The sequence below is a fragment of the Vulpes lagopus genome, chromosome 19, assembly GCF_018345385.1.
Source record: "Vulpes lagopus strain Blue_001 chromosome 19, ASM1834538v1, whole genome shotgun sequence".
Taxonomy (NCBI): Eukaryota; Metazoa; Chordata; class Mammalia; order Carnivora; family Canidae; genus Vulpes; species Vulpes lagopus.
The window spans coordinates 14,163,032-14,307,210 of NC_054842.1; the positions used below are offsets into that span (position 1 = coordinate 14,163,032).

The 144,179-nt window shown below is 40.9% G+C and overlaps 1 protein-coding gene and 1 long non-coding RNA gene across 4 annotated transcripts; one reads left to right on the top strand and one right to left on the bottom strand.

Annotated features, from left to right (window-relative positions):
• Positions 1-5,463: 5,463 nt before the first annotated feature.
• On the bottom strand, positions 5,464-94,629 carry TGFBR2 (transforming growth factor beta receptor 2). Of its 3 annotated transcripts, none has more exons than XM_041733584.1 (7): positions 94,498-94,629; positions 59,079-59,247; positions 54,114-54,304; positions 26,125-26,924; positions 24,275-24,416; positions 11,219-11,346; positions 5,464-8,178 (listed from the first exon to the last, which is right to left on the bottom strand). In XM_041733584.1, the coding sequence occupies exons 1-7, from the start codon at positions 94,589-94,591 to the stop codon at positions 7,999-8,001; spliced, it is 1,704 nt and encodes a 567-aa protein (XP_041589518.1). In that variant the 5' UTR covers positions 94,592-94,629; the 3' UTR covers positions 5,464-7,998. The 3 variants fall into 3 exon arrangements, with proteins under 3 accessions (XP_041589518.1, XP_041589519.1, XP_041589517.1); XM_041733585.1 differs by lacking the exon at positions 94,498-94,629 and adding an exon at positions 89,163-89,193; XM_041733583.1 differs by lacking the exon at positions 94,498-94,629 and adding an exon at positions 62,807-62,837.
• A 684-nt stretch (positions 94,630-95,313) lies between these two features.
• Positions 95,314-98,493, top strand: LOC121478524. The gene is made up of 3 exons (XR_005984508.1): positions 95,314-95,488; positions 95,795-95,888; positions 96,190-98,493. It is a non-coding gene; the product is annotated as an uncharacterized LOC121478524 (long non-coding RNA).
• The last annotated feature ends 45,686 nt before the right edge of the window (positions 98,494-144,179 follow it).

The following is a 144,179-nucleotide window of genomic DNA, read 5'->3' on the forward strand; positions in this document are numbered from 1 at the left end:
CGTTCATAGTTTTTCTAAGTTTGGCACTGGTGTGAAATTCCATAATATAGTTGGAGTACCATGAATTTTTCCCTACATGGTATCAGGGGCTGTCAAACACAGGGTGACATCCAAAGAAGGTATAGTGGGTAAGAAAAGAATTGCCAAGTTCATTGCATTCCCATATTTCTGGAGGACATGTGCTTCTGGAAAAAAAAAATGACAGGTGTATAAACAGAATGTAAAGTCATTGAGATAAACGGTAATCCTTAAGTGATATTTTAATTATTGTACAGTATAAACATACCATTTGTGTATGTGTATTCAGATAGAAAATGAAACCAAATAAAATTTGTGAATCTGTCAGTGTCCTCTTTCAGAATGCCTCAAGTGACCAAAGGAAAGAGTCTTGGACTTGAGATTTTTTTTCATCTTGAAAGAATTTATACCAGAGGAATTGGCCAATACTCTATACTGGGTTGAATGATGGTCCCAAAAAAGATGTATCTATGTCCTGGTCCCCAGAACCTGTGAATGTGACCTTTTTTGGAAAAAGGGTCTTTGCAGATGGAATTTAGTTAAGAATCTTGAGATGCAATCATCCTGGGTTATCCAGGTGGGCCCCGACTCAAATGACAAATATCCTTATAAGATACACACAGAGAAGAAAAGAAAAAAGGTAATATGAAGATGGAAGCAGAGCCTGTAGTGTTGTGGCTATAAACTTCCAAGAAACACCTGGAGTCAATGGGGTCTGGACAAGTGAAGCTCCAGGCCTGACTATTCCCTAGAGACTTCAGAAGGAATGAGGTCCTGCTGACACCTTGATTTTGGACTTCTAGACTCTAAAACTGCGAGAGATTAAATTTCTGTTGGTTTAGGTTGTGGTAATTTGTTGCAGCAGCCTTAGGGGACAAGTGAAAGCTCCATGAGAGTGAGTTCTAGGGGAATTGAAGAAGTCAGACCATCCTGTTGTGGGGGTAGACGTGGTGGCTGGAGCATTACATCCATACGGGTAGGACAGGTATGGGACAGCAATTGAGTCCTCACTGGAATTTCTCTGCAAAACCTAGGCCTTTTTGGCCTCAGGCTAAATCACTCCAATAGGCCTTACCAGTAAGGACATGTCGATCATGTACTGTTTATTTGTATGTCTGTCTCCTCGGTCGGATTGTGAACTTCTAGAGCCAAGAGCCTTCTTTTCTTCTCTCAGTGGAAATTATTGAACAATTGTTATTATGCTCCACTCTGTGCTAGATGCTGGTATAAAATGCCGAGTAACATAGTTCTTGCTTTCAAAATGCAAGCAGATCTTGGATGGCAAACCACTTTGCATTTAACCAATGTATGCTGAATGAAGGAAAAAAAATATGGACAAAACAGCTTGGACATGTGGACGGTTTGTTCCAAGAGAGACTGGGTACAAACTGTAAACTTGCATGAGATACTTCTCACAATTTCCTTAACTGCAAAAGGGGGAAAATCATCCCTACCTCATAGGGTTGCTAGGATGATTACCATACACATATAAATGTTATACATGAGTGAGAATCTAATGTCCCAGCAAAGTTTCAGTGTATATATCCATGTCCAAAAATGGTAATACATCCTATCTTGCATCAACACTACGAATACTTTTCCCATGTATTTTTACTTAGTAGGTCATTTGATTTTTCTCCAACTTTCTAATGTCGTCAGGATAGGGAGGGGTCTCAGGTGAGGCACTAGAGCAAGAAACCAAAGTCATGGAAGAATGGGGTGGTGGATGGTGAAGCTATACTAAACCCCAAGATTGCTGGTCCCCCAGAGTCCTGCATTTACCACCACAACCATGCCAGGCACGTTGAGTAGAATACTCCCTTCAAGGATATGGGGTGTTCTGCTCACAGTTACAGTGAAATATGGTTCATTTTCCTCAAGAGTTCATTTTGCCCTCAAATTTGGGGAACAGTATGTCTGTAAAATATTACAATAGCTTCATCTTAGAGTAGAATGGAAAAAATGATCATCATCATCCTAACAACTAGTGCTTATGTGCACCAATCTCTATCCTAACCACTCTTAAAAGAGGAACTCTATTCTTATAGCAGTTCATACTACTCTCCCAGGTAGGTCCTATCGCTTCTCCCATTGTACACATTTAGAAGACAGAAGAACAAAATGGTTAACAGGCTTGCACAAAGTCACATAGCTAGTTGGTGGCAGAGCTGGGATTTGAACCAAGGGGTTCTGGCTCTAGAGGTCCCGATTTTAATGATTTTGTTATGAATATTCAGACGAAACAAAATTCAAAGGCATTTTATCTTTTTTGATGACCTGAAGGCATGTGGGCCACAGTTTTCCTGTCGTTTGCCATTGTGGGTTTATTCTGTCGTTTACCATGTAGCTGCATACAGAAGTGATTTTTAAGGACCACTTGTGCATGCACGCACATTACTAGAGTGAAAGAGAGCAAGCATTTTGCAGTGTGTGCAATTTCAGCTTAATTAGAATGGGAAGACTATTAACAAGTTATTTTTAAATGCAGCAAAGATCAGGAGAGGTACTAGAATGAAATTACGCTGCGTGAGGCTGATTGGCAGGCCATGTCATGTGGGAAAGTTCACAATCTTGTCCTTATCAGCACAGTTTGCAAAATGCCTGAAAACTGTGGCCCCAAACCCATAGTCTGGAGCGATAATTATTGAAGTTAAAAAAAAAAAAGTAATTGGAAATGTGATAAGTGACGATTAGAAGGCCTATTTCAGGAAGAAAATGAACAGAATGAGCAGATGCCAATTGCGGCGACTTTTGTGGACAAGGACAAGGACGGACATAGTAGTTGAAATGAAAAGTTTCCTGTCTGTCACCTCAGGAAGGGACTTCCCTCAGGACTGCACCATTAGCATGTCAGCACAAAGAGAGCTTACCACAAAGACTGCCGCCCCTAAACAGAACCTCCTGGACACACTTGAGCGCGCCTGCATTCAAAAGCTGGTGAGTGGTGCAAGAGACCGCATCCTTGCTGAGGGCACTTGGGAGACTTACTGCCAACTGGGAATGCTCCTGACCTTGCAGCAGCCAGCACTGAAATAACCCCAGCAAAACGGAGCCTGCAAAGGGGGTCAGAAGACCTTGGCTCCTGTTTTGGCTGAAGCTTTTGGGCTGGAGCCCAGAGTCCGTGTGCCTTTGAGGAATGACTTTCTCTCCCTGGGCTCCCTTATGGGCAACTCCCTCCCCTTCAGTGCAAACTGCATTTTCCTCTTCCATATTTGAAGCTAGCGAATCAGACTCTGGAGCATGCCAGAGGCTCCCCCATGGCCTTTTACACCAGCTTTATCTTGTGTCTAGTGTGGGCTTTGGAATCTCATTGCTTCCATTCAAATCCCAGCCTAAAGATGGCTAACCATGGGACTCTTAGTAATAGCTCACTCTCTGCCTCAACATCCTCATTGCAAACATGGAGGTAAGGCTACCTTGCAGGTTCGTGGTGAAGATTACAGCAGATAAAGAAGGCAAAAAAGAGAACAGTATTTGGTGCTTCTGAATACTCAGGCATATTAGTGCTTAATACAGAGTAATATTTGTGAAACCCCAGGCTTAAGGTGTTTATTTAATTTTTTTCATTGCATGTTAAAATAAAATCAGACCCACTGAAACCATGTATTTAAGGGTTGGCACAATCTGAAGTCATCTGAAGGACCTGTGTACATTTCACACGTTAGACAACGCTATCCACACAGATTCATTCATCTTCACACGTTAGACAACGCTATCCACACAGATTCATTCATCTTCAATCGTTCTTAAGGCTTTAGACACCATTGATCATATGAGTGGAGAGCAAGTGGACAATAGAGATGAAGAAGCACCTTCCCTGCCTGCGCTGAGCAAACAGATCCATGGTGGGGAGATGAGAACAATGATCACACTGTCAATGGAGTAGAACATGCCATCACAGTGTGACCTCTCATTCCACTGGGCAGGCCAGTTTCCTCAGGAAACAATTCAAGGTGGAGAAAAGAACCAAGCATTATTCCAAATTATTATTCCAAATTGTCCTAAATTCTAGGACAAGTTGGCCTTGTACCCAGATTCTACTTCTGGGAAACCTTAGGCTTCTTTCTTGAGTTCTCTCAGCATGACTTCTTATATTAAAATTGGCATAATATCTACCTCAGGGAGGTAGTGGGATTAAATTTGATGACACAGCAGGTACTTAGTGAATGAGAGTTCTCCTGAGATTATAATACGCAGGACAGAAACCTTTCTGTTCTGTTTCTGTTATCTGTAGCATGTGCCCAGATCTCTTCTAGGTTGTTAATGCTTTTTAGGGTCTACTTCAAATCTACCTCTTTGCAAAAGCAGCCATTGGCATACTAAACCAATTTAATGTTGGCCTATATGGTTTGCAGGCTTTCCAAGTTCAAGACACAATTCCAAAAACCTTTGCATGTATTCCTATCACAATGGTATCTTGTATAGGATGAGGCCTAGCTTACCATATTTAAACTGAGACACGGAGAGGTTAAGTAATTTATCCAGGTCACATAGCTGGTAAATGGAGGAGGAGGTTCCCACTAAAATTGCCGAGCTACTAGTTAAGATAGCACTGTAACTGATGCTCACAGTAGGATGGGACCACATTATCCAGTTCAATGATTCTCAGCTGAGAGTGATTTTGTCCCCTAGGGGACATCTGGCAATGTTTGGCCACATTTTTGGCTGTCACAGCTGTGTGGTGGGTGCCAGGAATGCTGCCTGCAATGCACAGGATGGGCCCACTCCCCAAACAAGGAATTATACAATGCAGAACGTCAGTAGTGCTGAGATATAGAAAGGCATTATCACATTAAATATTTAGAATCTTAACTATTTAGAACTCAGTTGGTAACTTAGAAGAAGCCATAGAATCTCTCAGATTCCAGAACAGGTAACACAAAATTTGGGCAGTAGTCATATAGTTACCAGAAGCTCTTTAAGCCATGACCTGGAACCGACTGCCTAAGGCACATTCATCTGATGATGCAGAGAACCCTGATTAAAATCCCCAAGTAGGATGCTGTGGCTAAGTAGGAAGGAAGAGGGAAGAAGCATGACACATGACAGAAGTCAAACAGACAGTCAACGGCTTGCAATGTGAGGGAAGAGGAAAATATAAGAAACAGAAGAGAGCTCTTAGCAGCAGGATTGGCTGTGCCAAAACCTGGAAGAAGCAAGCAGTCATGTGGTTGGAGGCAGTTCCTGGAACAGGCAAGGTGGTGGCTGGGAGACCTAGAGACTTCATGCCCAGGCCACCAGTGGCATCCGGTACATCTCATATTATGGAACTTTTGCGATTGCTTTTTTTTAAAGAAAAGGACTCGAGACTGTCAGTTGAAGGAGACGATGACTACTGGAAATTTGGAGAGAATGTGTCTTGTGACTTTTCCTGCATAAACCACAGAATAACCAAGTCAGGTTAAATGGCTTACTTATGATGAATAGAATCAGGAGGCAGGAAGCTGACCTGAGTATTTTTGCTTTATTCCATCTAATAAACATTTTATTTATATAAAAGACAAACAATGCATAGAATGAAAATAGGTGCTTGAGACATTTGATATAAGAAGAGTATATAGCATTCACATTCCTATTTTAATACATGAGTACTGCTGAATTGTTCCATAAAAGAATAAAATTTTCCCTTTATGTATAGTAGTAAATCAAAAGAATCAGTATTTTTAGGAACTACAGAATGTTATTCCTTGGTCTTCTTCTTGACAAAGAAAAAAAATAATAAAACAAGCCACAGTATCATCTGACACTACATTCCAGTTTATGCTGATGACCACCCAGACGTGATAAAGCTCTTTTGGATCTTGGAAAATCCCATTAATGGACCAGCATTCTAGAAATTCACCACTAGAGGTCGATGAGCAACAGCTATTGGGACAGCACCGACAAATCCTAAGGTACATGGAATTTCTGGGCGCTTCCATGGTACTGCAGGCAAACTGTCCCAAATTCTCTCAGCCCAACCCCAGGAGCAGGGTGCCTATGAGGTTCACCTAATCCCAAATCGCAGCACATCTGCTAAAACCTCAATGAGATGAGATCTTCCAAAAATCCAAATGGAACTCATCTACTCCCTGCCAGCCCTCTCCAATATTCCTATTTGGCTGAAAATAGGTAGCTTTAAAAACATTTTTTTAAAAGAGATTATTTGCAGCGTTTAACATTTGTTCGTGGATTAACAAGTTTCTATGGAGTATTAAAGCTCATTCTTTGTTCTTGCTCACGTGGACACAGACATCTTTACTGCAAATGGGACTCTCGTGGTGTCCCACATTCAAGTCCTGGCTAGCAAATCCTGCAAAGGGCGGGAAGGCTTGCATGGTGGAGAGGCTGATTACCGTGGTAAAAGCTTCTAGGTAAGAGCTCCTCTCCCCTAATGCAGGGGCGAAAGCTCTTAATATATAGACAAAATAGATTTGGCTTACCTGGGACCCCTTAGAGGGGGTCCCCTTCAGTCCAAGAAAAGACCAACTTCAAATCTTAACACCAGACCCAGAAGAGGGAGGGAATCAAATTCATAGTATAGTGCCAGAGAGTGACTGATGGAAGGCACATTTCTTCTGAGGTGCCTTGGTTAGGGGCAGGTTTAATTCCCAGACTGGGGTGGGGTGGGCAGTGGAAAACTCAAATATTTACGTTGAGAAGTTAAAGCAGCTTTATAAGTGTGTCCACACCTTTGTTTTGTGAATAATGTGGACTGGGAAAAAGTGAAACCATCTGCTATCTATCCTCACTTGCGGGATCCAGATTTTTTTTTTTTTCAAAACCTCCAAATATTTAAAAAGTGGCTCAATTTTGTTAAATGCCATGCTGGCCAAGCAAAAGACATGTTCAGAGTGCCTGAGGAAACAGTTCTGATCATGGCAGTGCTGCACAGCTCAGATCCTACTGACTAGCCCAAGATATACTTGAGCATTCAGGAGCCCAGAAAGATGGAACCCACTGGTGTTTGCATAGAAAGCTACAGGCTCAAGCCAAGCCTCACAAAAAATCAAACACACCGAACCCTGGACGGGACATTTGTTCCCTTTAAAGGATAGGGACACTGGCCGAGAGTATAGTAGCATAGATATGGGGGCAGGGGGTGGGAATTAAAGAAAAAGAAAGAATGATCTCTCCTTAGTAGAATATGTGTCAATTTTGTCAGTGGGGAAATTTGTCCTGCTTTTCACGCCTGTAGAGCCTGCAAAGGTAAAAAACGGAGCTCAAAGAACTTTTAAGCTCTTAGAAATGGGACAAGGCATCTGAGCTGGTTGAGGAAGGTGGCTCACAAACCAGATGTGGGCTTGAAGCTCAAGTGAAAAGTCCAGGAGACACAGTGGCACCTGGGGACCCCCAGGATCTGGTCCCCAAACAGTGCGACTATAATTGGCTCCATGGCCAGAAAAGCACCCCCCCCCCCCCGCAGGGAATTATTATCTTGCAAAAGCAAGTGCAGCGTGGCCACAGCAGGCTCTGAGACATGGAGCCCCCACTTCATGTAGTCAGGAAACCAGCGCACGTGTGATTGTCAAGTGCTAATGCTGTCACGGATCCCTTCCTTCTGCGCCTGGCTCCGGAGCTCTCCAAACAAACCAATATCCTGGGATATTTGATTTTATTTTCCTTGTCTCTTTCCAGAGTATGGCTGTATATATATAGATATAGACATATATAGATATATATAAAACAGAGCTATTCCATATTTATATACAGGCATTAATAAAGTGCAAATGTTATTGGCTAATGTAAAAATCATTCTCATTTCCTGAGGAAGTGCTAACACAGCTTATCCTATGACAATGTCAAAGGCATAGAATGCTTCATGTCACCCACTCCCTGCTGCCAGGGGTTCTGCTCATTGCCCACAGCTTACAGGGAGGGGAGTGACCCCCTGGGCTTCCAGGAAGCATTGGTTCAGGTTCAGGGGCAGCCTCCTGCTGCCTCTGTTCTTTGGTGACAGGGGCAGCCTGTTTAGACTTAGGCCATCCTGCCCCGGAAGAGCTATTTGGTAGTGTTCAGCGAGCCATCTTCGGGAATCTTCTCCTCAGAGCAGCTCCTCCCTGAGAGCCTGTCCAGGTGCTCCAGTTCGCTGAAGCGCTCCGCCACGCACTGGGCCGTGAGCCGGGCCTCCGGGTCGTGGTCCCAGCACTCGGTCAGAGTCTCGCACACCATCTGGATGCCCTGCAGTGGGAGAGAAGGCACAGGCACCCTGAGCTGCTGGTCTGCGGGGCTCCTCGGAGGGCGGCGTGGCCCACTGACCTTGCCTCTGCAGCACAGGCCCGGTGCCAAAGAGCCCGTGCATTCCCACGTCCTGACTGAGCGCCCACAAGATGGGGCCAGCCGCCTGTCTGTGGAACAAAGGGGGAGTGCACTGTCCCGGAAGCCTGCTGTGCCCATTTGCTCCCCTGCACCATTTGATCACAACAGGCTGTGAAATGGAGAGACCACAAGGACTCCCCAGTAGGCCTCTTGGGTACAGTAGGCCTCAGGGGTACAGTAGCATCCCCAATACCAGAAAATTCCCATGAAGTGGCCCCTAATGCTCTGTCACCATTTCTTTTTTTTGGTGGGGGGGTGGGCACTTTTTGGCTTTATTGTTTAGAGTGGTTTTAGGTTCATAGCAAAACTGAGTGGAAGGCCCAGAGGATTGCCACATACCTCCTCCCCCACCATCGACATCTTGCTTCAGTGTGGTATATTTTTTCCAATCAATGCACCAATGCTGATACATCACTACCAACCAAAGTCCACAGTTCATATCGGGGTACATGGTAGGGGCTCTGACAAACATACCGTGACATGTATGCACCATTATAGTATCCCATGGAATAAGTTCCCTATCCCTCCAAATCATCTGTGCCCCTCCACCCCTTCTTCTTTCCTCCCTGAGCCCCTGGAGACTGCAGATCTTAACGTCTCTGGGGTTTTGCCTTTCTAGAGTATCTTTATAGTTGGAATTATACATGCATTTATTTCTATTTATTTTATTTTATTTATTTATTTTTTTTTGCATTTATTTCTATTTAAACAGCACTGAATACCCCAATCAGAGTGAAGTCTAGGCTTTAGCCTGGTTTCAACTTGTAAAGTCACCTGTTCTGTGGACAGCTTCCAACAGCTGCTGAGGATGGCTTCTTATACCCCACTGCCCCCCAGCAACATCTGGCTGCACTCTAGAAGCAGCTGTCTGATAGGTCACCTGTGCCAGACTCCAGGTGACATCAGAGGGTTTAGTCCAACCCCATAAAGGGCTCATTCAAAAGGCCCATCCAGGAAATGCTGCCCAGTATGGTGGCATGGGTCTACACTCACAGTAATTTTTATTTTGCACTGCAAATATTTTTATCATTTCAAGCCTTTTTTTGGCAATAAAACGGGCAATAAATGGATGGGCAGAAACCGAGTGTGCTCCTGGCAGTTAGAGGCTTGCATGGTCATTGGTGATCCTTCACACAAGTGGTCCAGGTGGGATGGATATATCCCAGCACTTTCCAGTTCAACATCTACTACCAGTAACTTTCCAACACACCTAGGCGCCTCTCCCTCTTTCCCGACCTGTGAGCGAATTCATGATGTTGAATTAATTGTATAATTCACCTAATTGACGGTATTGATTGATGGCCTGTTAAGAGTGTAGTGGTATTGTTGGTACACAAGTAACATTTATTTTATTTTGGCACTGTAATTACAGGCAGTAAATTAAATTAAATATTAAGCATTAACTTGAAATCAATAGGGCAACAAATCTCATTAAGAGAAAAAAATGTATTATGCAAATTCTTTCCAGAATTTTATCATCATGAATAATGGCTTCATTACAAGAACTGTACAGCGGAGGAGGCAACAGAGTCTTCAAGAAATAACACCAGTGCCTCCTGATTTCAGACGTAACACCAAACAGTCTTGTGTTTTCAGTCAAAGAGGCTTTGCCCGAAACCCTGGGGAAGCCCTGGGCTACCGTGGCCTGGTTCTCGCTGTCTCCGCAGACTTTATTAGGGTCTGTCTGCTGCAGTGGCTCCAGGCCAGGACTGGCACAGACCCGGCTTCCTGCTCCATCTGTCTTCCTGATTGTGCGTGATTTGTTGTTTCTGTTTCTTATCTCCATTTGCCTTGCCCCGAGGAAAACCTATGACTTAGCCCCAGCCCTCACTGGATAAGGAAATTCTTTCAAAGGAGGCAATAAAATGTTTTCCTCAGTAGAAAGATCAGTTCTGTCGGTGAGAGAGGACACTATTCCCTCACATTCTTCCTTCACACTCTCTCCTGGGTATATCCCACGGCCCCCTCGGCCTCGCAACCTGCCTCTTCTCTTTTCTCTGACCATTGCCCTCGTCAAAAGGCCCCCAGACAAAGAATCTGGATAGTTCTCCCTTACCCTGTAAGTCCAGAACTATTGCCCTTGCACAGATGGCCTTGCCTACCATCTCATGAAAGGAAAGACTGCAGCCACGAAGATGTTCCCCACAGACACATTTCCTATTTGTTCACTTGCACTGTCCTATTTCTCTTGGCTTTCTTTTAATCCCCAACTGGCTTCCTCTTTGCAAACTGTATTCGTGGCCCGCACATGGCCCTGAGCACGCGGCCATCACCCCCAAAAGCCAGCTGGCTGCCAAACTCTGCTTACTTCTCACTCTGCTAAGTACTTCCCTCCTAGAGCTGAAGATTCCCAGGAGAACATATTTGGAACCCAAAAGGCAACACAACACAAGAACTCTAGGTGAAGGCTTAGGGGTGAGGGGCAGAGGCTGCGAACAAAATATTTTAACCCAGAAACAAACGGACTAGCACAGTGGGACAAGTGCCCTTGAGAGCCTTCTCTGAATGGTATGTCTACCTGCTTGGGACTTAGAACAATAGGTCCATGCCGCTTTATCGAAATGTTCTTAATAAACAAAATGTAACAGGGACGCCTGGGTGGCTCAGTGGTTGAGCGCCTGCCTTTGGCTCAGGGCGTGATCCTGGAGACCCAGGATCGAGTCCCACATTGGGCTCCCTGCAGGGAACCTGCTTCTCCCTCTGCCTGTGTCTCTGCCTCTTCCTCTGTGTCTCTCCTGAATAAATAAATAAAATCTTAAAAAACTAAACTAAACTAAAAGTAAGAGGATCTTAGAACACAAAGAGACCTGCCCTTAGGCTGAAGCCCAATAGCCCAAAATTCTCTCCCATCTTAGGGGCTAATTCAGGTAAATCTTCTCCCCTCAGAGCAGCCACTCCTTACCTGGTGGTTGAGCCAGGAGCTGGGAATTTCTGGTCGTCCTCGGTCTCTCAGCACATTGTCCTTCATGCTCTCAACACAGGGATGCTCTCGCACCTTGGAACCAAACGGGGGCTCATAATCTTTCACTTCTGTCAAAGAGAGCAGGTGAACACAAGGCCATTGAGAGTGGATATGAACAATTTGAGAGGACTGGCTGAGGAGCTTGAAGCACCCAGCATCAGGATATATCTGTGATTACTCTGAGAGCAATTTTTAAGAACAGTGGATTCAAATAAGGAAGGAGTGGTTGTGGAAAGAGCTTGAGAAATATGCAACAGGTAATTGTTGAGGGTTTGCTATGTGCTAGGTACTGTGCTAACAGTTGGGGACAGTGAAAACAAGACCAACAAGGTCACTGAGCTTACATTTTATTTATTTTTAAAATTAATTAATTAGTTAATTATTTTGGAGAGAGAGAGAGCGCGGGTGTCAGTGCATGAGCAGGGGGAGGGGCAGAGGGAGAGGGACAAGCTGACTCTGCACTGAGCTCAGAGCCCGCTTGGGGCTCCATCTCACAACCCTGAGATCACCATCTGAGCTGAAATCAAGATTCAGATGCTCAACCACCTGAGCCATGCAGGTGCCCTCTGAGCTTACATTTTAATGCAAGCATTCTCAATGGGGTGATGGTTCTTGGGAGATAGTTCTTAAGGTCCCCACTACACAAGCATGTTTAATATGTGGTGGAAAAACCTCATGGGATATCCAGCCTCGAAAGGAATGAAATTCTGACATGGTTCAACATGGATGAACCTTAAGAATATTAAGTGAAATAAGGTAGTCACAAGAGGCAAATATTGCATGATACCATTTATGAGGTACCTAAAATAGTCTAATTCAGAGAGACAGAAAGAACAGTGGCTGCCAGGGACTGGGGGGAGAAGAGAGGGAGAGTTATTGTTTAATGAGTACAATAGAGTTTCAGTTGCGGGGGATGAGAAGGTTCTGGAAATAGGTAATGGTGATGGTTAGGCAACACTGTGAATGTACTTAATGCTAGTGAATTCAATACTTAAAAATGGTTGAAAGGGTGAATTTTAGACTATGTATATTTTTCCATGAAGGAAAAACATTGATGTTGAGTGTCAATGAAGATAAAAAAATGTTGGGGCACCTGGCTAGCTCAGTAAGTAAAGCATGTGACTCTTGATCTCAGGGTTGTGAGTTCAAGCCCCACATTGGGTGTGGGGGCTACTTAAAAAACAAACAAACAAACAAACAAAAATCACACAGAAAACAATGTCTATAAAGGCTCCTTACCATAGCACAGATGACACAAATGTTGAGCAATGCTGTTTACTAGGATGACGGAAAGAGATTAATAACACACCAACAAACAAAATTTAGAAAGGTAATTCTCCTTTAGTGATACAAAGGAGATAAGAGAGGGTGAAATACCTCTTCCCTAGGGGTTTAGATTTCAACTAAGGTCAATCTCTTTACAGAAACTTCCTTGAATATCCCCCAAGGCATTCCTGGCTAGGTGTCCTGGGCAGAGCTCTATTTTAGCCTGTATCATATTTTGATATAATCACATGTTTATTTGTCATCTAACAAGACTGTGAGCATCTGAGGGCAGGTTCCAACTCCCTTTTGTCATTCTTGTATTCCTAGCACCCCTGACAGGGCCACAAATATACAAGAGGCTCTCAACACATTCTTTGTTGAGGAATGAATGAATGAATGAATGAATGAATGAATCTTAGGTCCTGTCCAAAGTGGCAATGCTTAAACTCTAGGTGAGTACTAAAACAACACACTAATTTAAATGGGTGGATCAACATACATGTCGTTGCAGCACAGGACAACCTAAAAGAAAACACTCCTATACTAAAACATGTCTGCACTGGGAAGGGAGGATGGGCTGTATCTAACATTCTTCTCCACAGAAAGTAAGACCTTTGACCTTTAACAAAATAATCTTGTTTAATGAGTAAAACTTTCAATAATTTGCCCTTCCAGGCCTAGAGTTGAAGGAGCTTTCAAGGTACATTTTGAAAAAAGCTGGCCTATTCTTGTTTATTTTTCTTCCCAGAACCCCATTTGCATATTCATCTTCTGTGATATCCCCACCTCCACCCCCCAAATAGAAAAGCAGCCAAGATACCATCCTTTTTTTTGGAGATTTGTGATTAAGGCCTCCCATCACATTGAGACAAGTACAAAATAGCCTTCTGTGTATCCATTTTGCCCTCAGGTGCCATAGCACTTAATCCTTACTGTTCTAGGGGTGAGATCTGGATTCTGATCAGCGTAATATTCCTATTTCTTTCTTCTATTCCCTGATCTTTTATAGACTGTAAATTCCTAAGGTCCAAGGCAGAAGCTGAGTCTAGAGTCTTCCAATTCCCTGCCTAGTGCTTAAGATCGTGCCACACACACCGGAGGCATTCAATAGATAGGAGTTGGGTTGAATTCAGACAAAAGCAGAGGACTGGTAACCAGAGCTGGTTCTCAGTACAGTTTCCTCTAACCTATCTCTTCCCTTCTATAAAAGGAAGGGGCTGAATTGGATGACCTCCATGTTCCCCTCCAGACTTATCTTGTACTCCAATGTAATCGAACAATATGATGCTCTCTGGGTACCATGCCTTGAGGTATGTATCTTCAAATACAACATAATGTGATAGGATTTATATGTGATATAAAACGTTCCTTAGTTAATCTACCAGTCCACCCCATTTCCATTTCCAATTGTTTTGGCTGCCATAACTCATGTCACTGGCTCCCTGCGTGGATCCCTTTACTAAGCCAGGAGCACCAGACCCAGCTGCCACAGGTGTTGAGTCCTGAGGTCTCATACCTTTGCCCTTTCCTGGAGGACTGTCCTTGGCTGACGAGAGAGCCGCCTGGCCTGGAGGTTTCCAGAAAGCCTCACCCCCAAGAGGCAAGCCTGCAGCCAATGATAAATTAAAGTGGTAGTTTTAATTGTCTAACCCTCTTGCCTCTGCAGGGAGATCACTGTGGTGCAATTCACTCTCTACAGTTTCCCATGAGACCAGGCTGAGGCTAGACCTCTCTTGAAACTACAAGTTTGCTGAGCTCTTCCCCATCCTGCTTCTCTTAGTCCCTTCCCCTGAAACCCATCCTCAATAAACCATTGCACAAAAATCTTTGTGTCAGACTACTTCTAGTAAAGCTGGCCTAAGATAGCTGCCAACGAAGTGCTTTCTCTTTAGGTCAACCTCTAAGTTAAACTGCCCCATCTGACCCTGGTTACAAAGCCACCCCGAGGAAACCTTGAGAGGACATCTTCTTAAAAAAAATGAATGTACTAATCCATCAATAATTCTCACAGCATGGGTCTCAGAAAGGGGCAGGGAATGGCCAAGGTCAGCGAAGGAAAATGGTGGGATCAGCATCAATCCCAAGTGTCGATCTCATGGCTGAGATTCCTACACGACAAAGAAAAAGTCTCCATAGTTGAGGTCATAACCCAGCCAATTTATTTCATTTCTAGTCCTAATCTTCAAAGTCGCATAAACCACAGTGTCTAATTTTGTACGTTCCGTGGGGGGCCAAAGCAGGTTTTCACGGGGAATGGAGGAGAGGTCAGAGAGGACGGCATAGGACTTGTTTTCTGCTTAAAGAAAAAGTAATGAACGCTCCTTTGGAAAAGAAGACAAAGGCAATGGTCCTTTCCCAGGGCAAGGAGAATTGTAACTGGATTATTTCCTATGCTTCCTAAATCCTTGGGAAGATGTGAGATTCTCTAGTATCCCTGAGGGATATGAGGCCTGGTACCAGTCTGTGACTTGTGGGAGATTTTACAGGGAAAGGAGATCAAGCATAGCCTGAAAGCTGAACTGGGAGAGTGTGAATCTATGAATCTCCTTCAAAGTCTAAATTAGACAAGTCTGGGTAACCATCATGTGACCCAAACAGGCACACCCTAATCCCTTAACACTGAAGTAGTCTTTCAGGTGATGGAGATTTAAAGTGCATGAATGCTTAAAAAAATAAAAAGAAAAAGAAGGATGCCTGGGTGGCTTAGCTGGTTAAGAGTCTGACTCCTGATTTCGGCTAAGGTCATGATATCAGGGTCGTGAGAGTGAGCCCTGCACCAGACCCTGTGCTGAGGGTGGTGGCTGCTAAAGATTTTCTCTCTTCCTCTCTCCCCCTGCCCCTGCCTTGCCTGTGCTTTCTCTCTAAAATAAATAAATAAATAAATAAATAAATAAATAAATAAATAAATAAATAATAAATGAAAATGAAAAATAAAGTATGCACGTTTTAAGCTGGCCTTTACTTCACCTTTACTGTCATATTTATATAAGACAATATTTTCCAAAATAGCTAAGTGGGCTTTTTGTCTTATTGCGGATTTTCGCGATTCCTCTTTCTTTGCTCTTTGCCTCGGTTTAAACATGCTACTCCCACCCATTTTTTTAGTCATACCCTAGAATGTATGTAAAGATGACCTAGGCTTGGAAACACTTCTCCAGCCACCAGCTTTAATATCTGATTGTGGCCGTCATGAAAACCACTGTCAGGCAGCCTTCATTTGGGGTATTTCTTTTTTTTTTTTTTCCTCTTGTGACTGTTACGGCAAGGCCATTCTCAGGCCTCTGTCAGGATGCAGAAGATAACCGCTGCCAGACACTATGCTGGAGGCCTTTTCTTCCCGGAGGCCTTGTGCTAACTGCTCCTCAGGTCTGCCCAGGGGCCCTCGGGATGTGAAGCACATCTGCTCTGCCTCAACAGAAGGAGGAGGCCACAGACACCAGGGTCAAGGCCTTAACTCCAGGGCAGGTGGTTGAGGGCAGGAGGCCTCTGTCAGCCAGGTGGGTACCGATGGTTCTCCCTGGGACAGATTGTCAAGTACTGACACCTGGATGGTTCTGGGAAATGGAGCAGCGGGCGTGACTGGCCAAACCAGAGGCTACTGTTAGCTCCAACTGTCTCTCGTGGTTTCCGGCATCTGGAGGCCGAGACACTTCATCCACTCTGGAAAAACTGCTGGGTTCGAATCACATATCTTTTATCCCGATCTGTTTATCTTTTATCCTTATCTATTTATTTTTCATGCTGGTGCTTAAATTATTTTTATTTTAGAAAAATGCATGTGATGAAAACTCCAAATTAGTAAACAAATGGATATAGGCGAAAGCAAATCTTTCTCTCACTCCTCATCATTAATTGCACAAAGTGGCTTAGATTGAATGCTGGGTGAGAGGTGATTTAAATTTTCCCTTTATTGTTTACAAGGAACACTTCTAAATCATATATATATTTTTATAAAAGATGAGGTGCTTTGCCATCCCCCCTCCCCCATCACTGGGGACTGAGGCTTGAGTAAAACACCATAGAAACAAATCACAAGAGAAATGAACGCTACTTGGGTGTTGTGGGCAACAACAAATCGCTATTAAAGTCACCGAATACCCACTCTGTCCTCATCATAGCACAAATAAGGGACAACCCATCTGAGGACCAGCACCGCACCGCCCACAGACCACACTTGGAGTAGCACTGCTGCAAATGTTTGGCAAGGCCCAGAAGTTGCATCTTGACAGAGGAAGTGAATACGAGTTATTAAACATACTTTAAGCATTTCAGATGAGTCAGACAGAGAATGTTGAAGAAGAGTCTTCAAAGACATGATCCAACACTTCATTTCACAGTTGAGAAAAGAGAGGCCAGAGAGTGCGCTGGATTCCAGGAAAAACACTCAGAATTGCATACTATATTACCGTTACTCTGAAAATGGCTTTGCCTTTTTAGGAAGCCTGCATGCTTTGTCCTCTCTACCAAGCATCTCAGGGAGCTCTTTCTCCCCCCAACCAGAACAAGCCCAGCTGGGGCAGCCCCAGGTGGGAACATGCCTGTCACAAATGTGACAAATGTGTTCCTCCCTGCCTTGGCTGGCCCCTCCGCACCGCATGACTCTGAGAAAGGGAACCTTATGGAGCCTCTCAAATGGGGATAGTTTGTAATTTCTGAACAAGTTATGCAAAAAGTCACTGATTACGAAGAGCAGCCCTCTCCTTAACTACTATTATTTACTGACATTCAACCCAAACATTCGTCCATTTGGGGTTTAGGGAAACAAGTGAGACCGGTGGTGGTGGATGTGGGGAAAATGAGCCTGTCACCACTGAAGCTGTGAGCACTAGATCAGGGAAGGGTTGGGAGTGGAGTTAATGCATGATTTTCTAGTTTTCTAGAGTTCCTCTTTGAGCATTTGATCCAATAAGGCCCAGGCTCAGGTCTCCCTTCTATGAAGAACTGCAGAGCAAGCAAGTTAAGGGATGAGAGGGCTCCCTGCACCATTACTCAGTATCCTCCTGGAAGACAGCTGGCTGCACAACTTTCCAGGTCCACTGGCCCAACTCCATGTGGAACAGGCTGGGCAGCTTGGGTTCCCCCTCCAAACAGCCTCAGGAGCAACCCTTGACTCAATACGGATGGGGGCTGGAAGGCAGACATCCAGCTTCCTTGCAAGTTAAGTGGTGTGTGTTGGATTCTGCATCCAGGGTTCCCGGCAGGACTGGGCTCCAGCTGTCCACAGTGGTGCCCTGCTCAATGACGCACCACTTCTTGGCTACCTTCTCCTTTCTAACTCACTTCCCCAATCCGTAACTGGCAATTCCTGAGATCGTTTCTCAAATAAATCACTTAGGCTCAATTCTTGGCCCAGGCTCTGAGGCACCCAACCCAAGTGCCCATACAACAGAATCACTCAGTCAAACCAAGTCTCTTTTCCACCATTGGGCTGTCTCCATTGCCAGACACAGCAAGGCCCAACACCTCACTATCTCCCTGATGGCCTCAAATCATACCTTTTCTAAGAAACTTCTTTATTGGGAACAACTTGCTCTTCTTTCTAGCTCCCCTTCCCCAGCCTTTCCCCCAAGGCTTTTCACTAATGGAAGCCACCCTGTGCTCCCAGATCCTTGCAGCTTCTTTTAATTTCTCTCCGAAGACTCTGAAGAGAAACCACGCCTGCCTCTCCCTTCCACTCCTGGCCCCCTCTCCCCCCCCACCCCCCAGTTCTGTGCACGTAGAGGGCAAGTCTCTGGGACACAGTGCTGTTCCTCTGGAAGTCAGCATCTGGAACACAGCTGTTGTTTTGATGCAGTTCCAACTTAACAGAGCAGCAACGCTGTTGACAGTTTTCCCCAAAGCAGCACCCCTGAGTTTTATATCTGCTTTCAGATTATTCTCCCCTGAAACCCAGGAAAACGAAGCGCTTCTATCCTGTCTCCCTTCAGCCCTTCTCCCTTTTTGCTCCTTGTTGTTGTTGTTTTCTCTGTCTTTCCTTCCTTCTGATGCATGTGCACTTTCTGTCTGTTCTACAAGGCTGTGGCAAGCTGACAGTCTGCTCAGGAGCTATGTTTCTCCTCTTGTTAAACGCTTGCTCGGCTGGCTGCTGTGTGTCAGCTTCTATTCAAAGGACTAAATGGCCAGGGATTTGGAAGTCGGTTTGCTTGTGGGCCTGTTTTGGCTGGGGTTTTGGCTGGGGATGATGTGAATGTTGTGCCTGCTGTGCTCGCCAGCAGGGGCCCTGAAAGGGTCCCCGCCTCCATCCGCCTCCCACACACCACAAACACTTGCATGAACACCAAACAAACCGAAAGCCGGACAGAGATTTCTTTGTAAAACAGAGCCAGTCTCTGCGTCTGTCTTTGCTGAATGACGATTTCATGACTTTCCTTCCTCTTTATAAGACAGTAATAGACCAATCACCTTCTTCTTCGAACAGCTCTGAGAGACCTGTTTTCTTGACTTTTGTACTCTTTCAGATGATCCAACTGTCTGAAATAATGCCCTCTGTCACATTCTGTCCCTAACCTATTTTTCTTTCTAAAATCGTCATATCTGCCTCCTTCTACCCCTAGTGTTGTATCACGTATCTATTTGTTCACTGTTTGTCTTTCTAGAATATTAGCTCTTCAAAGAATCCTTGTCCCTTGAGGACAGAGACTGTTTTTTTTTAATTTTTCACTGCTGTGTCCTTAGCATTTTGAACATACCTGCCATGTAACTGGTACTCAATAAATATCTGAGGGAAGGAAGGAATGAATAAATAGATCTTCAGAGAAAAAAAGGACAAGAAAATTATCTCCAACTTTAAGGCACTGAGCCTATAACATGCTCAGAAATGAAACAGCTTTGTGATTCTGTTAACAGAGATGCACCCAGAGGAGACCGGCACATCAGCCCCTGAAGACTTTCATGAGTAAGACCATCACTGAACATTTCCTCAAGCGTGTGACTGTCTTGCCAGCTACTTCCAGGAAGGCATCTAATTAAAAGCCAGGATGCACAAAGTAGTGCTGGGTGCTTGATCCATAATGATAATAAAAGTGATGGCAGCTGTCCTTGAAGATGTCCTTCTCTGGTCAGGCCAGTGTTGTCCTAGGAAGGTTGGGGCCAGCAGGTTAGAGTCAGACAGCAAGGCTCTGATTCCTGGGTGCACAGCTTGCCCACCTCCTGACACTTCACTTTTTCCATCTGTGAAATGCAGCCAATCACAGCACAGTGGTCCTTGGTAGACAGGATGAGCTGACCCTTGAAGCAACTGCCACTACTCCTCCTTCATGGCTTTGCTCATGATCAAACCTGCTTCCACTAGGAAACCTTTCCCTTTTGACCACCGATTTCGATGATTACAGACCATTTCTTGAGCTCTTAGGTGCAAATGGAGCTGTACCAGTTGGTTTCCAAAGAGGATTATTATCATCTGTTTGCATTTTCTCATCTGGTAAGAGACTTCTCCAGCGTAGTGTCCTCTCTTTCTCTGTTCCCCCCTCAGCCGCTCTGCACGGAGGAGAGGCTGATCAAGAAGTAACTCAAGAGGGGGATGCCTGGGTGGCTCAGCGGTTGAGCACCTGCCTTTGGCTCAGAACATGATCCCGGACCCCTGGGATCGAGTCCCACATCAGGCTCCTTGCATGAAGCCTGCTTCTCCCTCTGCCTATGTCTCTGTGTGTGTCTCTCTCTGTGTGTCTCTCATGAATAAATAAATAAAATCTTAAAAAAAAAAAGTAACTCAAGATGACACTCCTGAGTCTTTCCTTTCCTTCCAGAGCTGACCTAACCCTCCCTGCCTGCTCCTACTGTCTCACTCCCTTCGGTTGACATGGGCTTTCAGCCTCCCATGCCCTTGCCTTACCTTCCTGCAGCGCTGGTCACAACTGAACCACACTTGCCTGTTTAAAAGTCTATTTCAGTTCCAGCTAATGGCATGAGACAAAGCCTAGTGTTGAGACCTAAAAGACATTCACATTCATAGAAGACGTGCAGTGAGGAACAACAGTACTTCGGGAGACGAGCCTAAAAGGTGAGCAAGGGTGAGGTTCAGAGTCCAGGGAAGAGTCTGGGCTCAACCACAAGAACAGAATCAAGTCTCTTAAAGGCAGAAAAGCTGGGGTACCTGGGTGGCTCAGTAGTTGAGCATCGGCCTTTGGCTCAGGTTCTGATCCTGGGGTCCTGGGATCGAGTACTGCATCAGGCTCCCTGAAGGAGCCTGCTTCTCCCTCTGCCTATGTCTCTGCCTCTGTGTTTCTTATGAATAAATAAATAAAGTATTTTTTAAAAAGGTGGGAAAGCTGGGGTGTCTTATTCCTTGCAAGACTGTCCCCTGATGGTTAGTGTCCTACCACAGTTCAGCTAGATGCTTTGCTGCCCAGAATAAAACCAGATGGAATATTAGTTGGACCTGTGGGGCAAAATAAAATCTCGATCTACAATCGAGATCATACCAAGTTAAGCTTCCTATTCCACATTTCCTTTTTTTGAAACGAGACTGTCCTCGAAAAACAGTAATTATATACATTGTATTTCAGGTTACAGAAAAGGTTTAAGCTTAAAAGGAAAGCTTTTTTATATCCTGTCCTCTTTCTTACACCTTCAAAATTAAAGCCTAACATATCAACTGGAGGGAATTATTAGACATTTTATTTCTAAGAAATGTGTCCACATGTGTAAATTTTTAAAAAGTAAAGAAGAAAAAATAAAAGTCTATCAGTAGGCTACAAACTTCCTGAGGGCAAGACCTGTCCTTCTGCCACATATCTACAACAGCTGGGAGGGAAGGCATTGACCTGTGGGCTTTGTGCTGTTTCCACGGGACTCCTGAAATATAGAAGAAAAGTCTCTGAAACTAAGACAAGGCTAGGAATCTGTCTTTCATGTTTTTAAGATACATCCCCCCTCAAAAAAAAAAAATCCTAAACCAAAAAACAATACTTTCAAAAGAAGGTTAACAAAAGGGCTTAATACGTGAGTTCACACAGTAAATCAACTGAAATGCTTTCAGTTGGACCAACGTGAGCACAGATAAATAACTTGGGTTTCTGCAGCCTGAGAAGAGATGGGAGAAACAGGACTGTGGGCTTAAGATCAAACAACATGAGAACCGGGATGGCCTCCTTCCGGTTCCCCAAAAGCCGTCTGTTCTTATCCTAAAGGTTATGAAAGGTTTTTGGAGACTAGCTGAGCAAATGAGATCCTGTTCCTTCCTTGGGAAAACTTGTTTATACTGTATCCATTTTTAGACCTTGTAAAAGTTGGTGAACTCACTTCTTCCCCCATTAGCCCAAATTCTTCCCCACTCAGCAAATATCAACAGGAAAAGGCTTCAGTCATTGATAACAATGAAAGCAGGGAGCTCACATAGGGCCTTAATAAGGCGGCTGCGCTGACAGAGGGAAAGACAGAGACACAATCTCCAGCTCATGTTTATAGAATAACGGGTTTGAAAGGAGAGAAAAAATACCGAAATCTAGGTAAATTTATTCTGACAGTGACAACAGCATTGTCTCTTACACAACTCATACCTCTGAGGATTCATTTTGGAACTGTCAAAGCTTTCAAGCAGAAAATTATTCTCAGTGGCTGAAACTTGGTTAAACAAATTTCACTGTGCAAGAAAAAACCAAGTTAGTTTTGGAAGTGCTATGTGGGAGGAAACCCAGGCAAGACAGCCAGATAGGAAGTGCCAGCCCCTTGCAGGGACCCAGACAAATAGGTGATGGGATGGTAAGGTTTCCAGTGGAAAAGAGTGACCTGGACCCATCCTGGAAAGTCAGCTAAGAAAGTTCTAACAGGATGAAGACTCAGGGCCAGCGCGGTGTCAAGCAGATCCACCATGAGTAAAATGTTGGGTAGTGTGCTCCAGTGACCAAGCTGTGGCAATCTGAGCAACAGAATAAATATTGCTGATAATGGACACTCATAGAATAAAATGCATAGTCACAACTCCATACTGGTATAAATGCTCAAGAAAAAGAATAAATACCAGGGGTGGTAAGAGAAAGGACAGATCTTCCTTACAGTAGAAGATCTACTAATACATGTAGAAGGGATAAAAAAAATAGAAAATCACTGTTAGGCAAACATGGCAATCGTATTTGTTGTCAGAAAGAATGACTGACAGTAGGTAAAGTTGTGATATGAAACAGGTCTAGCATCCTTACAAAACAGTGGTTGATTATCTTTAGAAACAGGTCAAGGCACCTTCTTATAAGATATGTATTAATAACAAATGGAAAAAAATAGTATCTCTACAGGGTTGAAACCTGGCAGACACCAGGACCAAACTGAACAGACACCCCAACATCCTGTGCCCCCGTCTATGAGCTGCTGAGAAGGGCACAGAACCGTTTCTATTCTCTTCTTTCCCCAAATGCACAATCTCAACTCAACCATGAGAAACACTGGAAAAACCCCAAGTGAGAGACCGTCTATGAAATAGCTAGTCTAACTTCTTCCTGAGTTGCAAGGTCACAAAAGACAAAAGACACAGACTGAAGAGCTGTGACGAGTTGGAGGACACTAAGGAGGCATGGATGTAATATTGGATCCTGAACTGGACTCTGCTCCAGAAAAGAACATAACTAGAACTTGGAAATATGAATAACTTCTACAGATGAATTAAGAGTACTATGCCAATGTTTATCTGTCTTCAATAGCTGTGCTGTGGTTTAGCTAAGATGTTAACAGTAGGGGAAACTGGGTGCAGAGTATATGGGAACTTCCTATACTATTTCTGTAACTGTTCTGAGAGTCTAGAAATATTATAAAACAAAGAGTTAAAAATAAAATTGGAGTTGGCTTGGCTTCATTTAGCAGCTAGCCAGGATCAAGTTGAGATGCATATATTTTAAGGTGGGAGCTAAGACCATTATAGAAACTACTGAAAAGAATCAGAAAAGGGTAAAAATGTAGACCTGAGCCATTCTCATGTCCGGGGAGCAGGAGGTGGATGGGGCATCCACCCTCCCATCCCTGAAGAATACTGCATTCCTTAATCACCTCTCTGTTAGATTTTTAAAAAGCTAAACAAATATATATCAAATCATCCTGCTTGTTTTCTCCAACAAAGGAAAGTCATCTCCATAAAAATAAGTTTTGAGCCAAATCTACCACCTGGACTTTATAATTTTTAAGGTTTAAAAACCTTAAAATAGAAAAACCAATAAAAATCAGACATTTTCCTGAAAAATATTTTCCATTTGATAAATAGAACTAATTCTTATAAATATTATCAGTGTTCACCTCCTGCCAGATATTTAAATATCTGTGGAAAGATGTAAGAGAAAAGCAATTATACTTCAAAAGGGGGATTAAAAAGCATTATGTTGGGCAGCCCCGGTGGTGGCTCAGCAGTTTAGCGCTGCTTTCAGCCCAGGGTGTGATCCTGGAGACCCAGGATTGAGTCCCACATTGGGCTCCCTTCATGGAGCCTGCTTCTCCCTCTGCCTGTGTCTCTGCTGATCTCTCTCTCTCTCTCTCTCTCTCTGCCTGTCTTTCATGATTAAATAAATTAAAAAATACAAATCCTTGAGGAAAAAAAAACTTTATGCTCCAAACATGGCTTTCAGCTTAAAAATCTAGGCTTTTTTAGTGCAATTCCCAATCATTCTGGAATGGGTACATACTAACAGATCTCAACTAGCTCTCACTGTGGGGCTAACTCTTCAGTACCCTGGAATTATGATGGAAGCAAACAACATGACATCATTTTGAAGACACATCAACCCCTGCACCATGATGGCAGTCCATACATACCTCCCACTGCATTACAGCGAGATGTCATTTCCCAGAGTACCAGGGCCATGGAGTAGACATCAGTCTGCTTAAAGGATTCAACGTTCTCCAAATTCATCCTGGACTCTAGGACTTCGGGAGCCATGTATCTTGCAGTTCCCACCTAAAGCAATAAGAGACACAGAGGCCCATCATTTAATTCCAACTGCATTTTTATTTTAAAAATATAACTGATATGTGTTCTCTACACATGCAAATGATCTTTGAAAAGCACAATGGTCTTTTAAATAATGAGACTGGCAAAAAAAGGTACAGCTTATGAAATTATTTTTAAAAATGGGTTTTTTCTCCCTGAAAACACTTTAAAAAATTTAAACAAAGTATACCAAAATAAGGAAATGCCAAACCCCAGAGCTGTTTTATCTAGCTTCATGATATATGTCATCATATTATACAATAACATCCTCACAGATAACTGGGGAGACAACCTCTGTGACACTTTAGGTCTTTATTTTTGCTTTTGCAAATTAACTACTTTCTCATTCCCAAAACACCGAGATTTGTGGGGCATATAAGAATTATTGCTATTTGCTTCAGTCACTTAAGGACTGTCTCAATCTTCTTTGTTTACTCCATGGTACATTCTAGTGTGCCAAGAATGTAGTATCATTTCATAAAATCTCTATTGAACTAAACTGCACGGAAGTATTTCGACAGTAAAAGACCAAATCTAGATCATTTTATAATTTTGATGGATATGCTATGTAGTTTTGTTTGGAAAATGACGGATAATGTGAAAACATTGGTATACATAGGAAAAAAGAGAAAGATATTTCAAAGGGAAGGAATCACTTTTAAATGTTTGATTTTGTAGCATGTACAGCTTGACTCAGTAACAATGAAGTCCTACCTTTTTGAGAAGCTAAGGAAGGAAGCTAAGCTCAGGTGAGTTGATATTATTATCCTAAGGAATGTTTCTTAATGGTATGTATCAGGAGAAATTTTTCTTCTTAAGAGGTCACTGCATGACTCATTACGCTGCCATATTAATCTGTTCATATTTCACTCAATACGTTTATCTGGACATTGGCTGTGCAGCCAAAGACTCAAGAGGTCAGACGGAGCAGTAACCAAATGCTTCAGCAGCACATATCCTCACCTGCTTAGAGGAAACAATGGTGCTTTCCAGACTCCACTGTAATCCACATCAACATTTCAGTGTGTGAAAACATGGGGCACCATCATTCATAAAGGATGGCTTGGTAATTTCTAGTGACCTTTCAATATCTCCTTACCCAACAAAGGTTTCTATTTTCATTTGTGAGATGCTTCAAAAGAACTGTAGAATTATATATTCACTCCATCCGTCAACTCACTCAATAAATATTTATTGGTCACTCTCGCTCATTCAAGGCATTGTGCTAGATGTGACCAAATGGATGTGGATTTGGGCTACAAAGAGGCTGCCTTCTAGAAAGGTAAAAAGAAAACAAGGTAGCCACCAATAGTTCAGAGTAGGAAGGGCTAAGTATAAGCATACAAGAGGAAAAAGAGAGACAAAGCATGAAGCGTGTTGGAAGCAATGAAAAGTAATTTGCAAATGAGAGATAAGAAATGAAGATGGGCTCAAGGAGAAGAACGTCTGTCCTGAATTAGGTGGGGTTGGCAGAAAGAGGAGAAATAGCCTTCACCAGAAAAGCACCTTGACAGAAAAGAGTGGGGCATGCCGGGATGAGTGTCAACACCTGACTTCAGCTAGATTCCCTAGACAAGTATCCAGAGTATAAGGCTGTTTAGGACAAAAGACATTGAGAGATGGATGGAGGGGTAGCATAGTCTCTCTACAAGTAAGGGATCAAGGTCTAACTTACTTGCCCACTGTTGGCCAGGTCATCCACGGACAGAGTCGGGTCCAGGCGCAGGGAAAGGCCAAAGTCACACAGGCAGCAGGTCAGGTCGTTCTTCACCAGGATATTGGAGCTCTTGAGGTCCCTGTGCACAATAGGCATCTTGGGCCTCCCACACAGGGTGTGGTCACTGTGCAGGTGAGCAATGCCCCGGGCGAGGGAGCTGCCCAGCTTTCGCAGGTCCTCCCAGCTGATGACATGCCGAGTGAGGTACTCCTGCAGGTTGCCCTTGGCATGGAAGGCCGTGATCAGCCAATACTGCTTTCCCAGCTCCGTCTTCCGCTCCTCGGCTGTCAGGAACTGCAGTATGTTCTCGTGCTTCAGATTGATGTCTGAGAAGATGTCCTTCTCCGTCTTCCAGGAGGCATACTCCTCGTAAGGGAAGATCTTGACTGCCACAGTCTCGAACTGCTCTGAAGTGTTCTGCTTCAGCTTGGCCTTGTAGACCTCAGCAAAGCGACCTTTCCCCACCAGGGTGTCCAGCTCAATGGGCAGCAGCTCCGTGTTGTGGTTGATGTTGTTGGCGCAGGTAGAGCTGATGTCGGACCGGTCGTCTTCCAGAATGATGGCCAGGTGCTCGCTGAACTCCATGAGCTTCCGTGGCTTGCTGGTCTCCCATGATGGGCTCAGCTTCTGCTGCCGATGAACGCGGTAGCAGTAGAAGGTGACAATGACAGCTATGGCGATTCCCAGGGGCGGCAGGAGGCTGACGCCTGTCACTTGGAATATGACTAACAACAAGTCAGGGTTGTTGGTGGCATATTCTGATATGGAAACAAAATGAGGGAGAGAAGTTGGGTTCAGTTGGGTTCGGTCAGGGAGTGGGGCCACACCACAGACATCTGGAGGTTTTAACATCTGTATAGTTTTTTGGGTAATAAATTTTGACTTTTTATTCTGGGGATGGATGCACCTGTCCAGACTTCTCTATCTCTGGCCACCTATTCAAGATCTCCTATTCTTCTCTCAAAGTTCAGCTTAAATGTCACTCTCTAAAGGAGATCCAGGAGGGATGCCTGGGTGGCTCAGTGTTGAGTGTCTGCCTTTGGTTCAGGTTGTGATCCCAGGGTCCTGGGATCAAGTCCCACATTAGGCTCCCTGCAGTGAGCCTGCTCCTCCCTCTGCCTCTCTCTCTGTGTCTCTCATGAATAAATAAAATCTTAAAAAAAAAAAAAAAAAAGATGATCCAGGAAACCGTGGGGGAAATGTTTTATTTTATATATTCTCATAACACTCTCCATTTTTCATATGTGACAACTTGGCACACTTTGAATTATATCCTTATGACTCCAGTTATGGGTTTCATATTGCCACCCTCAATGGACTGAGAACTCCATGCTGGCAGGGGCCATGTGTTTTTTCTTCACTACCGTAAATAGAGCCAAGCACACACATCAGGTCTGCAGTGAGTGTTGGATAAATGGACAAGGCATTTACTGAGTGTTGACTAAGCCCAAGGCATGACAGGAGGCTTTGGGAATATGGAAAGAATGATATAGCTCCTGCCTCCAAAAAGCTCGTGTGGATGTATTAAGTAAAAATGAAGAGACTGTCATAGTTCTAGCATCATCTTTTTCTTTTCTAAACTCCAGCTTGTCTTCTTCTGATCAATACCCAGGCCACACTTAACATAGGTGGTGGGGAGACAAGTCTATGCAAAAGGGTCTCTTTGGAAGTCAGTTACCTTATATACACTCAACATCCCTCTTTTCAATGTGCATGTGACTTGCAGTTTTCTAGAACAGGAAATCTTACTAACAACAGTGGGGATATTACTACAAAGAGGGGTCAAAAAAAGAGGGGTAAAAAGAAGGAAATGCAGCCAGTTTTCTAATTTGGACTCGTGGGGTAATGGAGGAGAGTCCTTAGAATCAGCTAACTGACAGCATATAAAGTCTTACATGTCAAACTTTGGTTCATGTGCTAGCCTTGGCCAGCTCTGGTTAAACAGTTTTCCTTTTAGGAAGAAAAACATGGATGGAAACAGTCAGTGGCAGGAGATAGTGAAAGGCAGTTACGGTTCAATGAGAGCTTTGTGCAAGAATGCCAGAATTCTATTCCTTTTATATGTCATTCATTTTCCCTCAAAGGCAACAAGCAGTCCTCATGATCGGATGTTAGATTCACTCATTAAACACAGCACTGCTGGGTGCCTCCTATGGGTATGGCACTGCCCTCAAAAAGGTTATAACCCAGGAGAGGATTAGGGTGCATACACAGATGCATACTGACATAGGGCAATCCAGGGCAGGGGCTGAATGGGTATTGCAATTGACACATTGGTGAATGTAGAAAAGTTTAGAGAAACAGGGAACCACATGGCAAGGACTATCTTTGAGTTGGTCAATGGAAGATGGGAAAAAGTCAATGCTGGCTAGAAGGAATGCTATGTTAAAAAATACCAATATAAGATCTATTTGAGGAAGGGCAATTTTCCTAAACCAATAACTCCACACAAGGGGATAGAAAGGAAAAGAAAAGGTTGGGTGGGTGACATGTAAGTGGACATCATGCCAGAGGAGAAAGTAACTATAATTGTTCCCTTGGCAGTTTTCAGCTACTGTAGGTGTTGGATGAGAATACGGTGATAAGAATATAGTTCAGGTGCAAGGGAGAGAACCAGAACCTCTCGAAGAGAACCCATTACCTAAATTATGTTTGATACCATCGCCTAAAGAAGCACAGTAAGAAATGAAGCTTGTATTATGCCAGTTTGGGATGTTCAGGTTTTTATTTTGAGGAGGTATTCAGGTTTAACTGTCCTAAGGTCAGTTCTAAGTGGAAATGCCAACTTCTACTGCCTATATGTTCTAACGGAAAACCTTAGCTTTTAAATTTATTTGATGACTGAAAAACTGGAAAAGTAAACCCAAAAACATCTGAATTTCAGCAACCAAGAGGAAAAATAGTCACTATTTTTGGGAAAGATATATCAGTGCATTAAAAAGAAAAGGAAATGAGAAACAATAGGGTAATTGACTCTTGGAAACCCAAATTTTTTCTCACGCTGGGAGGCATGAATACAACAGAACAGGGAGTGAGAGTAGGGGGGAATTGACAATGGGATAAAGCAATGACAGAGGGCACTGGAGTCACAAAAGAAAAAAAGTAAAGAAAAGTGGACAAGTATAGGCTTGTCCCCATGTTCAGCAAAGTACAAGCCTGGAGAACAAGGTTAAGGGGGCGGATGAAAGAGGTGTCAGAGCAGAAAACAACGTTCCCTCCCAGTAACTCTGCCTCTATTATTTGAAATATCTCATGAATGTGTCTGCTTGAAGCACCCACTCATCTCTAACACAGAAGATGCTTATAATCATAAATCTGTTTGATTCCCATGTTGCTTTTTTTCCTCAAGAGAAAGTGAGCTCTACAGGGTAAATCTACTCCTTGATCATGACGCTATACCCAGCAGCTGGCTCAGGTTAGGGTACCTACAGTACTCAGCAAATGTTGGTTATAGAAGCCGAATGAATGATGATTCACACGAGACAGTGACCCTCACACATTTTTATGTTCTATAGCAAGGCTGGCAAACCATGGCCCCAAGGCCTATTTGGTACAGCCCTATAGACTACAAATGTTTGTGTTTTAAAGAGTTGTTTAGAAAAAGAAAGAAACTAAGAAGTTCATGCAGCAGAGATGGTATCCGGCCTGGAAAGCCTAAAATATTTACTAACTGGCCCCTCTTGTATAGATGTTATTTGTTTCACAATCTCTAAGGCATTGGCAAAATTTGGGGAGAGTTCACTTTGGTCCAATGTGAATATTCTCTTTCACGTATGGGGCAACAACACAACTAGAAAATAAGAGATACTAATTGCATAATAACTTGACTATGTCTTCAATTGGTTAAAGAGTGCAAAATGTTCAAATGAACTGTTCACTTATCACTGATAATTTTATTTTATAATTCCTGGCCATAGATGAAATTTTATAATTCCTTGCTAACTTCTATTCTTTTTCAGGCTAAGGAAAACAAAAAAACAGAAATCCCCTGAAATTTATGTGTGAAGAAGATTCTAGAAATCCCCCGTTCAGTATCAGAAACCAAAGTTTTACTTTCCCCTCAAACTTCCTGTGATTTCTTTTTGAAAACCTACATGTAAAAATTTGGTGGGGCGGGAATTACTGAATAACATCTGTCAATCTTGAAACTTCAAAGAGGTGGTGAAAAACCCTAACAATAGCAAACCAGGTTAAAAGGGAGCTTTGGGATGTGGTTTTATCTAAACAGGAGCCACCCACACCCTCTTCTAGTATTAACCCTTGGGCTGCTACTAGAAAACCAACAGCTGTATGTATAAGCACAAGCTGGCACCTCCTTTACTCAGAGACTAGCAGGAGGTATTTCTTTGGGCCAAACCACAATTACACGAAAACTCAGAAATCAAATACTTAGTATGAGCCTGGTTATGTGCTAAGGGTTTTATATAATATTTGTATCAATCGACAGAAAAACCCTATGAGGTAGGTATCACTATTATGGTAAGCCCCATTTCACAGATAGGAAAGCTAAGGGTTGTATGGATTAAATGATTTCCCAAGATCATACATTTAGACAACAGCAAAGCTAATATTTGAAATGAACTGTCTGATTGGAGACAAGACAATTAATCTTGCTCTTAATCCCATGTCATGTTGTCTCTACACTTCACATTGGTGAGAGTCGATTAAGATTGACTATAAAACTTCTTGACTTGATAAACTGGTTGCCTTCATTGGGGGATAGGCTAAGTGGTTTTACAGCCATCAATTAAGTAATACTGGTAATTCTTAGATAATGCATTCCAAAGGGCATATTCTAGGTGTGCACACATTTTTCTTTGGTTCCTAACTAAGAACCACAGTTGAATAGTATCTCTGCAAATATATATATTTTTTCCCTGCTGAGGAAGAAAAAGTCTTACATGAGGAAGAAAGACTCTTAAAATCTCATTTGTCAGAGTTTAACCTAGGGCCTATAACATAGGATGCTCAATATATAATTCCTGAACCACTGAAATTTTTATATAAACTGTATCTTACATGTCCAGTCCTTAAGAATTTGACATTTACATCATGTTCCCTTGTTACGTAACATCAAGTCAGACATTGGTATTCTCCACTTTTCAAAAGTTCCTATTAAGCCACTCGCTTTTATAAAAGACCTATATTAGTACCTGTTTTTGCTAATTGCAAGAAATTCAAAGAGGACTTTCAGTTCCATGAAAGAAGGCAAAAAGAGAAAACAGCAGTCAGTGTTTGTGTTGCAGTGAGCTGCTACAGAGGTGACACACATCCCAGTAGCAAGAGTGGCCCCACCAACCTCCTTCCTTGAGAACCAACCATACTCAGCATCTCAGCATCCAGCTGCCATAGCTTTGAACTCTGTGAACATCTGTGCTTTATCTCAATTTATTTTGTGCATCTGTTAGCAAGATGTGTCCCAAAGTATCAGAAAAGCCTAAAAGTGGTAATTTCAGGGGGTGTCTGGGAATGCTCAAAAATGTTTCCAAATAAATTAATGGTAATTGCTTTTTTGCTTCATACCATTTAGGCTGGCAAAAGGTTTCTTCTTATTTAAACTTTATTTATTTATTTGTGTGAGAGAGAGAGCACAAGTGGCATGAGGGGAAGAGGGAGAAGCAGACTCCCCATTGAGCAGGGAGCCCAAAGCGGGGCTTGATGCAGGGCTCCATCCCAGGGCTCTGAGATGATCACCTGAGCCGAAGGCAGATGCTTAACTGACTGAGCCACCCAGGTGCCTCTTGTGAAAAAGCTCCGTAGGAACGCTCTACTTTTGGGTAGCAAGAGACACCTGTAAAATGCTGGGAGGGGAGGATTAAAGATAAGAATAGAATTTCTCTAAAGATTCATAAAAAGTAAAGCTCTATAGTGTAATAACAAAAGTTAACCTGAGTTCCATGGGTAGAATTCAGTAGATCTTTGAATGTGAATGGGCAAAACTTAAATCTTTTTATTTTCCTCCAATCATTAGGTAAAATTTAGCATTTCCTATTAGCAGCTGTCACCAATGGAAACCAGAGATATTTCCATACCATGTTACATTTGCTGCAGGTGTCTTGGTGTATCATTTATAGTCATCATTTAGATATTTTAATATCTTAGATCTGATGCTGGATCTTGTCATTTAAAGCATGACTATAGAAGCACATATTACTATACCTCAAGTTTATTTTTTAAAAATATCTGTTAATTATATTTCAGTATCAGTAATTTTCTTTGAAATCCCGTGTATTGTATTTCATGCATTTCAAAACACCCCTTTGAGAAGGGGTCCACAGGGTTCACCAGACTTCCAAGAAGTCCATGGCACATGCACAGAGTAAGTGAAGAACCCTTGGCAGAGGGAAGGCACTGTAGCTCCAGTCTCTGCCAGGATTTCCTAGAGCAGAGATTTTGAGATTTGGCTGTTTCTCTGGGAAGTTACTAAGGGAGCAAGCTGGTGCCAATGACAGATCCTCCTGGCATAATGTGTTCTGTCCCCCAAGGGCAACTCTGAATTCTGTTAGACCTTCTGTCCCTTCTATCCTGCATAAAGAGAGGTCTGCAATGGAAAATGCTGGGAAGCCCTTCTTTGAAATCTTCAAAACAATAAAGATAACATAAAATGTGCTTTATTGAACTAGGCACTGAGCAATTCACTTTATAAGCATCATCTCACTTTATTTCTCCAACCACTAAGTCAGGTTCTGTGAATAGCCCTGTTTTATAGAGAAGGATACTGAGCCTCGGTGGATTCTACAACATTCTCCTTTACTTAGTTTACTTAGGAAACAAAATAAAAGCTGTCCCTTGTATCAATTTTCCTGCCAATTTTCTCTGGCACAGTCAACGTAGAATTATAGTGGTTAAAGAGATAGGTTTTTGCTCATACATAATGCTCACAGCTTGGCACACAACTAAGGAGACAAGTCAAATTTGTTGAGTAGATGAATAGAATAGATTTGATGAATCAATCTGATTAGGAATAATTCTGCAGAATTGACCCCCTCTCCTCCAAAGGCCAAATTCCAGGGATAAGCCAAGCTCTCCTGTTTAAGTGCCTGCTTCATATCACACTCAGTCTCTCTGTAGTTTGCATATAGCATGTGGGGACTGTAAGCATGAGTACTTGGGATGTGGTGTGAAGGAAGGAGGGTTAGATTGGAAATCAGGAATCTGAGATCCTATTCCTGTATCTACCATAATCACCATAAAATCTGAGGCAAGTCATTTAACTTCAGTAGGACTCCAGTTCCTATAAAAGCTTCTGGTTCTTGGTTCCCACTTGAGAAAAAAAAAAAAAAGAGCCTCATCAACAGAATGCTTCCAATAGAAGAAACCAGAGTTTCTTGGCAAGATGGCCAATTCTAGGTCTGGGGCTGGAAATAATGAGTTTGGAAGATTTTGTTACACCAAATAACAGGAAGTGATCAAAGACTACTAAGGTCATGACAAAAGAATCCAGGAGCCACCTTGAAGAGACTCTTGCTGGCCTTGCAAGATACGACACGTAGAAATTTAATGAAGATTTTTAAAAAAGCAACACACTAGGATACATTAAGTATGCTTAAGCTTATGATATCAGAATGATTAAAAAACAGATTTATCAACTTCTGAAGATAAAAGGATGTCAGCTCATTATATTGAAAACTAGAAAATGAAAAGAAACATCAAGCATGCATCCTGCCTTTTTCATCTGAACCATAGTACCAGGTAACCAAAGAGTTGAAGAAAGCAACTCCTTATTAAATTATTCCAGCTAATAAATGAAAATGAATTGATAGAAATAGATTATCCTTTTTTAACCCTTAATTTATTAAATGGATCTAGGCAGCAAGCATCCATGCCAACTAATATTACAAAACAAGAGCTACGCAGACATCATAACCTGACTTATAGACTTGACAAAAAGATCTAAATGGAATCTGATAAAGCCTCCAGATCCAACTGCCAATTTGCAAACAATACAGGAGGCAGAGAAACCCAGCAAACTGCACCATGAATGCATTAGCAACATCCAGACTGTAAAGTAGTACAGGTTAAAGGGGTTCTTCAACAGATATGCTATAAAGGAAAAAAGAAGGAATTGGGGAAGACAGTGATTAACAGAAACTGTAGGTTTATCAAATTACCAAAATAATAATAATAATAATAATAATAGGACTAAGCTAGTGTCTACAGAGGCAAACTTGGATGATAAAGCCATTTAAGAAAATACAGAAAGTGATCATTATAAAAGAAGAATAGTAGTTAACTTTGGAGGGAAGGAGGGTTTTGTGTTGAGTTGAGGAACATGCAAGAACCCGGATGTCTGGCAAAGTTGTATTTTTGAGGCCTGGGCAGAGGTTATAAGAATGTTAGCATTATTCACTAAGCAGGACATTTATTTATGTGATTTTCTCTATTTGTATTTTATTTTGGAATGAAAATATTTTTTTTTTCGAAAGAGAGAAATCAGAAGAATAATTATGGAAGCCATGCCTTGCTCCTGCGCTAAGTATGTTATTTTGGATGCTCTTGAGGGGAAAAGAAAGGGGAGACAAAACCAATTTTATTTTGGTGCACCCACTATATACCAGGAATTTCAAATATGTAATCTCATTTGATTTTCATAATACCCCTTCAAGTATTCACCTCATCTTAGGGATTAAGAAATTAAGTTCCTGTCTCAACATATATGGACCACTATTGGTCCTTTCGAGGTACGACTGATGCTGCAAGAAACACTCTTGCAATGTGGAAGGAAAGAAGGAAGAGAGGCAGGGAGGGAAGGAGAGAGGAAGGAAGAGAAATTGAGACCTAAGGTGAATCACTCCTAGGCAAATAAGGGAGCCTGTTTCCCCAGTGTGAGTGACTCCAAAGCCTTTGTTCTTTCAATGCCATCAAACTGTCTCCCTAGCAAGGAACTCAGAGTTCTATTTAATAATTATGAAAATCTCCAACCCAATGTGCCCCACATACAGAAGCCAGACCTAGTTGCAAATAAGGAACCATTTGCAAATGCCATAGCCTTGATAAATATTTTTTTAAAGACAAACGTCAAAGATAAATGTTAGTATGCCATAAAAAAATACAAACTGGCAAAAAAATCTCAAGGGGAAATTTCATGGTATACATGCTTTTTGAGAGATTTTAAAGTAAACAAGTTGCGGAGTAATCTGTGCATATATACACAAATTGCCTAACAACACACACACAGGCGCACACACACACACACACAAACACACACACACACGCACACATGCAAATGACCATGAAGACAGGCTCTTCCCAGCCTCTTCTAAGTCCTTTCTTAATGCCCAAATCCAACACTGGTTGCTAAAAGGAACTTAAAATTGAACCTCTCTAATTCACAGTTTCAAAAAAAAAATCAGACAGTAAAAAGGATAGTAAGTGAAGGTCAACATAGTAAAAAAGACACAGGCATATTGATAAAAGCCAAATCACCACAGGTGAATTTGAGAGATGGACTCCTACTTTTAGTATTTGAAATTGTTTCGGCAATTCCTCTACTTCATGAAGGAGTTTTGGGCACAAATTTACCAAGATATTGGTATCCAAGCAATAGAAAGGGGTAGGGATGATTGTTTTCTGCAAGCTTTGGTGTGTGGGTATACTAATGAACACCGCATGACAGCCCAGAGATTCTTGAAGATGGCAGTGACAATCTAATCACTAAGCTTTTACCCACAAATACCATCTAAAGCAACAGGATATATATGCAACTGGCTGAGATCCAAAGAAGGAAACTGTGCTAAAGAGAGATAGGCTGGGGGCAGGGAGGGAGAACTTCCTGTCTCAAGTCATGCTGTTCATTATAATGTTAAAAAGCACAGTACTCATTTATTGAGCACCTACTTCGTGCCAAACACTGTTTTGCATGGGTTATTTTGAGCTTTTGTAGCCACACTGCTAGATACGTATTCTTTATTCCCATGTCCTAGAAATGGTAACTGGGAAAATGTACACCAAGTGAGCTGAAACAAAGTGAGGGAACCTTGCGTGGTAGGTAGTGGCACACACAAAGGGAGTGGAATTTCACTGAAGAGGGATGTTTCTGGTAGCTATGGGGTCCTTCAGCCAGCATGGGATTGGTTCAACACAGAAAAGAGGACAAAGAAGAGAACAAGAGCACTAGAAAGAGGACAAGACTAGAGAGCCACAGAAGAGTAGAATGAAAGAGATAGTAAAGATAAAAGTTGAATGGTGAAATAGGAAACAAAGACAGAACACCCCAAATTGGTTGTGCACACTGACTAATGCAATATATAAGCTTCTGTGAAATTGTTAAGGCAATAAAGCAAAGTCATAGAGGGGGCATAATTACAGGTATAGCAAAGATTCAAAGAACCATGAAAACTTTTTGCTAATAACTGTAAAAATTTAGATAATGGCTAAAGTTCTAAATATATACTCTATGTGTAACTTACCAAAACTAACCCAAGAAAAGCTATGAAACTTGAATAATCTCATAAATATTAAAGAAATTGAATGAGTAAAAATTTTCCTAGTTTCATAATTTTCTCTCTCTCTCTCTCTCTCTCTCTCTTTTTAAGCCTTTTACTGTCAAATTAGTGTCTTTGGTATTAATATGTCTGAATATACATCTCAGAATTTTATTTTTGCAGGACTGTCAACCTTCCACCCCAAATTTTCCCACAAAAAAACAAAAAAACAAAAAAACGAGTGGGATCCTTTAAAGAAAAATTTAGTCTGAATCTAATCAATCTGAAGGAAATGAAATCATTATCCCAAAGAGATAGATGCACCCCTATGTTCATTCCAGCATTATTTACTATAGCCAAGACATGGAAACAACCTAAGTGTCCATGGATGGATGAAAGGATAAGAAAATACAATGTATACATAAAAATATATAAATACAGACACAATAGGATACTATTAAGCCGTAAAAAGAAGGAAGTCCTACCACTTATGACAACATGGATAGACATATGAGTGCAGTATTGCTAGGTGAAATAAGTCAGACAAAGACTAATACTTTATCATCTAAGTTATATGTGGGATCTAAAAGGATGAAAAACAAAACTAAACTCATAGAGAACAGACTGGTGGTTGCTAGAGGTGGGGGTAGGTAGGAGAAGGGCATGAAGGTGGTCAAAAGTACAAACTTCCAGTAATAAAACATGTCTGGAGGATGTAATGTACAGCCTGGTGACCCTAGTTAAAAATACCATATTGCATATTTGAAAGTTGCTAAGAGAGTAAATCTTGAAGTTCTCATCACAAGAAAAAAAATGTTTGTAACCATGTAGATGAATGTTAACTAGACTTATTGTGGTGATCGCTATACATATGATGAATCATTATGCTATACACCTGAAACTAAAATAATGTTATATGTCAATTATATCTCAATAAACAAAAAGAATCTCATTAAACAGGGGCCATCAGACAAATCCAGAATGAAATAAATGAGCTAGTCTGTTTAAAGTCAACATCACGAAAAACAAGAAACACACACATGAGGCAAAAAAACAAATGCAAAAGGTAGTCCTTGACTGGATCCTGAATTTAAACAACAACAGCAACCCCACAGCTTTGGGGAAATATGAATATTGACAATAATATACACAGACATGTGCACACACATGCAGGCACATACAGAGAAATGAGGATGTAGTAAAATGTAGTAAAAATGGGGTAAATACTGAGAAAGGGAAGGAGTGTACAGGGTAAACTGCATGATGATCCTTTCAACTTTTCTACAAGTTTAAAAATTTTTTAAAGATCTTATTTATTTATTTGAGATAGAGAGAGCACTTAAGCACAAGCAGGGGAAGGGACCGAAGGAGAGGGAGAAGCAGACTCCCCGCTGAGCAGGGAGCCCAGTATGGGGCTCTATCCTGGGATCCTAACATCATGATTTGAGCTGAAGGCAGACACTTAATGAACTGAGCCACCAAGGCACTCCTATTTTTTTTAAATAAAGAGTGGGGGAGAAGGTAACCCAAGACATTTGAGCAACAGTGTTCCCCCCAAAGCCCCAAATGCATACCAGTCCCAGATGAAGTTGAGTGCTAACAAACTTGCAAGAAACAGGTCATTTCAATTTCACACAGTCTTTCAGAGAACAGAAAGAAGTGTACCATGGCTCAATTCCTCTTATGTAAATAAATACAATCAGAGCAGACAAGAAGAGTATGAGAAAAGAACATTATAGAATAATCTCACTCTGTCAGCGATTAAAAAAGTTAATTCTAACTAAATGGCAAATCAAATCCATTAGAGGATATAAAACAAAGATAAGACAGCAGGACCAGGTTACCAGGGAGGCATGTCTTAGCACTAAAAACAAACAAAACAACCCACTATTGTTTACCATCTTAATAAATTAAAGGAGAAAAAACTATATGATCAGTTCAGTGGACACAGAGAAAGTAGATGAGGACTCTAAACACCTTGATAAGGAATATACACCAATGACCTTCAACAAATCTTAATGCAGAAATGTTAGATGCATTTCTTTTTTTTTTCCCTAAAGATGTATTTATTTGGGAGAGAGAGAGAGAATGAACAGGGGAAGTGGTAGGGGCAAAGAGAGAATCTCAAGCACACTCCACACCAAGTGTGGAGCCTGACATGGGGCTCGATCTTATGACCTGAGCTGAAATCAAGAGTTCAACGCTTAACTGACAGAGCCAGGTGCCCCTAGGTGAATTTCTTTTAAAAACAGGAACAGGATGCCAACCATAGCTATCTCTGCTGAACATGAATTGGAGATCTTAACACCAGCATAGTGAAATGAAATGGAGGAATCTGTGTTACAATATAAATAATTTTTATAAATCTGCAGCTTTGTCTAGCTTAGTACCTGGTCTCAATGACTATCGGTCTCCAGGTGTCCCTGTGCTAGCTCACCCGCTATATAACCAGATTCACTGACACGTGGCTTCTTTTCTAATGAAATAATCTATTTGTAAACTATGATATAGGTTATCAGGAAGGACAGGAATTCACGTTATTAAATGTACTCTTATTTTCAGCCAAGGAACTATTATTTGCAAATAAACTAGCACTGAGAACATTTTGTTGAAACAGCTCATTTGAGGATTTTTATCCCAAGTCGCTCAATATAACCCAGAATCATCTTTCTTTGCCATGCTGTTTGGCTGCCTGGGATTTAAGGTCCCTTTACTTTCCTTAAACTATTTAGCAGTATATTCTGTAGCAGTCACTACATTTAAAACCCTGAAGTGGGATCCCTGGGTGGCTTAGCGGTTTAGTGCCTGCCTTCAGCCCAGGGCATGATCCTGGAGTCCAGGGATCAAGTCCCACATCAGGCTCCCTGCATGGAGCCTGCTTCTCCCTCTGCCTGTGTCTCTGCCTCTCTCTCTGTGTGTGTGTGTGTCTCTCTCATGAATAAATAAAATCTTAAAAAAAAAAAAACCTGAAGCTCTTGCCACTCTTGGAGACAGAGTTCTCTTGATTCTTCCAGGAATAAGTGACGAAGTATCCTTCATGCTACTTCACCCCCCAACTACAGTATTTCTAGACACCACATTGAGCTAAGATCCAGTTTCATGACTTTTTCAATGCACACTGAAAAGCTGAATTTTTGGCAATTTGCAGGGAGGAAAAAAAAAAAAACAGCTCTAGATTCAAACTAGTAACATTTCATCAGGCAACAGGAAGCCCCAAAACCAAAGTAAATCCTGAGATTGAAAAAATTACAGAAATCATTCTGTATATTTAGAAGCAGTATAACTTGGTTTTCAAAAAATTTGGAATCTGATTTTAGATCCAACTTTGTTTCTTTCTCCTTCCTCATTTGCATAATGAAGACAACCCAGGACCAACCCCACTGGGTTCTTAGAAGACTTACAAGAGATGTGTGTCAGGCTCTTAAGTATTTCTCAAGCTCTTTAAGGTAGGAAATATTCAATAAATATGTTTGTATTATTCTGTGATAAATCCAAACAAAAAATAGTTCTCAATAATAACATATTTCACAGATTTTCAACCAGAAAAAAAAAATCCTGATTTGGTAAAGAAGCATTAAAATATCACTAGGTATGTGATTTGATTGGCTTGGCTTCTTTTTGTATCATGTCTGACGATAATGCTGCTTTTAGAGAACCCCCATTTTCCCTGTGACTACATGAGCTGCAACATTCTCTTTCTTGAAAAAGTGAAGCAATATCACCTAGTCGGAAATAAGTTTAAGATAGTGTATACTGTAGAGTTTGAAGTGAAATAGCAACAGTAAGGTAGAAGGCTTATTTAGGGAAGTCAGGAGGTAGTCTGGCTATATTGGAAAAATGACAGCATGCACTTTTTGGTTTGGTTGTTGTCCTCCCAGGGACACAACTCAGTTGAACCATATGCCTAACCGAGTTGGACCCCGTTACAATGAAGAAAGTGGCAGAAGGGAACAAAAGATATTGATAACTCCTATACATTTACTGAATATGTTTCATGTATGTTCACTCAAAATGCAAAGAAGGTATTATGAAGCCACAGCCTTCTTCAGGCACACACATGCAGGGATCCCCAGACAGCAAGATAAAGGATTTTATAAGAAGCAAAACAAATTGTCTCTCTTGATTCTGTTACATCCCATATCCTTATTATCTTTCCTTTGTTCTTGCTCAAATCACCATATTTTACACACACACACACACACACACACACACACACACACACACTTCCTAACTTAGGGGTTCTAATATCTTACCAACATTTTCTGCATTTAAAAAAAAAATTTGGTGGTGATTAGGCTCCATACCTCAGTGGGTTAGAGCACTGTCTTGTAAAAACTTTGGTAGCATGATACAGAAGGAATCTTTTGACACCCTGCTGCTCAAAGTGTGTTCCCCGGTTGTACACCTGTAACTAATACAACATTGTGGGTCAACTATACTCAGATGAAACATTTTAAAACACACACACAAAAAAACAAGGTGTGTTCCCCAGACTAACAGCATCAGTAGGCATCACTTGGGCACTTATTTGAAATGCACTATCTGAGCCCTGTCCTAAATTCCTGAATCCGAATCTGCATTTTACAAAGATCCCTAGTTGCTTAATTTACACAGTAGAGTTTGAGAAGCTGGGCTTTGGCAAACATGAAACAAGCTCCTTGGTACTCTGCCATAGAGTTGTTTACCTTTCACTTAGAAAATCTGTAGCGTTGGACGCCTGGATGGCTCAGTCAGTTAAGTGTCTGCCTTCAATCAGCTCAGGTTGTGATCCTGGGGTCCTGGGATCCAGTTCCACATTGGGCCCCCTGCTGTGTGGGGAGCCTGCTTCTCCCTCTGCCTCTGCCTCTGCCTCTCTGTCTCTCATGAATAAATAAATACAATCTTTTAAAAATAAAAAAAAATAGTGGACCTGTTTGCAAAGCCCTAGTAGAATTGTATTCAGTGCTAGCCAGTGAGAAGATGGTCTGTGAGAATTTCCTAGAGAGATCAGTGCTGCAGGAGTGCAGAATGAGATAGGATTCCTCCTCCATCATTTCAACAAAAAGCAAACAACTACATACAGGCAAACAACAAGAAATCATTTTAATTAAACAACAGAATGACAGTGAGCTCACTGAGCATATACAATTGAATTTAGCTTCCAGAATATTGACAGGACTGCTTGACAGTCTGGACAGATTTTGAGGATAATTTTTCCCAGGATAACGGAAGATGTCTTCCCTCCTACCCTTGTGATTGTCTTATTCCAATTACACATATTTCAAAATTAAGCCATTCCCTAGCTTTGAATCATATTCCATTGTCTTCCTTACATTATTTCCTTCCCATCTCTATCAACAAAAGTACCTTACAGGTAGTCTGGCATGACAACCTTTTCTGGAATATTCCTGAGATGCAGAGATCAAACCTTTGTTCGGAATGTTATGACAGAAGGACCACACTTCTCTGTAAATCATCCCATAATCTAATCTCAATAGATCTAGCTATGGATCTATTAGGATAAAGCCTAAACACTGGGATATTTAAGAATTTATTTTTTATATTAAGTCAAACGTAGCCCTCCTGCTCATCTACGTACTGGTTTTCATGCTGTTCTCTAAAGCAAAAGACAACAAAATGTATTCTTCTTTTATGGGATGGATGACAGCTTTTAAACGCTTGGTGAGCATTTCACCTGTTTCCCCAAACTGTTTATTTTTCAGGTTTCACATCTCTGTTTCCTTCAATCACTCTTCAAAAGATTTATGGGTCAGACTCTCAAGTCTGCCTGAGGCACCCGCTAAATGCCAGGTCCCTTTTCGAAGTGTAAAATGATCAATTCTCTGAAATCATTCTTGCTACTCCAGATTCTCCATGTTTCGCTAGAGCCAGCCACAATACTTGGAATGTAATCTGTGTAATAACAAAGATTACATTGGGACTCTTGGCGCCCCTTCCAATGAGCACAGTTGAAGACTGTGCTAACCAACTTGGTTGGTTAGTTGGTTCTATTGTTTTGTTTCCATACACTCGGTCAGATCACCCTGAATTCAAAATGACCTTAACTCACGTGTAAACCCCTGGGTCTTTATCACATCAACAGATGCTAAGCCAGCTTTTGATGAGCTCTCTTCTGCCATCAATCAGTTAAGCCTATACGCCTGACTTTACATGAATCTGTTAAGTTTCATATGACTGGGCATTCCAGGCAATTGAAGCCCTAATTCTGTTTCTGCTGTAGTGGGCATTCTTTCCATTGCACTCACCATATTTCATGGTCCTCCTTGGGGTATAGATTCTTGCTACTTTTGTTGCTGTGACTTTAGGAGGTCAACCAACATTAATAGAGAACCTAAATCATGCCAGGCTTTGCCCAAGAAATGATCACATGTCTTATGAATGCCTATTTCCCCACTGACAGAGATGCAGCCTGACATATGTTCTTTGGAGCTGCATTTTTCTTCATGTTAATCTTCTGACCACTTAGCCTGGGTTTTGTTAGGCTCCCCCACCTGCCCTAATTCTTCTATTCTTTTTTGGGATTGCCTGTCTGGAGGACATCTCGTAACCTGTCTAGGGTCCCTTCATGCAGTCAGAAAACCTGAAAGCAGAGAGACAGTAAGTTATTTCAGTATCTTCTCCAACAGGGAGACCAGACGACTTTAGAAGAGCACATTAGTTTTTCACACTAGCAACCCCTCTTTGGCCACTTGAAACACATCCTCGCTTCTCTTCTGGCCTTCCATGGAAAACACCACTTGTTGCACTTCCTTCTACCTGATGGTCTTCACCTCCTACAACTATGCATACCACCTCCCCTCACTGCCTTGTCTTCACCGAGGCAGTGGCACCCAAAATTTGCCATCCAACCTTCCAGTTACACTTTGAAGTTTAAAATACGTCTGCTTTTAATGTATAATTTCATTGGTTCTAAAACCTCAGGTGCCTCCACCTTCTATTATTCCTCAGGGAGGTGGTAATATAGTTATTTTGTTTGGTTGTTTTTCTCCTCCTCTAACCTAGAAGGCTGAATTTCAGCTACTTTGTGTGGTGCTTATCATTCTCTAATTGTTACCATCCCTTTCTAGGTTATATGAGGAACCTGAAAAAAATATAAAAATATTTGGCAGAACAAACTGTCTTGAGTTAAGTGGTTCCCAAAACTGGCTGCATATTAGAATATCTTGGGGAGTTATTATTTTTTTTTAATCCTGACACCAGCTCTCAGACCAATTAAGTCTGAATTTGCAGGGCTAAGACCCAGTTAATGAGTAGTTTTTAAAGATTCTCAGGTGTTTCCAAAGTGCAGCCAAAGCAGAGAACAATGACTTCAGCCGAATGGGAGAAATAGGCATCCTGAATAGGATGGGACCTGGAGAAAGAAGGAATGGAAGGAATTTTTTTTTTTAAATAAATTTTGAGCATGGCAGTTCCTAAACACTATTTTTTTTAAAGATTTTATTTATTTATTCATGACAGACAGAGACAGAGAGAGAGAGAGAGAGAGGCAGAGACACAGGCAGAGGGAGAGAAGCAGGCTCCATGCAGGGAACCCAACACGGGACTTGATCCTGGGTCTCCAGGATCATGCCCTAGGCCGAAGGCGGCACTAAACAGCTGGGCCACCGGGGCTGCCTGGAATGGAAGGAATTTTAATGCCTACTTTTAGGACCAATTGTTCATGACACTGGAACCAGCTATATCCTAATGAGCAATGTAAGGTATATATTTTTTTAAAGTAAAATATGAATTTGGTCCTTGAAATGATGAAATGTTACAACAGAGAGAGCCTACTCCCCCGTAAATAATCCCATAATCTATTCCCAAAAGATCTAGCTATGCATCTAGCTATGCATTAGACCTATGAGGATAAGGTCTAAAGGCTAGGATATTCAAAAATTCATTCTTTACCTTAAGTCAAAGTGCCTTTCTGTACATCCACTTACTGGTTTTCATGCTGTTCACTAAAGCAAAAGATAAGACAAAATGGTTCCTTCTTAATGACTGTACAATGATTGCTGGTAAATTTGATATTTTGCATATTTAGCACCATGCAGGAGTGATTTCAGGATCAGAAAAGGTTTTACAAAAGCATGTCAGCCAGATGTCCAACTGGTGGTAAGTACAGCCACTGGAGTTTAGGTGAGTGGAAATGAAACTCAATTTCATGGTGGTTAGCTAGCTTGCTAGTGTTTTTCCACTGGTGGGACAGCAGCAAAAGGATCTCCGTGGGGACGCCTGGGTGGCTCAGTGGTTTAGCACCTGCCTTCAGCTCGGGTCATGATCCTGGAGTCCCAGGATCGAGTCCCACATCAGGCTCCCTGCTAGGAGCCTGCTTCTCCCTCTGCCTGTGTCTCTGCCTCTCTCTCTCTGGGTCTCTCATGAATAAATAAATAAAATCATTAAAAAAAGGGTTTCTGTGGACCCTTTTTGCTGTCACCCATCCGTGTGTCATTTGTAGAACACAAGGGGGTGGTCCCGGGGTGATGAGAGACTGCAGATGTACCACCACCAACTGTTTAACTGGTCACCCACACCCAGTGGCTGGGATTTGAGACAGATTGTATCCTTACTGGATTCCACTCTGCCATGATTCATATCAAAATGAGGCTCCAGGGCAGAAATAGTCACAACTGGCAACCACATGTAGCCTCAGAGCATCTTTGTTTACTCTGCTGCTGGGGGTGGGGGTTTGGGGGTTGGGGGGGAATCTACAGAAACGAGTTGCTTTGCCTAGAGAAGCTACAAATATGTTCTAAGCTTCACTTGACTGAGTCACAATGCCCTCTGGCATGTATGATCTTTATTATTTTCTTGGCGAGACATGGGCCATATTCACATATTCAGAGGATGCTTTCTAACCTAGCTCATTCACAACCAAAGGCTCCTTCAGCACTGAGTCATCACCTCAAATAACTGATTTCTCTTCCCAGGAATGAAACCAGTGACTTTCATCCATAATTTTCTTCCTCTTCTAACAACTCTTCACAACTATATTTCCACACTCACTTTTTTCTTCTGCATTTAGACCGGAAAGTAAATCTGGTTTGTTTCTCCTAAAACAAAAACGCACGGCTGGCAAGCCAGCTATTTTGAGTAGCGACTGCACAGTTCAAAGGCAGCACACCCAGAAGTCCCAGAGCTGCCAAAGCACCATTTAGTCTTCTCATTCCTTCCATGCAAGAACTAAGAGTTTCCTCCAAGAAGCCAGCTCCATGATGCTGGGTCAGAACAGACACAAAATGGAATTTAAGATGAAGGGGGCGGCACTCCCAGGTCTTCTCTGACTCACGAACCAATACGAGTCAATAAAGTGCATGAGGCATGTGATCAATACACAGAGTGGGTTTACTGGATGGCGTGAGGCCATGTTATTAAGGTCACAATAGGTCTAAGGGGAACCAGCTGGCTGAGATGTTCTGCTGGCAAGTTAAACATAGACAGGAAACCGCGTGTCTGATACTGTAAAAAAATCATTTGTCTTCCTGCCAGAGTTAGGCCTGCAAACCAGAGGCTGTTTTCATGTAAAAGAAATTCTACAATGAGAGAGGAAGGAATGAAACCCTGTTGCTACTGGGAGCCCCTCTCTCTCTTCTCTCAGCCTCTCAAGTTCAAGGGCATGCTAACTGCAAAAGTCTGCATGTAGCTGCCACATCAGCAGTGAACACACATTGGGTGGCAGGCGACATCGGATGGTCTGCTTCTCTGTTTAACCACATCGGTTGAACTTTGAGTCAGAAGTGGTTTCTAGAGTCCTCGTGTCTAAATTGACTGCATATAATTGATGTATTCACTGATAGTTCCATCCTGTTTAACAAAAAAAGCTCAGGTAGAGTAGGGAAGGAAGACAAGAGAAGTAAAAGTAAGGTGATGGAATGAAGACAATGAGAAGACAAATGCGGAACACAGGCAAGCAGGGGTGTTATCAGTAGACACATACTTGCTAGAAGCCCAACTTAGTTGGTATTGAACGGGGATATACCAAAAAAAGAAAAAAAAAAAAAAACAACCCACAATCTACGTCAGGAGCTGAGGTCTGTTTTTGTAAATGAAGTGTTATTGGAACACAGCTGCATCCAATTGTTTATATGCTGTCTCTGGCAGCTTCCACAGCAGAGCGGCGTAGCAGGAACAGAGAGACTCGAGGGCCCACAAAGCTAGAAACTATTTACTAAGTGGTCCTTTAGCAAAGGAGTTTGCTGACCTCTACTCTATATGCTTCAAAGTGTCCTTAAGATCAGAAACAAACAGGACCCCATGAGGGAAACACTCTTTCTAAGGGGGGCAGCTGAGAGAAATTTCTCCTGGCTTCTTCCTGAACAGAACAATGCAATGCAACAGTTTCCCCAGCAGTATTCCTTACAGTAAACATATAGTCCTGATTTCCCTTCTCAAAGCTCCTTGCTCATCTGCCTACATCCAATGATAAGATATCTGAATCTAGGGGAGCAGTAGTCACCAAACAGCCAAAGTTTTATTGAAGACTTGTCTCTGCCAGGTACAACTCTAAGTCCCCTACATGGACGAAGTCATTTATCTTCACAAGAATCCTGTCCAAAGAAGCGTTATTTCTATCCCTATTTTTCAGAGAGGAAAGCAGAGGTGAAGTAGTTCACTCAGGGAGAGTTTATAAGTGGTGTAGTGGGCATCTGCACTCATCATCTTACTGGGGGAAGGGGGGAACCATGAGCTTCCCAAAAGGTGAGCATCCTGCTGGCCATCCGTTACATTATAAACATCATTTCTCACAAATTCACGAACAGCGTAAGCCAGAGATGGTACGTCTTGCCAAAGATTTGTTGAATAGTGAGTCTGTACTTCAGTTCAGTGACTGGTCCTGTATCCACAGAAGAGGCGGCCTCTTATGTGAGGGGTGCAAACTGCCATGGCTGTACACCTGACAAAAAAGCATACACCCCTACACACCCGACCTGACTGTGGAAGACTGAGGGAATTCCCTGAGGAAGAGACAAGATTCTCTGATTCTCTGTGGACAAAAGGTGAAGAACCAACTGTGAGATCTTGGGAAATTCATGCCACTCTCTGGAGACACACTTCTTTGTAATAAGTAAAATGAAAAGTTCAGATGAGCTTATTTCAAAGGACTCACTTCAGTGTAAAAGATTATGACCCCGAAAGAGGCAGGAGATAACAAATGTCAGGAAGTGGAGAGAAGGAAACTTGTTTGCACTGTTGGTGGGAATGTACATTGGCACAGCCACGAAACAATATGGTGGTTCCTCAAAAAATTAAAAGTAGAAATACTATATGATCCAGCGATCCCACTTCAGATTAAATAACCAAAGGAAATGAAAACAGGATCTTAAATATATATCTGCACTTCCATATTCACTGCAGCATCACCTGCAATGGTTGAGAAACAGAAACAACCTAAGTGCCCATTATTTGGTGACTGGATAAAGATGTAGACTATATACACACACAAACACGATGGAGTAATATTCAGCCCTGGGAAGAAGGCAGTTCACAACAACATGGATGGACCTCCAAGGGCATTAACTGAGTAAAATAAGCTAGACAGAGAAAGATAATTACTGCATGGTATCACTTTTATGTGGACTCTTAAAAAAAAAGTCAAACTCATAGAAAGTAGAAAGCCTTCACAGGCTGGAGAGAAAGAGAAATAGAGGTTGATAAAAAGGTAGAGCCTTTCAGCTAGAAGGTGAATACGATCAGAAGATCTAATGTAAAACATGGTGAATATAGTTGGTAATGCTGTCTCATATCATCGAAATTTGTTAAAAGAGTAGAATCTAAAGTCTCACACACACACATAAATATGTGAGGTGATGGCGGTTATTAACTGGATGAAAGGAATCCCTTCATAATTTCATAATGAATGTGTAAACATTTAACATCTTACAATTCTATTTGCCTATTATACATTAGTAAAGCTGGAAACAATGCTGAACATGTCAGAAAAAAAACACTAGGGGTGCCTTGGTGGCTCAGTTGGTTGAGCATGCAAATCTTGATTTCAGTTCAGGTCATATCTCAGGGTCACAGGATCAAGCCCTGTGTGGGGCTCCACACTAGGTGGGGAATCTGCTTGGGATTTTCTCTCTCTCTCTCTCTTCCTCCACCCTTTACCCCTCTAAAATAAATAAGTGAATATTCAAATATATATGTGTCTCTAGGAAACAAGACCGCATACCTGAGAGTGGTTAGCACAGGTGACCATTCCAACCCAGTGCAGTGATCATTGCTGCTAATGTTCTAATTATTCTATGAATTTCCACAGCGTGGGTGCTAAACAAGGCATCAGCTTGCTAGCTCTTCAGTTAAGGAAGGGGCTGGGTCTCTAGCCTTGAAACTAGACTTTTTAAAATTCAGGACTTGAGTTTAATGCTAATTCCCTTTCTTGCAGAGCCATAGTGTCTCTCAATTTCCAGAATGAGAAGTTCACAAGTCAGAGGGAAAGGTGGGATGGCCAGGGGTCCAGTCATCTGGGAGCTGGAAGCTCCTATAAGTCACCTTCTTGTTTTCCACATATCCAACTCTAGCAAATGATCGTAACAGACAACTGAGGAACAAACCGATTTAGGCAAATTCTTCTTAATGTTACTATACTACTTGGCCAGAGCTCCCCAGGGCTACCAAAATCCCCTCCTCAGTAGACCCAATTCAGAACCACATCCGAAAAGTGTTCCCAAACATCTTGCTTTGAGATGTATCAGGGGACAATCCCCCAGACAGATGAACATAAACACTATCATGGAAACCAAAGAAATGTTACCTAAAAGGTGTTTGATATCTACATGCAGCTGTTAGCACCAACTTTGTGGAGTATTTATAAAAAAAAAAAAAAGACCTTTACTATCACTGTTGAAAGACACCCACAATTCACTGGCGAGTTCTGCTACATGATACATGAATGGACTGAATACAATGACTTTAGCTCATTCCCAAATGACCAGGTTTAAGGCCAAATGTATTTCTCTTGGGCTGATTAGCTCAGCAAGTTACCAAGCATGAACTTCACAAGGCCCAGCTCTGGTACCATGTTCAGCTGGGTGAGTTCACACCAGTGCTTTTCACTTCGGTGTGCAAATGAATCACCACGGACATTGTTATAGAGCAGATGCTGGTGCAAGAGGTCCAGGAGGCTGTGTACATCTGACAAGCTCCCTGGTAAGGCTGCCCCTGCTGGTGCACTAAGACTTTGTGTATGAAAGGTTCTCACCATTTGGAAGAGTTGTTCTCCTTGGCACAGTGTTCCCCTTCCCCAGCAAGGAAAGAGTAAGCCAGACTCTGTACTGGCTACTGTGCTGGGCTCTCCCAGCATCACCCACCTCCTTTGGCCACCACCCCCGCCCCAGCCATGCCAGGCCAGAGGTCCCACTCTCAGCACGAGGAGGTCAATGGTGGCACAGCCACTCAATGAGAAGGCACATGGCCCAAAGCGAGCCTTCTGCTGAGAACAAGTATCGGGAGTGGATTCCTTCAGCAAGGACAGTGTGACTGCCCTGGTCACTGATCTGAGAGGTACTTGTGACTTTTATTTAGCTGCCTCCTGCTGTGATTCTGAGTCAAAACAGGAACAAGGTGCCTAATTTGTAATATCATCCGGCCATGTAAGGGATGTGGTTCGCTTTGATTAGAAATCCTAGACTCAACATGTTCCCCTTGCCTCCATGAAGGCGTGTGGAGGATGAGACAAAACACGCCCTCTGTGTGATACCCAGAGGGGTCTGAACACTCTGCTGGCATGCCATGGTCAACCCACAACTCTACAACCTCAGTCCTGGTGCAGACCTAGGACCTAGACGCTACACGGTTCTACTCCTCATCTCAAGCAAAAGTCCCAAATCCTGTACAAAGCCCTAAATAATATTAGCAGCCAAGAGTGACTCCTCCCACCGTACTGGGCACAGATGTAAATGCTCTGCGTGCACCCATCTATTCAACTCTGCCAATGCCACCTCACTCCCACCCCGCCCTTTCATTCCCATCTCACACACAAGAGGACTGCAACATAGAGATATCAGGCAACTGGCCCAAGGTGGCAAAGCTAGCAAGCAGCGGAATAGGCCTTCAATGCTGGGAAACCCATCTCAGGCTCTCACTCTTGACCAATCACACTACACGGTTTCTCTCTTTCCTAAAACAGCAAAAATCACCCCCGTGCTCAGGGCCCTGCAAATTAAGGATCTTTGCTGCCCTGAGAAACTGTTTATGGAATGAATAAAACGGAGTGGTTGTGTTGGATTCTTAAAGGTTCAGTGGGAGCTGAATAACCGCACACCCACACTGTCTTTGCAAAGTGGGTATCTGCAAGTCAACAGAGCAGCTGCTTACTCCAGATTCCCCTCCTCCCACATTCTATGCTCAGTCTAGAAGCCTGACAGATCTCCTCTAACAGCTGTCACAAGCCCATCAATAAGGATTCTCACTGGAATTTGAGGTCTGGGTGAGTCCAAGGGGCATTCCCTGACTTCTCAGAATTCTACATAGCACCTTTTGGCCAAGGGTCTTTCAGAGAGAGACAGGATCCATTCTCTCGAATGTCAGCTATCATGAATAAGAGCACTGAAAATAAAGATTACATTTAAAAAGAAAATCTTGTGGCTCATCTTTTTCCCTTAAGTTTTTTTTTTAAATTATTTATTATTATATAGAGAGATTGAGATTGTAGGAGGCAGGGGCAGAGGAGGAAGAAAGAGAGAGAGAGAATCTCAAGTAGACTCCCCACTTCTGAGCACAGAGCTCTATTCAGGGCTCGACCCCAGGACCCTGAGACCATGACCTGAGCTGAAATCAAGAGTCATGCTCAACCAACTGAGCCACCCAGGGGCCCCTTCCCTTGAATGTTTAAGAAAAAAGGAAGATGTAAGTAATTATTATTCACTGTGTTTGCAGATCAGAAATCTGGCAATGAGAACAGAGCACTATATAATACAAATAGAGCATAAAACACTTTAGAGTGTTTGTGTTTAACATTTTATTTGACTTGGAGTGGAGAAATAAAGATTGCTTCAAGAGATTTCATTCCTCAGTGTAAGGGAGAGATGGTGGCAATAAGAGTGGAAGTGGGTCCTTAAATATTGCTAATTATGTGGTATTTTAGGTAGGGGAACTATCCCACTGCAGAAATGGGAAATGTCTAAAAATCAAGCATTCCCTGGAGCATTTTAGGAGACTCTGAAGTCATCCAAGCAACCAAGTCATCAGCTCTGCTGGATTTCCTGAGCTGTACAAGGAGAAATGCCTTTATGCTGATTATCTCGCATCATAAGGAAAGAAATAGTCTGATAATGAGGAAGAGGGAAAATATAGACATGGGCCCGTGATTATCACCTGAGTTGAAATACACTGAAAACTGAAGTCATGAATAGCTTAAGAGCTTATACTAATATCTATACTAATATCTATTATCTCCAACTTATAGGCCATTTATTAACTTTTGTTCCTTTTGGGTAAAATAAACTCTTACATTGTAGATAACCCAGTAGACAAAAGGACAGAAAAGTTTTAAGAATGGTAATAAACTTGTTTGGATATTCTGCTATTAGAGATTAATTCCTTTGGCTTAAGCTGGGAGTTCTTTGAAAAGGTGAACTACTTGGGGAAAGAAGATGCTATGTCAGGATATCCAGTGTTACCATGTTTTAGTGTGATTTAATACAGTTACATCTTCCCTCCTAACTCAAATACATAAGAGAAATGAAAGAAAAGGAGTATTTACAGGATGACAAGATAGGAGGGAGAAGTGATTTTAGAAAGTGTGGTGCCGACAAGATGACTATGTCTTACTTTGTACACTGAATAGTTGGCATCGGTAAGGGGTTGGACAAAAAAAGCAGGGAAATGGCAATAGGTGAAGGACACAGAGAGAGAAAAAGGTGGGTGAGCAGTGCTATTGAGTACCACACACAAAGCATGAGACATCGTTTTCATAGTTGGGATATACATAGTAGCAGGGATAGTGTGTAAACCTAGAACTTGTGTTCTAATACTTTAGAGCTTTTTTATTGAATACTTTTTTTTATTGAATCAGACCTATTTGGGGCTAAAATAATCTTTCCCCACTCTGAATTTACATTCCTAAAACCAAGAGAATATTATTTTCATTATCAGACTGGCAAAATTAAAAGGCTTGTATCTCCAGTGTTAAAGAGCCATGGATATCCACATACCTAGATATCTTTGTGGGGAGAACAATTTAATAGTGGTTATCCAGATTTAAAATGTGTTTAACTTCTGACCCAAAATTTCATTTCTAGAAATCTATCTTACAGAAATATTAGCACAAATGTACAAGACATTTTTACAAAGATATTCAATGTAGCGTGAAGTGGAAAAGCAGAGACACCTAAATAATCTACCAACAGGGGAATAGCTGAATCAATCAGAGAAGATAATCCATATTATGGAATTTCTAGAAAATAGTTAAAAGGCACATAGTATATCCATATATATTGTTTTGTTTAAAAGGAGAAGCAAAAGTGGTTGGGTGAAAAAATATTGTCAAATAATATTTATTGTATGCTCAACTATTTGCATTGAAAAGTGGATGAATGTATGAGATGGATGGATGGAGGGAAAAATGGATGGATGGATAGATGAGTGGATGGACAGATACGTGGATTGAGGAAGAGTCAGAAGGAAGAAGAGAGGGAAGAAACAGGGAAAGAGAGGAGGTGAGGAAGGATAATATAAATGAATGATAGAGGCAAGTATGCATCCAACAGACTATCCATGCTAGTTATCTGTCAGGTCAGGAGATGGGATGAGGTTCATGTACCTCCATTTAAAAATTCTTATATACTGTTGGACTGTTTCAATTTTTGACAAGGAGCATACGCTATTTTGTAGCTAAAATCACTGAATTGTGTCTTAAATCGAAGGAGCTGTGTGTGCTCTCCTTTTAAGCTGAGCGAATCCTGAACTTCAAAGATGGAGGATCGAATCTAACCTTGCCTTTCCCTGCCTCCCTGGGTAAACCCTGCCTCCCTGGGTATCCCTTACATGCCCTCTGCATTTCAGTTCTTCTCTCAGAAAGTATCCTTCAGCCAAATCCTAGGAACATGTACACAAAACCACTTGAGTTAATTCAAGGTAAGTCTCCCCCCAGTATCCAACAGCTTCCTCCAATCTCCAGACAAGTAGTTTTCACATTTGAGTGGCATCAGAATCACCTGGAGGGCTTGCTCAAACACAGACTGTGGCACCCACACCCAGAGTGTCTGCTTCCATAGTCTGGTGTGGGGCCCCCAGATTCTACGTTGCTGGCAATTTCTCAGGTGATTCTGCTACTGCTGCTCCAGGGGTGAAGAACCACCGCTGCAGGTTGAAGGTGAGCAATAATGTGGGCTCTATAAGGAAGAGGGGCTATGGGCCAGGACCAACCCCGCACTCCTTAAGCATCTTGTCCTGCCCGGTGACTAGGTTCCTAAACCACAGAGTATAAACTCCCTCTCCGGGCCCAGAAGACGGAGTTGAAGACCAGAGACCATGGACAAGGGACACAAGACATGAACACAGATAAGCTGGGCTCCAGACTCTCAAAGGAAGAAAACTCACCTTCGGAGAAGATGATGTAGTCGTTGCACTCGTCGGAGCTACAGGAACACATAAAGAAAGTCTCCCCCAGCACCTTCTTTTCCTTCATAATGCACTTCGAAGAGGCAGCATCCTCGAGAACAATTCCATGGTAGGTATCCTTGGGGTCATGGCAGAGCGTCTCTAGTGTTATGTTCTCATCGTTCTTTCTCCTAGGGTGCAGAGGTTCATGGCAGGGAGACAAAAGAGATAGAATGAATGAAGAAAGCCTGGACAGAAGACCAATCTGGACTGTATTTCCTGCACAAAGTCGTTCAAACAGTGGCAGCTGATTCCTGTTCTCCAACGGTAACACACTGGCCTCCAGCCTCCTGTGCTTTTCTACTCATTTCAGTTTTTCTATTGCGTATTCTCAAAACCCATCTAGGATTGGAAACATGAAGACCTTTCTTGGGGGCTGTCTGACTAGAGCACTTTACTACATGTTAAGTCCTAAGGAAATCAGTAGAAAGGAAAGCATGGTAAACTGAAGACCACAAGGTCCTCGGAGTTAAACCTTCTGTCCTGAAAGCACTGCCAGGCTCATGCTGCCTCCCCAGTTTATCTGACAAAATGGGGGTCACATCTAGCTGAATTGTTCTCAAGGAGCATTCCGGGAAAGTAGCTGCAGTTCCCCGGGTCTGTTTGCTGGGCCCCAGCATGCTCTGTGTGAGGGCGTATTCCGTATCAGCAGCTGGCTGTGTGGACAGAACAGAACACACTTCCTCGATGAAGCACTGGAAGTTTTTTTGACTCACAGAAAGGAACGGAAGAAGGAAAAAATGAAAACACATGGGAAAGAACTGCAAGGTGTTCTTTATTTGCAGTTCAGTAAAATATTTTATGCTGTCATGAGCGAACTGCTTCTACGTTTACTAGCCCTTCACATCACGTAGCTGAAGCCTAACTCAGCTAAGGGCTCAGAGAATCTCTCATGTGGCATTTTGCTGAGGCCCTAGAGAGTGCTCAGTTGGCTCTATGAGTACATTACATTTAAAAACGACATGACTAATGCCCACTAGTATAATTGCAAAACCAAAATAAAACTCCAGTATCCTTGGAAAAGTATATTATTCTCTGCCTCCTCCAATCTGCTTCTCTCATTAACTTGCCATCTTGGATGACTCCATCCAACACATCCAACACAGAGGTTGGTCTGACCTCTTTCCTCCAATCTCTGACCTTTTCAGATGCAATGTACCTGTTGTCTTGAACGGTAGTGTCTATATCTAGAGGGGGAGTCTAGGGGAGGGCACCAATCAGGCCCGAATGACTGTCAGTTTTGCAGATATAATCTTCCCTGGAAAGGACTGTGAGTGTGTGCAGGGGAGTGCCTATACATGCCCACATGCCTGCTCACACACACCAGCCTCCCCTCTACAAGCTCACTGCTCACAGCAAGGACAATAGAAGCCAGGCTGAGGCAAGAAGCAGCTAAAGTACAGCCTTTTCCTGAAGAACAGGTGGGGCCATCTCCACAGAGAAAGAGGAACTGGACGGTACCACCTCTGAGAGTGCAACACAATATGTGAACAAGGGGATAAGATGCAGCTGGAAGAGTCTAACTAGGAATGGGAGCCAACGTGTCCATGCAACCCAGAGGTGGCTCCTGCAGAGGCATATGTGGCCTTGGTGAAGGAGCTCAAGGGTTCTGGTTCTGGAACTAACACTCCAGCAGGCACAAAAGGAGCAAGCCCTTGCTAAGTAGGTCCCTACTGGTAAAGGAAGAGCCATGATTGGATTCCTTTTTCTAGGGTAGATAGCAGGGAACTATGTGAAACTTAACTTGGCATGATCACACAGCGAACTGTGTACATTTAAAAATCCTCTTATCCTGGGGCACCCGGGTGGCTCAGTGGATGAGCATCTGCCTTTGGCTCAGGTCATGATCCCAGGGTCCTAGGATCCCTCTACCTATGTCTCTGCCTCTCTCTCTGTCTCTCACGAATAAATAAATAAAATCTTTTTTAAAAATCCATTTATCCTTCACCCAAAGCTACTGGGAAGTCTTGGCAAAAATGGCAGCCATGAAACTATAGTACCTTCCTTCCTGTCCCCCCAGTGGAGCAGATGTATGTGTATGTGCACATGTGCATGCCCAATTAGGGTTGTTTCCCGGTTTGGGTAACAAAATGAAGGCATGCTCAGTCTTCCATACCCCCAAGTAAAAGAATAGTGTCTCTTCCTTAGGAAGCTTCTAGAGCCAAGGAATGGAATGAGGAAGGTACTGGGAGTCCTGAAGGAAAGCTGCTCTATAACCACTGGGCAGTTCTTCAAGAGAATCTTGCCTTCCACTCCCTCGCTGCTTAGAGAATTAAAATCACAGAGAGGAAATTCAATTAGACTACTTGAGCCTGGGGAAAGTCCTTAACTGCTTTCTCCACTCATTCCTCTAACAGTGCTCCTGGGCACGCAAAGTCAACTTTGCAAAATATCTTTGGATACAGCTGAGCATAGGAAGGGAAAATACAATGAAATAAATACAGACTTCCTTGTCCTGAAACATTAGCTCTGAGCCACTGAAGAGGTTTTTCATGATCCACTCACAAAAGAACCACGAAAATAAAACCAATTTCAGTTCCAGGGGATTTTTATCTTGGAAAGAACTTACACATTTGACATGGTATGGGTGCACAACTGACTTCAGTTAAATGAACAAGCGAATCCATGAATGAATGAAAGAAACACCAAGATGAATCGAGGCACTGCAACATACTACCAGGATAGAGCCTTTCAATTTCCACATCTGGCTGTTAGTTTGGGTTCCCTAGAAACAGACCTTAAGGCTGTGAGATTTCTGTGCAGAGAGTTTTTGGAGAGGAACCTGTAAGGGAAGCAGCACTGCACACAGTGGGGATTGAACCACAACGCAGATCTTAGCAACTGACTCTGATCCCTTGGAAGCTGTGAAGCTCAGATGGTGGGTCAGAGCTGTCCTGAAGGACAGCTCCACTCCCCAAGGAGTATTTGTCTTTGCTTAGACAGGTAAAAACAATATTCACTGTATTAACTCTTGATGGTGGGAACAGTGAGGAGACAGGAAGGTTTTCTCTCCTCTACATGGTCATATTTTCTGAGACAGCAAGTAATGCCTCAATTCTAGTTATTGGAATCCCAGGGAGACTTGATTCCCATTCAGTCACTGGGTCTTGTACCATGGGTCAATAAAAAAATATCTTTATTAGATGAGCCTGTCTGGAGTAGTAGAAGTAAGCTGTCTTGCCACAGTGCATATGTAAGTAAGGATGATCAGCAGAGAACAGAAGCAAAGAAGGAACCACTGAAGCCACCCAATCTGGTATCTCAATCTTTCCTGCACTAGACTTGATGGGTGGTCCCTCGGCATCTCCTGAACTTTGACTCCTCAGAGGAGGAAGCCTGTTTTGCTGTTAAGAAACCACGACTGTGAAAATGTTTAAACTTATACTGAAGCCTGCCCTCTTATAAATTTTATGGATCCTCTTTTTGCCCTTCAGAATTACCCAGAACAAGTTTATTATATTTTCTACTTGAGAACCCACCCAGCACATCTCTCAACAGAACTCATGTCTTCTCTCTACTGGACTTGCTGTGTCTGATTTCATCAGGCATTCCTCACGTGGCAAACTTCCTAAGCCTGCAGTCATACTGGCCCCTTTGTGTCTCAACAGGATCTATGTCAAAATCCTTTTTGCAAAAGCATTGTTCAAAACCGGACCTGAATGAAGTTGGCAGGTACAGCAAGCTGTCACGACAGCTCTTTGCTCTTAACATTCCTTTAGTTCTTAAGAAACTAGTTCATCCTCAGCATGTACAGAAATTTGCAAGCTGTTCAGATCTACCATCAAGGCTAACTGTATGTGGTCAGAAGACTTGTTCCCCAAACGAGGGGGTGGGAAGATATTTGGGTTTATATCCTCATTTATCAACTGGCAGGGAGATGCCTAGGTTACTTAAGAAAAACTTGGCTAATAAATTAAAAACATCAGGATAAGTCTGCAAATGTTTTATTTCTTTTTCTTTTTTAAAAAATATTTTATTTGTTCATTAGAGACAAGAGAAAGAGGCAGAAACATAGGTAGAGGGAGAAGCAGGTTTCCCTTGGGGATCCGGATGTGGGACTCAATCCCAGGACCCTGGGATCACATCCTGAGCTGAAGGCAGACACTCAACCACTGAGTCACCCAGGTGCCCTGCAAATGTTATATTTCACTAATGAATTTTTACCTTTTTATAAAATGAGGGCTCTTTTAATCTCTATTCTCCTTTTATCTCTTGCTCATACTCCCAAACCATAACTATGAAGGAATCAAAGGATTTGTGAGAATTGTGTATGTGTGTGTATGTGTGTATTAAGATGGGAGAAATGAAAGAGGAGGGGGAGAGAGAGACCAACTATGGCGGAAATGTGATCTAAGAGAAATGCACAGTGCCGATCCAAGACGATGTAGTATGTAGCCCGTGGTGCTGTGAGTGACATGGCCAGGGTTTCTGACTAAAGAATGAGTTGTTTTTCTGGTGCTGCAAAAAGCTTCCCTTTTTTTGACAAAGCCTTCCCTCTTCCAATAGCCCTCCTTTCATCATCTCTCCTTCCACAGAACAAGACTGAAATGGCCTCAGAAGAACAAAGCTCCTGGTGTCACTCTGGGCTACCAAGGGGGTGACAGTTAAAATGACAAGTGGCAAATGTCTCTCCTTCATACAAGGAAGGGGCCCTGGATTTTATTGTGAATATTAAAGGTCATCTTATATACTGTCACAGGCACACACACACACACACACACACACACAGATGTGTACGTATCTGAGAATGTACAGAATATCTCTGGGAATTCCATTTAATATTTGAAAGACAAATAGCCTGAAGGAAAGGTACATGTGAGGCATGGAGACACCCTCAACTCTATGCACCATGGTGTGCATCACTCACAAAATGGGGGAAAGGAAGATTTTTAAAGGTCACCTTACCAGACAGCCAGACAGACTTCATGTGGCTTCTCACAGATGGATGTAATGCTGCAGTTGCTCATGCAGGATTTCTGGTTGTCACAGGTGGAAGATCTCACATCACAAAATTTACACAATTGTGGAAATTTGATGACACCATTGCTGTCAGTGACCATCATGTCATTATTAACTGGGGAGAGAAAAGAAAGACACGTTAAATGAGTATCTCACTGCTAGGCAGCCTGCCAATGAATTCCTGATGATGTTATGCAATTTCAAATGAACCAAAATAATGCCTTCACATCCAATTAGAATTTCCTTCACATACGCACTTTGTAATGAAAGTCATTGTAGGGTGCTGTGGCTGGGATAGAAGGGGAGGTTCGAGTAACTCCTTGCTTTTGTTAGTGATTACCATAAGGCACTCTAGCTCCAAACACAATCATTCAATCAAGAAACATAGATCTGATTGGTCCACTGCATAGTTATGGGTGCTAGGAGCGCAGACAATACTACCTGAAGGAAATTATCATTTAGTTGAGTAGACAGACAAGGAAACAGATGAGGGTAGGGTAACCCAAACTAGAGAGAAGCATGGAGGATAAGGGATCCTGACATGTGTCACCATCCAGATGGGCAGAAACAGATCACAATGGAGCAGAGCTGGTGCAAAGGGGTGTTGGCCTACTCAGAGGAGACAGTGGAGGTGAGGTAGGAGACTGCCCTCGTTCTCTTGACCTGCATAGGAAGAGCACTAAGGGCCTTCCTTGCAAGAGACTAGTTCTAATTTCTCCCCATCACCTTGAGGGAAATCAGGTGATTAATCAACACTGTCTCTGAGACAGAATCCCAAACATTGGTGAGGCTCAAAGCACTGGAGTCCTGCAGGTGAGGACAAGCTGAGTTCTACCTCAAGAGTCTGTTTTATGTCCTGCACATCTACCTCACTCACTTACTTATCATCTATTCACTAAAATGCAAGCTCCACAAGCTTTTGTCTGCCTTGTTTACATAATGGGTCTCCAGTGCGAAGAGGAGGACCTGCTACATAGAAGATATCCAAAAGTATCTGTTGAATGAGTGACTGAATAGTGAATACACAAAGGGATCAATATAACAAGTTCACATTTGGCTCTTTAAACCAAGTAGAGGGATCCCTGGGTGGCTCAGCGGTTTAGTGCCTGCCTTTGACCCAGGGTGTGATCCTGGGGTCCCAGGATCGAGCCCCACATCAGGCTCCCTGCGTGGAGCCTGCTTCTCCCTCTGCCTGTGTCTCTGCCTCTCTCTCTCTCTCAGTCTATGTCTCTCATAAATAAATAAATAAAATCTTTTAAAAAAAATAAACCAAGTAGAAAAAGATACAGAAATTCTTCACTCAGATGGGAGGGTTGCGATTATAAATGCAATATTCATTCATAGTCATCCATAACACGTTAAAGATAGACTGTTTTGAGAAAAAACCATGCTACATGTTGAAAGGCCATTAAAAAAGGTGTAACACTGCCGCCCCCATCTTTTTCATCCAAGAGATCTATCTATTGGCAAAAATGGAAGTTAAAGGGATGAGTTTGGAGAGTCAAGTGAAGTAGGACAAGGCTATGAGGCATTTGGTCAACAAACATGACTTAGAGACACTTCCAAGCTAGGCTAAGAAATGTTATGTGCCTAGACCACCTGTAGCACTGGCCACTAGGAAGCTGGGAGGTGTGCTTCTCCCAGGGATCTCTGTTGGAAAGGCCTGAGGCGAGCCTCCTCATCTCCTTCCTCTCTCAAGCATGCTCCTGCCTAATGCCAGGCAAACAACTTCAATGTCCTCCCATGGTATCTCTCTGTCCTGTGAATTTTAGATTTCTGTCATCCACACTTTGCCACGAAACCCTTTTTGTCACTTGAGCATAGCACCTGTTTCCTAGGTGTCTAAAAATACAAACATATATAAATTTAAGATTTGCTTTCTTGTGGTAACATTAAATATAGAAGGAAAAAAAAACCTCATTCATCCCTCTCAGGCCTCAAGTTCATTTCAGGAAGTATATTTTTAGGCAACAAACTATTTTGAAATTTGTCTCCCAGACCAAGAGCCCTATGCTAAGCTAAAAATACAGGCCAAAATGCTTTCTGAACTTTGTGTTCAACTTGGTATTAAGACGACAATAAATATATATATTTTCCTACAACAGTTAGATTTGGATCTTTCTGTGAAGCAACTAATTTATCCCTCTAGGTTTCCCTATAAGAATGGGTAAAACAACAAAAGCCTGGGTCATATTTTGTTTATGAGATTTTGTGTTTTTGGTACAGGGTATATTTTACACAAACAAACATGTCTTTGCTGGTTAGGAAGCTTTGTTGTTTTTAAATATAAAATCAAACCTCCATGAAATGGAATTCAGCCTGTTTGCATTTTAGGATTTCAGCTTGTACTAGTTAGTAGTTATCAACTTTGAGGGCATGTTAGAATCAATCACCTAGGACATTTCAAAAATAATAAGTCCTGAGTCCCACTTCCAGATTTGCTGATTTAATTATTCTAGAAGGTGGCCTGAACATCAGGATTTTTTGAAGCTGCCTAGATATTCTAATGTGCACCCTAGGCAGAGAACATTGACCTAGAATGAGCTGAAAACAACACGACTGGCACAAAACAAAAAGGCACCACACCACCACACGTACACACACACATGCACACATTCACACACAACTTCTGTGACAGTGAAGGAGCAGTCCTTCAATAATCTGGAAGGAGTTTTCTTGTGAAAAACAGGTTCTTAAAGCTATGTGATGAACTCTTTTACACCTCACATGGAAAGGAGTCCTTTGCTGGACTGGCCAATGATTTTCTAACACAAGCTAAGAAGTGTGAGAAAAGCTAGAGGAGGCAGGAGTGAAAGGAGAGAAGTGCAAACAGTGAGTCTGCTGTTGGAAGCCACAGAGGCGGCCACAGACGTGTTGACAAGTATAAGTGGTTTAGATCTGATGCCTACAAAACACAATCAACAGTGAAAACACAAAACACAAAAGAGGGCCATCAAGAAAGAAAGAAAGAAAGAAAGAAAGAAAGAAAGAAAGAAAGAAAGAAAGAAAGAATAGAGAAGGGTCACCAAGCTTCATAGCTCTGGAGGTGTTACTCAGACCGCAGTCTGCAAACGGGGCCCCTGGAGACATACAGGTGTACGATGCACACTGCCTACTGTAAGACCCAGGAAGGGAAGACCTTTGCAATGAACTCTGGGAAAAATGCAAACAGCCAATTTCACTCTGTTCTCAGAGACACAGGCCTATGGGGGAGGGGATGGCGTACAATGGGAACTCATACATGAAGTACCTACTGTGTGCCACTTAAAGTACGTAAGTTATCACATATCATGTCATAAGTACCCAGTGAGGAGGCCTCATTTTTCTATTTATTATTGTAAAAGCTGACCACTGCTAAGGTGAACAGACTTTTTAGTTTGATCAGCTTTTTTTTTTTTTTTTTAATTTGAAAGCCTTTACCAGGGGCATATTCACTATAATGCATAACGTCTTCTCCCCATTCCCCAGCCAGCCACTCCCTACTAACTGACCTCAGGAGGATCCCACGTTGACAACCCCAGTCAGTCAATAACTGTCAGTCTCTGCTTTAAGCCTTGTGAATGGGATAGGGTGAATTATAAAGGGTAAAGCTACCCTTAAGCTTTGTTGGAGGTCACCGAATTTTGATTAAAAACTTTAGTAAAGTTAGTCTGGGGAGAAGGGTGGAGACATACACATAGTTTTGCTCATCATTGCAGAGGGTTGACTAACAGGTATCCTGAAGACCCATAAACCCCTCCTGAAGAATCCAAGGACTGGCCCAGTGTCCTCAAGGGTCACTAATAGCACCCTAAGTAGTACACCATTCATCGGAGTGGTGGTTGAGGGCTCCTGGGGGCAGGAAACGAGGCAATGGCTTATTCACTGTAGACACAATTACATCTGTACATTCCAATCGTCTGGAAAAGAAGTTACAATTGCGTTTGCAAGTATCAACCATTTTATGTTCAATAATGTTCGTGAAGCCTAAGTAATGGAGATTAAATGTATATATGTCAATAGCCAAGGACAAAGATAGTACCCTAAACAGCGCAACAAAACACATCTGATAAACCCCAAAATAAACCCTAACCAACTTCAAAATTACTTCCAATTCAGGTTAAATTACTCTCCTGTGTCCTTAGTTAATATGTTCTCATGTGAAGGCAGTGTATTTTAGTGTCTATAGGCCCTCTGCATGCAGCTGACCATCCTCAGGGAATTTTCAACCCATAACAGGCAAATTTGTTATTCATAATGTCCCCCCGAAAGAGGTTCCACTAAGAGTATTTCTCACCTAGAAAGTCATTCACTAAAGGAAGTGAGCATGGGCAGCTTCTTTCAGCATATGATGGGGTCACATGGCACATCATATTTCACTTCTCTTCAAACAAACCCATGAGTAATATCAAGACCTTCAGTCTGGGTCATGCTGCCTTCCTCATTTTGGGGCATATTTTCCCCAAACTCATTGCCTGGAGACACAAGTTACAAGTCTTGAGAATATGAATTAAGTAAATGCTTAGCTGTGTCTATTTCTGGAAAAGTACTGTTGTCTTTGAAGATCAGAGATAAGCAGCCTAATAAGGCTTAGATTTACTCCAGATAAATATAGGGAATTTTGGATATAAATTCTTAGTCCATATCTTGGGAATGGTGTCAACTATTAACTAAACAATTAGGTAAAATCTCAAGACTCTACAAATAATCTTAAACACTATTCATGTGTCTTTAAATTCATGCATCTATCTACTATTGTTTAGTGGTGTGTTTGGGGGGTAGGACACTTAATAATTAATTTATTCTACAAATGCTTGTGACTGTCTTGCTAAGTGCTATATATTTCAGAGCAGGACCACGAAAATTAATACAACTACCTGCAGCACCTCAAAGAATAATCCATGGCAACTGGCAAACAGAACTTAGTATGCTTCTGAGCAGTGCTTCTCAGATGTTAAGAGGGACACAAAGCTTTTGGGAATACATTTAACCCACAGGTGTGGGGTAGTGTATTGGCTCAGGGGCTAGCAAGTCTGAAATTTATAGGGCAGGCCAGCAGGCTGGAAATTCAGGCAGGAATGAAAGTGGCAGTGTTGAAACAGAATTTCTTCTCTGGGAAAACTTTTCTGCTCCCAAGGCCTTCTAATGTATTGAAAGAGGCTCAGTCACATTGCCGGGGTTAATCTCCTTTATTTCAAGTCTAGGGACTGCAGTTGTTAATCACATCTGCAAAGTACCTTCACAGCAACACCCAGGTTAATGTGTGATGGAAGAACTGGGCCCCGTAACCTGACCAAGCCCTCATCACACTGAGCATTACAGGTAGGAGCTGAGACCATTCTCAGGTTAGGCCCATGCTGCTGGTTCGTATGTTGAATGGGAAGGCAAGGGTGAACTGGGTTTTTGACTGGCCATTATTTCCCTTTCTCCACTCATGCCGGATCCAGCAAAATTAAATACTATTCCTCACCTTTTTTACAGGCATGTCTCATCTTACAGTTCTTTCCATCTGCTTTTCTCTTGAGTCTGGCCTCTTAAACGATCACAGGCCCAGAGGCTCTGATCACCATATGGGCCCAGAATTGAAAGACTTGTTCTCTGAAAGAAGGTTTTTAATTGCAGTTGGCATTTCAGAGTCAGACACTGAGGCAACCATCTGGCAGGCAGCCGCCATGGTCTGTGATGCTGGCAACAAACACCCCACGGCCCCCGAGACCAGGTGGGACAAGTGTATTGGTCCGTCACACACGTCCTCCTCTCTAGAACAAAGCAGCAAGTCAAGCAGCCTCAGAGGAGTCCCTTCATGATTCATCATGAAAGAAAGACATTTCCAAGTGAATAAAATACTTTGGCCCATTACTATAAACAAGCAAAAAACACCTTGTGATTAAGTCAAAAGATATTTTAAGTCAAGGAATATTTTTTCTTCTCTACGGCATACCTGGAAAGTCTAACACAATGCAATACCTTCTGTTTTTAGTTTCAAAAGTGCTTGAACCCTCACTCTCTAAGTTATTATAAATATCTTGAGAGCAGGGGAGGTGGGCTTTCCTTCAAGTGATGGTCCTACTTGGTCTCTGGAGCACTAGGATCAGTAGGAGAGAAACCACCATGTAGTTACCTTGGAGACCATGGTTTGGATAGGAGAGAAATAGAGGCAGAAGCAGAATTATCAATTGCAACCTACTTGCCTTTAAATTTAAGCAGGATGCCAGAAAAGGAGAAAGAGCTGCTAGAGTCTGTCTTTGAAGAATGGGTGGTTTTGAGAAGTAGGAGGACAAAAAGGCACCCTGGGCTGAGAACATAGCTCAAACCAGGAAAGGTTGAGCAAAATGAGGGATGCAATCTAGAGACGAGATCTCTGAAGACAGAGAATCACTCAACAAATACGCATCCTGCATTTTACAGATGGGAAGACAGAGAGGCACATGTATGTCCTGGTGTGTACGCTGTTCATACAACTGGCCAGACCCAAATGCAATTTAGAAAAGGCAAGGAGAGTTGAGGTAGAGAAAAAGGCCCAGCAGAAGCACAGGACCAAAAACAGAATCTCAGACTTTGTCCACCTACTCTCATAATAGAAACATTCTAAGCTAGACATGAACTGAATAAACTCAAGGCCTGGTTTAAAGACTTAGAAGTCAGGGGCTGGCAAGTAAACTAATGGATCTGGACAGTTGTCAACCATCCTAATAAAACTTCACTAAAACCCCGGTAACTGTTGGGGTACTTGGGTGGCTCAGTGGTTGCGCATCTGCTTTTGGCTCAGATCATGGTCCGGGGTCCTGGGATGGAGTTCTGCAACAGGCTACCTTGCAGGAAGCCTGCTTCTCCCTCTGCCTATGTCTCTACCTTTCTCTGTGTGTCTCTTATGAGTGAATATATAAATCTTTAAAAAAAAAAAAAGTATAGGTAACTGTGAATGAATTAGAGAGGAGGGATATGTGTGTATGTGAATGTGTATGTTCCCTCCCTCTTTGACTAATTCAACTGAGGAATTTGGCTTTGAAGGTTTGGGTTTCTTTTCTTTCCTTTTTCTTTTTTTCTTGTTTTACTTTTTAGCCTTTTTGGTAAAATGAGTTGAATTGTTCACTATGGGTTGCTTTAAGGAAAACTGCATAAACAGAGAGATTTGTATTCACCCAACAAGTGAATTAAGGGATAAAGGAATGTTTCAAGGGGATTAATCCAATAGGGTACTTAAGTTGAAAACTTGACTGTGTCTTTAAAAGAGGATTTTTAAAATTTGATTTTTACAAGGAAAAATTTTAAAGCCATATATAGAATAAAACAAGCTGTAGCTGAATGGAAAAAGTAATTGGCATTTTCTAGTGACAAACATAAAATAACTGAGCTGGAGTTTCAATTGCAAACTTCTCAATTGAACACTCCCCAGCTCCTATCGCTCCAAATAGCTCCCAATATGCACACTCTGTTTTCTTGCTTAGCCCTGAATTTCTTGGATCGCTGAGGATGATGTGCAGCTTGAGTTCTCCCAGCACTTGCTGAATCTGCTTTCTTTTTTTTTGGATATATGTCCCAGAATCAGGTCACATATCAGGTGACAAAACCCAAACACTTAAAATGACTCTTGCAGATGGAAATATCTATATTATTGCCAAAGGCAGTATTTCAGAACCCTCGCATTTTTGCCATATTCAAAGAGCTGAAAAACTTTTAGCTCTCTCAATCATCTTCCTTCATCTTTAATAGGGATCTAGTAGAAAAACAGCCCTCAAAAAGCTGGGCAGGGGTGAGCAGTTGGCCACAAATAGCACCATCCATACGTGGCAATTTTAGTTTATCATTGAGAAAGCTGATTTTCACAGTGTGTTTTATCTGGCAAATCCTAACTATGGAGACTTTGAGATTAGCCAATACCAGGAGCATGCAAGGGCTGGGGCTGAGAAAAAGAGGAAACCAGTTGAAAAATTAAGCCACATTGATGCAAATGGATACTATACCAAGTGAAGGAGTACAATTTGGAACTATTTCACAAACTGTCAACACTGTAACTGTTCTTCCCCTGGGAAATGTTTTAAAGTTGATACTTTATGTAAAGTAATAGTAACTGAGAAAACAATTCTTCCTGAGTTGATACAGCTTGGATGGTATACTGAGGCAACAAGCAAAAGGCTCCAGAGATTATTGCAAGTAAATGTGATTAACTTAACTCTCTTGGTGACAAACACTATTAGTAGATAGCCTGATAGAGGCAAGAAAATGAGCACACAATTTATGGAGTGCTACAGCATTCCAATTCAGCTCAAATAATATGTTACTAGAAAAATTAGCCAACATAAAACCAACATGCATTATGTATCTGCTCAGTGAGCCCTGTCATCTTAAACCCTTACGGCAAGGATGTATGATAGTACAAGACAAGATGCTTATGCTCTTGCAGGGAACCAAAAAAAAAAAAAAAACAAGTACAAAAATGATTTTTATCAAAAGAACTTTGGAGATGGGAAGACTCTACATGGAGATGTGCTTCTTAATCAAGTTATTCATTTAAGGTTTAAGCAATATTTTATCTTGAAGCATTGATGCAACCTAATGCCAAATTCAAAACCTAATAGAAAATCTGAGTTTTTTTTTTTTAAGGTAGGAACTATTAGAGAATCAGAAAAAATAGGCACTTGAGCCATTTGTTTCAACTAAGCAAGGAATTTGACCTGCGTATCAATTTCCTCTGAGATCGCACTTTTCATTTAGAGAATTTCTCTGTAGAGGCTTTCTCCCCTTCTCTTTAACATGTGCAGCAGCATCCTGGTGCATGCCTGGTGCCTGAGAGATTTTTCTATTACATTTTTATACATATGTGAAAATACTGGTCAAAGCAGATGATCTCCATACTCGTGCTCTGTAAAGGACAGGAAATATGATAGCACTCAGGTCAAGTACTTTTTTAAGAGGTGAGGTCCCAGATGCTTGGTTTCTGACAACCAAGTAACCTGGGAGCAGACCAGGCTGGGAGACACTGGAGCAGGGACTGCAGGAGCACCGTACAGTCCACAGATGTGCTCTGTTCGGCCTAAACTCTTTTCCTTTGAAAATGTGAACCAGGGGCGCCTGGGTGGCTCAGTCGGTTAAGCATCTGCCTTCTGCTCAGGTTGTGATCTCAGGGTCCTGGGATCAAGCTCCGTGTTGGGCTCCCCTCTCAGTGGGGAATCTGCTTCTCCTCTCCCTCTGCCTCTGCCTTTCCTCCTTGGTCAGGCTATCTCTCTCAAATAAATAAATAAAATCTTAAAAAAAAATAATTGAAACCAAGTTTTAAAATGAGGATATTTCACGTGAAAAGCCAGATTTCCAACTCCAATTAAGAAAATTAAAAGATGTGGCAGGATCTTGTCTGGCCCCTGTGGCTATATCTGAATTTTTACCATTAATGACTTTTTTCATTTAAACTCAATTAACATACAGTGTATTATTTAGTTACAGAGGTAGAGTTCAGTGATTTATCAGTCTTATATAACACCCAGGGCTCATTACTCAAGTGCCCTCCTTAATGCCCATCACCCAGTTGTCCCCTCCTCCCACCAGCAACCCTCAGTTTGTTTCCTATGGTTAAGAATCTCTGGGCAGCCCGGGTGGCTCAGTGGTTTAGCGCCACCTTCAGCCCAGGGCCTGATCCTGGAGACCTGGGATCGAGTCCCACATCAGGCTCCTGGCATGGAGCCTGCTTCTCCCTCTGCCTGTGTCTCTGCCTCGCTCTGTGCGTGTGTGTGTCTCTCATAAGTAAATAAATAAAATCTTAATAAAAGGATCTCTGATGGTTTATCTCCCTCTCTGGTTTCATCTTATTTACCCCCTTCTGCTACACGCCTGTTTTTTTCCTTAAATTCCGCATGAGTGAAATCATATGATATTTGTCTTTCTCTGATTGATTTATTTCACTTTAATGATTTTTTAACATGTCCATTCATTTCTTTCTTCCAATATTAGAGGTTTAACTGGAACACATAATTTCATGTCTAATTCTTCAATATAGATATTTTCCAATATGTATGTGATTCACTAATATGGACATTCACATTTCAGTTTAAGGAAAAGGAAAATTTTCTACTTTAGAAGACAGATCTGTTAGATAATAATAATAATAAATAATAATAATAATAGTTATTTCTACACCATTTATTTATTTTAAAGATTTTATTTATTTATTCATGAGAGACACAGAGGCAGAGACATAGGCAGAGGGAGAAGCAGGATCCCCTCATGATCAGGCCCTGAGCCACCCAGGCATCCCTACACCATTTATTGAATGCAGACCAAATGCCTAGTCCAATACTAAGTGTTGTGATGATGATTTCATGTGTTTTTGTCATTGCTATTTTATAGATGGGGGAAATTAAGGGTCAAAGAGGTGAAATAACTATCCAAAGTCAATGAGAGATAGCTAAAGAGAAACAAAGCCACAGGTCACAAGAAAACTCTCAGCCCTCCTAATACTAGCAGTGTGATAGCTATTCCTGTGGAAAGGTTCCCGAGCAGAACTTTATACTCCTTCCAGCCGAAGGCAAAGGCACTGAGTGGGGCCAGAAGGGGTTGTGGGTGGTGGAAGGGGGTGGGGGTGGGAGTAGGGACAGAGAAGCAGTACATTTCTTATAAAATAGCTTTGATTCTTTGTAATTACTTATTTTAGAAGACATATATAATACAGGCAGCTTGGTAAAGTCCAATACTTTTCAAGTCAAAGACTTCAGAGTTGAGGTTCTGTTAACTAGAGCTGCAGGACCCAAGGCAAAACACTTAACTTCTTGGAACCCCCCATTTCTGAATCTACGAAATACTACTTTCTGGGGTCAGGATGGAGAGAAAATATGCTTCAAGTACATGTGAAAATCATCCGGACAATAAAAAGTGCCATACAAGCACTCTGGTTAGAAAAGTAACACAGCATGCAACACTCTCACAAAAGAAAATTATGGGAAAGGCATGACAAGATAATTAAGAGTTTGGTAAACCTATTCCTAGTCATCAACGGAAGGCAGCAGTTTGATGACTTCTACGAAATATTTCAGGAAATTTGAAGGAATAGACAAACTGAAATATAGTAACATTTTGTGACCACCGCGCTTCAAAGCTTTCAAAGAGATCTAATGGAATCAACCACTGCTGTAATAAAGTTCCCAAGAGTGCTCAGATTTTTAAACACCCTTCTAGAGCCAAATCATCTGGCTTTAAAATATTGTTCATAACCCGCGTAGGTCTGGCAAATAGGCAGTAACTTGAGCATCAAGTTCGATTTTCAAATCCTCTGCTGACTCTTGCACAGCACTCAACAGGGGGAGCTGATCCGTCTTGACTTCGAGGCACTTCGTGTGTTGTTTGGCAACATGCTAATAAAATTAGTGAGTTTGACATGCAGAGATGGGGAGGCACTGAGGCGCCTTGAAGGTTGCGGGATTCTAAAATGCTGAAATAAAGTTATGTTTGGCCTCCTTTCTCAAGGAAATAAAACCAGTACAATTTGATGCGCAGCTGATGAAAAAAATTGGAGGAGAGTATGAGCAACAATTTGACTAGATTGTTAAGTACCTGGCCAAGAAGTGTTCTATGCCATTCAGATATGTGGAAAGCAATATTCCTCAATCTCTTCTCCTTGAAGTCATTTACTCATGTAAAAATTAATTATGTCATATTGCTATGCAGTTTCTACCAGAGAATTCATGCTGGGAATAGAAGCAGGTTGCATCAGAGAAGGCCCTGGACAAACTGTGAGCTGGCTTTGAGTTCTCTGAGAAACTATTCAACCACTCTCTGTGCCCATCCTTTGACCAGTCAAATAGGTGGGGTGAATATGATGATCTTCGAGTCCCTTTCATTTTGGAAAATATTCACAGTTCAATTCCCCAAAATCAAGAAAGTTGAATATTTCAAACATGTCACAGCATTGACCTGGCAGCCCTGGTTAAATAGAATGAGATGCTATGTTTCAGCTTACAAGATAAAGGGCTTCGGGACTACCAATCAGTGTGATTTAAGCTCTGTTTTCTCTGCTCATTGAGAAACCCACTCTCTGCAACTTTGGGAGGTCCACCTCTCCTGTTAACACTCAGGCTTAAACCTAATCACTGCAGCTGATCCATCTTGCAAGAACAAATCGTGCATCGTGAGGTTGGAAGGAAGGAAAATTATGTCAAATGACAAAGGATCACTTTCCACTCAGCCCTTGTAGGCATTTCCTCTAATTTTATGGGGGATGTGGAGGAAATTCTGGTTTGGAGCACAGACATTCACTCTAGCAGTTTTAAAAAAAACAACCTCTAGCATTTGAAACATGTATGTTTACTCTGAGTCCATTCCTGGGCTCAGCTGGAATGATAAGTAATAACATGTATGATTGTACAAAAACATCCTATTACTTGATCTATACTTTATGTTTGACAAGCGACTATGGAAGATTAGCATCATTGCTTCCATTTTACAGAAAAGGGAAATCTTTAAAGTAACGTGCTGAGGTTGGCAGACAGCAGGTTGTAAGCTTCATGAGGTCAGGGACCATCATCTGTCTTATTTCAAGGTGTGTAGGCTTGGCCCAGGGTGTATCACAAAATAGGAGTTCAACAAATGTTGAATTAAAAGCCAAAAATTTGGGGCACCTGGGTGGCTCAGTGGTTGAGCATCTGCCTTTCCCTCAGGTCATGATCCTGGGGTCCTGGGATGGAGTCCCACATCAGGCTCCCCCTGGGGAACCTGCCTCTCCCTCTGCTTGTGTCTCTGCCTCTTTCTCTGTGTCTCTAATGAATAAATAAATTAAAATCTAAATAAATAAATAAATAAATGCCAAAAATTCAAATCAAGCTCCTTCTATAATGCCATCAATTGAAGGTTAATTTTCCCTAAAATAAAAATTAAGGCAAAGAAATACAGTCAAATTTAAGAAAATAAAAGTAAAAACCACTCCTGGTACAGTTTTAGCATTATATTAAAACTGTGATCTACTTCTAAAAGAATTTGAGAAGGCTCCTAATTGACTAGTAGCAGCCAAACTACCCTTGACTAGTTGGCATAAGAGAACTAAAAGGCACATTCAGATTCACTTTGGTTTCTAAGATAACACCAAATATTCTGAAACCTCCCCTTCATGTTTTTCAAGCAGAGGAAGTGAAATAAAAAAGAAACACGTTTTAAGCATTGTGAAGCCTTCAAGAAGAGACAACAAAGGGTAGGAAATTTGAAATGAAATCTGAGAATCTGCCCTTAAGCTGGGCAACTTTGCTTGTTTTCTCACAGTGCAGTTGGACGAGAAAGTGTGAGGTGGATTTATGCCTTTCCTGGGCATTACTCATCGCTGTCATGACCTCAATGTTATTTGCAGTAAACAGCATAACGGGCTCTCCTAAGGTAAAGTAGCTGTGATTTGTATGATGCTATACTCCACTGAGTAAAAAGTCAACTGCCCTCCATACCGTAACAATCCGACTGAAGTTGGTGAGAAGAGAGAATGTACATGAGGATTTTGCTTTCCTTGTCAACAGGCTGTGGCAGTGGCAGAGTCAAGACAGACTTCCAGTAGTCATTTCAATACAGAAAATGAGAGCCACACCCACAGTGCTGTTGAGGTGCGCTGTTCCTGCCACTGAATACTGGAGTTCTGTGGGCTCCTTCCATCTCTGGGAAAAGCCACATGTGCATATTAAAATATCATTTATTACTGGGGCTAAGTGCAATAAGTAACTTAACCTTTGAAATGTTCTGAATTGTCTTTGGGAGGTTAAATGACAATACCTCCTATATCTTCAGAAGACTTCTTGCACAAACTCTTGTATGCAGACAACTTCTGCCCCTTGGATTTGCCCCCCACTCAAATAATCTTACCCATTAAACCTACCTAGTGCTGGAAACTATCTACTGCTGGAATGAGAGCTGAGAGGTATAGAGTGCTGCATGGCCCTAGTGGTGACTGAGAAAGCACATGTGGACTACATTTCATGGTGTCTCATCCATTTTAATCTAATCTTTTTACCAACCCAATGGGGTTGCGGATGAGCCTGGCTCCATTTCTTGAGGAGTGCAATGTAAAACCATGTATCTATAAATGTGAAAAGAGAAGTTGAAAGACCATGTGGATGCAGAGAGGGTGTGAAGAGGTAAGCACACTCTGGTTTTAGGACATCTGGACTTGCTATTCCCTCCAACTAGAATGTTCTTATCCCAGATAGATGCCTTCTTCAGATAGGGATATGACAACCCTTTCTAAAATTACACTAACCATCAGTTTTTGCCCCTCTCTCTGCACTTACCCCCCAACATATTAGTAGTATCCTGTTCGCTAGCTTGAGCATACTGGACTTTGTTTAGGTCACTGCTGTACTCTAGAATCTTCAACATTGCCTGGCACATGGTAGTTAGTATGCAATAAACACTTGTTTCTGGTTTTCCATTTCCCTCTGTCTGGCAATGCCAAGTTTCATATCCCTCCCTTGGGTTCTGAGAGAAAATGTCTACGTTTCTGACAAATTCCTCTTATTTGTTAAAAAAAAAAAAAGCATATCTGTAGTTGTTGGACAAGGAATAAAGATATGCTCACAGAGGAAATAGGACAATAGAAGAAAAAAAGGCACGTTGAACCCAGGTGTGGAGAATGTGAACAGTCTGAGCGGCACGTCTAACAAAATAAAAATAAAAATCTCAAGTTTTCCCTAATCAAAATTAGCAGTTCAAAGACGTCAGGTCAGAAGTTGGGAGAGTTTCTTTCCTGGGAAGAGCTGGTTCACAAAGGGAGAGGACCATGTGGCACCCAAGAGAAGATGCTTCTGTCAAGGCACATAGTTCTGAAGCCAACGGCTCAGTCCAGTGCTGTCCTGTGTAACAGGGTAGCCAGGAGTGCACATGGCTTTCTAAATTTAAATCAACTAAATTAATAAACATAAATAACTAAAGCTAAGGCAATCACATATTCAGTTTCAAGTAGCATGAAAAATGGCCATTTTCTTTTGTTTTATAATTTTTAAAAGGTTTTATTTATTTACTCATGAGAGACACAGAGAGAAAGAGACACACACAGAGAGAGAGGCAGAGGCACACGCAGAGGGAGAAGCAGGCTCCATGCAGGGAGCCCAATGTGGGACTCGAACCCGGGACCCAGGGATCACGCTCTGCGCTGAAGGCGGCGCCAAACCGCTGAGCCACCCGGGCTGCCCAGCACTGGCCATTTTCAAGTGCTTCGTAGCCACATGTCACCAGAAAAGACTAAGAACATTTTTGTGACTGTGGAAAATTCTATTGGACAACATTGATCTGAAGAAATCCTAAAAGACCTGGCTGGACTCCTCAGCTGGAAGCTGGAAGGGAGCTCTGAAATCAGAAGCTAGAAGGGATACAGAAGGAGAAGTAGGGCAGAGCCAGAAAAGAAGTCCCCCAGGGAACGGACTTGCCCACTGGCTTGGATGTCTTTTGCAATTAATGTTTCATCCCAACTTCTTAAAGGATGTGTTATGTGTGAAATGACTGGCTGTCTACAGTATTACTGCTGAGATAAGGACAGAAGACAGTTAGGGACAAGGACTAGAGTTCCCCAGTAAACCCATGAGCCATGAGTGGCAGCAACAGAAGGACCCAGAAGTAAGAAAAATGGACCAAACTTGGCGTGCAACAAGCTGAAACCTGTGAGAGGCTCAAGTCAGCTGGCATGACCTCTCAAAATGCAAATCCCTGTGCCTAAGATAAAAGACTGTTAAAAAAAAAAAAAGTGAGGCTCATCTGACTCCTAAGGTATCAAGTAATTCTTATTAAGCCCCATTTCAGTGACTGAAACATAATGCAGTGACGAGGCACACAGATTAAGTTTCCAGTCAAAGCCTACATAAGCCTAAAGCAAGGAAATTAACATTTTGGAAAAAAATACTGGCTTCTTTTCCAAGTCACGGCATGTCAAGGAAGGGTGAGTTTCTAGAAGAACACAGTAAAGAGGTGGCCAATGGAGGAGAGAATTTATTCACGGGGGAAAATCCTGATGCCCTCAGGGAAAGCCACTTTGCTAGACTCTTCTGAGGGAAGCTAAATCTAATTAAAAGCATTCCTCCAGTGCAAGTTTTCTCCTTGGAGACTTCTATCTGCCTCTTTAACTTCTCTTTATCCAATATTTCCAGGAGAAGTTTGAATGTCTTATAATCTCTACAGCTCCATGGGCATCGGCTTTAAGCCTATTTTTTTTTTCTTGCAAGACAATACTATTTGTACAGCCTTTTTAAAATTCAAACTAAAAACGCAGATGATAAAAGAGACCTGGCTGGATCCTCTCAGAACAAAGTATTATAATTAAAGTATACTACTGAAGAGTATTTTCATAAACATCAGAATAGCACACATTCAGGACAGAGACAGCCTACAATTCCCAAGTATAGGGATGGAAAGGTATAAGTAAGGTAATCGGCCCCACTATGATTATAGGTGCTAAGAAATTACCTGATTGTGTTCCTTTAGAGGACTCGAAGAAAATGAGGATTTTACAGATCTTCTATAATTGTTCTGTGCATTATGGTAGCCACCAGCCACATGTGGCCGTTAACACTTAAGTGTAACTGAAATAAAATAATATTTAAAACTCACTTCCTTAGTTGCACCTGCCACATTTCAAGCCACATGTGACTAGTGGTTAGCACGGTGGAGAGCACAGATATAAGATACTGTCACCAGTGCAGAAAGTTCTAGTAAACAGTGCAGCTCTCTAAAACAGTTACACAATTTGTCCCAATGTTGTCATGGTGAGTATGAAGTTAAAAGCTCCCTAAATATAACATTTCTGGGCCTTCGTATCTTTCTCCACTCTAGTAAATTCCTTGCAATGGTTTATATATTTGTCCAATCACTCTAACCTCCCTAGTCTCAAGCCCATTAAAAGGGCATTAGATAGAATAAAAATATTCCATTGAGGCTCTACCCAAATGAAACTCTAAATTCTTCAGATTTCTAAAAGTATGAAGCATATGTTGGACATACGTGGAATGTGAACATGTCAAGAAAACATCTATGAGTGAGGCCTGGCAAAAGAAAGCACCTCCTTGGAATTCATGAATTCACGCCCGTGTTCAGTCCATTCACATCTCATTCGAGAGGAGTCAGCAGACTACTTTCCATGGAGTGAGATCTACATAGAACCTAAAGAGTAGGTGGAGATATTAGAAGTTCTGGCATGCTTAAGAGCTTCCCCATATATCTTTTGAGGTGCACCAGTGGACAATGGTACCATGGAGGTGGGCCCAGCCAGGTCAACTGTTTGCTCCTTTGTAAAGTCATCCACCTGCAACCCACCCTACAGTGCTCCAATTCCTCTGGTTTTGATTTTTAATCACTTGTGCTATGAGACAGGCTTTTAGACGAGTATCTAACCCCACTCTACTGATGAGTTTCTAGAAGGAAAGGGATTTTGATTCTCCCATAGTTCTATAATAAAGTCTTGCTCTGATTTGTGACACTGGATTTAGAGTCCGAAGACGGGAAGTTCCGAACCTAATAAATGGTACTGCTTTGCTACAGGATATTAAGTGAATACCCTGACTTCTCTGTTCAAATTTTCCATTTGTAGCAATCAGCATTTCTCACCCTGGGTTCCACAACAGAATCCTCTGGGGATCTTTTAAAACAATATTGATGGGTGCCTGAGTGGCTCAGTGGTTGAGTGTCTGCCTTTCGCTCAGGTCATGATCCCAGGATCCTGGGATCGAGTCCCACATCAGGTTCTCTATGGAAAGCCTGCTTCTCCCTCTGTCTATGTCTCTGCCTTTCTCTCTCTCTCATGAATAAATAAATAAAATCTTTTTTAAAAAAATAAAATAAAACAATATTGATTCCAGGGCCCTATATCAGGGCAAATGAATCAGAATGTCAGGGGCTTGGCTCGGGCACTGGGGTTACTTTAAAAGCTCCCCAGAGGTGCAGCCAGAAGTGAAAAATAAATAAATAAATACAGTCCAGGAAAGGATTTATTCTGTATGCAAAGAACCAAACAGGAACAGACTCGGGGGTTAGAGATAGGGGGCAGTACAGAAGAGAGGAGCGCAGGCCTACAAGCCATGTTTCTCAACTTGGCCTGGCTGCTAGGAAAGTCACAAAGGGCATTCTAACAAAATGTTTTTATCCATGTAGACAGGTAGGGTCAAGCCCAACCCAAGTGATTTTCTTATGTGACTCAAACTCTATTAATGTTTTGGGATAAGGCAAGGGTCATAAACATAATTGGTGCCAAGGCATTTGGTTGCTATTGTACAAAATCTCCCCGGAAGGTTATTTTTAGATTTTTTTTTTTTTAGTAGGAGTTTTACAATTTCCTATCTTTTTAAAGGGTGGAAATCCTTTGCCAATCACCAAGAGCACAGTGAGTTTGAAGGAAGATCTGTTTGAAGACCTAAGGGGCAGGTTTCCTGAGAAAGCTGAATTTCATAAGCAAAATAAATAATGACTTCAGAAAGTCCAACGTGAGAAAGTGTATCTCCCTTTAGATAAACTACTAATGAAATTAGTAAGATAAATAGTTCCTTAGATCAAAATTAACAGCTGTAGATAAGCTTTTCCTTCAGAAAATCATGTAGCTAAACAGATATAATGCAAAAAACTAACTTTTAAGTCAATATACTCCTACAATTTAATTTCTCTTCCTAGTCTCTGTGATTTTTTTCTTTTTTATTCTATTTAACAGATATATATTGAGCACCAGCTATGTACCAGATCTGAAGAAGGACCATCTCTGAAATATTCAAAATTTGAATATTTTTCTTAAATATAATTACATCTGCCTTAACAGGAAACAGTATGTACAAATTACCATTTTTAAAGGATTATGTAAATGGTAGTCTTCTAGAAGATTTACTATGGCATCTCTTTTCCACAAGAAGTACACAAAAAGGTAACATTGAAGTCTAATTTGAAGACAACCTCTCCACTTCTAATATAAATTCATGAACCCAGTCATAACTTAAAGAAGTCGATCTCTTCTAGGAAATTTTCACAGAGGAGGAAGGATCAGAATAATCCTCAGTCCCAAGTCCTCTGGAAAAATCATCCTGATGAATAATGGTGGAAAAGAAAAGAAAGAAGTCCGTACTATAGTGTGGGAGCTGATTTAAAGGGGCTTCTTTCACCAAAGTTAAGTAAAACAACGTGATTCAACTTCTCTTTTTATGTTTTGGGGAAAATGACATTTTATAGAACAAACTGCAGGACAGTGGGAGTATCATTGAGCTTTTGTGGCTAGCAAATCGAATGCAGTTTCTGCTAATACAGGTGATTCTTTACCATAGCCTTTGAAAATGTCAGTCGAGTAAGTAGGCTTTGCTACTAGTCCTCAAGACAGAAGTTCTTTTACAGAAAAGTAATCTAAATAAATACTAGATGTCTGTGTTTCTTGTGTTCTGCCTGTCAAAACCATCTTGTTCTTCTCCCTATCTTTATGCAGACATTCATCTTTAAGAAGTTCTAGGGAAGGAAGCCAAAGACAATACTTGTCTAGGGCCTCTAGGCCCTATATGATGAAGAAACACCCTTCCTATGGAAAGATGTCCATATTCTTGATTATGCCAGGCACTCTGAAGTTCTGGAGAAGAGCAAAACTACAAGACTTTGGCAACTGCCATGGTATGTATGTATGTATGTATGTATGTATTTTTAAGATTTTATTCATTCATTCATGAAAGATGCACAGAGAGAGGCAGAGTCATAAGCAGAGGAAGAAGGAGGCTCCCTGCGGGGAGCCCAATGCAGGACTCGATCCCAGGACCCTGGGATCATGATCTGAGCCAAAGGCAGACGCTCAACCACTGAGCCACCCAGGCGCCCCACCACTGTCTGTTATAAATGGCAACCTGTGTTTACCAGCAGGAGAGACATAAGCCTCAAGAAGACAGACTGCTTCGTGTTTAAAAGAAAAACTGCCTCATGAGAAAAGGAAAAAAATAAAAAATGACTCATTACATCGCTTGAACTCTAGTAAGACCGGAGGACAAAACCCTCAGAGAAGTGTGTCCCGGAGGAGGGAATTCTCTCATCCTAAATATGGTTTCTGATTTTTGAAGCCAAGAACAGGGCTTCTGACATCAACCCTACAATCCCCTCTACGACAAGTTAACTCGGAAATATACAAACATCATGTCTGTTCCATAGTGTTCGTTTTGTATTTACATGGAAAATTAAGTGGCAAGAGAGCACGAGGACCAAAAAGGTAAAATGACAGAAACACAAATGTGTGATGCTTCATAATACCTCAGACGGTTTCATCTTCCTGGGCTGCCTTTGCCGTATTATCCATAAAACAGCATAATTATATCCACTCAGAGGGCTGTTTCCAAAATTAAATACAACATCCAGGTGAAACAGGTTTACATAAAGCACTCTATTACCATAAGGGATTATGAAAAACTATTACAATTCAGACAGGGTCAACATATTTTCTTCAAAGTAGACTTTTTTCCCACTAGTGTTCTTTCCCCCTATAAGCCTCAAAAAAATAATAAAGTTATTCAAATCACTGCTCTTTTCTGTTTTCCTGACATTAGTTTTTTTTTATCTGCCTGGACAAGTTTGCAAATGACTCTTTTTATGATGTTTGTTGTGCTTTTCATATTCATTTAACAGCTATTTTAACAACAAAGGACATTTTATATGTTCCCAAGAGATATGTGCCAGAGAGGGCTGTGGGCAGATATGTTCAACTAAAATCAGGCCCTTCCACTGCAGCCCTGGTCACTGCTGATAAAGAGCACACAAGTGGCTGCTTTCAACCAACACAACCATCAACTACCAACTCCAACCCCAACCCTTTCATTTTCTCTTAACCTCAAGGCATTTCCATTCAGAGAGCACGAGCACCAAGCTGGGCTCCATGGTCACTTTGTGTAACACGGGAAGATGTTTTAAGAAAGTGACACTGGATCACTCAGATTTTCCCAGGATTTTCAGGGGCTCCCTCTAAAGATTCTATCATCACTATTATTATTAATTGAAATATACCTGTCATACAATAGTCTATTGGTTTCAGGTGTACAACATAGCGATTTGACAATGATGTCCATTATAAAATGCTCACCATGACTTGCTTTAACATAAATTTTATTAAAGTCCTGATTGTAATAAAAACAGTACTTGGAGGAAAAAAAAAACAGTACATGGTATCAGAGGTCAAGGTTAAGACCCCTTTCCCAGAACTTAAAGATGAACATCTGGAAAAAAAATAAAGAGATAAGAACAAAACTGTTTTGACTAGCAGAACACGAGTAACGCAGACATCTAACATACAGTCAATTACTTTCAAAAAGGAGTTACACCTTGAGGAGGAACAAGGCCAGTAAGCTTGGAGCAGAGTTAACTGGAGTTCCAACAGTTATGCATGAAGCAAAAAGGAACTATTAAGAAACTACATTCTTGCCTTGTCCCCAAAGGTACCATCAGTATTTCATTAACACACTGGTAACAGGAGACTCTCTTGAGTTTGACAAAATGCTTTGCACAGGTCAGCATAAGTGATTATATAACGGCCACAAACATCCTCACCTACATCACCATCAAAATCTTGAAAGAGAAATGTTTTCTCTTTTGAAAGCTAACCAAGAGTACATCAAATTAAAAGTATCTTATCTCAACCATTTCCCATTAGTGCCACAGAACATTATGACAAAATTTTGAGTGCCTGGGTGGCTTAGTCAGTTAAGTATCTGCCTTTGGCTTGGGTCATGATCCAGACGTCCTAGGATCCAGCCTCACGTCAGGCTCTCTGCTCAGTGGGGGAAGTCAGCTTCTCCCTATCCCTCTGTCACTCCCTCTGCTCCTGCTCTCTGGTCTCTATCATATAAACAAATAAAATCTTTAAATAAGAAAGACATAAAATGTTTATTTTGTCTCCTTCTTCCCCTAGATAGAGCAGGTAGGGTATTGCTAGTCCATGCCTAAGTAATGTTATGAAGTCAGGGGTAGCTCCTGGATTTCCCCAGAGAAGGGGCTCTATGGGTGACAAATCCAGCTGGAAGAGAGGCAGGAGCTGTATCTGGAAGCTGTGCTGTTAAAGCCGGGACTCATCTTTGCAATATGGGCTGTCTTCCCTCAGCCAGTTGGAAGGCGTCTTCAGATGCTCTCCATTGCACCAAGACCCCTTCATTCAACTGTCCCTTCTCCCACTATCCCAATGATAAGAGAAAATCTACAATTCACAAAAAATGAAAGGCAGGAGTGGCAAAAAATTACTCTGGGTCAGATAATACAATTTACTTTATGACTTTTTCTGGCATCTATAGCCGTGACACGCTGGGGCCTCTACAAAAGATTCACATACAAGAGGATAAATGAAACAAAAGCAGTCTGTGAAGATGGAAAAGCAACAGGCTTCAACACCCACAGGCTGCAACTTCCCCAAATTCACGGAAACTAAAGACTGAAGGCAGATGGAATCCCCATGGCAAAGAGCAACTTACACACATTAGATGGTTTGAAATTTCCCACAAGCCCATGGTTCCCTCAAGGTGGCTAAAAATGACAAGCCCACTGATGACACACTTGGTGGTGAGAATATAAACAGTCTAGAAAAAAGTATATACAAATTTATATATAATAAATACATAAATATGTATAAATTTAATATATACACCTATAAATATATAAATACATGTTATATATAAGTATATATAAGTGTGTGTGTGTGTGTATATATATATATATATATATATACTATATATATATACATATACACTGTGTATATATATATAATGTCATCCTGTCTTGGATTTGTAAACAGTTTCCCTGGCCTTTAAAAGTAATGAATTCTTTTTTTTTTTTTTTTAAGATTTTATTTACTTATTCATGAGAGACACACAGAGGCAGAGACATAGGCAGAGGGAGAAGCAGTCTCCCTGTGGGGGACCTTAGGACCCCAGGATCACAACCTGAGCCAAAGGCAGACGCTCAACCACTGAGCTACCCAGGCATCCCTAAAAGTAATGAATTCTAAACAACAACAATCATTCAGTGAGAATGTATGGTGAGTGCTAGAGAAGAATAAGAGAGAAGATTCTCCCTCAAAGAATCTTCATTCTAATAAGGGACACACACATACAGTCACAGGTAGCCTGGTGACCAAAGCCACCTGAGTGTGGAAGCCAGGCCTGTTAGTGAGGCTGTGAAGAGAAAAAAGATGGGAAATCTGCCTGGGTTGACTACCTGAAGGCTCAGGAGAGGAAATGGATTTGGATCAGGCATTATTTCAGCATGGGGAAGGTATTGTAGGGCATGGGCAGAGAATGGGAAAACTGAAGGGAGCAGAACAGTCACAAGTCAGAAAAATCTAAAAGCAAAAGTATGTGTGAGGACCCCAGGTCGAATGGAACCAGGGCCTGAGGCATGCGCAGGAACAGAAAGGGAAATGGGGGATGGACTGGCCTCATTCTTGCAAGCAATCATCAAACCAATCTTGTGACTCATTGATGGGTCTTAGGAACCAAGGATACTAATACAGCCTCTGAGCTCAAAGAGAAAGTAAGGGCCATGTAATCAATCTCCTAGGATCCACAGAGAAGATCCATGGAAAGCTATCAGGAGCCACCTATTCAAAATGACATCTGGGGAGATTAAACTGATGGCCATGTATAGGTATTCAAGAGAAAAGGGATAAAGGGTGTCCATGGGCAGAAACCAATGAGCTTCTTAGGACAGAAAACACGAGTTCAGACTTGCGTGGTCGTAGCATGATTTAAGAGTAAAACTGAAACCAAATGGTTATGCATTTCATGTAACGAGGTTCCTGTTGTAAATAAATGTCTGATTGAGAGATTCTGGGTATTAAGATTTACAGTTATTCTGATGAATAAGTTGATATTTGAGGCAAAAGGCAAGTTTTAATGGAAAGGGTTTTTTTCCTGTTTTTTATTTGTTTTGGTTTTTGCTGAGTATAGTTACAGTATCATAAGGGGGGGGAGTCGGAAAATAAAACTGAAAAAATCTGAAAGAGCTGTGAGAACTGAATGTTGTAACTCCTAGAGACCCATGATTCTTAAAGACAAAAGTAATTGAGGTGCAAAAAAATGACCTAATGGTGAATAAAATATAGATATCACTCACTGAAAAAGCCAATAGGGCACTCTCAGAACAGTCTAAAGCAAATGCTGATGGATTCAAGAAAAATTTAGTGAGTTCTCACTTGGCAACAACCAAGTAAGTTTCTTAAGGCAAAAGATTTTTTTTTTTTAATGTTGAAGAGTAGAACCATGTCCTGAAAAACCTGACAGTAACTCATTAATTTATTGGGTACATACTTTGTATACAGCACAGTGCTATATACTTTAAGAAATGCCAAGGTATAATAGCTCTTAATTAAGGCCTACAAATGTGAAGGTGGTCTATGATTAAATGCCTAATGAGTAAACGTGATAAATGCTGTGAGTTCAGCAGAGAAATGGATCTCAGGATCTACAGTTGTTGGTCAAGGGAGAGAGCCCTGGAAGATGTTTTGGGTAAACAGGGTAAAACTGCCTCACTAATTGACTTGACTTGCTGTCAGAGCATTTGCTTCAGTTAGCCTCAGTGTGTTAGCTACATACAGTTAAAAAGGGGCCTTGTAGCTAGGAAGGAATCAAAACACCCTCATAAAACTAGAAGCTACTCTCCCTGCAATCCTTCTCTTCTTCAGTGACAGAAACAAGTCTGATCTGATCCACCAACATTGCTGCAGATCTTTTGATTCCTCTGTGGGAAATGTTTTAATGCTACTGGAGCAGCACTTCTCAAACTTCAATGCATATGTACATGAATCACCTGGAGATTTTGTTAAAATGCTGGTTTTGAGCATTTGGTCTGGAGAGGGGATCAACATTCTGCATTTCCAGTAAATTTCTCATTAATCTGATGCTGCTGGTCACTGGACTGCCCTTTGAGTAGTAAGGTAGTAGAACATCTTCAGGGGATGATCTGAAAAAGCATCGTTTTGGGGTCAGAATGCTTGAGTTCAAGATTTGAACTTCAATGCATATTGGAACCCAAGACAGCTAGATGTTAAATAAGGTTTCTGAAGGAGTGAGAAAGTAGAACAAGCAGGACTTGATGGAGGTGATGGGAAGCAAAAAACAACAAAAAGAAGACTGGCTGGTCTGGGACTCCTTGGAAAAAATAAATAGGTGATAAGAGACGCAATACAAATCATATAATTATAATAGAAATTATAAGAATAAAAGAGTGCCCAGGAAGGGCTGAGATTGTTGGAAACTATTGTACAACAATGTAATTTTAGGGATTTCAGAATAGTGAATGCAAAATGTGACCACTGGTTGTTGTTGTTTTCCCTTTAAACACATTTGAGGTAAAATTTTATCATAGTTTTCCCCCAATACAACGGGTTTTAGAGAACAAAACATAAAAGTGATGTGAAGTAACAAGACAGTCACTCAAAGCAATAGTTAGAAGATTCCTCCTCTGTGCTGTTGTATGCAGACCATACAGAAATGCAATTATGCGGCTCATAGCTACTCCCCTGCCTAAAAAGGCAGTCTGCAACCTGCCAATCTGTAGCAAATTCTGTCTTTTCTGAGAATATTTTAAGAAAAGTGGTGGAGAAATCTTTGAAAGGCAAGAGAAGACTAATTATATTCAGATGAATTTCCTTTCTCTTCCCCAAAACACAGAAGCTCCTTTAGGACTTTCTTTTCCTGGACATAGCAAAGTGTTTCATAATTCTTTTCCTCGGAAAAAACCTTCACAGACACTTCAACCCATTCAGAGGAAGGGGAGAATGAGAACACCATAATTACAAAAGAGAAATGGTATTACCACCAAACCCAAGTAAGCCTTTTCTTCAGCAAGGAAGAAGCACTAGCTCAAGTAAACATGCTATTTAGTTAGGGTGTATGCTCAGGCACCTGTACCAGAAAATTTTCAAAATAACTATGGTTTCTTTTTCTTTTTCAATAGTGGTCATCTCCAACAAACTCCAAGTGGATGTTTGTGGTATCTGTTACGACCTATTATGACTTTTGAGTTTTCTACTTCAATTAGTTAAGGATTAGGTTTTTGAGTCAACTTCAATGGTTTCCTCCACTAAACTGCAAAATGAAAAATTTCAGAAAAAACTGAAAATTTCATCTAGTCCAATTCTTCCCACTGTACTTAGAAGAAAATGACACCCAGTGGGGCCAAGGGACTTGGACAGATCACCTGGACACCTTGGTGGCCAGTATAACATGCTTTAGTCTTCATCAGCTGTCTCCTAGGCAGTCTTGATCGCAAACTAAGGGTCAGATCTAGGTTTCATTCAAAATCAAGGTTCTGTGATAATTACATATTTACAGCTTCTTCTATACTTGACATGGAGCCTCTAAACTAGGAAAATAATGAAGGGTTTAGCTAAACCTGGGGGAAAAAGTCTGGGTTTGGTGATGTAATGATGCAGACTTCAGTCTCTGTATGGGGGTGGGGAGTGGAGGAAGAGGAATTTTTAATTATTTTCTCGGCCAACAAGCAAATCCTACCACTAATCAGAGAGTTGGGCCTTGTGAAAGCTGCAGCTTTTAAATTTCAGGGGCACTCGTTAAGAAAAGAATATAAAAATTAAGAACAGAAATTTAGGTATGAAAGTGAATGTTTAGAATTCAAAATGTTATCTTACAAAGTGCAAATTTTAAAAAGCTACAAATACCACAAATATAAAATTTATTTTTATTAACTCTCTGACAGACCTCTGAAATATGTTTACCATCTTTTTTGATTACATACCCTTTGATTCTCTCTTCCAATGATATTTTGCAATATTCTCTATAAAGAGAATAGAAAAATAATTCAGTCTTCCCACTAGAACTGTTGATTAGAATTTATAATTTATTTTTGAATAGCTTGGAAAAAGTTTCAGCTTCACCATTCATTTTAAGTGATATCCTGTAAATGTTCTGAATTGCCTCTAAATTTGGGGAAACCTCTATCATGTTTCTTTTATGCATGAGCTCTAATACTCAGGCACAGCAAGATTTCTTAAATATTCTTGAATGACACATACTAACCATACTGCCAGCCTCTGTTCCAGAGCCAGGAGATGGGCTTATATCAGAGATAAGCCTTGAAGGTTACATTCCATTCACCTCATGGTGAATCCACCTTGGCATACCATATGTATCCCTCACATATTTATGCACCCTTGAATTCCCCAATCCTTCCAAATAAAGGGCTGGTTTTGCTCAGAATGCCTAAGAACTCCTTGATGGCATAAATACCCCATGATTCATCAACTGAAGTATATTTTTTTCATTTTCCCATTGAGGTTACAAGACAGTCATGATGTTTGATTACCTGGTGTATGAATCAAATGCGATTTTATTTAGCTAAAGAAATTAAATGGGATAATAAATGAAAAACACTAAAGCATTAGAAATATGTTGGATAGCACCATTTTTTTTTCTTAACCCCTATGTTTCCCCACCACCCATGCTACAATAGAGAACAGTTTATGTCAACTGAGGTGACCTAGTCTCAATATAGTATACAACAACTAGAGGGCAGGTCCCTAAACCAGAGCATCTTGATTCAAACCCCAGCATAATTATTTGCTAACTGGGTGTTCTTTGCTAAATTTCCTAAACTCCAGAGGACTTATAATGAACATTAAAAAATCTACCTCATGGAGTTGTTTTGAAGATTAAATAATAGAAATGTAGTGCTCAGCATGATCCAGGCAGTAGCAAGATCTCCTTAAGTGGGTTACATACTTTATTGGGAAACCAGTCCATGAAGGCTCATGCATAAAGCTTCAAAATAAATAAATAAATAAATAAATAAATAAATAAATAAATAAATAATAAATAAATAAAATAAAGCTTCTTCAAGAGAGAGACCCACTTACGGGAGCATGAGGTCAATTCGATTTCGCTATGTAGAAAAGTTTCACAGAGGTTTAGGATGACCAGTAGTCATTCACAAAGCAGCAGTGAGTTGTCCCCAAAGTTCATGAATCCTCTCTAATGATTTACAGCTTTTACAGATAAGACGTGCTATGACATATGCTCAGAGTTTGCACCTGACCCCATATTTTCCTTCAAAACATTCATGTTTGCTCTGCCCATTCCCTGACTCTCTAAAATGCACAGTTTTGACAATCCTATACCTTATATAGTATTAGAAGGGCTTTAGACTTTTTAACACTGTTCTTGTTTTCCTGACAGACACTGAGAAGGGCATGGACCACTCAAACAAATATTTACAATAGTAGAAGAAAACATCCAGATAAGTTTCACCTTGCCCTAGTGTTCCTAGTACATGGAGGAAATGCAACTACAGTACTAGGAAATCTTTTAAAAAAATGCATAAGTGAAATAGAACAATAGTCAAATTAATAGAACTAAGGTTAAGGTTTGTATTTTCCTTCAAGAAGATATAAACTATGAAAAACTGAATTTTGCAAATGAAAATACATTATGATTAAGAATGGAGTCTTGGCTTTTTTGTTAGTGACCAATCTCTCTGGAGAAAACATAATATAATCAACAAAAACTAACTTTGTGACCCAAACCACTGTAAAGGAATGTTATGGATGCCAGATGCATCCCTGGCCTTGGAAGACCCAGGGTGAGGACAAACAGAGGTCCACATACCATAGACCAAAATATCAGAAGTTATAAATCAAGCTGAGAAATGGTTCAATAAAATAGGTTTTGTCTTACCATGACTAACAAATATATCTTACTAATACTTTGGAAGACCAGTATAATTGTAAAAGTCTTGAACTATTCAAGTCCCTCTCTGGAATGGGGTGTTTTGGGTAAACACTGTCCTAGGTCTGGCCACTAATATACCTTCCTCTTTCCACTGCCTGCTCCATACTGGATCAAGAGGTACCTTGTAAGATATGCATGGGCACCCAAGTTGTAACATATCCCTGCACACACCCCACACATACACAGCTATCCCTTGGCCACCCCTTAGGTGCAAAGACTAATGGCTATAAAGGCCCTCACCAAGAGGTACCCAAAGGTCCATATAGTCTGAAAAGCAAACCCAGGGACATTTGAATGGTGAATTATGGTTCTCAGTACTTGAAATGTGATCTAAAAAAGGGAGTTTGGACTTAGAGGTTCAGAGTCTTCTCACCTCATGGACAGGGGTTTGACTTGAGAAGACTAAAGACGGTACCCTCTAAGAGTCAGGGCAGAGGCTCCTCTTGCCCATATACTATGCCTATATTTTAATTGCGCTGAAAAAAAAACACTGGTGGGGAAGTCTCATCATAAAAGAAGAAAAGGAAAGGAGGAAGGAAGGAAGGAAGGAAGGAAGGAAGGAAGGAAGGAAGGAAGGAAGGGAGGAAACTGCACGTCTTAATAGCAGATAGCCTTTCCCACCTACATCCTCAAGAGTCACAGGCACTGACTCTGCAGCTAAACCCGTTCTAATGATCTAAGCTTCAGTCCTATAAACAAAACAAAGACGCTAGGGAACCCTTAAAAGCCTAAGGGGGAGATCCTGAATTGAGTATATCTAAGGAGGCAGGTGCTTTATGCTGAGTACCAAGACCTAAAAAGCTGATCATAGCAAGTAAAAGGCCAGATCCTATCATGAGGAGAAGAGTGTTAACCAACTACAAGTTTTCAAATTAGTGGAACCTCAAAAGTCAAATCATCCGCCATTATGTTGGATAAATTCTGTTCTTTCTGCCCTCACCAACAGTTGCTGCGGCTTCGTGCCTGGAACTGGTGCACAATACACACAGCTTTGAAAATGGTGCTTGTCCAATGGCTGTAAATGGTCGAACCATGGTTCACATGAACTCAGTCCTGCCACCAGGACTCTGTGATCAGACTAGGAAGAGTAGAGTTTCCTTGTAAAGAGACAGCCTTATGTTGATTTTCTGTGGTGCAAAGATAGGAAGGAGGCAGATCATGCAAGCAAAGCAAATTGTGAAATCAGGAGCACTGAAATGATGGTATCAGATGGTAAGTTTTTCCTTTCTCAAACTCGTGGACTCTTTACCCCCTCCCTAACTTCCATCTCAGCATATGTACTCATGGATACACTAAGTAAAAGAGCCGAGCAGTATGCAAGCAGGGCAAGCTGAGAACGCATGCACACACACACATACACAGGCAAACCTCAACTGACCTGGAGCAGACTCCATCTTCCCCATTTAAAAAAAAGATAATAAAACTTATCTTGCAGACTTCTTCTGCAGATGAAATTAGATAAGTAATGTCAAGCAGCTGGCTCAGAGCAGATTTTCAAATGTTAGTTTCTCTTCTCCCGACTTCTCCCTGAGATGAGCCAATGTGCCTGCTCAGCATTCTCAACCCTTCTGACATGCCAGGCAAGGAAGGGGAATCATCACATCGCCTCAGTCAGAAGCAACAAGTACCTGGGGAGCAGAATATTACATGGAAAAGGCACAGCACAAAATAAGAGGTGAGTATTCTCACTACTAATGCGTATCTGCTAAGTCACTTCCACCGAAAATCATGCGTTAAATCTGCCAAAGCTATACCTGCAGAGCTGGAGGGCAGAAACTAAGAAGGTGACAGAGCTATGCTTTCATGTGGAAGTTGGCTAAATAATGCCATGCTCTAGCGAGGAAGTATGTTTCCTCTGCACCCTATTTTAAACTGTTTTGGTGGTTTGCATCAGACCTAAATAATATCCACGCAGCTCTGCGGCATACTGGAGCTGCTACAGGCCCACGCTTCCCTTAGATCAACTCTGCTTCACCGCTTATAAACCAAAACATAAAACCCTGATGAAAAAAGAAACTTAAAAGCTAAATTTAGATTTCAGCACTTCTTTTTTAATGAAAGTCTCCTTTTGACAAACTTCTAGAAAAAGAGAGAGAGAGAGAGAGAGAGAGAGAGGGAATTCAGTATTTACTGGAAAATTTCTTTGGTGAAACCCCAAAGTTTAGGAGTGGCTTAGAATGCCTTACAGCAATTTCAAATGTACAGCTGAAGGGACTGGATAAGGACTTTGCATCATGTTTGTCAGTAGCTGAAGCATCTTTTTTCCATATCTCATCAGAATTAAAAAAAAAAAAACAATTACATACAATAAAAATAGCCAAACTGTCACTGAGATCAGAGCCAAAACTATTCTAACTAAAAGTAAGATTTTTTTTTTTAAGACTTTATTTATTTATTCAGAGAGAGAGGCAGAGAAAGCAGCAGGCTCCATGCAGGGAGCCCGACGTGGGGACTCGATCCCAGGACTTCAGGATTATGCTGTGGGCCGAAGGTAGGCACTAAACCGCTGAGCCATCCAGGGATCCCCTAAAAGTAAGATTTTACCATTCAGAGTAAATTCCCAGTACACAGAGCCTGCCTGGTTGTTAAAATACTTGACCTGGATTGTACTAGCAGCTCCGCTCAACATTTCCTGGGTGCTACATGATTTGTCAGGTACTTTCAGAGATCCTGAATATGGATAAATTAATAAGATACACCCCTTGCCTCTGAGAGGTATGGTTGGCAAAGGAGTCACATAAAGATCTAATTTTGGCTATTGTTATGAGCTAAGACAGAGGCCTGGCCCCAGGAGGGGGCGTTTAGCTCAACCTGGGGCAAACAGATTTCCTTAAGCAAATGACACCTGAATTAAGTCTGAAAGGCTAGGGGAAACTATTCAGGTAGCAGGAGTTCCAGGCAGCAGCTTGAGCAAAGGCACTAAAAAGCCTAAGCTGCCTAGGGTTTGTGTATGCAAGATGACTCAAGGATATACTGGGAAAGCATGAGCCATGGTGGGATGTGAAGTGTCAGAATCAAATGGCAACCAGGTCAGGGAGGATCCTGTGAGGCCTGATTAAGAAGTTAATAATAATAATGAAAGCTGGTATTTACTGAGCACTTACTTTGCTGCAGGCACTAAGCTAAGCACTTCAAAGCATTATTTTATTTAAACTTCACTATAACTCCATAATTCCCATTTTATAAATGGGTTGGGGGGTTACAGAAGGAAAGGGACTACACGGCCATCAAGCTACACAGCCAGTAAATGGAAAGTGGGTCTGGAACCCAGGAGGCCTCTATTCAAGAGCCTGTATCTCTAAGTCACTCCTCAAGAGAAAGACTGGGTGGGCACATTGGGCCCACCACAGTGGCTACAGAATGGAGGACTGGGGTGACCCAAGTGGGGGCCTGCAACATGGTGGGCATAGAAAGGAACAGATCAATGAAAAGACATTCAAAGGGACTGAGAGAAAAAAAACAAAAACACCTAGCACATCTAGTTTACACCCCTCCAAGTGCATTCAGCACCAAATGGCTTTTGAAAAAAAGGGCCTGGAAAATAAACCACCAGTATTCATTAATGTCTCCAAATACCTAGGGTTAAACTACGCATCCTCATCTTTGCCTTTAAAACCCTCCCATATGTTAAACTGTCTTATTCATTTGGGATAGTGTCTCTAGGTCTGAGCCTCCTGCCCAGTATAAGGAGATGCTCTATAAATACTGCCGAAAAGAAAAAATGAGTAATGGTCGTTTATTACAATGGCACCGATGAGACATAATTCTTAATTGGAAAAATGGGGTTAAAAAATAAAGAAAAATTTTAAAAGTTGTGTTGATAACAAAGGGTTGGTAAACTAAAATGGAAACCATGTAGCAGTTATGCTAGCTCCCCAGACAAGAATGAGGATTCATCACGGTGGGGTGCTACCTTGAAAAAAAGGGGGCGATAAATCCAAAGTATGATGAGTATTTTGTATAGATCAAAACTGGTGAAAATTAAAGGAAGTGGCAGAAAAAATGGTTTTTCTAAAATGCAACAGACCAAAGATCAAATTCTGGACCTAGATCTCTAGTCTCTGACCCTAACGAAGAGAAGTACATCATTAACATAATTTTAGGAAAGAAGTTTATCTGTATGACACTTTACCAATACTGAGTCCTCAAAAGAAATTTCTTGTTAGGTATTTGAAAAGTAACAGTCATATTTTTCAGATCTGAAGAGTTTTCTGACATTTAAGATTTTCCCCTAAAGAGTAATTACTTAATTTGGGGCATTTAGGAAGGGTGGATCTACAAAATTAAAAAAAAAAAAATAAGAATTAAGCATATTTCTCAGTGAAGTTTGTTCTTATCAAATCCACTAAACAGAAGATGGACTTTTTTAGGTGGCCTAATAGGACTCCGTTAGCCATCTAATTATCTCATATCTTATCACACAGTAAGATATTTTGAAAAATGTCTTGACGGTTTACCAATTATTTTAGAAAAAATCCTGAAACCGCTTACTTACACAGAAAATTAGAATGCAACTGGAAGTAAGTTTCTCGTTTTCATTATAGCTACCTTCTACCTTCAACTATCTTTGAAAATTTAATTTCAAATGAGTAAAATTCCAATGTTTCCTTAGTTCAAATTGGGCACTTTTAATTCCATCAAAATATGAAATCTGTGGGTTTTTAAAAACTGATCAAAGTCCAAATAAAAAGCCACTGGGCTTTTAAGTTAATTGTTTAAAAAGTATACAGATGAAATGAAACTGACTCATGAACTACTGAGCCTGGAATTTGAAAATTCATAAATCTAATCCTTGTAAACAAAATCTAACAAAATCAGGATCTGTTGATTTCCTCCTTTCGTAACCTGAAACAAAAGTTTTAATGATTTGTAACATACTCAGAAGATTAAGGATGCCACTTAAAATCTTTATTAGCAACATATAAGTCAGTTTTTAAGTGCCTGGAGTATGATCAGAGACACTTGGACATTCTGGTACTGCAATGTAGAACATCGGAGAATGAGACAGTAGGACTTTATGAAATTCAAATTTGTGTTAGGATTTTTTTGTTCACAATAGTCCTTTTTTCTCACTCCATTAAGAACTCCCATCTCCGTGCCACCTTCCATAAGAAACATCATTTTTATTTTTTTATTTTTTATTTTTTTTTAAATTTTTATTTATTTATGACAGTCAAAGAGAGAGAGAGAGGCAGAGACACAGGCAGAGGGAGAAGCAGGCTCCATGCACCGGGAGCCCGACGTGGGATTCGATCCCGGGTCTCCAGGATCGCGCCCTGGGTCGAAGGCAGGCGCCAAACCGCTGCGCCACCCAGGGATCCCCAGAAACATCATTCTTAAAAAGGTCTCAGTCCACTTCCAATACTCTGAAAGGTCACCATTTAGAACTTGGTGCTAATCTCTTCTAGACAACCCAGAAGGTAAGACTGCCTGGGGCCCTCGTGGATGAAGGAGTGCCTGGGGGTGATGTGGGCTGTCAGGGCCTCTACGCTTCTTCCCAAGTTTACACGGGGCATTTCCAAGTCACCAAAGGGGGAAGACAGCGGCAAGAAGAGCCACAGATGAAGGGGATGTCAACTTATCCAGATGGAACCATTTTACAGATGAGGAAGCTGAGGGCCTGAGGCCTTGCAGGTACTCACTTATGTGGATCAGCGCATCAAAAATAAGAAACCTCTAAGGTCGGGGAAGGGGGTGGGGAGTTCGGTCCTTTCCCTAACACATAAGAACTCAATTCCTGCATTTTTCACGTTGGAAACCCTCCAGGCCAGGGAGGACAGTTGGGATTTAGGCTTCCCATTTCCCTCAGAGGTCACTTGCGGGGAACCCTCACCTCCGGGACGGCAGGGCGGTGTCGCCGCAGGCGGCCTGTGCAGCACCCCGCGCCCAGCACCCCGCGCCCAGCACCCCGCGCCCAGCACCCAGCGCCCCGCGCCCAGCACCCAGCACCCCGCACCCAGCACCCCGCGCCCAGCACCCCGCGCCCAGCACCCCGCGCCCAGCACCCAGCACCCCGCGCCCAGCACCCCGCGCCCAGCACCCAGCACCCCGCACCCCGCCGGCACCGAGGGCACGATCCCCCGCCGCCACCTGACAGCCCCGCTCCCCGCCGCGCCCTCGCCCCGCCGACGGGGCAGCCGGAGAACTTTGCTTCGGAAACCGCTTCGTTCCCTGAAACTTTCAGACAGCGGCTCCGGGCCCGGAGGCCGGCCTGGGGCCCCGGGGCTGCGGGGGCTGCGGGGGCTGCGGGGGCTGCGGGGCCCGCCGGCGGGGGCGGGGCGGGGCGGGGCGCGGCGGGGGCGGCCGGGCCCTCGGGTGGGCGCCCCCAGGTGCGCCGGCTGCCCCGCGGCCTCGGCGGGCTCGGCTCCGGGCCGCGGCCCCTGCCTCCCGGGATCCCCGAGCAACTTCGCAAACTTCCCTTTCCGGGGCTGGGGGCCCGCCTCGGACGCGGCCGGCACGACGCCTTTCCTGGCCGCACAAAGGGGGCCCGCGCCCCGCGCCCCGCGCCCCGCGCCCCGCGCCCGCGCCCCCCGCCCCCCCGCGAGCTCTCCTGCTCCGGGCACAGGGAAGTCCCGGCCGCGCGGGGCTGCGGGGCGCGGGGCTGCGGGGCGCGGGGGCCGCGGGCACCCTCCGTTTCCGCCCGAGCGCGGGCGCCGGGGCCGCTGTCAAGCGCAGCGGCCCCCGCCCCCGCCGAGCCCGCCCGGGGCACTCACCCGACTTCAGGACCTGCGGCGGGATCGTGCTGGCGATGCGCGTCCACAGGACGATGTGCAGCGGCCACAGGCCCCGGAGCAGCCCCCGACCCATGGCAGCCCCCGCCGCTCGTCATAGACCGAGCCCCGCGCGCAGCGCTCGGCGCCTCCCCGAGCCCCGGCTGCGCCTCCGCGCCGCGCCCTCGCGGGACCCCGCGCGGGCCGGGCGGGCAGATGCGCGGCCCAGATGTGGCGCCGCTCGGCAGCCGCGCGGGGGCGGGGGCGGGGGCGGGGGCGGGGGCGGGGGCGGGCGGGCGCGGGAGGCCCCCGGCGGCCGAGGGGAGCTGCGCAGGAGGCGGGCGCCGGGCCCGGCGAGCGCGCGCGGGGGTGTCCTCGCTCGGAGCGCGCGGGTGACTCACTCCCCTGCACCGGGCGCCGCGGGGGAAACAGGAAACTCCTCGCCAACAGCTGGGCAGGACCTCGCGCCGCCCGAACGCCTGCTCCCGCGGCTCGGCTTCCAGCCCTCCTCTCTGCCGCCTGCCAATCACGTCCCCGAGACCGGCCCCTCCGAGGGATTCGGCGAACTTGCGGCCGCCCCCAGCGCCCTCGGGGTTCCCGGCTCCGAGGGTTCGCCCCGCGCGGCCCGGGGCGCGCGCTCCGCTCGGGACGGCCGCGGGCGCGCAGACGGGGTGCACTGTCCGGGCGCCCCACGGGCCTCCCCGCCCTGTCCCCCGGCGCCCCGGGTCGCGTTTGCAGACCCCCGAGGGCCCGACTCCCGGTGCGTCCCGAAGTCGGATCCGGTAGCCTAGGCTCTGCCTCACCAAACTTCGGTTTCGGTTACGCGTATACACGCGCCGCCGCTGTGTAACATGTTCTTCTTAACTGCAGGTCGAAGTCCGGAAGTTTTGTTTTGTTTTGTTTGGTTTGGTTCAACCCCGCGCTTGGCTGTGCGTCTCCACCACCTGAGTATCTTGTTTAAAACGCGGATTTTGATCCGGGATGTCCGCCCGAGGTGCGCAGCGTTTCTGACGGCCTCTGGGGAGCGGCCTCCTGTTTTGAGTTGCCTCCCCCTGGGGGTGCTTCAGGGAGTTAAGTGTCAATAAGCAGTCCCCACGGAGTGATGGTGTGTGTGTGGGGGGGGGGGCATTTTAGGGTTTAGAATGTCCCGAGTATGGCAGAAAATGCACATAGAAAAGTGGCCTGGGAGTCAGCTCAGTGCCAGGGTTTGGGTTCCAACCCTGCCCCTGAAGACAGTCCTTAGAGTCACCTCTGCCTAAGGAGAAACAAGGATCAACTTTCAACTCTCCCTTCTTGCCAGGGTGACCAGCTTTGCCCCAGAAAGATCCTGGGGGACACCTTTGAAGTTGAATTATTATAGACCCACTCTCGTCTTTCCCGTGGGTCTTGGTTGGGTAAGGAATTGCTCATTTTTGCTTCCAACTCTCAAAGACTTAGGTTGGGTATAGTTTGCCCGCCAGGAGACCTTCCCGCAGGTTACACAACCGACTTCCTTTATCTAAGACAAAGAGTATTTGCAGAGGCAGGTGGCCAGGCTCACTGGGAAGAAAAGCAAATAGCACGCCCCAGAAACCCAACTCCAGAAAACGTCCCTGTCAATCCATGTGTTCATTCCCTTGATCCTGAAACCTTGCGTCCTATCACCATTCGCCGCCCCCCCCCCCAACACTGAGGCTGCCTCTTAATGTCTTTTAGGAAAACACTACTTCCCAGCTCTGGGGTTCAGGATGCTGGAAGTGCAGTGGAATCGGAAGCGCTGGGCATCTTCTTGTTGACCAAACAGCCTTGCAAGGCTGGAGCCACGTGAACCATGGAGGAAAGTTGTGTTCAGAATCTGCCTCCTTGCCATTTCCTCCACTGCCACCCCACCTGTGCCACTGCCATCCCTCGGACAGGAGTCTCCCAACCACCCATCCCCAGTCCAGGCCATCCTGGGCCCTGTCACCCAATTTCTCAACTCAGAACTAAAGGGCATTTTTCAAAATGCAAACCTAATTATACCAGCCCTCTGATTAAATTCATTCAATGGTTTCCCACTGCTCTTGAGATGGAGGTTAGAAACCGGATCCCTCAATGGCTGTCCCTCTCTGCTAACCTTTCTTTAGGCTTCTCTTCCTCTCCTGCTGATAGCCTTCTCCAAATTCGTACAGCACACCCACGGTTCCTCCTGCATAGAGCCTTCCCCACGGACCCCGTCCTTTTCTCTGTCCCTCCTTTCTTCTTCACGCAGACAACTCCTGGTCTTGCTTTGGTATATCCTGACTTCCTTGATGGACAAGCTTTCCCTGACCTCCCTGAATAGATCTTTATTATAGGTTCTCTTGGCACCTTTCGCTTCTCACTTTTAGCCCTTACTACAGCTGTGGTTTTATGATTATTTTGTGTCATTCATTCACTTCTATTCCTCTCTTCCACTCAAGTCCAATTTTTTTTTTTTTGAGGACAGGGATTAAATACTTTCCCTCCACTCACTATTACAGCCTTAGTACCTAGCACATAACAGGTGTTCAGTAAATATCTGTTGGATGAAGGAAAGAATGAGGTAATAAAGATTCAGAAGAATGTTGGACTTAATCATCCTCGCTATTTCACAACTCTGGAGAAGGCATTCTATTACCTACTAAATTGAGATGTAAACAGGTTAGATTTTAGCTGAGGGTGATGTCACTATTACTTCCTTTTCTTTAAAAAGGAGAAGTGTGTGAGCTTTTTTTCTTTTTTTCTAAATTTGCCCAAGTTCCTCTGGGCAGCACACATATACTTCCTTACTCCCCCAAACACACTGAGAGCCAAATAAAAAAGCCCAAGGGATTCCAAAGGCGTTCTTTCCTACACTTATTGCAAAGACAGATGTTTGACACTGCTAGAGGCCAGGTGTGAGATATTCAATCCCATGGTGAAGTATTTAACTGGTGGTCTTTGTCATCAATGTATCACAAATGTTGATTTTAATTTTGTTTGCCTTTAACATTTCTGATTTAATCCCCGTCTCCTGTGAAATTGAGAGTCTGAATTCAGCATTCAGTGCCAACTCCTCCTTTAGAAGCTGTCACAGTAAAATCAGAGGAAACACACCTATTGCAATTGGACAACCTTAAACATTTGTCAATATGAACTTCCTTTTGGGATTCTCCCTGAAAGAGAAGTCTGGTACTCTGGATTGAAACATTGTTTTCACACAGAGAGTTCTATATTTGACTCAATATAATTTGCAGCTAATATACATATGCAAAAATTGGGCCATTTGCAGATAGAAACAAAAATTAAAAGCTCAACTCGGGACTTAAAAAACAAAGAGAGTAATTTTTAGGCCCTTACCAAGTTGAAAAACAATAAAAACCAAGTTGAACCAAAGTTAAACAGCTTGAGCGTCTCCATATTTCCAGTTTTATGAAATCTGAACACATACACAGACACACAAAACAATTGGACTGAATCAAAATGTAGTTAATTTAAGCCCTGTATTTTCCAGTTGTGATGAGGCAAGAACTTTCTACTCTCCTGAACTTCTTGACATGCAGCTGTTGAGGTTACTGGCAACCAAAGCAGTTGATGGGGAGACTCCTCTCCATATAAATCAAGCATTTTCCATTCTCAGCTCTTGACCAATTTCCTTTCTATTGTGAAGCAGACCAGTGAGCACTGAGACAATAGTAAAAGTGTGAGGATCACTCCCCCTTTCAGAGTCATACACAGGTTAGTTCCTCAGGGAAATGGTTTGTGACTCCTCCAGCTTAAACTAATCCCTCCTCTCCCAAAGAAAACCTGAGGAGCATTTAGTTTATTTCACCTATTTTTAAAATGTTTAGCCCATTCTGACATGGAGTGCATTATAATTATTCATTGTTTTCTAGAATCCCATCCCACCAATTGTGAAGTCCTTGGAAGCATAGATTATTCCCTTTTCAACGTGGAACCACACTAGGTGCCCTATAGTACTTAATGTATGTTTCCTGTCTTCAATAAAGGGGAAAAAATGAGAGTATCTGGTTTTCTAATCCAAACCTTTGTTTACAGTTCTTCACAGCTATTAATAAAACCTGAAAATATACCACGTGTTTAGAGAAAGCATGAAGAGTTGCTTTTTGAAAAAAACATAGCTTTGTTTTAAATTACAAAAATAATATATGGTAACTGCAGGTAGAAAAAAATATGAAATAAAGATAAGCCAAAGGCAGAAAATAAAGATCCTTCCCTCTCTCACCCAAAGATAATCACTTGTTAACATTTGGGAGCACATCCTTGCTGTAGTATTTTCTAAGCTTCACTTTACGGGTGAAGAAACTGAGGATTACAGAGATTAAGTAGTTGGCAAAGGTCACATAGCTAGTAAGGGAGAGAGCCCAGGTTTAAACAGAAGCCTGTCTAGCTTCAGAGTCTGCACTCTAGAATAAGTTGATCAAAGGAGTTGATCCTAACCACTTGACCAGCCTGATCATCACAGTATTTTGGGTGACTGAAGGCTGATTAGGGCCTCCCCTTTGCTATTATTACTTCCTCATCTCTTACTCCTTAATCAACCCATGGCAGTCACCTCTCCATTGGAAAGTTCTTTGGCTTGGCACACATTTGTTTTCAACTTGTACTACTGGTGGGCACATTCCACTCAGTGGCTTACCTGACTTCTTTCTCTATTGCCTTGGATACTACTAACATGCTCACCTCTCTTCCTTAGCATTCTCTCTTCTTTGACTTTCACGTTGCTTTTGCATTCCTAGATCATTTGGGGGACTGGATAATACCCCCCAAAATTCATGTGTTGAAACCCTAACCTACAATATGACTGTATTTGAAGATAGGAACTTTAAGGAGGTACTAATAATGGTAAATGAGCTCATAAGGTTAGGGCCCTAATTCAAGGTGGCTGATATCCTTAAAAAAAAAAAAGAGAGAAAGAGACACCTGGAGGAAGAGAGAATAGGCTATATGAACACAGTGGAAAGCAATTATCTGCAAGCCTAGAAGAGAGGCCTCCCAAGAAACCGAACCACCAACACCTTGATCTTAGACTTCCAGCCTCTAGGACTGTGAGAAATAAATTTCCATTGTTTAATCCATCCAGTCTGTGGTATTTTGTGATGGCAGTGCTAGAAGACTAGTACACTCCATTTCCTGCTTGTCTAGCTGTTCCTTCTTAATAGCTTAACAGGCTTATTTTCTTCTACTCATGGGTCAGATGCTAGTCCCCACCAATTCTGTTCTCTGGCCCTTTCATTACTCCTGGTAGCACAGCTCTTTCTATGGCTTTGCTAATATATGATGATTTCCAAATCTAATCATCAAGCTCTAATTTCTCACCTAAGCTACCATTATTCCAGTTGCCTATTTGAGTCTTCATGGGATGGTCCACTGGCAGTACAAACACTCATTATTCTAAACTTGGGACTCCAAAATGTAAGTCCCCTTGGTACATTCCCCTTATCAAAAACAGCTCTATCTCCAATGGGTAATCCAATCCAGAAACATTAAAAATCAGGTTAGAGTTTGCGTCTACTCTACCTTCCTGAACTCAGTAGGTATTGGGATCTGTTTACCTTCTACATATCTCTTGAGTCTGTGCTGTTCTCATCCCACCACCATGTTTTAGTTCTGTCTCTTGGTACTTCACAGAGGATTTCTTCAGTTTCTTCATCTGCTTGCCTTTCTAGTTTTACCACATCCCACTACATCCTCCTCTGTGACCAAATATTCCCCTCCAAAAACACAAGAATAACAATCACATTTAAAATTATCCAACTATTTCCCGTTGCCTTCGGGATAGAATTTCAACCTGCCATCCATCCACTTATGCATTCCACCAGCATTTGATCCTCTACTATGACCCAAAAACTGTGTTAAGCACTGAAAACATGAAAATGTAATCCTGGCCTTAATTGAAGGGTATTAGGCTGTCCTTATGATCTAACGTGAAACATAGATAAGGAGACAAATAATATTAATAAATCTGATAATATGATTGTCGCAATGGTGATAAGCTCAGAGTACCTCAGGAGCAGGCACTAGAGGCCATGAAGAGGCCTAAGGGTGAGAGAAGGCTGCCTGCCAGAAGTGTCTTTTGAGCTGAACCTTGAAACATGGCCAGGTGAAGATATGAGGAAGGGTGTTGCAGACATACAGATTGGCAGTGCAAAGATAAAGGGGAGTATGAGTATAGAGTGGGTAGGGAAATACGAAGACTTCAGAATGCCCAGGGTATAGATTTGAAGGGATTTTTGATTATATTTTTTGGCCCCAATTCTGTACCCCTTGCTGAATTCATGCTATTTTGCCTTGTGAGTGTGGAGTTCCTTCTGCTAGAGGCAAAGGATTCTTACCGGCAAAAACTATCATGGGACTTGTCATGGGGTGGGAGATGAGGAGGGCAATACAGCTCTAATTTAGATTTTTAGTATTATCTACAAATTTATGTATGCGGTTACAGAATAAGGCCATTGCTTGCTTGCACAAAATTTATTTTTCCCCTTTCTACTTTGCCCTCAAAGTCTAATTTTGTTGAGGATGTGGATTTAACCATATCTTAGGTAAAGAGCTCATCCTTGTTTGTGGGTGAGTATGGAATCCAATTCTGGGCAAAGAAACTTAAGAAGTAATCAAGTTGGGGCTTGTGAGAAAGGTTGCTTTCCAAGGAAAGGCACTCTACCCACTCCTGTTTCCTACCTTTGAACATGATTGGGGGAGGGTAAAACAGTTAGAGGTGATATAATCGCCTTTCAACGATGACAGGAGGCCAGTAGAACCACTGAACCAATTCACATAACCGCCTCAACTTGGACATTATCCGAGTATGGTAAGATAGTCTTCACAAATGGCTGTGATTCCCTTCCTTCCTTCACTGACTTACAGTTCCTCCTCACATCAAGAGGTGAGATGGAGCTTATTTTCTCTTTCCTCTCTCCTTGAATCTGGTCTAGCTGTGTAACTTGCTTTCACCAACAAAGCATGGTTGAAATGATAGTGCCTATTCTATCTACAACTAGTCTCAAAGAGAGACATCTCTCAGATATCAGTTACCAGGTAAGAAGCCTGAATACCCTGTAACTGTCATGCTGTGAGGAAGCCCAAGTTAGCCACAGGAGAGGCCACGTGGAGAATGAAATCTCTAGCCAACCATCAACTATTCCAGTCTTCCTGGTGGAGGCACCAAATTACGTGAGTGAAGAAGCTATCTTGGACTTTCCAGCCCTAGCAAATGCCAGAGGGAATAGAATCAGCAAGGTGACCCCAGTCCAGATTGCAGAATCACGAGACATCACAAACTGATATTATACAAATCGTTAGTTCCAGTCAAAATTATTTCAAACTAACAGGGAGAAGTCCACTAATGAACTGGAAAGAAGAAGATGTTCTAGTCACCACATGGCTGTCAATTTGTGTACCAAATACAGAATCACGTCAATTATGAATTAAGAACTGCATGATTTCTCCAACTGTCTTGAGACTCATTCAATTATATTTGTATTCATAAAGAAATACGTATTCACATGTGATCATACATTGCAAACATGTACCAAACTTCTGTGATTTTATTTTAGTAGTTATCCATTTTTAGACATAAACGTGAAATCTCAGAACCCAAGAGTGGCCCAGGATAGCTTGAGTTTGAGAAGCCATTCTTTTTCATGTCAGGCTAAAGAGTTTGTATTTCATACTTCAAGTGATAAAAGACATTGAAGGAGGTTTTGATTAGGGGAGAGAGATGATCAGAGCTATTCAGATAAGATTTTCAAAATAGGAATGAGAAAGTCTGAAGGATCCATCTGAGGGCGTAAGAGTAAGGCAGGAAAACAAGTGTGAAATAACAAATCTGAGCCAAAGGAATATGGGAATGGAGGGAAATCAATTGAAAAGAAAGACAATAAAGAATTCCATTTGGGGGATCCCTGGGTGGCGCAGCGGTTTGGCGCCTGCCTTTGGCCCAGGGCGTGATCCTGGAGACCCGGGATCGAATCCCACATCGGGCTCCTGGTGCATGGAGCCTGCTTCTCCCTCTGCCTATGTCTCTGCCTCCCTCTCTCTCTCTCTCTCTCTGTGACTATCATAAATAAATAAAAATTAAAAAAAAAAAAAAAAAAAAGAATTCCATTTGGCAGGAACTGGTGTCTGAATTCAAATAGGACGAAGCAGAGAGATATTCTTGTAGAAGGTGGGTCCTAAAGCATCTATGCTCAATAACTGTAACCAACATGGGTTGCCCTGCACATCTATTATTATGTGCTACAAGCACAAAGTGGCTTCTTTGTAGCATGTGGATCCAGCAGCTAGTCTCCACTGGGCTGGAATTCTGACTCTGTTGTTACTTAATCTCTCTGTGGTTCAGTATCCCCACCTATAAAGTGGGTATGATAATACTACCTACCTCACAGGAGTGCTGTGAGGACTTTAGGCATTTATTTATAATAATAATAATAATAATAATAATAATAATAATAATAATAAAACACTTTGTCATTAGGCATTTATATATAATAATAATAATAATAATAATAATAATAATAATAATAAAACACTTTGTCATCTGCCGCCATTGCACTTGCTACCCTACAGCCTCCCCAACTGAACTGTGACATTCTTGAGGTGATGGCTGTGTTTTTCATACCATTAGCTTCCTGTGCATGATCCATGTTTGTTGCTCAATAAATACCTACGAATGATAAGATGATTCAATGAATAAACTCCATAATATAGAATATTCAAGAACTAAGATACTCCAGATTAAGGATCTGGAAAATAAAATCTGTAACCCACTAAGTGCCTGGCTAGCCAAGGAGTTTAGAAATGCTCACCATGGAATGTAAACTACAGCATAAACTTAAAATTAAAGATCTTAGTGAGAAATGCTTCTTATAGGTGAAAATGCTACAAATAAATGAAAATAGATTTTTATCTCCAAAGAGAATTTTTTTTAAAAAAGATTTTATTTATGTATTTATTTGAGAGAGAGACAGCACAAGCAGGAGGAGGGGCAGAGGGAGAGGGAGAAGCAGACTCCTCGCTGAGCAGCGAGGCAGACGGGGTTCCATCCTAGGACCCCAGGATCATGATCTGAGCCTAAGGCAGACGCTTAACCAACTGAGCCACCCAGGCACCCTGAGAAGATTTATGAAGATTTATTTTGATAGTTACATTAATCAGTTTCATCCTGGTAAGTGTTCATCGCTAATTTTTAAGTTTAAAAAAAAAAAAGAAAATCGCAATTAAATTGCAGAAATGCTGGATAACTTCAGTCTTGTTTTAACATTATTTTCTCAGCTCCAAAATCATTCAGTTGAATAAGTAGCTGTTCACCAAATTATAAGACTTGAAAGTTAGACACTTAATCAAACGTAAATTATTGCTTTAATTACAACAAACTGTTTTAATTGTTCATTTCACAAAAGTACAAAATTACTTAACAACACTGGTTCATTGACTTAAAAAATTATACCTTAAGGTGGATTTATTTAGTTGGTTTCAGAAAAATAATGATATAGCCATATTAAGAGCTACGTTTAATTTGTACTTTGATCCCGTGGTATTGCACATCTTAGAACATGTAATATGCATGTGTGCTAATTAAATTCAATGAATATTTGAGATTTTCTAGTGAAACTTTTGTACCCTAGTCAAAGATAAATAGCATGAGAGTAATGGTAGCATCTAGGAAGCTCTTATCAAAAGACAGCACCCATCTTAGATCAATTCCAAGTTTGTTAAGTGTCATAATGGAGGTTAGAAATGAATTTTCACTAGTGAAATGATTGCAGCTCAACATATGTAAATTAACTGAAAGAAGGGAGCCCTAGGCCTAACCCATTACCCTGTATGTGGACACTTTGGGGAGATTCTGACCCTTGACCTCAGATTAATTGAACCCTACTGCTAAAAAAAATGGTCACATTTTCCTGGAGTGACTATTTCCTGCCAAATACTTTCAGGGTGTGTGAAAGGACACAGAGCAGAGTCTTAAGCTTTCCTCAGAGGAGATCAACATTGGTTTGCTTAACAAATATATGTATGCGTAGATGAATTCAAGCTGAGACTTACTTCCATTGTTAACTGTTACCGGTAGCAAGGAACTGGGGAGACCTCAAGTTCTCAACCCATCTCTGAGTTCTCCTTTCTACCAAACACAAACAAATATTTGGCAATGACAAAATGACTTGAGTCTGTTCACAGCAGTTCTATAAACGCAGAAGCTTTAGATTAACTGCTAAGGATGATTGCAAAGAATATTTGGTAGCACAACACTTATGCTTTAGTGTATCAAGGGTGAAGAATTCACAGTGCGATATGTGCTCTTGCATAATCATTTGCGAAAGTCTCGAGAGGTTATTAATTATTAACTCACTGAATCATTGGAAAAGCATGTGCCACTTGTGCCTTCAGGCATTTCAAAGGGTTGCCTCCTTCCTGAAGTTGACAATAGACGTACTGGTTCTTGTTTAGAATTGCCATAGTAAATGCTTATCTCCAAGTCATAATAACATGAAACCATCTGCTCTGTGCATGCAGTCATTCCTCACCTAAAGGCTATCAGAATGTTCCCAGTTCTTTAGGATTCCACAGGAAGTAGTTCAGAGCGGCTGCCTTTGAAATTTATCATTATCATTTTGCCTCCCTACACAAAATAAACTCTTGAAAGACAATTAAAACATTGGGCTATTTTCCCAACACTTAATGTTTTATTTGACTGATTTTATAGACACCTTTTATTATGTTCTACTTTTTTTTTTTTTTTCATCTCAGCCATCTGCTCTCATGAAATATATTTGCTTCTTTTATGGAGAACACCCGTATTCCCTAGGACATTTTTCTCTAAGTAAAGAAAACTAGATCATGGTTTTACCATAGAACTTTTATGGGTTTTCAAATCATATCTTTAATGTAAATGTCTTTTACAGAAAAATAACAATTCTGCACATAGAATTATACTTCTGGGTGAAGTGTACAATCTCTAGTCAGACCTAAAAATAATATTGGTGAAGCATTTTCCAATGTACAAGAGTCTCTGCACACACAATCTTATTTGCGTCTCATGGAAACCATGAGATGTAGACAGGGCAGGAATTATTAACTCCATTTTGCAGATGATGAAAGCGACATTCCAAGTCATCAGTGACTAGCCCAAGGCTGCATAGCTAGTAAAAGCCAAAACACAGATTGGCTACCGGACTTCTTTCTTCTCTTCCTCAGAGACTTCTTAAACCTCTCTTTTTTGCTAACCTACACATCTCTACACCGGGCTCTCACCTCTGTCCCTAATAGAGGATATACTGATATGCCTAAGTCCACCCTCAAAGTCCAAGCACTGTCACTTGCTTCCTATCCAGAAGGGGCTAGAAGTGTCCTGGAGCCAGAGTGCCCTGGGAGCATGGCTACAGCCCATGAAGCAGGGTGAATGAAAATCAGTGGACAGTAGCTTCACACATACTGTGGGACTGCCTGTCCAGAAGAGTCATCCCTGAAAGAGTTGGAGTATGGGGTAGACAGAAAAATCCTGGTGAGAGGAGGGGAGGGGGATGCCATTCAGCTTAACTCCTGTTCTTGGCATTCCCATCATGCCCTCAGGGTTGCTCTCTCCTCACTACATGACATCTGATCATTAGGATCCTGAGGTCAGTTCTTGAACCAGTGAATGACCTTTTAGAATGTGATTTTTTTGCTGCTGCCTCATAAATGTGGCCTCTCTCTTCTCAAATGTAAGCCTACAGCATACTTTTCTCCAAAACCAGAAATCCTAATCTGGAATACATGGGATTTTCCACGATGTGCAAAATTTTGTATGTATTTATATAAATGTGTTTTTCAGAAGGGGAGATCATAGCTTTCATCAGACTTTCAAATGGATTTGTGATTTAAAAAAATGCACTAATAATATTTAGAATGAGTGATAGATCTGGGAACTGGACCCAACCCATCTCATTCTAGAGTCCTTATTCTTGACCCATTTGCTGATCTTTCACCTCCTAACTGGGAGACTCTGAGCAGTTTATCCAACATTTCTGAGCCTGATTGATTTTAACTTTAAAGTCAAGTTGATAATCACTTCAGACTTCCACTTTGAAGAAGATGGCACAGATCCACTTTTCCCTATTCCTCCTTGCTAAGTACTACTAAAAACCTTGGACACTATATGTAAGAAAACATAGGAAGACCATGAAAGGTGGAGAGAAGTAAGACCAGCTAGGGATTTTGAACTGAGGAATCACATGGTGGTGAATTTCACAATTCCTGCCTCCCCTCCTCCTAACCCCACCCCCTCATTAAAGCTTATACTTGGAACTTAAAGAAGCCAACAACATGGAATCATTAATAGGTAAGACAAACAACAACAACAAATAAAACAAAAACCTCCAACCAAAGCCTCCTTTCTTTAGCCAAAAGACTAGAAAAGAGGCAATCTATGAAAACAGAAAAATTTTAGACAGTAACTGCTATACTCCAGCAAAATACCACATAAAATATTATGGCTCCACCTCCAGTCTTGCTAGCAAAAACCAAATGGGAAACTTAGATTCCCACGCTTGTGAAGTTGGAATGAAGGACCCTAATACCCCCACCAAGATGTGTTCGAGAAGGCCAAGAAGGCTCTCTTCATCGTGTAGAGAGCCCCATTCTGCTCCTTCCTGCTTCTGTGCAGTCAGTGGAGACCATGTAGAGAGCCTGGGCTTCTACCCTATCCTGCAGTAATAAGGTGTCTCTACACCTCCCCAATGGGGTGGTGCCAGAGGAGAACTCCTGGAGATTCAGGACTTTTACTATCACCCAAGAGTAAAACAGCCACTTCTACCATCATGTCAATAGATACCACATCGGAGCTAGAACTCCCACCTGCCCCCAGCAATGAGAATCTCCCCACCCCAGAATCGGGTGTCAGGGGAGGTCAGTTGGGCAGCGTGGACTCTGACTTGTAGCTGTCAGTAACAGTATGGTGCCCCTCAAGCTACTGGAGCAGTATTGAAAACAAAGTACATGCGTGCACACACACACACACACACACACACACACCAAAAACCCTAAACAGAAGATTTAAATAAGATCCAGAGTTTCGAATCATAATTTAAAAAGTCCTGGTTTCCGTAGGATGTCACTCATACCAAGAACCAGGAAGATCCCAAACTGAATGAAAAAAGAGAATCAATAAACGCCAATACTAGAATAATAGTAATATTATAATTATCTATCAAAGATTTTAAAGTAGCTATGATAAAAATGCTTTAATAAGCAACTGGGGATATGCCTAAAAATAAATGAAAACATAGAAAAACTCAGCAAAGAAAGATAAAATTAAAGAAGAATTATATGGAAATTTAGAACTCAAAAATATAAAAACTGAAATAAAAAGTTTATTCAATGGGCTCTTCAGCAGATTAAAGATGACAGAGGAATGTATCAGTAGATTAGAATAGAAAAATAGAAACTACTGTCCCTATTTTCAGATGACATGATTGTCTACATAGAAAATTCCAACAAATCTACAAAGACATTCCCTAGAAATAGTAAGTTCAGCAAAGTCACAAGATATAAGGTAAACATATAATTATTGCTTGTATTTCTATATACTAGCAATGAACATTTGGACACTGAAATGAAAACTGCAATGCCAGTTACATAGCTCAAAATTGAAGCACATAGATGTAAATTTAACAAAACATGTATAGAATTTGTATGCTGAAAAACATACATCAATGAAAAAAATCAGCAGAGCCTAAAATACATGGAGAGACATAACCAGATCCACTGAGTCTACTGAAAATAGTAAAGATGTCAATTCTCTTTAAATTGATATACAATTCTCAATCAATTCCTATCAAAATACTAACATGATTTTTGTTGACTTAAGAAAAATATTCTAAAAGAAGAGAATTGTTCTAAAATGTACATGGAAAGGCAAAGGAACTTGAATAGCTAAACCAATTTTGAGGGACGCCTGGGTGGCTCAGCGGCTTAGTGCCTGCCTTCGGCCTAGGGTGTGATCCTGGAGTCCCAGGATCAAGCCCCACATGGGGCTCCCTGAATGGATCCTGCTTCTGCCTCTGCCAGTGTCTCTGCCTCTCTCTCTGTAGCTCTCATGAATAAATAAATGAAATCTTTACAAAAAAATAAACCAATTTTGAAAAAGAATGATAAAGTGAGAGGACTCAGTGTATCTGAGTTCAAGTTACAGTAAATAATCAAGACTGTGTGGTGGTGGCAGAGAGACACATAGATCAGTGAAACAAAACCAAAATAAACCCTATTAAATATGCTCAAGTGATGCTTGGCAAAGATACAAAAGCAATTCAATGGAGGGAAGAAAGACTTCAAAATTTGATACTAAAACAAGTAGACTTCCATTTGTAAAAAACCAAACCAAACCAAATAACAAAAACTGCAACCCAACTCTCCTATTTTATAGAAAACTAATTCAAAATGGATCACAGACTTACATGTAGAAACTAAAACTATAAGAAGTTTAAAAAAGTAAGCATAGGAGGAAAAATCTTTGAGATCTGGCTCTGGTCTAGAGTTCTTAGTCTTGAGAACAAAGACACAGCCATAAAAAAAAATTGATAAATTAGTCTTCGTTAAATTTAAAATGACTACTCTATGAAAGACCCATTAAGAAAATGAACAGACAAGCTACAAGTGAGTAAAAATATTTTCCACATACCTGATAAAGAACAACTATCTATAATATATAAAGAATTCTCAAAACTCAACAGTAAAAAGCATTTAGGACATGGGCAAACAAAATGAGAAGACATTTCACCAAGGAAGACCTACAGATGGCAAATAAGTGCATAAAAAGATGGTCAATACCCGCAGCCATCAGGGAATTGTAGATTAAAGCCACAATGAGATATCATTATATACCTATGACTATAGCTAAAATAATAAATAAGGACACCGCCACATGCTGGTGTGGACATAGAGGAATTGGATCACTCTTACATTACCAGTGGGGATGTGAAATGGCAAGATCACTTTGGAAAACAATTTGGCAGTTTCTTAAATAACTAAATATGCAACTACTGGATCACTGAGCAATGCCACTTCTGGACATTGATCCTATAAAAATTAAGATGTTTGTTCACAAAGAAAAATGGACAAGAACGTTTATAGTAGATTTACTCATAATAGCCCCAAAGTGGAAATAACAGATATCTTTCAACAGGTGAATGATTAACTAAATTGTGATACATCAATACCATGGACTAGTACTCAGCAATAGAAAGGAATGAACTACTGGTGCATTTAATAACCAGGATGCATATCTAGAGAATTACACCAATAAGTAAAGCTTGTTGCAAAGAGTTATATACTACTATATGCCTCCATCCATGGAACATTCCTAAAATAACAAAAATAGAAGAATGGAGAACAGACTAAGCTGTTGCCAGGTGTTCAGGAGAGTATAAGGCAGTAGGGAGTGGGTGTGGCTAATAAAGAAGCAACATAAGGGGTGATACAAATATTCTGTATCTTGGCTGCATCAGTGTCAATATCATGATTGAAATATTGTACTATCGTTTTGCAATGTTACCATTGATAGAAAGCGGGATCTAGAACACATGGAATCTCTCTGTATAATTTCTTATATCTGCATGTGCATCTGTAATTATCTTAAAATAAAAGTTTAATTAAAAGAGTCATGTCTCACTCTCTATGTTTCCTTGTGAATCAAGTGTGATGATGTGTATGAAATATGTTATATATATATATATATAATTTATTATCAAACAGCACCAACTTTAAGCTTTTCTTTGCAGGTATTTGAATGTGATATTTAGTCTATTGCACTCAATGCATTTTCAAGCATTTAATTTTCAGGCTCTTTAGTGTATATAAATGAGAAATAGTTAATGAGTATGCAGGTCTGATTCTAACGATAACGAGAGAAAACCTCACTCCTGAGTTAACATGCACCATGTGGCTTTTGCATTTGAGGATGCTGTTGCCAACTATGTAATTAACTATCAGTGATACACCAGTGAATGGATTCCAAAATTGGCTTCAAAAACAATGGTTGGAGATCACTGGACAACTATCTTGCAGCAGTGTTTGGAAGATTACATAACAGAATGATTTTAATGAGTTGAGCTTAATCCCAAGTCTACAGTAGGTGTATAAGAAACATTTGTTGAATAAATGAATGACATACTACTAAAATAGTAGCAGACTATGCTACAATTAAATCTATGTTGGAATGTTGTGAAGACACCTTAAACTCATAATTCCCATCCCTGAACTTGGCACCTCTGCCCTTGCAATCAAACCAGACACTTCCCTTGTATTCTTGTCCTAGCAAATGACACTTCTATCCACAGATATTGATTATATCACACCAGAAATTTCAGTCTTTCTGGACTCCTGATCCAACTAGAAACCAAGTCCTTAGTATCTTCTTAATTGTCTACCATTTCCTGCCTCACAACCTCTGGCCTCCTTCCTTCCTTTGTCATTTGTCTTCTAGGTAATTTTGAATTGCCTCTGTCGTCAACACTCAGAGTAGCACATCCTATGGGAATTTTTCCAAATCACACTAGTCTTCTGTAGATAGCAACATTAAAAACTATTTATTGAGCTTTTGCACATACTACACACTGTATTAAGCTCCTTTCATACACTAACCAAATTTTGTTTAGTGAGCATTTTGGTTGTTTTCCCAAATCTATCTGGCCCATGCTCATCTCCACCTCCAGCTCCACATAACTTTTCCTTCCTGAACTTTCTTCCAATTGGCCCAGTCAATCAAGATAATTCTAACTTCCTTGTGACATTTACAGTTTTAAGATCATAATATGATAAAGGATGATACAATGTGAAGCTTAACACTTTTAACTCTTGGTTTGGGGTTAAAGGGAGGGAAGAAGTGAGGAGGGAGCTCTGGCAGCCTCTGGGAAACCACTGGCAGCCATCTTCTTACCATGAGGGAAGCCAGCCTAAGGACGAGATATAAGCACAAAGGAGGGAAAAGCTGAAAGGATTGCAGAAAAATGAGAGCTGATGATACTGTGAGTCTGTGGGTCAAACCAAATGTAAAACCTGCCTTAATTCTGAACTTCCCAATCTTGTGAGTCAATACATTCTTTCATTATATTTGAGTTGGGCTTTCTATTGCTACAATATAAAGAGTCCTTACTGATATAATCTTAATTACATTTTAAATTAAAACTTATTCCAAATAAAAGATCACATTGCAAATTGTGTAAATATAGACTCTAGTCTGCATTACCCAGCTATAATAATAGCATTTATTACTTGTGCTCCTTTTCAGTTACAGTATTGAAGTATTATAATTCTATATCTAATTTTGTATTGCTTAGTTATAAACCATTTAAGAATTTTGGGAAGTGAAGTGTGAATATTAACCTAAAAAAAGAAAAATGAAATTTTATCTCTGTACAATTAATTCTCCTTTGGGTACCGTCAAATCATGATTTGGGCATAAATACAAATCCTTCATAATAAAGAGAAACAAGATTAGTGTTTCATTGCAGATAAGGCTGGGATCCAGAAATCACGACTCTCCTACCTATGGCAGAAACTTAAATCCAATAATCCTGGGAGCTCTATTCCTTTCCTCAGAAATAAAATATTTGTGAGGAAATCTATTCTTTTACCTCTTGCATTTGTATATACACACACAAACATATCCACACACATGCATTTATAATTATGAGGGTTTTTTTCCTGATGAAGGCAGAAATTTGAAGTTTTAAGATCTTGATGTTGTATTTGTTGAAGGAATTACTGAAACCTGGTAAAAATTTCTGGTAAGAGCTTATAAAGAGTTTAAGAATCCTGAAATTCTGTTTATTTGGGGAATCTGCCTTTGGAAAAATTTAGAGATTTGTTGGGGGAAGCAGTGGAGATGCTACTTGAATATTCTGTTCTAAAAGTGAAATCCCTATATAAAGCTTGCAGACAGGGAATAGGTATTTAAAAGGGACAAAAGCCACTCTTTGGCTGTTATGTTGAAAGAGTTCAACAGCCATAGGACTATTATTGAAGTTAGCAGCACAGTGCTGTGAAACAAATGGACTCTTCTCTTTGTCTTGATGAAAACTTGGCTCTCTTCTTAAGAGAGCTTCATAATCTTTCACAATCAAAATTTAACCATGGGCCAGTAATATGACTACTTGGTCTTGTTCACAAGTAGCTAAAATGACTTTAATGCCAACTGTCTACTTTTATCTGCTTTTATCTCTCTGAGTCTTCCACTTGACTTTGCTCTCGATAAAGAATTAATGTTTGAGGGACAGCCCTGGTGGCTCAGTGGTTTAGTGCCGCCTTCAGCCCAGGGCCTGATCCTGGACACCCAGAATCGAGTCCCTCATCAGGGTCCTTGCACAGAGCCTGCTTCTCCCTCTGCCTATGTCTCTGCCTCTCTCTCTCTCTCTCTTTCTCTCTCCCCTCTGTATGTCTCTCATGAATAAATAAATAAATATCTTTTAAAAAAAAGAATTAATGTTTGAGCAAGTCTTCAAAAGGAATGACAGAGATATATAGAGATATAATAAATAAATAAATAAATAAATAAATAAATAAATAAATAAATAAATAAAGTGAATGGCAGGTAATGAGACCAGAGGTAGCCTGGCCTTATGATGAAGGAGTTTTACTTTGTCAAGACAGCTCTAGGGTGTCCCCAAGGAACTTATATAAGGAAGAGCCCCTCTGTGTGGTCAGATTTGATTATTCCCTTAATGGAGATTGATGCAGTTCTAAAAGAGAGTCTTCCTTCCCCCCAAGCCCTCTCCTATCCTTCCATGGCCTGGTTTACTTTCCATCCGCTATTCATTCCCCAGCACCAATCTGGAACATACTATCTTCTTTCATAGGCCAACAACCTCCAAAAAATTTTAGTTATCTTTATCAGTTAGAAAAAATGTGAAAAAAAAAAAAACTAATTTTCTCTCACATAGAATATGCCCTAAGGCTGCCCTACCAGGGCTAGCATGGTGGCTCTACAGTGTCTTATGCTTTTTCTGTCTTTCTGCTCCCATATCCCTTTTATGGCTTCTATCTTCATAGTGACAAGATGGCAACTGGGGCTCTAGCCATCAGATTGGAACCAAAGAAGGAATAAAAGGAAGGACAAGCTCAAAAGGGTTGTATTCTAGCATTCTGTTCTCACTTTCAAGGAAACTTCTCAGAAGTTCCATCCAACAACTTCATCTAATTATCCAGAGTGTAGGCCCTTGACCATAGATATGTACTTGCAAAGGATGCTGGGGAATGTAGTTCTTTAGCTGGACACACTACCACACCAAAAGATACTACAGAAGGAAAAAATACTATTCCTGCCAATTGGATTTAGAATTTTATTTTTTCTAGTCAAAACAGCCACAGTTCCTCTCTAAAATATTTAAATAATGCATCATCTGTTGTACATCTGTCCCTTACCAGTTTCCCAAAATGTATCTTTTCATGAATCTCTGTATCACAGAAGAATTTACTAAATAGCGTAAGTGGAGACAAGTATTTTTCTGCAACTACACACCTTCCCACATTGTCATTTGTTGTAAATTTGCCTCTTTCACATCTCCATCAATGTCTTCCGGGAATTTCCTGTAAGTTTGTCAGCAAAAGCCCTTTAATTTGGTTCCACATTGTGCTGTAATGTCATTTTAGCCATTTTTATTCTGGAAAGAAAAATTAAGCAGTTATAATTGTTGAATGACATTTTGTAAAACACTGGCTTGAGCATATGGTGACTTAAACTTCACTGGATATCCTGGATGTTTAGTTTTAAGTTGTCTTGTTAGTCATGTTTTCATACTAATATTAGCTATAAATTCAAGCTGCTTCCCTTAAGGAATTTTTGGCATGTTGCTGTAGGCCTAGTTTCTATGTTGTTAGTATGACATAGCCCTGTGACTTAAACTGTTCAGATAAGTACTACCAGAGATTTGATATAAGCCAAGTTTGTACTTTAATATTTCTAGTAGCCACAATAATAAATATAAAAAGAAACAGGTAAGATTCATCTTAATAATATGCGTTGTTTAACCTAATAGACCTAAACTATTATAATTTCAACACATAACAATAAAAATTAATGAGATAATTTATATATTTTTTGCACTAAGTCTTTGATTTTAATTATGTATTTTACGTTTATCATACATGTCAGTTTAAACCACATGTTAAGTGTTCAATAGTCACAGGTAACAAATGGCTATTGTATAGGTCAGCACAAGCCTATAATCTGGGAGATATATGCCTAGTTATATCCTGGAGATGGGGACAAGGGTCTTGTGGTTTTCTAAAATCAAGGTCAATTCCAAGGATACATTTCTCAGAAAATCCCCTTTAGGATTAAGTTGTTTCTCTATTGTAATGTAAGGTGGTGGTGAAGATATTTGGCTATTTGACCCAACTGTTCTCCCCCTCCCCTCACCCCCACAATGTCTCAATGGTCATTACAATTTCATTGGTGGAAATGAATCTCACTGATCTGGCTTAACTTCCTAGCATATACAAATAAGACCTCATATATTCAGCATACCCTCAATAACTATTATCCCAGAAACATCTTTGTCATTTCCTGAGTCCAAGACCACTTTGCTCTAGGTCTTCTAGCAGCCATTAAAACCTGACCTTTAAGGAGCAGCTCTTGCTGTGTGTCTTCCTGACCCAGATTTCCCAGTAAAGTCCATCCGCCTCCCTGTCAGAACTCAGGAAGTTTCAGCTACAAGTGGCAGAAAGACCTTATTCATACCATCTTCAAATACAAGGACTTACGCTGGTTCACACCATTGAAAGAACAGAGAAAGGGTAGGTGCCTGGGATGGTTTCATCATGCTTCCAGGCACTGTCTTGGGTTGGATTCCAAGGGAAGAGAATGTGAAACAACCATTTGAGTCCATGTGGTTTATGGAAAGAACTTCCAGGAGAAAAGGGGGTGAGTCAGTAAAGAGGCAGGGAAAGGAGCTAAGCAGAGACATGATATCAGCAGGATTGGCTTCTGCCTGGTTGTTAAGGGAGCTCTCTCCCGAGCAGGGATTGTACCACAAAGCTAGTCTTACTGTGAGTTAAGAAGGTACCCTTTTGTATCCCTGTGCTAGTCAGTCATTTGCTGTAGGTTATTTTAAGGATGGAAGGGGGTGCATGACTTTTGGGAGGGGACAGTTGGGCATCTCATCCCTAGAGAGTAATTCTCAGGAGAAAACAATAGCTGTTAGCTCTTTGCAGCCAACACTCCTGGCAGTGGCATATGTCAGTAGGGTAAAGTACAGGGCAAGGGCAGGGTACCCACAGCAACAACTGTTTGATTTTTCTCTGCTTCTCTTGGTTATATTCTCCTCTATGTATGGATTTTGTCTTCAGCATTTGTCTCATTGTCTCATGATGGCTACTAGCAACTCCTGGGGAAACCGACTTTTCAATTCATATTCCTGAGTAGTCAGAGGACTAGTATCTGTATGAACCTCACAAAGGAGTTAGGAAGAGTCCCAGAAGCACCCAGCGATTTTCGCTTATTGTTTATTGGCCAAAATATAATCACAGGATCATTCCTGACTCTTTCATTAGCAAAAAGAGTGGGATATTACATTGAGACCAATCGGATTTACACCTGATCTGTGGTCACTGCCCACCCAAGGAGAAGTGGAATAGATAGATGATGGTGCAGCAGCCTCCCGGTATACAACTCCCTCTGAGAGAAAGCCTGAGAGATTGGTTTCTGTTAAAATGTAAGTAACTGTTAATGGCTTCTAGGAAAGTGGTCTTTTCAGGGACTTTTGTCTCTTATGACACAAAAAGGAGAGGATTCAACCAAGAATATTTTCACAGAACTTAGTGTCACATGGTACAAATGGGAGCCATTGCAACTTATGTTCCTAACAAGTTAGTAAAAGAAACAGATAGAAAGGAAAATTTATACAATGTAATATTATACATTATTATTGTAATTATATTAATATATTGTAATTATGTATATATGTACCTGTGTGTATATATATAATATATATATAGTTAAGGTTAAACTGTAGATGAACTGAAATTGTCAATGATTACCAGATCTCTATCATGTAAATAAACTGTATAACTGTACACTTATGTGTTTGAGTACATTTATTCCCATTCACTCTACAGAGTAAAACAGATTGCAACATGAATTAGATATCTTGGGTTTTGTTCCCACCTATCCTGTTTACTAGTTGTGTGATCCTAGGGAACTGACTTCTCTGAATTTTACTTTATTTCCATAATAAAAAATATGTATACAGTTTTCCTCCTTAGATAGAGATAATATGACATAATGAACTAATGAATATAAAAGTCCTGTGAAGAATATGCTCACATATTTTATGATCTCTTTATTTCAATAGGAAATTGATTTGGCGGCCTTCTGTTCTAGAACATTTCTATGGCTCCAATAATGTTCCAGGCACTGTGCCTGATACTTTTTTTTTTTAATTTTTTTAAATTTATTTATGATAGTCACAGAGAGAGAGAGAGAGAGAGAGAGAGAGAGACAGAGACATAGGCAGAGGGAGAAGCAGGCTCCATGCACCAGGAGCCCAACGTGGGATTCGATCCCGGGTCTCCAGGATCGCGCCCTGGGCCAAAGGCAGGTGCTAAACTGCTGCACCACCCAGGGTTCCCGAGCCTGATACTTTTACTTGTAGACATTTAAGTACCAAATATAGGACCTATGTGTGCTAGGTTTAGCTTCCATTTAGCTTCCACCTTGTTTGCTGGGACATTTGCTGTTGGAATTCTGGGCTATCATGTAAGAAATCTGATCACCCTGTGGTTACCATGATGGTAAAGTCTTGAGAAGAAATCACAGGGAGAGGCCTCAAGGCTACATCAAGAGGGATGCCAGTGAGCTTAGTCATTTGAGTCATCTCAGCTCTGGCACCAGACATGTAAGTGAAGAGCTCTTTAGGTAGTTACAGTGCCATCCATTCAAGTCAACTCTAGCCATTTGAGCCTTCCCAGCTGAGGTTCCAGACAGTGCAGCACAGACAAGCCATATTGGCCATACCCTGTTTCCTAACCATACAATTCATAAGCCAAATAACATAGTCATTGATACACCACTGCGTTCTGGAGTGGTGTGTTATGTAGTAACAAATAATCAGAACAGTTTCTCATTTGGTTTCCACGAACTCCTATAACTATATATATAAGCCCATTTTTTATAGATGGAAACTAAGAAAGAACCTCAGTAAATGTTAGTCCTACCATTGATAATGGTAGATCTAGGATTGGAACTCAGGGTAGACAGAACCTTTGTTGTTTCTAACCACCACCAAGCTGACCTCTGAGGGAGGGCACATGTGTGTGTGGCCAGCCTGCTGAGTCCACAGGATGAAGCATCAGAAGGAGAAACATGTACTCCTGCTTCAGTGCTTATTTGTTTCCAGGCTGTCTGCAAGATGCTCATTTGGGGAGCTGAATCCCTCACATTTGTTATTATCTGCCTCAGACATCTTAATTAAATGCTTTGGAAGCCTGTACCATACAATCAAAACTCTAAGCACTTTTCTCTCCCTGGGAAAAAAATGTAAACTAAAATTCCTGTCCACTCTTCAAGCTATTGATTTCTGCTCTTGATTTGAACCTACTTTCTCTCTAAGAGTGCAAGTCCCTCAACAAGATAAGAATAAATAAAAGCAAGTTGGTGTACCTGTGTGAAAGAGGGAGGGGGAGAAAAGAAGGCCCTGATAAGGGCCTGGGTTGATGGTTCAATAGGAGAGGGGTTAAGGGACCTGAAGTCAAAACTTGTTTGAACTTGAAAAATGCATTCTTGAAACCCCAGTGGAAGGTCTTTATACTTTCACAGTGCACTTTGCTCTACATAGGGTCCCACAATAAGAATATAAACAGTTATGAGAGAGAACAAGAAAGCAAAGGAATAGTGTGTGAAACAGTGAGCATTTCATCTACTAATTTTTTAGATGGAAAAAGAATTTACTCCCTCAATTTTATTAGATAAGGGCCCAGAGAGCCATGTGGTGTTGCTAAGATGGTGGGTAGCCAATAGAAGCAGTGCCTGTGAATTCTCTATTCCGTATGCTTGCTCCCAAAGAGTCACCCAGCTTTATTTTTATATTGTTCCTATTTATTTTTATTCAATGGGATTGTTATGACTGATGTTTACTTTGCATAAAATTGGGCCACTTTAGTTCTGTGGGGCCATGTGATTGAAACGTATCTAAATTATCTATGGAAGGCTCCAGTTAGGGGCTTGCATATGTTATTTCATTTCATACAATTCCCTGAAGTCAGTTTCCATATCTTTATATTTACATGAAGAATTGACTTTTAAGGAGGTTAAGTTACCTTGACAATGGCAAAGCTCTGGCTTGAGTGCCCATTTATCTTCTCCCCAAATCTATGTTAATGCCACTGTGTCAGTGTTTCCTATGGTATTTACAAAATGATTTCAGAGAGTTCTAGGATAGACATAATACATACATTGCAATATTTATGTGTTGATTTTAGTGCACATTAGAAAAATAATATAAACACATTAAGTTCGAATATTCACAGATGTTATTTCTTATAATGTTAAGGTATTTATTTACATTTTAAAAAGCATATAAAATTAAAATATTTACAAAATAATCACATGAATAAAATGGCTTAGGCAAAAATATGAAGTGGTGTGTAGTGAAGTTGAAGTTTGAGAAACTATTACACTACACTGTCATGATATCATTGATGGCTATTGTCTATTGAAGGATTCCAAAGATTTCATTCAGATTTACTGATACTTAACACAGTGAGGTGTAGTTTTAAAGTCTATCTTATATTAAGGATAGCTCTTAAAGAAAATGTATGGCTTCCTTAAACTGTATCTGCTTAATTTAGTAGAAATGTATATCTCATGTAATCACAAAGCGTTGTTCTCAGTTGAGAGCACCGTCCATTCACCTATCCACTCATCCATCCATCCATCCATCCATCCATCCATCCAACCATCCAACCATCCAGTGGTGTTTATAGGCACCTGAAATATAGTAGGAATACTAATATGTAATATAATATAAATAATATATATAATATATACTAATAGTAATGAACATTCCCTGTATTATAGGAACTCATGCCTATTGGGGGAGACAATGCTGTAAACATTTATTTATGACATATTTGTTTGTGGGCAAAGTGCTATGGGATTAGCTGAGGAGCAAATAACTCTAACTCTCCAGGAGTGGGACCTCTGGGAAAATATCACAGTGCAGAGAATTCTATTATCAATAATAAGTTGCCACTAAATTTGTCAAGATGTGGGCCAGGTGAAAATCTGCTACCTATGTCTGATAAATTCTGAGAATCTAGTTTGGGATAAAGGCAGAACATGGTACTTCACAAGGTGAAAGAAAGATCAAGCATAATTGTCACCTGGAGCTTATCCTATTTTAACAGGATTTGGAGCTTTATCCTATTTAACCTTTCTTTACTAGATAAAATTAAATTTATCCTATTTAACCTTTCTTTACTAGATAAAATTTTCAGTATATTCTGAAGGAAAAAGATTCATAACAACGATGGTTTGAAAAGAAACACAGAGTTATGGATTAATACTTTTGAATCACATTAATGTACTCTTTGAACAAAGAAGAGAATGTATACCATTATATCGTTCACTCACAGTTATGAATAACAACATTACAGTTCATTTTTGAGGCTTAATTTCTGAAAATTTGTCCATGGCTTTATCAAAATTAATCTTCACACATTCCTGGAAAAAAGAGTGTACTTAGAGTTTTCGATCGATTTCATTCACAGTTGATTACAATACATACTTCATTAATTTCAATTTCCAAGGGTTGTTTTTACACTAAACAATAGGCATGGAAATAATTATGAAATACCTTAAACGGAAGGATAAGTTTGGCAGAAATTATAAAAAATCAATTTTATAGTAAATCCCCCAAAATACAACTAACCATATATTCATTTCTTCAAGATAATGTCACTGATTCTAGGGGCTTTAAACAAATGTCTCTGCAGTTGAAGAATTATAAACAGAAACTAAAACACCAATAAATGACAGAACTAGTCACTCAAGTTCTGTTTCTTGTCTTTGCAATCACTAGACCATCGTTATTTATTTCCAAGTTACTATTTAAATATGATAATACATAGTATAGCAGAAGTTGGACATAGGAACTTAGCCTGAAACCAGCCCGAAGGATTTCAAACTGTCACTAACTTATTCTCAAAGTGAATTCATATATACCTGGATCTAGGTGTTCTGGGTCAGGCTGTCTAACTGAGGACTCTCTGAGATTCATGTAGAAATAATAAAAATATGCTAAATTTCTGCTTACGCATATTATTTTAAAAATTCAGTTACGACCACAGCAATTGTTTAGAACTTAACAGCATACATTTTTTAGAGAGGAACATCTCTAGGTAACTGACATTATTTAGATTTGCTAGTGCATGTGCATGAATACAACGTAAGCTGACTTTTAATCAATTTTATCACTGTTTTAGCATTGTTTACAGGCACTGCATCCGTTTTATTGACTGCAACGGGGGCCAGCTGCTCCCTGGCCTGCCTGTGGTATGTTACTGCTCTTGGGCAACCTTTGTTAGATGGTAGAGCTGTAGCATGTCTAATCAGGCCCTGGGAATTGGGCCTGGCCTTTCCCATAAGACTAACCATGTAGTTAGTAACAGTAACAGTAAGCCTCTAATCCCTGGTATGAGACTCACAGTTTACTGGGAGACAGCAGAAGCATGCCAGGTAAGGAATCCTGCTCATACATCCTGCCCTCTGGGACTCTCCCTCACCTGTGTCTGGAATGACACCACATCACCTTCTCAACACAGAGGAGTCTGACCCTCTGAGTTCTGCTCATCATCACCCCACGAAGGGGTATGCTGAATCCATGGGGGGCTTGCAAGTTCAGTCAAGGCCTTTAATTCTTACCACTGCATCTCTGCATCTGGAAGTGTGCAGATGTTGGACTGCATCCAGAGACACACACTTAGATGGCCAGGCAGGCAAGAGTGTGAGTAAAGACGGCAGGGCACTCACTGTGCAAACCAGAGCACCCATATTCTGTTCAAAGGGGAGGAGCACCTACTTGGTTCTTGCCATTCACTGCCACATGCAGGTATAGTGTTATGGGATATTTAAAGTTTCCCCAAAAGATTAGTTATCTTGCTCTTCTATGTTAGATCACATATATATTTTTAAGATTTTATTTTTTTGAGAGGGAGTGTCTGTGTGAGAACAGGGGGGAAGAGGGGCCAAGGGAGAGGGAGAAGCAGACTCCCTGCTGAGAAGGGGCTCGCTCCCAGCATCCCAGGATCCCAACCTGAGCCCAAGGAAGACATTTAACCGATTGAGCCACCCAGGCACCCTTAAATCACATATTTTTAATATTAGAAATTGCTTAAAAGCATTTAAAACCCTAATGAACCAAACAACATTTATCTGCAAGCCAGTTTATGAACTCCAAACTTCAAGAGCTTTTAGATCCTTGGGACTCTTTCGTGATTCTACCTTGCTGGAAAAGAAGAGGCTTGGCTGTCTTTCCTGGGTAGGGCATCCAAAAAGCGGTTTCTGGTCTGATGCCAAGCTCACAGCTGGGACTTTCATAAATCAATGACTACATTGTTGGTTTGGTCCAAATCTATTTAATCCATCCAGATCTCATCCACCAGGCTGGGAGAAAAGGGGATTACCTTTTATCAATGGTCTCCATTCTACAGCATGGCTTTGAGGTCCATTGGGGACCAGGTTGACTTTTTCTATTAAGATATAAATACAAATCAAAATGGAAATGAAGCAAATCGAAACTCCCAAACCAGACAGACAAAATGAAGGTATAAAATCTTTTCATACTAAGAAGACTCTTTATTTTTGTGGTGAAAGGTGAGGTTATACCCTTTTGGAAAAGGTAAATTAAGTAAGATCTATCTTTACAGTTTGCTTTTTACACACTCTGTGTGCATGCCTCTGTGCACGGGCGCATGCACACTAATATTTCCAGCTTATTCTTTGAACACCTCATTATTAGGGAATCTTCTTTCTTTTTTCTTTTTTTTTTAACTTACAATTTACTGCAGCTCATTGCCTGTTTCCGTTCTTCATCTTCTTTTCTTGCTTTGATATTTTTCTAAAAATATACAAAATATTATTTTGAAGAAGTTCTACAGACGACTCTTAAAGATTGAAAGAGACAAGAAGTCACTGAAATTAAGAAGGAAGAAAGGGAAGCAGGGGACCAAGAGAAAGCAAGGCAGGGGAAACAGAGCCTAAACAGAATTATTACTCATTGTAGTCATTAATCAAAACCATTGCTCTGTATTATCATGTTGAGTCCTGGTGGGCTTACCTCTGCCACAGAAACCTGTGCTCTCATTCTTTTGTTCAATGTTTCCATTGTAACAGGAGAGGGGACTTATTCAAATATAATACCATTTCTGGAGAAATTATAAAAAACATTGAAAGTTAATGTGTGCGAATTCTCTCATCTCCAATTTTCCATGCCATAAAAGACATTTTCATTTGCTTTGTTTGTTGTGAACAATGAAAGGAGAGGAGAGAGCATATTCAATTACAAATTAAACCTTTTCAGAAGAGGATTAAAAATGATCTCATAAACAGGCTTTTTAGTGCGAGGGCATAAGCTTTAACTTTGAATTGAAAAATCAATGCCACGTAGAAAGAGAAGCAAAGCATTTAATTAATCTACAGTTTATCCTTTCGTATTGTGATAAACAAAAAGAAACTGTAATTTTCTTGGGACCTTTCTGTTGAAGTTTTAGGAACAATTGCATGAGTTGAAAGGCTAATTATTACTGCAAAGGAATGCCTGTGGATGCTTTGCAATCACAGGAACAATACTGAAATGAAAGTCTCTGTGCTTGAAATTTAATCTCTCACACTGCTGTATCTAATACCAGAGTACCTGAATTTCAACCATTTGCAAAGTAATTCTTGCATTTGTCTGTACTTGCCTGTTTTTATTTAACTCCTGGAAAAAAAAAAAGCTTACATCAGTCATTTGAAACAATTATTCTAAAATATTGCCTCATTGATGAAAGGAACAAAGCATTCCTGGCAGGGACCAAGGAGTGATTTATATATAACACTTTCAATGAATATTTCACTTTCAATGAATACTGCATACAGAGACACAAGCCAAGAGAAACCAGAAATGTAATTTCAGAACCTGTATGAGCATTTCAGAGCTGAATGTCAAACAAGAATTTAGGAGAGAAAAAAAAAAATCATCATTAAAGACAACCAGGGATAATCATCCTTGTAACTTAATCTTTGCTCACATCCTTAATTACTGAAGTAGGTGTCTTTTTAGGGCAGTATTGGTTATACAGGATCTTGGTAGGTTTCCAGTTATAGGTCTTGCTTAAAATGCAGAAACTTGGGGCCCTACCCCAAATCAATGAATCAGAATATCTAATTTATGGGTCTGGAATAAGATCTAGGAAAATGAATTTTGGACAAGCATGCCTGGGGGATTCTGATGCAGATCACATTTTGGGAAACCCTACTCTACAGCTGCAACAAATTACCCATGTTTATCAGACATGTTGCTAGCAGCTAACTGCTTTTTAAACTCAGTATAGAAAGAGAACAAATATAGAGTTGCTCTGGCAAGGGCACGTGGTCATTCTAGGGACCTGTGGCCTTGACCTGCCCTCCAACCTGAAGAAGTTAATCAGAAAGTGTCCCCATGGACTGTTGAGAACCAGTACACCTTTCTCCTCAAAGCCAGATTCAACAAAGCTCTTTTATTTCCTTCCTTCCTGGGAAGAACTACAAAGTTGACATGAACATTCTTGTGAGAATTTCACTAATGTTTTTGGGGATTTGTATGTAATCAAGACTAATATGTACCAGGCAGCCCCAGCGACAGTCTAACCAGCTGTTCAAGGCCATCCTCTATTCTGATTGGTTATTACGCAGGCCATCAACACAGTTAAATATTTTATATCCGCAGTGTTTTTTTGTTTTATTGAATTCTTGTGGCAGGCAGCGATATCTAGCTGCTTAACAACTGTTCCTAGCCTCATTTTGCTTTTCTGCTTCCTACTATAAAGGTTCAAAAGTCACAGTTGCCTTTCTAAGCTTTCCCTGCGGCCAGGAATAGCCCCATCACATAGTTTTGAACAAGGAGATGGAAGGACAGTCTTCTGGAGTCCTTCTAAGAAGGACTTTTCCTCCTTGACGAAAGCAGAAGGGTATCTAAGGAGACCTTTCTTGCCATCCCGGCTACCCTCCATTTTCTGCCTTTGGAAGTCATCACATGAAGTGGAAGTAGCAGCAGCCACCTTACCACCAGGGCAGAGTCCAAGAGGATGTCAGACCCCAGTCCTCCACACCATTATAGCAGAGCTATATGGGGCCGCCTTTGGGCTTCTGTGCTTAAATTACAGGTCTCCTTGTGGTTTAGTATTTTTGTTTCTTTTACCTGAGAGCATTCTCACTGATGTTGTCTCCAACAAATCTTTCTTCATTTCTGGACCCTCTTCTCTTAGTGGGATATTTTCCCAGGTCCTGCCTTTTAGTAATATTCTGGAATTTCCAACAGGGTGACTGATGGTATAATTTGTACACACACACATACTTCAGATTAAGATCAGTATACTCAAGGTTAAATTCTGTAACTTGCACAAGAACTCAAAACTGTCTTTGTACTCATGATTTTATTAATTGATTGATAGTTGTCTCTCACTCTAAAATGTATTTAGGAAAACATACTAGTATTCACAAATTATAGGCACATTAAATTAAGGAATTAGGACAGAATCTAAAAGGGAACAAAGATTAGGACCTAAAATAAAGCCTGAAGAGGGGAAGATAGAAAAATCCATAATCTCAGGTCCTCTGTAATAGGGCCATACATTTGTTTTTAAACCAAATAGTAGTTATTCAAAGCCAACCAATTGTTCAGAACAATTGTAACTATTCCTGACCCTCATATCAGGAAGGACATTTTTTTCTGGGGATCCTTATAAATAGAGCATTGTGTAATCTAATCAGGTTCTGTGTTGTGGAATCCCTCAACATTCACCTATGGCATCCCACCAGGCTGTGTGGTCCTCTGTGAAGTTCATCAGCACAGCCCAAAGTGAAGCAGAGGAGAGCAAATAATCCGCCTAAATAGACTACCTAAAAAATATTGATGGAGCATACTAGGATAACCCTGACATAATATGAAGAAAGGGAATCTAGTTCTTTTTAAAAACAGTGCTGTGATTTTAGTGTGTTAAGAGCATAGACTCTGAAGCCGCATTGCCTGGCTTTGAATCCTAGATTTTCTTCCTATTAGTGACATAATTTTTCTATATGATGGTAATACTAGTACTTAGTTCATAGATTTTTGGGAAAAATGCATGTGTTACAGTGCCTGGCAATAGTAAATACTATGCAAATGTTAGTTATTGCCCTATTTCAGGCTTTGAACTAACCCATGTAAAATGTTCTATACCCAATTCCAATGTGGACAAGGGAGCACAGGAAGCAGTTCTTGGGCACCAGCTGGGTGTCCCACAAATTAACCCAATGTTGACACCATCTGTCTGGAGGTAATATCAGATCCTACAGATTCAGGATACAGTCCTGATTCCTCCCCCTCCCCCAATAAGAGCAGCTTCTGACACCAAGTCCAGTTTATTTCCTTTGCTCTGACTGACCATTAGCTATAGATCGAAGTTCTTATGACCCTTTCTTAGGTTCAATTAATTTGCTAGAGCAGCTCACAAAACTCAGAGAAGTATTTACCTACTAGATTACCAGCTCACTTTAAAAGAATAGAACTCAGGAACAGCCAGATTTCATATCTTAAGACCTAACCTTAGAAGTTCCAAAATATAACTTCCCCGCATTCTATTGTTCAAGCAAACACAGAGGTCTGTGTAGTTTCAAGGGGAAAGGGATCAGACTTCACATCCTTGCTGTCATCTCTGATCGATCATACCAAGTATACACCCTTCTGGTTCAATCTGGGATATGTACCACTGCATCGTTGCATGTGACCACATTCCTTCTTTAGTTCACAAGTGCTGTTGGATGAATTAATAAGCTTAAACATTTTTAGGATAAGATTTGTATTTGAGGACTTTGACCAAGAAATCATTGAGTACTAATCACTGAGTATTTTCTTAGTATCAATATAACCTAATTTGTACTATCAAACAAATCCAGGATTTCCTGATTTCAAGATTGGCTATCTCTACTTTCTCTTCAATAGATTGGGGAACAAGAGAATTCAAGCTTTCAGAACTTGGCAATTAAGCGCTTAGACATCTATTACCGGGCAGTCCCGGTGGCGCAGCGGTTTAGCTCCGCTTGCAGCCCAGGGCGTGATCCTGGAGACCGAGGATTGAGTCCCACGTCGGGCTCCCTGCATGGAGCCTGCTTCTCCCTCTGCCTGTGTTTCTGCCTCTCTTTCTCTCCCTGCATCTCTATGAATAAATAAATAAAATCTTTAAAAAAAGACATCTATTACCTACATGAAGGTATTTGATGCCACCAGAGATCACAGCTCAGTATCCAAAATTCAATACTAATCAGTGTGCCAGTTTTCGGACTTTGAAGGCCAAGTCTTTTGTAGGTCAAGTGAAAAGTGAATTACCTGTGTTAGAATCTTATAATAAAATATTATGGTGGAACCCATTGCAAAAATGCCTACAAATGAAAAAAATGCCAACAAACAGAAGAAACCATGAGAAACACAGAAATTTGGACTTAAGTAAGCTGTATAATAAAAGAAAGTGCAGAGTTTTGGAAGAAGACAACTGGTCTCATGTTTGTCGTTTACTTGGTAGAAGTCTCTTAGTGGAGGATCCCAGACTGAATTCGTCCTTCACACTACCAGCAGGGTAAACTGTTTTCCATATCGTTATTTTATTACTTGGGCTATGGTCATTTTGCCCAGAGTCTGAGCAAACTCTTACAGCAGATTGCTCAATAGCTAATATTTGTAGGGAGGACTCTTAGACAAGTCATTAGAACGTTATGAGATGGCCTTTATTAATCACAAATCAACCACATCAGATCAAGCTTGCCCTTGTTTTGACAAAGCAAATTCAGAGTGCACTTAATAAATGAATCTATTTTGTCATATATATTTTTACTCTCTAGAAGATATATTTTTCCCACTATGCACATACATATTCTCTACATGTTTCTTCATATTAATTTCTCCTCATTGCTGGCACTTCAAGAACTTTCAGGTTAGCCAACAAGTTGGAATGTTCCACAGGTCTCAGAGTAAGCAAATTGCTGTGTTTCATTCAGGAAATTCTGGACTTGAACTACAAATCACGGTTGGCTCTCTAGTTTAAAGGTCACCCTTACTCTTAGCAAGCTGTCCAAACACAATGCAATTTGAGACCCTCTGAGTTTTTCATTTTCCTATACGTCTTGCTTTTTGGTCTTGTGTCAAGGAATTATTCTCATTAGAACAATAACAACAAAAACCTTTTGTTCTTTCAGTGGTCTCTTGGGTAGTTTTAGTGGTATTGAACTCAGACATATATTTGCTGTTTCTTGAAACCGTGAATTTCACATCTCAATGGGATCATTATAGCTCTCTAGCATGAGATAAATCAAATTGTATGGCATTTGTTTGAAAGATTTCTAAAGAACAAAAGGAGTGTATGTGTCGGGAGGAAGGATGGGGGTGGATAGAATCTATTCATATCTCCAAGATCATGGAAAACTCCCTCTCCTTAAAATAGCTACCCTTTGTGGCAGGTACCGCTTGTTGCCTACCCCAAATCCATTTCCCTTCTTCCTTCCTAGCAGGATCCCTGATTTTGTGGAGGGCTGCAATGTATGTAGTTAAAAAGACCCATCTCCTAGAGTTCCTTTGTGTTATGGATCTGTTCTGTGTCTTGATTTTGACCATAGTTATATGAATCTGTGATAAAATGTCACAGAACCATATACACAGACATAAAAAAAAATGAAAACAGTTCATGAAAAAAGCTGGTGAAATCTTAATAGGGTTGGGTGTTTAGTAAAATGTAATCTGTCAATTTCTTAGTTTTGATAATGTGCTACAGTTATGGAAGATGTTACCATAGAAGGAAGCATGGTTAACTGGGACCTCTCAGTATTTATGCAACTTCTCATGGTTCTATAGTTATTTTCAAATAGAAACTTAAAGATAAAGCTATTGATGGAGACTTCTTTACAAATAAGAATGACCCAGTGACCCAACTTTGACCAATGAGAAAAGGCAGAATTACACAGATAGTGGTCCTGGGTAGGCTATTTTATCATATTTAAGGGGGGGCATAGTACTGCTTATATTTTCACCTTTGTTTTTTTAGCCTTCTTCCTGCATAGAACACACATATGGGGCTAGATATGTAAGTATGAAGTAGAAAGCTTGCATATGTAGATACAGTAGAAAATTAGAAGGAACTTGGTTCCTTTGACTCTACTATCCCAGAACAGCCTACTTTGGGGTTTTGTATCATGTGAGAAAAATATAGCCCTTTGTGTTTAAGACTGTTTTATGTTTTTTAATGTTGCATGTAATCTTAAATAATACCTTCTTTTTGTATGTAACCATGGTCACCAAATTGGGTGCCAATAGACTTTTATTTCATCATCCTGAGGAGAACTTTGAAAAATGCTTTGGACAGGGGCACCTGGGTAACTCAGTGGTTGAGCATCTGCCTTTGGCTCAGGTCATGATCCTGGGATCCTGGGATGGAGTCCTGCATCAGGCTCCCCGCAGGGAGCCTGTTTCTCCCTCTTGCCTATGTCTCTCTCTCTCTCTCTCTCTCTCTGTCTCTCATGAATGACTAAATAAAATCTTTTTAAAAAAGAAAGGAAAAGAAAAATGCCCTGGAGAACAGTGTAGGAGTCCTGTGTTCTTGTAGCAACCTATTCATGATCTATTGGTATTTGGAAGAGAAGCCCATTTTCTCTAAGATGAGAGAGTTGGACTTAACACTGAAAGATCTTGTTTGTATAATTAAAGAAAAACCTTGAACCAGGAAATGGAAAATGATGGAATCTAGGGATATGTTAAATCAGTACCCAGTAATCACAAAGTATTGATAGAGTAAGGGGAGAAATAAATTGATATTGGGAGAAGGGAGGCAGATTTAATCACTTTCCATAATTACTTATACTTCTTTCCTTTGTGAGAGAATAATCACTCCTGCCTATTCTCATAAATATCGCTGGGCTTCCTGGAAGAAGAGTAAACATGTTGTCTCACTGACTTTGGGCTTGGCCATATGATATGGTTTGACTGTGGAATATGAGAAGATTTGATGTATCTCATGTTCACAACAAACTTTCAGAGGCACCATACATTTTCTTCAGAGTTCTTGCTCTTCTATGCTATGAACATAGCCATGGCTCACATAATAGTTTCTATTCCTTTCTAGCATGCTGAATGAAAACACACGAACACACATACACACACACAGCATACGTACATCCTGACTGCAGTCAAACTGCAGTTGAGATATAACATGAGGAATATATATTTGCTATTGTAAGCCATGAAGGTTAGAGTTTTTGTTACTGCAGCAAAGTTGACTAGTACTGAGAGGAACCTTCAAGTCTTTAACAAGAAGCCATCCATGGAGGTACCTGCAAAAGTGCAAAAGCTATAATTTAAGGAGGAGATTGTGATTAGAAGCTGGAAAATGGGGTCAGGCACTGAAGAATGGGAACTTTAGCTCAGTTTAGTAAATTCTCTAAATTCCGCCAAACATTTCCTTTTTTATTATATGACATAATGGTTATAAGCAGGGGCTCTGAAGCCAGTTGCATGCATTTGAATCCCAGATTTTCCATTTGCAAATTGTGTACCCTTGGTCAAGTTACATAATGTTTTCTCTAAAATAGGGTAATAAACAGGATTTAACTCACTGGTTTGTATACAAGGAAAATTAAATGTACTAGCACTTCAAACAATGTTTTGTCTATACTGTGTACTCAATTGTTAGCTACTATTAGTATGAGTGGGTTTCTTTTTTCCATTATGCCACTTTACTCTGCTTTTAACTAAGACAGTAAGAAAACTACCAGAGCTGTGAACATGAGCACTGACCAATGGATAGACATCTAGAAAAAATTAGGGCAAAACAAATGAAAGCCAGAAAATCAAAACCATTGAAAAATGCCCTATATCTATCTATCTTCCTTTCTGTTTCTCTGTGAATTGGTCTCTAAAGAAAAAATGCATTTACCAAAGACAAAGGCAGACTTTAAACTGGTTTTGATTTTTAGCTGATTTGCTATTTTGTTAAATTGGAAAATTTGAATCCTACACAAAACTAGAGAGAAATGTACAGAACTCCCATGCATCTAGCTCCTAAGTATAGTATTCATCCACAAAGATCACTCTTGTTTCATCTAGGCCTTCTCTCCCTCTGCCCCACTAGATTATGAAGCCAAATCCCAGATGTTATAGCATTTGGTTGAATAACTTTGAAAAATCATTTACAATTATCTTTTTCTAATAAAAGATTGCATGTTTGGACTCTTAGAGTATTCTCATTATGAGTTACGTAGCATTAGAAAATTAGAATGTAATAATTAGCTGGTGGGTGGCATATCAGCTTGTTAAAATATAAAGTGTAGGCTGTGATCATGGTCTGGAGCCAAGAGACTGCCACACATGCTTCCCACATGGCTTCAGGGCACTTCCTTTTGGAGTGCACTGGCATGAGACAGATTTTAAAGAATGGCACTTTATAAAAGCTTAAGAACAAATTAATGCAAAACATCAATTCACTTTACTTCAATATATATTTAAAGACCACCAAGTATACAATATGCTTTCATATTTAAGAAAATAGGTGAATTCAAGATGGATTGTCTTTAGTGAAGGTTAGACACATATATGGCTAATTATAACCCAAGTTTAAAGACTTTTTTAGTATAGAATTCCAAACCAAAGGCTGTATCATCACAGAGGGTATGAATAATTTGAATTTGGGGAGATGAGGCAAGGAGAGACAGTTTCATAGAGGAAGCAGTTTTTAAATATAGCTTTTAAAAAATGAGTAGCATTTTGACAGGTGGACTAGGATGTGGGTGGGTAAAAGCCAAAAAACAAAAAAAGGAAAAAAAAAAAAAGAAAAAAGAAAGAAAAAAAGAAGAAGCAAACAATTAAGCAAGAAATTTTAAAATGTGTGAAAATATACCCAGAAATCAATGATGTTTGTCGTCCCAATTCTGGAATCTTCTTTCCAGTATTATGTAAGCCTAAGCATTGTCCCAGAAATTTGCTTTTTAATAGATGTGTCATTTGCTGGCATAACACATTTTCTGCATACTGATGAAACTTAATAGGCAGATCAAATAATGTAACACATATTCATTTTAAGTATTCCCATAAAACTGGAGTCAGCAAACTATAATCCTTGGGCCAAATCTGACCCATTGCCTGTGTTTGTAAATAAAGTTGAACTGGAATGTAGCCACACCCATTTGTTTATAATGTATGGTGCTACAATGGCAGACTTGGGTACTTATAGGAGACCTTCTAATCTACAAATCCTAACAGATTTACTCAGGGTCAGGACTAGGGTGAGACGAGGGAAGTATCTACAGTGCAAATTTAGGGTATCTACATGACACTCATGCTCCAGGGTATCTACATGACTCTGAGAGAACTTTAAATTTTGCAACTTAGATGCCTCCCTTGCCTTACCCTAATCCTGGTTCTGTATTTACTCTCTGGCTCTCTATAAAAAAGTTCTTCTAAACCCTGCTATAAAATAAAAGGCGTTGTAGCAGATTATATTCATAAATTATTTAGTTTTCCTGGGATGAGATGAAGACTTTTCATTCTCCAATGGACAAGAAGAGTGGGAAGTGATGGATCTAACTTTTGTTAACTATTATTCATTATTATTCATTATTTATGGCACACATCACTGAAGGTACCAGAATATGCCACTCGAAATTAGGTCACTTTGGCATAACAGTATTTTGAGCTACAGGCAATTTAGAGCCAACAGACACAGGAAAAGCTCTTTACCTCCTACTAACTGCCTAAAAATAAAGTATAAATTTCCCCTTTGCAAGGAAATTTACATTTCTAAAGGAAACTTCCATTTGTAGAGATGTGTCTGTACCAGGAAGAGAGACAACTCTTAACCATCTCTAATCTGCTTAGCAAGACAACTCTTATTTACCATATATTTCTTCCCCTCCTCTTCCCAGAACTTGCCTCTCCTGCACAGAAGCCTAAGATGAAATGAAAGCCTTAGTCTTCTGGCTGCCTCCTGGAGCCACATTTTCCTTTGTGACGTCTGGAGCATATGTACATAATTACAACTATTTATTATTATTTTTTATCTCTCTCTTTTGCTAATCTGTCTTTTATTAGTTTGATTTGCAGGCCTCAGTCATTGAACCTAGGAAGGTAGAAATGAAGGGGTTCAAGGCAAGTCTCCCCAGAATGTGCCACATTGCCACGTGGACTGTTTTGAGCTAAAGGCAACTGAGATGCTGTGGAGCCAAGAGGAACTTTGCCTCTAGCCTTAACTATCTAGAACAATCTAAATGGAGGAGTCTTTCCCAGAATTAGAGTTATTAGCAGAAATCAGTTTTAGCTGAGTGCCCCATCTGCATGACAGAGCACACATTGAATTACCAAACATCTGTTCTTCTTCTACTTTTTTTTTTAGATTTGATTTTATTCATTCACGAGAGCCAGAGAGAGAGAGAGAGAGAGAGAGAGAGAGAGGCAGAGACACAGATACAGGCAGAGGGAGAAGCAGGCTCCCTGAAGGAAGCCCGATGTGGGACTTGATCTCAGGACCCCAGGATCATGACCTGAGCCAAAGACAGACCCTCAGCCACTGAGCCACCCAGGTTCCCCAACATCTGTTCTTGTTGCTCTGGGAATTGCCTCCCTCCCATTTGAAACCCCAGGGCCCTAGCCCAATCCTTAGCTCAAGGTGGCATATATACTTATTTATACTTTTCTGTCTTTGAACCTTCTGTGCATATGGGGTTCCCACGCATACAAAATCAAATTTGATTTTCTTCTGTTAATTTCTCTCATGTCAATTTAATTCTTACTCCAGTCAGCCAGAAGAATTTCTGAAGGGCAGAGGAAAACTTTTCCTCACCAGTAGAGGAGAAGAGATTTTTCTTCCCTGACATCACTAAATACAAACTCTATTTCACCATTTATTTCTGCAAAGTATGCCGGGGCCAGGACTATTGATTCTGGCATGAATGATTAAGTCAAATAGGATTACCCATTGGTATTTTCTCTTTCTTGTTTATCTCATATATTATTTCCTTTTCCAGATATTTCCCTTAGTAGTTTGAGTAATTTTAAAATTCAGGTTATAGATACTGCTTCGTGTTTTATGCATTTGTAATCAGTGCATGCATTGAGTTTAATAAAACTACTCCCATAAAATGAAAATAATAAAAGTTTGTTCTTTTACAAATTTACAGAACCAAACAATGGGAGATTGGCCAGAATCAGTGAAAGCGGAAATGAAATAAGAATGGCTCTTACTACTTTATCCTCTTCTAATTTTTATCCAATTTCTGCAGGCTGCTCTACAGAGCACTCTGAATATGCCCCAGTTTCCAAGTGCTTCTAATGGAACATTTTTCCATGTGAACTCTATTGTCACATCAGTGAGGGCATTCCTTTCAGAGAAAATTGCTTTGGAATAATTTTTCATGAGATTTTTCATCCATTTTCTTGTAGCTCTTAACCATGTAAAAGATTTCAAATTTTATAGTTGAAGAGCCTCATACCACTCGTGCTACAAACAATAGAGATAACCAGGGACCCAGATATAATGAGAACATGTGAGACTTTTAAATTTCTTTCTATAAGCTAGAAAGAAATGGTTAAGAAATGGATATTGTTGGTATGTTTTGAAACCTCATGGATAGATATGAAATATTGTGTAATAAAAAAATTCATTGAGTCAACATTAGATTCTAACCAGAAAAAATGCAAGTGGTGGGAAATGCATGGTTGCATTTGAGGTTTTCAAAGCATTCCAGGGTGAAAACGGCTTTTTTTTTTTTTAATTTTTTATTTATTTATGATAGTCACACAGAGAGAGAGAGAGAGAGGCAGAGACACAGGCGGAGGGAGAAGCAGGCTCCATGCACCGGGAGCCTGATGTGGGATTCGATCCCGGGTCTCCAGGATCGCGCCCTGGGCCAAAGGCAGGCGCCAAACCGCTGCGCCACCCAGGGATCCCGAAAACGGCTTTTTTTAAACAGTTGTGCAGAAAAGTAAATATCAAGTAGAGATAAATAAAAGAAACTTCTTGATTCTCCAGGTAAACTTAGAGATCATAAATTTTTATAAGTTTAATCAATATAGACTATTAGAAATTATTAGTATTCCACATGCAAGCATGGAAAATTGAATACATAACATTTACCCAAGGTCAAAATAAAAAGCTTAGGAAAGGTGGTAGTGTGATCGGCTTAGGGAGTAGAGAAGGCAAGGCACAGAGAAACCAAAGGGTGGTTGAAACGAGTAAAGCACATAGTGAGTTGTCACCGTTCATAGCATATTTTTCCCAGCTCAGAAAATCCTGCTAATCAAGGTCCCGAGAATTCCAAATAGAGGACAAATGATTGGATATTGTTTATACATCCCACATGCTTCAGGAAGAAAACCACCCTTCCCATACTCTCCAAAGGGCCCCCACTCCATACTCCATCAAGTGGTACACAATAGGGTGCTTATGTGGTGTTTAGCCCTTCCTTAAAAGAACCTGGCATAAATCTCAGTAGGAGACAGGATATCAGAATAAATAGGTTATTGTTCCGTTCCATTAGGGCGATTCTGGTGTTCCTGTTGCTTGACAAAGACACCAGTGCCGGGAAGTGAGGTTGATTGTTTCATAGAGCTCACATTTTCAAGTTCTCCTCACTTGCTTCTTTGGAGTAGTTCCTCTGCTACAAACCCATCTGGGAAAAAAGGTCTTGATAACCATGCCACCGGGAGGTAGCTTTTTCTTTTATTCTACGTCTCTGTTCACCATCTGTTATTAATTACTTAGTAGTTCCATTTGCCAGGCATTTTAAAAGCAGAAAAGTGAGAAAGCAGCTTCAGGTCTGAGCTGTGTAAGGTCTTGTGTTTAGAACTGGAATGAGAAAGTCTTGTGATCAGCCCCAGGAGACCTATAGAAGTCAGATCATGAGTTGATGATATTTCTTCTTTCCATGGTAATGAGGGCACATTGTAACCAGTCTCCCATGTGTGATTTAATCTAGAGACCAACTGGATTTAGAAATATAGGAGAGGTGCCTATTTTAGCTTGCCAGGGCTGCCATAACAAAGTACCACAGACTGGGTGGCTTAAAAAGCAGAAATTTATTTTTTCACAGTCCAGAGGCTGGAAGTCCAAGATCAAGGTGTTGGTAGGTTTGGTTTCCTCTGAGGCCCCTCTCCTTGGCTTGGGGCTTATCGGTGGCCATCTTCTCTGTGTCTTCACATGGTCTTACCTCTATGTGTCTATGTCCTAATTCTTTCCTCTTATAAGGACACTAGTCATATTCCAAATACAGTCACATTCTGAGATATTGGGGACTAGGGCTTCAACATACAAATTTGCAGGGACATCATTCAGCTCATAACAATGTCTTTTTCACTTCTTACTAGCAGAAATCTTTTGGTTTATTATTGGGCAAACAAATATCTGGTTTATAAGTCTCACCTGCTCTGCCGAGGGCCCACCTCAAACAAGAGAAACGTCTTTGGACAACTCAGGTTAACTTGGGTGCCGGCAGGCTCTCTCCTCCTGAATTCTGGGCTCAAACATGTTGTTTCTCTAAGTTTCCTTAGAATGAGGTGGGAGGCCGAAGGGTAGATTGCTCTGTTAAGTTCTGGTCAGAATAAACAAATTTAATTTTAAAAATGGAAAAATTTGGCCTATGATTTGCCATATTTTGTGTACTTTACTTTTTTGACATAATTATTTTCTATTTTACCCTGCTTATGTAACTTTTCCTGTTCATCTTTCTTGCGATGGCAGTTTAGAAATATTTTATTGCACTCGATCTTATTATGTCACCTCAACCTAACTAAGTCGGCAACTTACGTCAAAATTTATTTCTCTGTTAGTATTGCTTATCAAAACCTGCCTTCATTTTCTTAAACCGCCTTCATTTTAATCATCACTAATAGTGTCCCTTGAATCCTAAAAAAAAAAAAATTAAAATACCTTTCATGTGTGTGTATATATATGTCAAATATAAATTTATTTTCCATTAACCCCAAGAATTTTATTTAAAAATCTTAAGTCCATAAATTTGAAAGGAATTTAGAATATCAACAACTAAAAGGAGAACATGACCACAAACAAATAGTGGCAAGATATCTGAGATAACTATCAGTGGGGATTAAGCCGGATTTTGTAGAAGCCCAATAGAATAAATTCTTATTGTTTTACAAAACCACGAAGCATTTTCTCTCTCCAGGCCACATTTGGTGCCTGGAGAAATCACTTTCCACTGTCGGATTGATATGGCTCTGTAAGATCCACCTGGAAGGGCAGTGGTGACATGGCTAAGAAGTGAGCCAAGGAATTTGGGTTAGTTCTTTCCAATGACTTGTGGAACTATGGCAATTTCTCTAAACTATAAATGAGATAAGTAGGTACAAATCGTGCCATGTTGTCGACAGTACATTCTAGTCTTTATAACTATGTTTAAGATAAAATCATCCTTCCCTCTCACAATTGCCCTGTGACAGTGGGCAGTGTGTCCCCTGAGTTCTAAAGCATTGAGAGGTCACACAGGTGTCTGATCTTCATTTGAGAAGAGGAAACTGAAACTCTGAAAATAAAGAAGATGATTTCCTCATCTGCTAGTCAGAAAGCTTAAAGAAAAGATTAGATATTGGCGGCAGATTTGTGGGATACATTTACTATAATTCTAGATGGAGTTACACAATTTTTATTGTACTACCATGATAGACAGACATAAGCCTCTACTTGAGAAAAGTAAATAAATCCAGGGATATATATAAATCTTTCCATTTTATAGATTTTCTAAAATTTCTTTCATTAGAGAATCTATTTTGTCCTGCTACTCTTTTGTCTACTTTTATAAAATTGTAATACTTTCTTCACGTCCAGTAATTGGGATACCTAAGGATTATATATGTACATAAACAAAGTTGAAATCCTGCTGAATCTATTTGTTCCTACAAATAGAATGTTGTGAGGATTTCTCACAATTTCTAAATGAATTTTACCATCTTAATCTGAATGATTTATTTTTTTTCTTAAAACTTGTGATACTAGTCAGAGAAAGACAAATACCATAATGATTTCATTTATATGTGGGATTTAAGAAACAATACAAATGAGCAAAGGAAAAATAAAGAGAGAGAGGGAGAGAGAAGGAAAGAGAAACCAAGAAACAGAATCTTAATTATAGAGACCAAAATGATGGTTATCAGAGGGAAGGCAGGAGGGGGAATGGGTGAAATAAGTGAAGGGGATTAAGAATATACTTATCATGGGATGCCTGGGTGGCTCAGTGAGTTAAGCGTTTGAATCTTGACTTTGGATCAGGTGATGATCTCAGTGGTGTGAGATTGAGCCCAATAGAAGGCTCCAGTCTGAGCATGGAGCCTGTTTAATATTCTCTTTCTCCTCTCTCTCTGTCGTGCCCCAACCTAGCATTCTCTCTCTCTCTCTCAAACAAAAGCAAAAAAAAGCAACACTTATGATGAGCACTGAGTAATGTATAGAGTTGTTGAATCACTATTTTGTACACCTGAAACTAATATAACACTGTATGTTAACTATACTGGAATTAAAATTTAAAAAATTAATTAAAAAAAACCCCTTCTGATATTTACCCTTCAACCAAACTGACTAAAAATGTCTTTGGTGGGAAGGCCCTATTTCTTGATACTTTCTGCTCTTTCATTGGCTGCCTTTTACTGAGTTAATTAGTCAGATAAATGAGTGGAAGAAAAGCATTTTAGAACTGGGACATGGGATAAATACATCTTGATGGATGGGAGGTGGTTGGAGGTACAGAGTATAGTGGGTCAAATCTAGTGGGTCTTCCATATAGCTAGGAGACACCTACAGCAATAATCCATCAATGACATTTATGGAAAAAAATCCCCAGCATTTTCCTTTGCTCTACTGAAACCTATTGGGTCTGGAACCTGTGATTTCCAGTATGGTCACAGGGGTTACTACCTAGGTAGTGCAGGTCTAAAACATTTCCATTATGCAGCACCAGCATTGTGGGTAAAGGAAAGAACTTCATGAGGGAGCAAATAAGTGCCAGACAAGAGGTATCAAAAGCATCCTGTGACTATTTCTGATGTGACCTTGGCTGAACTCTGAGATTTTATAAGACATAAACTTCTCTGCCCCTTCAGGATACTAGGGATTGAACACAACATAGCCAGACTTCCCAGGATTAGTCATTTGCTTTTCCATCACTACCTGAGTTCAACACTGTAGCCTCCTTGCTATGGTGCTGTGTTATTACTACCTTTCATTTAACAAGTCACTTTTTGGTATTTCTTCATGAGGTGTCAATTCAGTTCACCTATTCTTGAATTATATTCTACAACTGATCCCCACTAAATTTAATCAAAGTAAATATGTATATTTCCCATATATCCCAGAAGAAATTTTTTTTCCCACCAAACATCATTTGGATTAACATTTGGTGTATCACCACGTCACAACATTTTAGTTTTAATGCTGAAATGTTTTAATCATGTGCTTAAAGTAAACGGAAAATGGGTCATAGGATACATGAATCTAATTTTGTTTTGTTTTGCCATTCTAGCACATTCTTAATTTTCATATATGACAACCATTAATATTATACTTTAAATGAATCTCACTTTTACTTCCCTTTTTATGCTCAGTATTAGTGACTTAAAAAATTCTTTGAATTCATTTGTCTTAGCATCCAAGAATAGGACATTTCAGCTCTCCTAATAATTGCACATAGAAGAGATGAAATCATCTGTTGGTTTTAAATGCTTTTAAGTTGAAAAATCATTTCCATATGGCTGAATTAGGCATGATCTCTACACTCATAAAGATCCATATGGCTGAAATTATATATACATTTTAGATAAAATGGAGAGAGATGAAAATTTTACCACCAATGGCATGTAAATTAGCAAGGATGGATCTCTTTTCCAGAGCATCTAATATCAAATTGCCAATAACAAAGACATTAGCATCAAGATCTGGTTTTAAAGGTAAAACTAAAAACACCTATAATTTATTAGCACTTACCATATGCTAGATACTGTATTGAGTGCTTTATTCAGATTATCAAATCAAGAGTTGGCAAACTTCTTCTGTAAGGAAGGCTACAGGGTCTTAGACTGCAGGGGTCATACAGTCTTTGTCACAACTACTAAGCTCTGTCATTATAGTACTGAACTGTAACTATAACTATATCAGCCAGAGATGATACTGAACATAGTAGTGGCTTGCTTTCTTTCTTTCTTTCTTTCTTTCTTTCTTTCTTTCTTTCTTTCTTTCTTTCTTTCTTTCTTTCTTTCTTTCTTTCTTTCTTTCTTTCTTTCTTTCTTTCTTTCTTTCTTTCTTTCTTTCTTTCTTTCTCTTTCTTCTTTCTAGATTTGTTTGAGAGAGAAAGAGTGGGAGAGAGAGAGAGCATGAATGGGAAAGACAGAGGGAGAGGGAGAGAAGGAGAATCTCAGGCAGACTCTGCACTAAGCACTGAGCATGGAATCCTGCAGGCTCAATCCTGTAATCCTGAGATCACAATCTGAGCCAAAACCAAGAGTCACTCAAGCAACCCCACCACCCCGGTACTCCAAGTCATGGCTGTGTTTCAATGAAGCTTCATTAACAAAGATAGACATTGAACCTAATTTGGACCTTTGGGCTCTGATTCATCAACCCTTGATCTAAATGAATTCTCATAACTGATGGCTACCTACTAAGGACATGCCTCTAGGTCATTGGAGCTTGCTGCTAATGCAATGGAAAAAATGAGAAAAATCTTTACCTCTACCACCCGGATAGGTAGGGTCTACCTCTGAAAATAGTCTGTGGTTCCACATCTTTGGGAGTCTCAGCATTACTCCTCATCGGGGCTCCCCACTGGGGCACTGAGCATAGGCTTAAGATTGTAGACCAGGACCATAGTCTGTGGGGTTATCAGGTCTCTGCTACCACTTGGATTTAGGACACTGGTTTACCTATACCAAAAAATCATCTTTCTCTAGCAAATCATTTGAGAAAACCTTTTTCCTAAAATATTAGCAGTTTCTGAGACTCAGGGACAGGGAATCCTACCATGACAACTCATATGTCCAACATCCACCACCCATAATAAGGTGGGCACCTCCTTAATAAGGAGGTCAGCTCTCCTCTCATATACTTTCACGGTGTGTTTCCTTCATAATCGTCTGACTTCCTCCTAGCTTTCTGTTGTGTTCTGTGGAACCTCATTCCATTGTAAATAAACTCCCCTTCATCCACAGACTCTCCATAAAATTCCTCTTCTATAGTTCTGCCCTTAATATGCTTCCTATTTCCATACTGGCCCTTTCCAGCTTCTATGAGGATATAGAGTTATCCCTAACCTCAACCCTCAGAGTGGCCACATGGGAATTGTCACAGCCTGCGTGTCTGGGATATATATTGCCTTTACTGCATTCTCTCTAGGCCATAACAAAAAGAAAGAAAGAAAGAAAAAAGCAGAGCTGACACTATTCATTTACTCTTTTGTCTTTAACCAGTTACTATACAGGTGACTCTCGAGTATGCATCATTAGCTAGAAACTTCTGAGCTCCATACATTTAAATATAACTGTTAAGGGGCAGCCCCAGTGGCACAGCGGTGTGGCGCCGCCTGCAGCCTAGGGTGTGATCCTGGAGACCCGGAATGGAGTCCCACTTCGGGCTCCCTGTAGGGAGCCTGCTTCTCCCTCTGCCTGTGTCTCTGCCTCTCTCTTTGTCTCTGTGAATAAATAAACAAAAATAAATAAATAAATAAATAAATAAATAAATAAATAAATAAAACTGTTAAAATACATTTTCCACTTGGTTATTCCACAAGTATCTTAAGCTTAATATGTTCAGGGATGAACTCATGACCTTCCTTATAAACTAGTTTTTCTTTAGATTGGTGAATGAAACTACTTTCTATCCTTTCATCAAAACCAGAAATCTGGGGCACTCCTTGACTCTTCTCTTGGCCTGAAGCTGGTCCTGTAAGATCTAGCTTTCTGACCTCTCCAATAACTATTTCCAAGTGGTTTCAAATGGTTGTCCTCTAAAATCACCTTTCTCATTTTTACTTAATAATCAGATCATTTTAATTAACATGTTTACTTGGAATAAAGACCACATTTTTCCAGATTCATTTGCAGCTAGGAGTAACTGTGTTACTAAACTCAGATAAGGAGAGACAAGCCGAAGTCTCATGTATGACTTCCAGAGGGTATTCTTAAAGAAAGGATGAACAGCCCTTTTTTTTTCCCTTTTTTTCCCTCTCTCTTTCCTGATGTCTGGAATGGAGATATGATGCTTGCATCTTGAAGAGCCATCCTGGATCTTGAAGTGGAATCCACATTTTTGAGGATGGAGAAGCAGCAGGATGGAGGAGTCTTAGTCATGGAAGAATTTTGGAATTTGCCCTATCAAGTTGCAGGCTGGGACTGGGCATAAATGTATTTCCTTTACAGAAAAAGAAGAAAGAAGAAGAAGATAAAAGAGAAGGAAATGTACACACATTCCAAAACACACACACACACACACACACACACTTCTATCTTATTTAAGCCACTCTTACTTTGTGGGTTTTTTTTTTTTCCCCTAACTCACTTCAACAATTTCTAGCCATAGAAAACCTTTCTAAAAAACAAATTTGATCATTTTCTTTCTTTGCATGTCAACCCTTCATTGATTCTTATTTGTCTTTAGGATAAAGTCCCAAATCCTTAATGAAGCATAAAACTGATTCATTGTGACCTTGTCCACGATACTGACCCCTGGCATCTACCTTTATGGAAGGATTCAGTGGCAATTATGGTGATAATGACTCCTGAGTTGAACATTCTGTGAAATCTCATAAAAAATTCAGGTAAATAAAAAATCAAGGCTAACATTTATTAAACTTGTACTATTATCTAGCTCCAAGAGCTTTCTGTAGATTAACTCGTTTAATCCTCAAAATAACTATGTAAAATAGTACTATTATCCCTACTTTATAAGAGAGAGACTGAGGCACAGAGAGACAAGCTGAATTTCCTAGTGTTGCCTATTAATGCATATTAGGGCCAGGGTTTAATTCTAAGTAACCTAATGTGAGAAACTGCTTAACTACAATGCGATATGTCCCCCACCAGTGCTATGGGAGGCTGATTCTAAGAGCCCCAAAGATTTTCCAGGGCTCCCTTTTGCCTTCTTATGAACTTCTAATATCAGAAGCAGACGCCTGTGCTGTTCCATCTTCCCTAAGATCACCTCAGTAAAAGTGGGGGAAGAGGGACTATTTCATGATTCATTCATTAATTCCTAAGTCATTAGAAGTATGAGCTCATTTCTGGTTCACTTGGATATTATACATTGTTCTAGGAAACATTCAGCACTAATTATAATGCACTTTCATATTTAATGCCTGTCATGAAATGCAAATTCATCTATAGTGTATTATCTACAAGCTTCTAGATATTTTCTGTTTAACTTTTCCTTTTTTTAGGTGAACTCAATCATGGCGACCGACGTTAACTAGGAATTTCTTCATCCTATAGTCAAGTGTAACCCATGCATTCCAACTACATGAAAAGAGGGAATTTTCTCTGTGTCTCTGCTCAGAGAGCCAGAAATATTTTAATCGAATCTTGGGGTTCTGTAACCTTTATATTATTTTTATGCCTGAGCATGCATAAGCAAACAAGATTAAGGGCAAAGCAAAGAGATTTGAAATTGTAGGACATTTTCTAAATTCTTTCCTCAATAATTCTTTGGGAATGCACAGGGCCTATTATATTCTACTATGCCCGCAGATGTGCCAAGTCACAGAACGTTGTTAGACCAGTTCTTGGTGTCAAAAGTTGAAATTCTATCCAATTAATGGGTTACAACATTACTAGAATTACTTCACATAGCAATCTGTGCAAAATCACTTAGAATACATTGGCAGAAGAGACTGTTTGCTGTTAAGAGAGTTCACTGATTTGTTGGCTTTGTAAAGACCTGTCTACTTGTTAATAATTGGAATACGTTTATTAATACTAGCCTTGTCCCAGAAAGGATTTAAAGCAACTTATAAAGATCCATCTGAAATCATAAATAAATGAGAGAAATGAGTCAGGGTAGCCCAGTGGAAGCAAAGATGAGTCAGGACGCAAAAATCACACTATGAAGTCATGCATATTTGCTAGAGGTGTGCCAACAACTTGATTTTAAGTTTCTGCTGGCCAAGAAAAAGGAAACTTTATAGGTGGGTGATTCACACTATTTATAATGTTAAAACTATCTAGTTGCTCAAGAAATGAACAATGCTATCTGATTCTGAGATCAGAATTTGCTCCCATAAGTCTTTATGCAGGAAAAACAGCATGTAACATAATGTCATAAACATCATCGCAATGGTAAACACAGACACAAGTTGTATAGAGGAGTTTCATACAATGCACCACAGCATCGGCTCCTGGCATCTGGCCAAAGTGCAATCAAGGGAAAGAAGAGTTAGTGGGGCCAATGTGATGGACCAGAAGCCTAGGACTCCCTGGTGACCTGGTTCAAAGTAGATTAGG

Coding starts and splice junctions, on each gene's coding strand:
- TGFBR2 (XM_041733584.1), bottom strand. CDS start 94,591: ATGGGTCGGGGGCTGCTCCGGGGCCTGTGGCCGCTGCACATCGTCCTG. Junction 26,925..54,113: donor CTACATCATCTTCTCCGAAG/GTGAGTTTTCTT, acceptor TTTCCATATCAG/AATATGCCACCAACAACCCT. Junction 8,179..11,218: donor GCTCCTGGCTCAACCACCAG/GTAAGGAGTGGC, acceptor CTCCCACTGCAG/GGCATCCAGATGGTGTGCGA.